The sequence below is a fragment of the Ostrea edulis genome, chromosome 1, assembly GCF_947568905.1.
Source record: "Ostrea edulis chromosome 1, xbOstEdul1.1, whole genome shotgun sequence".
NCBI lineage: Eukaryota > Metazoa > Mollusca > Bivalvia > Ostreida > Ostreidae > Ostrea > Ostrea edulis.
The window spans coordinates 28435386-28579564 of NC_079164.1; the positions used below are offsets into that span (position 1 = coordinate 28435386).

Sequence of the window (144179 nt, forward strand, 5' to 3'; positions counted from 1 at the left end):
GTGACCGGTCGACAGGGGATGCTTACTCCTCCTAGGCACCTGATCCCACCTCTGGTGTGTCCAGGGGTCCGTGTTTGCCCAATTATCTATTTTGTATTGCTTATAGGAGTTATGAGATTGATCACTGTTCGTTATCTTCACCTTTCATGATATATGAATGTAATTTCTATCAACATAATTTATTACTTACCTCAAAGTCACAATCAAGGGAGACACTTCTTAAATTTATATTGTCCAATCTGGATTTTTCCGTTGTCTTGAGGGGGTCTCCGTGACCGAATGATTGGAGCATCGCACTCAAAATCACACGGCCTCTCACCTCTGTCGGCGCGGGTTCGAATCCCGCTCGCGCCGGTAAGTGAGAAAGTTTCTCAGTTTACTTTCGGAAGGTCGGTGGTCCCTTCCCAGGTACATTGTATCTGGCTTCTCTATTCCACCAATAAAAACTGGGCGCCACCAGATAGCTGAAAAATTGTTGAGTGTGGCAGAAAAACATCAATCAATCAATCTTTGTCTTGATTACCTGCTTGGAATAGGAACTGGTGTTGCATCTGTATCTGGTTCTGTGCCAATGGAAGGCTCGGTATCCATATCATCTTCAGATTGGTTCTCAGACTCATCCTGACAAAAAGCATCTTTTTCCAAACCAGGTTCTGAAGCTTCTCGAGACAGGAAAAGGTCGTTAACCTCTTGACTAGAGGTCTCTTGCTGTGAATTCCTGGTAATTATATTGTAAGCTATAAAAAAAAATTCACTTTCTGAATCTGAATTGGACAGAAGCTTCGCTTTTCGTACATTTAAGTACAGTGGAATCTATCTTTTCTGCCTTCCGTGTTTGTCTTGGGGTAGGTTGAGGAGGTTTGGTTGATGTAAACTTAGAACGTATTGGTAGCAGTAAGTTGCGATGCAATATCATACATCGTCCTACACCATCCTCTCTTCTAACTTTGAAAACTGGGATGTTATTATTGGGTTGCAAGATTACAAGATAAGGATGGTCTTCCCACTTGTCGGCGATCTTATGTTTGTCATCATAAGCTACCACTCTAACCAATACCCTGTCTCCAACACTCAAAGTAGCTGCACTCGCTCTTAAGTCATAATTGTCATTAATTGGTCTTTTGTCGTTTCTGAGAGTGCTTCATTGCTGTCTTAGCCTGTTGGGATGCTTCTTGTAATATCTGTCTCATCTGGGATATGTAAATGGACTCTGTAATTTACATACAATAGTCTTAAATACTATCTACTAAAGTCAAACTCTTATTCTCACTCTGAACAAATTCTAAGGGTCTTTGGTTCGGGTTCCAATGTGTGCGCCAAACTGTAACAGGTTTGTTGTTAAAGGGGCATGAACACGATTTGAGCTGAAAAATTTCAAATTTCATTTTTTTATGTTTGATATGCTTACCTAAGGTACTTCTAATGTTCAGCAAAAATGAGGAAAGCTTCTTCATGGCATTTCCATAATCTAATGGAATAGTGCAGTCAAGACCAACTTAGTGCCTCAACATATGGGAAACACAACAGAGTTCCTCCAAATTCAAGGACCGATACGGTCTTGATGAAAATGACTATCAAAGGCCTCATATACTGAAGATGTTTCTGCTTTGTACTTCTGCAAAGAGCTTATGACAGTAGGACCCACGCCAGACCCATAAGAAACATCCACACGATGGAGTTCCTTCTCTGTCGATGACTCTAGGAATGCCACCTGTATTCGCAAATCCTTTTCATCAGGAACTGAATCATCTGTAATAGTCCAACGCACGCGAAAGTTTTCACGCTGTGCAGGTTGCAAAGCTAACATCAGTATCACTAAACATCTCCAGTGAATCAATACACCCGGTGAATTGGCTGGAGCAATTGTAAAACTAATCAGGAGGTTCCTCCCATTTGTGGTAGTTACAAAGTCTCTTAATACACATAGCTGTATCCGGGTGAAGGTTCGTTTCTGATGGGATTTGTTGTGTCCCGTTTACGTAATTGATTACCAAAATCAAACTGGATTTATGTCTCAATATACAATTCACTAGAAATTCTAGCGCTGTTATCTGCAAACTACACAGCTCGTTCTCACTAATGGAAAGAACAGGGCGTACATCACTGAATAGCTTAGAAAGGTGAGACTGTAGCACATGCCGTTTGATCTTTCTGGTTTTTACGTTACAGTCTAGGAAATGAAACACGATGTCGCACTGTGACTTGGAGATCAGGAGTGGAATGAGGGCGTTTAGCATCAACCATGGGATCCTCCAATTGTCCATCATGTCGCGTAGACTTCCGCTTGTTGGACATGGATTCACGGATCTCATTACATCCGCCTCCATCTATAAAGGTTTCCTTCACCACAGATTTCTTCTTAGTTAGGGATTGAGAATCAACTGCATTCTTGCATACGGTTTCCAGATCTGGATTAGACTGTAGACGAATGTCCACACACATACCCGATGATGACGCGGACCCAACAGCAGCAGTTACAGTAGTTTGAGCTCTCTTTTTGGTCTGGGATTACGTAAAAGTGAAGGAAGATTCTCATTGACCCAATTATTGTTGCAAAACATCTTTTCTGGTCGTCTCAATGCAGTCAACGTCGTTAACTTTTCGAGCCAGACGATATTGTCCAAAGATAGCTTTACAAATTCCATCTCACAGCAGAGCCGAGTCAAAGACTAAACGTTTTCGACCTACTAGGCTCCATGAAGACGTGCTTCTCTTCACGTAATCCAAATAATGTCCCCCTCTCTGTTGACGCAAAGACGAATATTTTGACGTTTGTTGGTACTTCTTTTGGAACTGCATAGTGAGTACACGACAAATATTTAACATTAGTAAATACATTGTGAAAAAATATATGTCTCATACAATGATAAACTTAAACTTGTACTTTTCCACACTTTTCAGTAAAAATGTATCATATTATGACCCTGGTCTAAACGTTATGTACCCCTTTTCGTTAGCTGTTTAAAAATAATTTTAAATCCAAGATATAAACAGTGCATAATATAAGTATACTGAAACTTCCTCAGCAGTAAAAATTCAATGCATAAAACTTCTGCTATTTAGATTAGCTCACCGCCGCGGTGGTCTACAGATAGAGCGTTCGTCCAGCATGCGTATGGTCGGGTTCGAATCCCGGCCGCGACAGACCTAAGTCGTTAAAACAGGTAGTGACAGTTCCATCGCCAAACGCTTGGCATCAGGTGTGAATGTCACGGGTCCTCGGAGATGACCTTAAAAACGGATGTCCCGTGTCACAGTAGATGTGGCACGCTAAAGAACACCCACTGCCCAATGGCCGTAAACGCCAAGCATATACCTAAATTTGAAGCCCTTCACCGGTATTGGTAACGTCTTCATATGAGCGAAAAATTCTCGAGAGGGACGTTATACAAAATACAGTCAATCAATATATGCTATTATAGAATTGAAAAATAGAATACAATATATATATATGATAAAAACTGGTATATCCAGGGGTCCGTGTTTGCCCACCTTTCTATTTTGCATTTGTTTGTAGGAATTATGAGATTGATCACTGTTCGTTATCTTCACCTTTTATTTATTGAATAAACTCTATACGTCACAACCGAGTCACAAACTAAAATGCGAGTTTTTCCGTACTGTCTCGTCAAATTCACGCATGCGCCGTGAAACCAATCAGGGCATTCATCGCATTGAATCATGAATGAACCCAAATCCGTACCACGGCAGACACAATATTTATTTGATTCCGTGCTGCCTGATGGAATCTTACCCAAAATGTTTTTTCAATCCAATCAGGTAGCTGCCGGTGTCTGTACAGTTATTCGATCTTGATTTATGTACATACAGTATCTTTTCTCTGGAAATAAACTTTAGATGTTTGCTGACATTTTCTCTATGATAATTCCATTAGGACATTAGGAATTCTTATGGTATCTTTGTCTCTAATTGGTCATATTCCAATTGAGGAACGCAGGTTACTTTTGTATAACCTGGTTTGGTATGGGGACACCCACCCACCCATCCTTGACAACCAAAGCCGGAACAATTTTTTTCTCTCTCCTAAATCTACATCGCAGCACTGTTTTCAGCCTTCTATAGAATAGAGAGTCAACGTGTAAAATAAGTTTCTTCGGTTTGATACAGATATTGTTTTCTTGTTGTCAATATTAGCATCTACAATATTTTGATAAATATGCTAGGCTCCGTAGAACTAATCTTAAAGAGGCTGCCTTTACGGCTAGACGCTTCGTCGTTATTGCTAAGTGAATCATTGCGCGGCTCAGTTGACTTGTATTTTTCCGAGTTTATGTACATTTTGATAAACGAAGGTTAGGATCTTTGTCTTTTGCATTAAATTATAAGGGATGACTTTAATTCTGGGGAAAGTTATACGAGTATAACCTGGTTTGGGTCAATTTACGCTTTTTTATAATCCGCATAAAGTCGATCATTCCTTAAATAGATTTGAGACTGCTGTGGTCTGTAAGTATGGTAAAAGGCCTATCCAGTAAGTAGTAACGGTAATACTGTGTATACACTATAACTGCAAGTAGCTCCTTTCGAGTAGTACAATATTTCCGTTGCTCTGGAAGGAGAGTTACCTGGCATTCCAAATGGTCCTCTCCATTTTAGATTTGGATTAATTCCACCCCTTACGGCCAAGTCTGATGCGTCAGGGTCGAGAATGACTTTGGTAGGTAATGTAAGAACAGGAGCAAAGACAAAACAGTTTTCCAATGTAGTTCTCATAACTCGAGAATAAGTGCTTGGAGCATTACAAAGTCCATACCTCATCCTTTTGAAATGGAAACTGCCGCACTTGTTGATAAAGGCGGTTTTCTCTTTATCCACATCTTTGATTTTTCCTTGCAGATAAGCCCAGTTGGCATCCAATTTCCCCATTAGTGTGCCATTCATCCACCAGGGGAAAAGGGAATTATACATCTATCTTGGTGACAGCATTAAGTGCTCGATGATCCACACATCAAAGGAGTGTGCCACCTTTTTTCCTTACCAATGCAGCTGCTGAAGCCCATTCAGATGCAGAGGGTTCAATGACATCAGCTCCTAGCAACTTGTTGAGATGTTTCTCCTCCTCATCAGCAAAACATGCAGTTGTTCTCCTTAGGCGCTGTTTGATTGGCCTGGACTCACCAGTGTCGATGGAATGTTCAATGGCAGTGAAACTCCCGAGATCAAACTCATTTTTTGCGAAAACATCTGCATAGGAGCACAAAACATCTCGCAGGCGTGCCCTTTCGGTTGGTGAGAAGTACTTCTCTAATCTGGACAACAATTCCACTAAATGCTCAGAGATGTTACTTGCTTTTATATTATATACCTTTTGGTCCTTTAATTCCTCTTCATCCTTTTACAAAATCTCACACAACTCATTGGCGATCCCTTCCACTTGTCCTTGCATAAGGTTAACTTGGTTTTCAGATATATTGACAAAACAGTATAAGGGACTAGATACCTGGGTTTGAAGAGTTCTGGGGAGGGGGAAGCAATCATTGACCTCTATTGGTTCAGTAACGTAATCACTCGATTAAATACTCACGCTACATGGGATCGATTCGCAGTAACGCGTATTCTTAACAACAATAGCCTGTGCCATTTTCGACTCGGTTGTACATACCTCAGAACGGACATCCATTGTTATACGCTCATGACTAATCTCGAGATTATCTTTATTCATGTTGATTACAGTCTGGTGTTTCTGTAGAAAATCAAGCCCCAAGAGCATAGATCAATACGCAATTTCCGAGATATCAGCTCTTCTGTGATGGAGGTACGTTCAGTATTCTGTTGAACGCTTGGGTGGGTACAAGGTGTACAAGGTGTAGACTGGCTATGTAAATAAGGATATAAGTTCTGAAAGCGTAAATTTTGTTTATATCAACCGTTGGTGATACATTAAACTGACCACATCAAGATTAATTTATTTGAATTAGGCCGTTGAATTAAATATGAAATTATTATTTATTTCCGCTCCTGCACCAGTGATTTTTTGTTATCAAAGAAAGATGGTGATTATCGATTTTTGTGTGAGCTATTTTATTATCAAATACTCATAAACTTACTAAATTTGTGTTTTCCTGCAGTTCGGGTGGTTGTTTGACGTCAAGTAATCATCCTTTAGGCAATCTATGTACGCAGCGAAAAGCATTTGTACCCACCGCGTGAATACGATAGCATATTTTGCGTTTCAGTGTGCGTAAGAGTTCAACAAAGGGAAATAACTATTGGGCAACTCGGAAATTGCGTATTGGTGCCACTTATAAAAAGCCTGTAACTTATTGAAATACTCACCGGCCCAACTTTAAATTATTTCATACTGAGATCACATCCAGCTGTATGTAACTTCTTTAAGGGTGGAAGGTTTGTTACTACATGTAAGACACTGATATAATTTATCACATAATTATAATAGTTACCAATTACTGCTGCCACAGATTGTCCATTAATATCTAAATTAAACTTAATGTTGGACGCTGATCTCATCCATCTGATGTACAAATCGTCGGACGGTTCAGTATTATGTTTTGTGAGATTAGGCTCCTTTGGGGTCAAGGGTTAGTCTATTGCCCTGACCCCTTCTCATTTCCCTCAGTTTTGTGATTCGAGAATGTGACACTTTTTGCTGGCTTAATCACAGCGCTCAGGCTTGGGCATTCACTCTTAAAGTGACCCCCACCTCTACAATGCAATCATGTGCGTTTAGGTGATGGTGATCCTGATTGTTTGATTGATTGATTGTATCTTGTTTAACATTCTTCTCGAGAATTTTTCACTCATATGGAGACTTTGGTGATCTTGACGTCACCCTTATGTTGGTACATGACGGACTAAGTGCTTCCATTTTTAAAAATTATTTCTCTATCACAGAGGTGAGAGACCCTATTTGATCCTCCAACTTTGAAATCCTTTGAGATACATCCACCTTGGCAGACCGAACTTGAGGAAAATCTTCATTGTGCGAGTTCATAGAATTATCCGCTTCTTCGTCACAATTAAGCACTTCCCTCCCCCTTCTCCCTTCATCTGCCATAGATAGCCTGATGATTGTATTGGAAACTTTTTGAATGGTTAATTGCTTCCTATATGTTGTTAGGAAGCTGGTTGGTGGAAAACTGATCAGCATCCTTATCAGAACCATGGTATATCCGCTTAATAGCCTGCTGAAGCATATAGTCCTCGGGGAGGCCTTCATAAGCTCGGAGGGCTAACTGGAAAAAACACGATCAGTCCACTCCTCCTTAATTTTTCCAGTACTCTGACCAATGACACTAAGCTTGAGCTGTGTTTTTTCTGGTATATCTTTAATCCACAAAACACTTTTCCATTTTTATTTTTATTTTTTGCATCAGTTGAATAAAACCAATGTCTACGTGCTGCGTGATAATTGTAGCAAAGTATTCACTGGCTCTACCCTTTAAACACCATCCCAAGTTATCCTGGAATTCCTGTGGACGTAAAGTCCTGAATTCAGCAAAACGAGTCAACCTTTGCTGAAATGCTTTCCATGTGTCTGTGCCATCATACCTCAATAAATAGGTAATGAATCTAACTTATCTAGTGCTACTTTTGGTTAAGGTTGTTGTAATTGTTGTTGTGGTTGATGCTGTGGTTCTAGTGGTGTCTGTTGTGGCATATACTGTAGTGGTAGTTGTGGCTTTACTACGGGATGCATAATTGGATTCCGAGTTTGGTGTGTTTGTGTATTAGGTACACAGGGTTGGTATGTTTGATGAGATATACCCTAGTGCCTATTATGAGGACATGTGAGTGGTCCCTGACCAGTTGACGTTAATAAACCACTAATCGACCTGGGAACTCCCAACGACACAGACCGCATTGGGTTCAACCCATGAACATTCAAAGGTGGAAAGCCGCTTGAAGTTTGGATTGGAACACCAGGAAATCGCGGATATGGTTCAATCTTAACCGCAGAGACTGGTGGTACAAAACACCCCGACGTCTGCGGAAACGATGCCATTGGGTAGGTATAGGGTTGGGGATAGCATGGGTATGGTATTCATGGCGACATACCATGTGGCATCATTAAAGGCGAGCAGGGTGGAAATTGGCTCCATTGTGGAGGCATTCCATTATATCTATATGCTGCCGCCATTGGTGAAGGATAAATTATGCTAGATAGATTGGTTGGATATTGTTTAATGTCCCGCTCGAGAATGTTTCACTCACACGGAGGCGTCACCATTGCCGGTGAAGGGCTGCAAATTTAGGCCTATGCTCGACACTTACGGTCTTTGAGCAGGGGGATTCCGTGGGGGTCCGAGTTAGAATAGGTCCTCAGTACACCTTGCTTGTCGTAGAAGGCGACTAAATGGGGTGGTCCTTCGAATGAGACCGCAATAACCGAAGTCCTGCGTCACAGCAGGTGTGGTACTATAAAGATCCCTCCCTGCTCAAAGGCCATAAGCGTCGAGCACAGGCCTAAATTTTGCAGCCCTTCACCGGCAATGGTGACGTCTCCATATGAGTGAGATATTCTCTAGAGGGACGTTAAACAATATTCAATCAATCAATTGAGCAGGGGAAGGGGTCTTTATCATGCCACATCTGCTGTGACACGGGGCCTCAGTTTTGTGGACTCATCCAAAGGACCGCCCCATTTAGTCGCCTCTCTCGACAAGCAAGGGGTACCGAGAGCCTACTCTATCCCGGGCCCCACAGGATGCTGCACAGGTATGTATGGATATTGACCCACAAGGGGTATGGGGTTTACATACCCTCCCTCTGACCAGCATTCAAAGGTCCTGCAGAGTGCTTGACAACAGCATTTTAAAGATCCTTAAGCTCTCTCTCTCTCTCTCTCTCTCTCTCTCTCTCTCTCTCTCTGTGTGTGTGTGTGTGTGTGTGGTTTGTTTTTAGTGTCGAGCCATATACTCATTCGTTATAATGTCAGAAGCATAATTTTTTTCTGATGAACAATAGAGGTATGATCGTATTGTGTGATGTCATGATCTGAATCCTCCTGTTCAACAGGTAAACGCGTTTTATCAACTGTTATGTAAAGGATCTGCGGGGTTCCCGCTGATAGTTTTATCTATTGGAGATGTAATACTTTGCTGCGAGTTTTGAAAAAGCAATAATCAAACTAATTAAATTGTTTTTCTCAGAATTTGTTTTGGCTACCTCTTCTGGTGTCAACTTCATATTTTTTGGCATTGAACAGGTCTGACAGGGCCTTCAAAATTTCCTTAATACCTTAAACATGAAATGCATTCAAAGGACATGCAAGAAGCAACAATCAAATAACAAGGTGCGTGATAAATCTAGACAGATTCAGGGTAGAAGGTCGACTGCTGGACAGGTAGGTGGACAAGGTTGTGCACGCTTGAGCTCCAGTTTATTAAGGATTAGGTCAGAGGTAATATACATAGGGATATAAATATATAGAATATACGTTTCTGCAGCGTTGTATTTCCCGCGTTCACTGAATAGGCGGATCAAAATTCTAATTTGTGTTTCAAGATGCTTTCATGTCTGGATAACTTTGGAATTTTTTATTAATTTTTTTTTTTACTCTGGTTCGGTACGTTTGTAGAAGAATTCTTAGAAAAGGTTTATATGTTCGTTACAAACAGTAACCGCTGCAAATTATGTGTTATTATATGCAGCATTAAGAAAGAAATATAGGGGGGGGGGGGGGGGAATGCTTTCGGGTTTCAGTCGTACTACATTTACCGCTTTTCTGAATCGGGCTCGATATTCTTGATATTCTACTTTCAATTTAACTCTGAAATCAGAAATATGATACAATGTTATTTACTTGTAAGATAGAATAATTATGGCAGGAGTACTTCATAATTCGTGGCTTTTTTCTTTAGATATATCTTGTTTGGAAACCGCGCACCTCAGTTGCATGAAACATGTACTTCTCAAGACCGCAGGCGGTTTGTAAAATTGCCAACTTTGGGAGGATGAGATGACGGTCGGTTGTCGGTGATTGATGTTGACCTGACACTCATTCCACTGTCTTTGATGATGATGAATTCATGTGAAATTTCAATTGAAACGAGGCTGCTAAACTCTGCAGTATAGTCAACGGTTAAGAACGATGAAACTTGTGTTGTTTACATTGCACCTGATTACAACAATCACTCGGAATTTGGTGGAAGGTGGCCATGACTGTGTTCATCGCCCGCCCACGCCAGAGGAGGTGAGACAACAATGAGTGTGCTCTCATAATTTGTTTATTTTGTTTGAATTATGTCTTTAACTTCTCTTATTTCCAATTTGGATTCAGTGTTATATATTTCTAATATTTAAAATAGTTTTCAGCATCCACATGGACATATATGGTAGTCTATTCATGTAATAACTGACATGTGTTGCATTGAAGTTTACAAGAAAAGAAATTCTCCATATAAAATCCTTTTCAAGTTTTTAAAAACCTCTAACAAAGTCATACATTTTTAAATCTAATTAAATGTTCACCATCAAACATCAAGAAATGTCAGCAGTTAATATTTGATATAATTTTAAAGTAAATGTCAAAAGTTGGAATGTTTCTTCCTGAAAACAAACAATACTATATTAAAGTCATATGCATGGAGCTATTTACTTGTACGGATCGTCCGTGTTTTCCACAATTTTTTGGTCAAAATATGCTCTACGGATTCACGTTGAAAATGTACGATTTTCCACAAATCTGCAAAAATAAAATCAGTTCCCGAAATTTGTCAATCGGTATGATAAAGAAGCTTGTCAATTCAATTAAACTGGTTCCCCGTTGATTGATCCTACACCGAGAACCGAAACCAAGAAGTGAGATGAATAGGAAACTAGTTTAGTTAATCGAAATTATTATTGTTTAAAGCGCACCATCGATATTGATTTATTGATAACAAAGAGTTTTTCCTATATAAAAGGGTTTAACAACCCGAATAGCACTTTTTGTTATATTCAATTTTTATACTGATAAAGTGTTCAAAATACTGACAACTTGGTTCTAGAATACTGACGTCAGTCAGAAGGGGTAAACAGGTCTGTAAGACTGTGTATGCAAATTAAACATTCAAATGCTATAAATGTGTTTGTTGCAAATATGCTTTGTACGATTTTGTAAGTCTGTAAAAAGTTCTGTTGCTTCTAGTAATGTTTAGATTTGGGAACTTAATTTCTAATTTTACTTTGCTTACATATACTTTAGGTCATATATGATGTGAAGATGGACAGCCACTTGAATTTGACGAAAAGAAGTATACACGAGCAACTGAGGATTAAAATCATTATTGACGACAGCATTAAAAATCTTCCATATTCCCATCAGTCTTTGATCAATGTAAATTTATTTTATACTTGTTTTCACAAATTACAGCAGCTATAAAAATCTTCCATATTCCTATCAGTCTTTTATCAGTGTAAACATATTGTATACTTGACAAATTTGGACTTGGCAGTTGACAATATACTACTTTAAAAAGTTGTAAAACTCTTGTGAATTATTACAAATTGATTTAGCTATAGATGTAAAGCTATGTTAATCCTTGTGTGAGTTAGGAAGAGACTTGTATGGATGTTTATGCAGAAATGTAAAACTATATGTACCTTATGATAAGAGCTGAGCATTCATATTTATAAATATTTTGTAGACACTTGTCCAGGAAGCTGCTCAGTATTGGGAGAACACATTAAAGATCAAGCGTTCCTCAGCGAGCACCATCCGCCTCAATAGGTACAATGTACAAACCTCAGGGTCTGTCCAAATCATTGCAAATAAAGCGGTGGGTTGTTGTTGAACTACTGCTTGCCACTCAATAAATTTGTGTGGAAGATGGCTGGAGAGCCGATGTTATGTATGTACAAAAGTCTGCAAATTACAGTGGAAAATTTGTTTAGCATTCTGTTCCAGAATTTTAAACTCGGGGATCTCACTCAGTAATTTTGGACTGTGTCTAGGGCTGGATCAATATATTGATATAAATCGATATTTTTGAGCAATATGATAACCAATACAGCAAGCTCCTTATCGTTTAATATATTGAGAGTTGTTATTAACATATATTACAGCGAGATTTCATGAACAAGTTAACAAATTAATTGAAAATATTCGATCAAAATGTCATTTGCTCCATGACTGCATACCAACACAAACATGTAGAAAGTGTGCTGTGGTGGTCTCAATTTTCAAAAAATAGCTTGGAAAAACCAAACTGTAAAGTTTGTGGAACAGAGGTCTCAAGCTTTGGTGGTACAACTAATTTAGCAACACATTTGTGATGACACCATAAAGCTAACTCTCAGAAAGATGGTATAAATTATCTTTTGATATTGATGAATGGTATATGCAGTGATCATTACAAACACTCTAAAGTTAGAGTTGATCCTTTTTAATATTGCTATACATGGGGCATACCTATATGTTTCTATAACATTTCTTGTTTTTCAATATTGGAAATTCATATTCATGTAAGTCATTATTTAAAAGCATTAGAAGCAAATATTCATAAAATAAAGCTTTATTAAAGAAAAGCAGATTAAAAGGATATTGTAAATGGGTAAATGACATTTCAGTTTTGGGGTAAATGTTGTCTTTTTAACTTCGGGAATGGGCCTTCTCTTGGCCATATCTTTAGAGAATCAAGAGCCTTGGAGACTACCACCTCAAACTTTTTTTAAAAATAATGTTTTCTCAACTTATTTTGGTAGCATATCAGTCACAAAACATTTCTTAGGACATATTTTCAAATTATATGATATGTTATGGTCACTTATGAATTACTTGGACATTTACAGGCAAGACTTCTGTAGATATAACATGGTTGTTTATGAATTGTTGTAGGCAGTGTGTTAATAACATGGTTGTTTATGAATTGTTGTAGGCAGTGTGTTAATAACATGGTTGTTTATGAATTGTTGTAGGCAGTGTGTTAATAACATGGTTGTTTATGAATTGTTGTAGGCAGTGTGTTAATAACATGGTTGTTTATGAATTGTTGTAGGCAGTGTGTCAATAACATGGTTGTTTATGAACGAGGAGATCGCTACTGTGTGGGCTACTGTTCTCCAAAAACAAAGTGTGGAGATTTTCTAATTCCAGAGCAACATTTAGAGGTATGTATTTACTTTTATTGGTAGAATGCTATAAGTGTACCCTTTCTGTGCAAAATTAATGTACTCTTCCATTCATTTGATACACATATTTGCTGATTGTTACTGAAATGGCTAAAACAGCTTCACATTACATAAAAATCACCACTGATATATCAAAATTTAGACATTTTGCAATGTTTGTTGTAATAATTATGATATTAGAATTTCTTTTGTTTATATAGAAACAGTGAACCAAACATTATTGTAGAAGTACCGTTTATTAAGTGGAAATTCTAGCAAAACACAAATTTAGGGATTTTTCCATAAAAATCATTTAGCGAGAGATAATTTTAGTCACTTTCAAATTCCAAGAAAGATAACTACTACATGTAAGTACAATACGGATTAAATTGTTAATGATATTCAACTTTAGAGACCTCATCACTCTCGCTAATAATGCCAAAATTAAGTCCTCACTAAAAATTCTGCTTATACGGTATTCATTGTGGAGAAATTTACATACTTTTCGTAAAATTTGTTTGGAGGTAACTTTTTTCATGCTGTTTTATTTTTCTTCATTCTTTAACATATTCCAACATCTTAATCACGGTTCAAAATTAAAAAAGTTTTTACATTCTAGTTGACAGGTAATGCCCCTTTAACAGCATATGAGAAAAATACTAAGTAAATTTACTTATGCAGTGATGAATATTTGTCCCACTCCCGCATGAAAACAAGTTGTTTCGCGCCTTACTATGTACGAGAGTTCTTCAAAGGGAAATAACTCAAACATATCTCGAAATTATTATCATCATATCTTGGTGGAATTTTGTCTGTTGTAAACTGTATTGATCAAGTTTGTTTATCTATAGATTTATATTTGTGTTTAGCGGTATTCATATTTTGGCATCTTTGGCAGAAACAAAAGTATGCTGACTTCATATGGATGTTAAGAAATAAATTTCCAAACCCACACTCTCAATATACCAGAACATTGATAGTGCTAATTTAGGGTTGTGCGAAATAGGCCCCTAGTTCAATATTTGTGATTGTATTAAATTTTGAATGCACTAAAATAAATACACATAGAGTAGTTTTAACACAGTTATCTTACTCTCAGAATGCATCTCATCTATTCCTCTTGTTCCTTTATAGTTTACTTATTCATCTGTCAATAAAAACCCACTAATAGCAATGCTTTAATTGCCCAGTGTGTGCTAATTAGGTGGAATATGGTAACTTTTATAGACTACGAGTTTTAGATATACTCGGTTGAATTTTCGCACAGTGTGAGAGTATTATCTAACTAAAATTTATATAATTATGTACATAAAATAAATTCTTATAATGATAGACTTATTATTTGTAGCGATGTTACTATCATGATCAGAGAAGTGGCAAACTAAAAAGCTCGGGCCAAGCCGGCACTGGTGTCACAAAAGCAGATTTTATTCTGTACGTGGCTGCACTGCCTTCTGCTAAATGCCAACAAGCCAAAACGATTGCTTACGCAGCTCACTGCCAACAGGAAATCATGTTAGATAGGTAAGGTTTCTGTGTTTCGTGTTAAGCTTTTCTCTGAAGATGTTAATAAATAAATGTCACACCGTAGGTAGGCCGTACAGTTTGGAAGCCACCAAAGTGTGACAGGTGGTTTAATGGATTTCTCTCTGTATTACAGACCTGTAGCTGGTTACATCAGTATTTGTCCTGATTCTGTGTCAACTCGCACACATGACAGAACTCAGCTACTGTCCACAATGAAGCATGAAATCCTGCATGCTCTGGTATAGTAAAATCCTCAATCTCGGTCATATTTAGACAATAAATACTCTAGTGGAGTAAAAATCATTGCCATATTCAGACAACACATACTTTGGTGGTATTTAGACAACACATACTCTAGTAGAGTAAAAATCCTTGACATATTTAGACAATGCATACTCTAGTAGAGTAAAAATCCTTGACATATTTAGACAATGCATACTCTAGTAGAGTAAAAATCCTTGACATATTTAGACAATGCATACTCTAGTAGAGTAAAAATCCTTGACATATTTAGACAATGCATACTCTAGTAGAGTAAAAATCCTTGACATATTTAGACAATGCATACTCTAGTAGAGTAAAATTCCTTAACATATTTAGACAACACATACTTTGGTAGAATAAAAATCATTAAGGTATTTAAACAACACATACTCAAGTAGAGTAAAAATCCTTGATATATTTAGACAATGCATACTTTGGTAGAGAAAATATCCTTGACATATTTAGACAACACATACTTTGGTAGAGTAAAAATCCTTGACATATTTAGACAATACATACTCTAGTAGAGTAAAATCCTTGACATATTTAGACAATGCATACTTTGGTAGAGAAAATATCCTTGACATATTTAGACAATACATACTCTAGTAGAGTAAAAATCCTGGACATATTTAGACAACACATCCTTAATAGAGTAAAAATCCTTGACATATTTAGACAACACATACTCTAGTAGAGTAAAATCCACAGTGAATATCAGATTTAGAAAATGCATAAACAACTGATATTCAAAAGTAAAAATTATCAGATGAACAGTCACTTTTATTTTAAAGAAAAGACAATTTTGATAAAACAGTTGTTTAAAAGTTTTCTGTATCTCAGATACAGAAGAGACAAGTGATCTTAGTATTGACTTACAAATGATTAAGTATTGAATTTTAAGGTTTGTTTCAAGAGCAAGAATGGAATGAATTCTTAAGAAAAACCCCATTACATAATTTTAATAAGTTGTAGATCTGCAAAGCTTGGCAGCTGTTTTGAGTTTACTTTTAACTCTATGCTAGATTGTATGTTTATAGCTCTTTTGCATGTTCCTGTATACTAAATGTTGTTTTTAGGGATTTTCTGCAGGGCTGTATGCTTTCTACAGAGACCAGTATGGAAACCCCCTAACATCAAGAGATCCCTCCAGCAACAAGCCAAAACACACTCACCCCTTGTATGTGATTATAGATTATACACCTTTCCATATTCTATATTTTAAAAAAAAATTACAAAATAAAAGATTTTTCAGATATAAGCAGTGTCTGTATGTACATTTGTAAGGTGTTTTGTGATTTCAGATTCAAATTCTACATCTGGAGTGATCGCGTGATGAAGGAGGTCATACGATATGGATGGAAAACCGCTGGGGGAGGCATAAACAGAAATGTCCGTCTGATAGTCACCCCAGCAGTGCAGGTAACAGACTGATAAACTCAGGGGATATGATGTACTTTAGAATCAGTTAAATTTATGGGGGCCAATGTCGTGGATTGTCAATATTTTACACTTTTGTTAGGGTGCAGTTTCATCGATATAATTTCTGTTCATTGAAACATTATATAAATTGTGTATTTCATTTTGGTTAAAAATTTTGGGACCCACAGAAACCTAATTATTTTACATCAGTTACTTAAGATTCCTCCACAAGAATATATATAGCACTTTGGGGAGGGGGGGGGGGTATTATACATGTAGTTACTTAGCACCTCTCTCCCAAACATACAACACTTCAGGTGGGGGGGGGGGGATAGTTACTTTGGAGCACCCAAATGTAGTCCATGTATTGGTTGAAGTTAATAAGAAATCACCTTGCAGAATTTTTTTATTTTCCGTTTAAAAGATCTATTTTCATGACATAAGAATTCTGACTGGGAATTGATATGGATGGCATCTGAGTAATGTAGGGTTCCTCATAAAGGACACAAGCTAGCTAGATATGTTTTATTCTGGAATTGTGATGATTCCATGTTTTGATATAGAGAGAAGTCCGCCGCCATTTTAATTGCCCCAGTTTAGAAGGAGCTGAGGTAGAGAACCAAGGGATTTATGGGACCTCAGTCACACACTGGGAAAAACGCCTGTTTGAGGTAAGAATATGTATGTTTGAGGAGGGGTTTATGGGACCTCAGTCACACACTGGGAAAAATGCCTGTTTGAGGTAAGAATATGTATGTAAGAGAAGGGATTTATGGGACCTCAGTCACACACTGGGAAAAACGCCTGTTTGAGGTACATGTAAGTGGCTTATTGTTTTCTTTCTAATACTAATTGTGTCAGTATCTGATAGCTGACTGGATGGAAACCAGTGTGAATTTTCACCTTTATGTTACAGCCATTGACTAGTATAGAAACCAGTGTGTATTTTCACCTTTATGTTACAGCCACGTTTATGATAACGGAACACAGACATAAATGTGGTGAAGTTCAATAGATAGAGAATTTACAATCAGTATATGTAATGAACTTGTTAATAATAGCTCAATAGAACACTTCTAAGCAGTCATGAATATTCATGCACTGTAGAATCATTTATCTGGAGTCAAATTTTTTATGGATGGAGAAAAATGAACAGGTTATAGGGGACTTGATTCCATAGTTAGAATGTTGTTCTGTTTATTCCCTTGTAGTTCATTTTCTCTTGTTCATGAAGGATTAAGATTCGTTGGTATTTACATATCATGAAAGCAAAAGACAAACACCTCCCCTTCCCCCTGAGAATTTAGGATTTTGAAATATGAGTGATACATATAAATTAGGTTAAAAGGTTAAGATTTGATACTGATGAAACAAAACAAGAACTGTTCTAAAAGTTTGCAGAAAAGTTCTGTTAGATAGCATTATGAAGCCAATAAAATTTTGTATGGATAGATTCCAATAAATATGTAAATATCTTATGTTTTCTGACAAATTTTAAGAATAATACAGCTAACTAAATATTTGAAGATGATTTTTACAGAGCATGGTGTTATTTGTTGGGGTTTTTTTTTTTTGCACATTCTCATAATAAGGTATTTTACGTATTTCATTTATTGTATTTTTAGCGCATGAAAACTTACGATATTTATATCACATCACAACAAAAGTTAAACATTTTTTGAAAGTTTCAATTATATTAGGAACTTTACCACTTAGGGATGATAAACATTTAAACAATGAATTACTTTTTGAAAGATGTTGTCTCATAACTGCAACGGTTTGTGCATACAAATTGAATTCATTTATATCTTAAATCTTCCCCCTTATTCTTTTGGTAAGTAGCGATTAATGGAACAGACATGGAAGGCAAAAGTGATGTCATAACATAAAAGAAAAAAGAAGAAATATAATAATCCCATTCTTAATTGATTTTCAGTTAAATATCATAAACATCAACTATTAACAAAGTTGTACAATCTGAACTGGGTTTCAACATGCAGTTCATAATTTTTCAGATCTATCTAATTGTAAACAGGGTAGGTATAGTCACTATAGGCGCTAGTCAGCCATGTTGTCACTTCGAGAAATTGAAAGTACAATTACTGAGAGAAGAATTGTTGAGAAATCCCACACTTGGATTAATTTCTTGTGTTTGTTTGGTGATATTAACTACATAAGAGGTAAGATCAACTTATCTGGCATCGAATGAGGTGCACTTGTGTTGTCTGAGATGGGAATGGACAACAAAGCTTTGTTTTCATTCTGCACATGTGCAGCTGAGCACAGAAATTGGTAATTTTGTCTGTAATAATAATAGTAAGGGTCTATACCATACCATCCCCAAATAAGGGGTAATGATAATTTTATTAGTAAATGGTATGGTATAGACCCTACTATTATTATTACAAAATCAACGGTTCTTGTGAACCGAGATGCTAGATGCAGACGACATGCTCGACAGTGTTCATACACCTAACAGATTTATATCGATTTGATCCTTGCATTTATAAGCAAATATAACTTCAAAACTCTCTTATGCATTTTATCACAGGATTAAAGAGTGAATGTAAATATGTTTTAAAAAGTTAAAAACAGCAACATTGTGTGACATCTTTGAGCCCCGCACTATTATAAAATTTTGTGTATGGGTCAAGGAATCAGTGATGAAAACAAAAAAAATGTTTTTGGATGCTGCTGGAGATGGACTAAATGTCTCTAAAACCGTGTTGTATAAATAGCATTGCCATTATGAGGATGAAAGGATGGATATATTTTCTGGGGTTTGAAGTCCTGCAACATTCTCCATATAGACCAAATCTTGCACCTATGAATTTTGCTTTATCCCCCCCCCCTTCCCCTTTCCTTCTCTGTGTGAAATCTGCTCTGCATGATCAGCAATTCTTTGATCTGCACAACAAAAATGTAATCAAAACACTGACAAGTCATGTTAAAGAGATACATTCCACAAGTGGTTAAAACGACATGAGAAGTGCATGAAATTGAATGGTGTGTCTTTTGAAAAAGAGTGAAATCTTTGAAAAAATGTTTATAAATGTCTTTGATCCCCGGTGATTTTTTTGCCTTTGATAATCTCTGATGAAGTTTTTAACTTTGATAATCTCTGATGAAGTTTTTGACTTTGATGATCTCTGATGGAGTTTTTGACTTTGATGAAGTTTTGACTTTGATGATCTCTGATGAAGTTTTTGACTTGGATGATCTCTGATGAAGTTTTTGACTTTGATAATCTCTGATGAAGTTTTTAACTTTGATAATCTCTGATGAAGTTTTTGACTTTGATGATCTCTGATGGAGTTTTTGACTTTGATGAAGTTTTTGACTTTGATGAAGTTTTTGACTTTGATGATCTCTGATGAAGTTTTTGACTTAGATGATCTCTGATGAAGTTTTTGACTTTGATAATCTCTGATGAAGTTTTTAACTTTGATAATCTCTGATGAAGTTTTTGACTTTGATGATCTCTGATGGAGTTTTTGACTTTGATGAAGTTTTTGACTTTGATGATCTCTGATGAAGTTTTTGACTTTGATGATCTCTGATGAATTTTTTTTTTGATTTGACAGAATGAGGTGATGACTGGTACATACACACAGAATCCTGTCATTTCCAGGGTAACACTGGCTCTAATGGAGGACACTGGGTAGGGACTGTTTGTAACTCAGTAGGACGTGGAAACACCATGCCCTGCTGGAAAGTTATAGAAAATCAATCTAAGAGGTTTTATCATTGTGTAAACATTATGATTTATTAAAATGTGACAGCAATGTGAGATTTTGTATGTTTTCATACTTTTATATAAAATACTCAAATCTGATTGGCCAAGAAATGGTTGAAAAAACACATAATGTTTCCCAGTGGGAGTAAAGGCTACACCCTGCAGTGTGATAGTATTTAGCAACAGGAAACATTACTTGATAGTGGGTGATATTATAAAAATTACCACATGTTCACAGATTGTGCATGTATGGTTCACTGTAGATTGCACAGTGATATCAGATGGTAAAATGAATGTTTATGACCATCAAAACAACATAAATGGTCGTGAATAAGGTATTCCCATTCTAATGCAATTTCGGATTTTGTTTGATGTTTACATCCTTTTTTTGTTGAGTTTTGTATTTTTGTTATGATACGTTACGAAATGTTTACACCTGATGTTATGTTTTTACGTCATTTTATTATGACATCACAATCGAAAGTTTTCCCATCTTGTTAATTTCCTCATCTAACTGCTGTTTTGTTTTATGGTATACATCTAATAAATCAATTACATTCAGTATAATAAAATGAATAGTGCATTTACATGTAGTTGAGGGTGACATTGAAAATTTTCACCCAAAGAAAACTATTTTCATTTCTGGCTGTGCCTCAGTTGACAATGGGTTTTTTTCTGGGTGAAAATTTTCATTTTTGCCCTCAAATGCATGCACTATTTATATAATATGCAATAACTGCACTCAGTATTTAATTAATTGTCTGAATGCCAATGTATTATTGAAATGCCAATAATACTTATGTAACTAATTATATAATAAATGTTTTACTGAATAATTTTGTAATCTCCATTTGATGTTTTTTTTGAAGGTGGTACCAGGTGAATTACAATATGGCAGAAGATCTAGAGTGGGGTAAAAATTTAGGCTGCAATTTTGTGACGAAGAGTTGTAAAGATTGGATGGATTCCCACAGACCTCTGTAAGTAATGAAGACAAATAAAAATCAATGTACACTGTAAGTGATAAAATGCAGGTAAATCTCACTAATTCCTGTAAGTAATGAAGACACCTATATCTCATCAACACCTGTAAGTAATGAAGACACCTATATCTCATTAACACCTGTAAGTAATGAAGACACCTATATCTCATCAACACCTGTAAGTAATGAAAACACCTATATCTCATTAACACCTGTAAGTAATGAAAACACCTATATCTCATCAACACCTGTAAGTAATGAAGACACCTATATCTCATCAACACCTGTAAGTAATGAAAACACCTATATCTCATTAACACCTGTAAGTAATGAAGACACCTATATCTCATCAACACCTGTAAGTAATGAAAACACCTATATCTCATCAACATCTGTAAGTAATGAAGACACCTATATCTCATTAACACCTGTAAGTAATGAAGACACCTATATCTCATTAACACCTGTAAGTAATGAAAACACCTATATCTCATCACCTGTAAGTAATGAAAACACCTATATCTCATTAACACCTGTAAGTAATGAAAACACATGCATCTCATTAACACCTGTAAGTAATGAAGACACCTATATCTCATCACCTGTAAGTAATGAAAACACCTATATCTCATTAACACCTGTAAGTAATGAAAACACCTATATCTCATCAACACCTGTAAGTAATGAAGACACCTATATCTCATTAACACTTGTAAGTAATGAAAACACAATCTCATCAACACCTGTAAGTAATGAAAACACCTATATCTCATTAACACCTGTAAGTAATGAAGACACCTATATCTCATTAACACCTGTAAGTAATGAGGACACCTATATCTCATTAACACCTGTAAGTAATGAAAACACCTATATCTCATCAACACCTGTAAGTAATGAAGACACCTATATCTCATTAACACCTGTAAGTAATGAAAACACCTATATCTCATCACCTGTAAGTAATGAAAACACCTATATCTCATTAACACCTGTAAGTAATGAAGACACCTATATCTCATTAACACCTGTAAGTAATGAGGACACCTATATCTCATTAACACCTGTAAGTAATGAAAACACCTATATCTCATCAACACCTGTAAGTAATGAAGACACCTATATCTCATTAACACCTGTAAGTAATGAAAACACCTATATCTCATCACCTGTAAGTAATGAAGACACCTATATCTCATTAACACCTGTAAGTAATGAGGACACCTATATCTCATCAACACCTGTAAGTAATGAAGACACCTATATCTCATTAACACCTGTAAGTAATGAAGACACCTATATCTCATCAACACCTGTAAGTAATGAGGACACCTATATCTCATCAACACCTGTAAGTAATGAAGACACCTATATCTCATTAACACCTGTAAGTAATGAAAACACCTATATCTCATCAACACCTGTAAGTAATGAAGACACCTATATCTCATCAACATCTGTAAGTAATGAAGACACCTATATCTCATTAACACCTGTAAGTAATGAGGACACCTATATCTCATCAACACCTGTAAGTAATGAAGACACCTATATCTCATCAACACCTGTAAGTAATGAAGACACCTATATCTCATTAACACTTGTAAGTAATGAAGACATCTATATCTCATCAACACCTGTAAGTAATGAAAACACCTATATCTCATTAACACTTGTAAGTAATGAAAACACAATCTCATCAACACCTGTAAGTAATGAAAACACCTATATCTCATTAACACCTGTAAGTAATGAAAACACCTATATCTCATCAACACCTGTAAGTAATGAAGACACCTATATCTCATTAACACTTGTAAGTAATGAAAACACCTATATCTCATCAACACATGTAAGTAATGAAAACACTTATATCTCATTAACACCTGTAAGTAATGAAAACATCTATATCTCATTAACACCTGTAAGTAATGAAAACACAATCGTCCTAGACTGCGAATCTTGTCCCCTCGGTGGAATTTCCCTACCCCACACTCGTACTAATGAAGGATTCTATTAATCTCATTAACACCTGTAAGTAATGAAAACACCTATATCTCATCAACACCTGTAAGTAATGAAGACACCTATATCTCATTAACACTTGTAAGTAATGAAGACACCTATATCTCATCAACACCTGTAAGTAATGAAGACATCTATATCTCATTAACACCTGTAAGTAATGAAGACACTTATATCTCATCAACACCTGTAAGTAATGAAAACACCTATATCTCATTAACACTTGTAAGTAATGAAAACACAATCTCATTAACACTTGTAAGTAATGAAAACACAATCTCATTAACACCTGTAAGTAATGAAAACACCTATATCTCATTAACACCTGTAAGTAATGAAAACACCTATATCTCATCAACACCTGTAAGTAATGAAAACACCTATATCTCATTAACACCTGTAAGTAATGAAAACACCTATATCTCATCAACACCTGTAAGTAATGAAGACACCTATATCTCATTAACACCTGTAAGTAATGAAGACACCTATATCTCATTAACACTTGTAAGTAATGAAGACACCTATATCTCATCAACACCTGTAAGTAATGAAGACACCTATATCTCATTAACACCTGTAAGTAATGAAGACACCTATATCTCATCAACACCTGTAAGTAATGAAGACACCTATATCTCATCAACACCTGTAAGTAATGAAGACACCTATATCTCATCAAGAAAGAAATCTCAATTCTCCACGAGTTGAGAAGGAAAAGTCAGTCTTTATTTGGAGGACAGAAAATAGAGTGCTTTATGAATTTCATGATAAGACAAAATCTGTATTCAATTTCACCAATCATAGATATTGGTCTTAGAAAATGTGTATCATTACAACAGATCGTCAGACATGCACCCGTACTGTAAGCAGCTCAGACAAGGAATGTTGCGGACAGACTGTACACGAAACAGGAAAGCTGTGGCGTTTTGTAATCTGGTGGAATACTCTGGACCTATACCCCCTGAATATCAGGTTGATAAATCTATGTATTGTCCATGGTTTTATGAAGGCACAATTTCATGTACATTCAAAGTTTTACACAATATCAATTCAGTAAACATCCGATTGTTGAGTGTCTTTGCAAAAACAATTTGTGATTATTATTCATGCAACAAAGAAATGGACTCCTGGTAAATGTATATTGCGAGGAATGACTCCCATTTCTGTTTTGTTTTACAGTACTTTACCTCTGGGTCAGGTGTACAATGGTCGGGGGACTTCAGAAGACTGGGAGGCTCTGTGGAGCTGGCAGATTACTGTCCTTATCTACAGGTAACATCAAATAGTGTAATCTTCTATCACACTAATGAATTCAAGAAGGTTAACTACCTGGAGAATATAAATTGTGTTTTATTTGTTTTAGGAGTTTATCTGGAGAGAAAATGATGTTAATGTCAGAGATTCCAGGTGTTTTCTGCCAGGGAACGTCCCCAGTAAGTACAGTTAAGTCTCAATAAACCGCCACCCAGTAAGTACAGCCAAGTTTCAATAAACTGCCACCCAGTAAGTAGGAAACGTCCCCAGTAAGTACAATCAAGTCTCAATAAACCGCCACCCAGTAAGTACAGTCAAGTCTCAATAAACCGCCACCCAGTAAGTAGTAGGAAACGTCCCCAGTAAGTGCAATCAAGTCTCAATAAACTGCCACCCAAGAAGTAGTAGGGAATGTCCCCAGTAAGTAGTATGAAATATCCCCAGTAAATAGTATGAAATATCTCTATTAAGTAGTACGGAACATTCCCAGTGAGTAGTAGGAAACATCCTCAGTAAGTAGTAGGGAACATTCCCAGTAAGTAGTAGGGAACATCTCTATTAAGTAGTAGGGAAAATTCCCAGTAAGTTGTAGGGAACATCCCCAGTAAGTAGTAGGGAACATCTTTTGTGAAATATCTCTATTAAGTAGTAGGGAACTTCTCCAGTAAGTAGTAGGGAACATTCCCAGTAAGTTGTAGGGAACATCCCCAGTAAGTAGTAGGGAATGTCTCTATTAAGTGGTAGGGAACATACCCAGTAAGTAGTTGGGAACATCCCCAGTAAGTTGTAGAGAACATCCCCAGTAAATAGTAGGGAACATTCCCAGTGAGTAGTAGGGAACATTCCCAGTAAATAGTAGGGAACATTTCCAGTGAGTAGTAGAGAACATCCCTAGTGAGTATTAGGGAACATCCCCAGTAAGTAGTAGGGAACATCCCCAGTAAGTAGTAGGGAACCTCCCCAGTAAGTAGTAGGGAACATTCCCAGTGAGTAGTAGGGAACATTCCCAGTAAGTAGTAGGGAACATCCCCAGTAAGTAGTAGGGAACCTCCCCAGTAAGTAGTAGGGAACATTCCCAGTAAGTAGTAGGGAACATTCCCAGTGGTAGTAGGGAACATTCCCAGTGAGTAGTAGGGAACATTTCCAGTAAGTAGTAGGGAACATCTCCAGTAAGTAATAGGGAACATTCCCAGTAAGTAGTAGGGAACATTCCCAGTAAGTAGTAGGGAACATTCCCAGTGAGTAGTAGGGAACATTCCCAGTAAGTAATAGGAACATCTCCGGTGAGTAGTAGGGAACATCCCTTTTAAGTAGTCGAGAATGTCTGCAGTAAGTTGTAATGAACATCTCAGTAATTAATGATTCGTAGATGATTAGTAAGAAGTGTTTATACCCTGTTTAGTAGTGGAGTTTATCTGTGTTTGAAGTTTTCAAGAGTCACAAATATATTTAAATTTCTGTGAGATTTTTCTAGTGACTCCTGTACTTTTTTGTAGAGCCCTCTCTAAACTTCTATGGGGAGTCTTATGGTGCCAACTCTCTGTGTGTCAATCACGGATCTTCTCTGTGGACATTACAGCAGTGCAATAGGCTTATCCACACCACACATGCGGGGAGTGGCTGCTACCAGGTGTGAAAATTATCTTTTTAAAAAAAGCAAATCTTGAAGAGAAAAGCAAATCCTGAAATAAACTTAATCAGATGCAAGGAGTCATGGTTAAAACAGTCTAGTAATTATAATCATGTACTTTTATCCATTCACTAAGTATAGGACTTTGTGGGCAGATCTAAGGATTTGATTTTGGTCACATTGTGGTTAAAACAAGGTCGTGTTGATGGTTCCTTGTTCTCACTATGAAATTTCAGTCGCTGGAGTATTTTCAAAGACAGTGCAGAAATTTAAGACCATTTACTACAAACTTTTCATCAAAAATGATGATAATGAATACTAAATTTAAGTTTATATAAGTAAAATGAATAAATTTTCACCCATGGAATTTAATTTTTCATCACAGTGTATCAGTTATGTACAATTCAGTGGGAAAACTTTGTACATGTATAGAGTTTTTAAACATCATAGCAAATATACAAGTTTCTAATATTTTAGGAATTTGATAGTTGTACTGATTACAACCAGAATAAGCCAAAAAATAGATATCAACCCAATGGGCATTTGCTTGTAGCGAGTGTCCTTAGAAATACATTACAGGAGCAGTTGATGGTAATTGATTGATTGATTGTATATTGTCTAACATCCCTCTCGAGAATTTTTCACTCATATGGAGACATCACCATTGCCGGTGAAGGACTGCAAAATTTAGGCCTATGCTCGGTGCTTACCACTTTTGAGCAGGGAGGGATCTTTATTGTGTCACACTTGCTGTGACACGGGACCTCAGTTTTTGCGGTTTCATCTGAAGGAAATGTCATTCAACAATGAATTCTTGGCATGAGAGTATGCTAGGTCTCTTATGTTAGTAGAAATGATATGAATTCTGTAAATTATTGAGGAGCATTAAAGCAACTAGATGTATGATGCAATCTAATTAAAATCAGATCTTCTCTAACCATTACACTGGAGAAGGCAGTGTAACGGTTAGAGAGGATCTGATTTTAATTAGATTGATATATGAGGATTATGAAATATAAGTAAGGCTTCCTGATTTTAATTGGATTGATATATGAGGATTATGAAATATAAGTAAGGCTTCCTGATTTTAATTAGATTGATGTAAGAGGATTATGAAATATAAGTAAGTCTTCTACAGAATGAAGAAGGCAGTGTAATGGTTAGGGAAGATCTGATTTTAATTAGATAGATGTATGAGGATTATGTAATGTAAGTAAGGCTTCTACAGAATGGAGAAGGCAGTGTAATGGTTAGAGAAGATCTGATTTTAATTAGATTGATGTATGAGGATTATGAAATGTAGGTAAGGCTTCTACAGAATGGAGAAGGCAGTGTAATGGTTAGGGAAGATCTGATTTTAATTAGATAGATGTATGAGGATTATGTAATGTAAGTAAGGCTTCTACAGAATGGAGAAGGCAGTGTAATGGTTAGGGAAGATCTGATTTTAATTAGATAGATGTATGAGGATTATGTAATGTAAGTAAGGCTTCTACAGAATGGAGAAGGCAGTGTAATGGTTAGAGAAGATCTGATTTTAATTAGATTGATGTATGAGGATTATGAAATGTAGGTAAGGCTTCTACAGAATGAAGCACTGTGTGTGTTTCCTGTGTTAGGGTTTATATTTGAAGGTAAGGCAACATGGAAATTTATTTCAAAAATTTAATTTAAGTATTTTTCAGGACTACTTCATGCATTCAGCAGTAATAAAAAAATACTATAATGGTCAGTTGTCAATTTTTAGTAAACCCCTCTAATCTAGACATTTTCTTCAATCTGACAGCAGGCTGATATTGAAGAGTTTCACTGAATACATGTAGTTTTTTTTTCACTCATGGCTTTTTTTTTCAAAAGGCTTAGAGTAAATGGATCTGACATCATTAAGTGGAGTTTGAATTTTTCAGTTTGAGTGCCATCAAACAGCTGGTCTAGTGCTGTATGTCCAGGGTATGAGTTACCAGTGTCTACAGACAGGACAAAGAATCCACGTTCGATTTGTGTCCACTTCCTTCCTCCATGATGGATACATTATTTGTCCACATTGCCCAGACGTCTGTCATGTAAGCTTTGTCCTCAGTGTGAAATTAATAGAATACTTCATTATTATGAGTGTGAGATGGGGAAATTTCACCGAGGGGACAAGATTCGCAGTCTGTGACAAGGCTTTGCCGAGTCCTAGACAGCGAATCTTGTTCCAGAGGTGGATTTCCCTATCCCACATGAGTAAATAATGAGGAATTATTTTTCTCACATTTAACCCAGTTTAGTGCATAAATTCAGGAGCTTTGAGAAAATTAAGAAATAACAAAATCCTTATTTGAACTTCGATGCAAAAACTAATTACCAGTAGACAAGCAGAAAGAGCATACCTGAAAATGGTTAACACTACAAGTGTAAACTAAAAACCCAAGGTTGCCCACCAGAAAGTTATATCAAATTAGAATTTAAAGAAAACAATACACACCGTATTTAACGTAAATCATAAAATATATGATGTCACAATCAATGATGTCGCAGCAGTATAAGACAGAAAATCTCACATGGCTGTCTCACATGTGAAAAGTCGATCTCACACTAGTGATAATGTGAGAAATTGTTTTATTTATATTATTCACATATTGATTTCTCTACACATATTGATTTCTCTACACGTATTGATTTTTCTACACATTGATTTTTCTACACATTGATTTCTCTACACGTATTGATTTCTCTACACATTGATTTCTCTACACATATTGATTTCTCTACACGTATTGATTTCTCTACACATATTGATTTCTCTACACGCATTGATTTCTCTACGTATTGATTTCTCTACACGTATTGATTTCTCTACATATTGATTTCTCTATGTGTAGTGATTTCTCTACACATTGATTTCTCTACACACATTGATTTCTCTACACGTATTGATTTCTCTACATATATTAATTTCTCTACACGTGTTGATTTCTCTACATGTATTAATTTCTCTACATGTATTAATTTCTCTACATGTATTAATTTCTCTACACATATTGATTTCTCTATATGTATTAATTTCTCTACACATATTGATTACTCTACACATATTGATTTCTCTACATGTATTGATTTCTCTACACATATTGATTTCTCTATATATATTAATTTTTCTACACATATTGATTTCTCTATATGTATTAATTTCTCTACACGTATTGGTTTCTCTACACATATTGATTTCTCTATATATATTAATTTCTCTACACATATTGATTTCTCTATATATATTAATTTCTCTACACGTATTAATTTCTCTACACGTATTGATTTCTCTACACGTATTGATTTCTCTATATATATTAATTTCTCTACATACAGGTATGTTGATTTTTTCTGCATGCATTGTCACCTCCTATACATCTTCATTTCAGGATAGAGGAGTCCTGTGTCCAAAGGAAGTCGTGCCCTATGACATCATCAATAACAACACACCAGACCTGCACATTCCTTGTGGTGCCATCACATATTTACGCCGATCAAACATCTATGTCATCACTGCCGTCCTTGTTCTCTTAATGCTGTGTCTCCGCCTTACAGTGTAATGTAGGGCGGTGCAGTCTCAATGATCACGGCAGCAGAATGGATGCCTGTACAATTACTGTGTAATATACAGCTGTGTATGTGAAGATTTGTTAAAAAGAGAGGCATATCCAGCATAATATTGTAGCACTGCAGAGGTTCTCATACCGAAGAGAGGCATATCCAGCATAATATTGTAGCACTGCAGAGGTTCTCATACCGAGTGGTATTTGTATTAACCCACCTTCAATACAGTCAAATATCTGCTAAATTATTTTATTATACTTTCATGCAAAATACTCGAATCTGATCGGTCGAGAAGCATTTGAAAAAACATATTGTTACCCTCTAAGAACAGAAAGCACGCGCCCCAGGGTGATAATATCTAGCAACGGGTAACAGTACTTGACAACGGGTGATATTATAAAAAATTATCACATGCGTCAATTTATGCGCGTACGGTTCGCCGTAGATTGTTAGACGACATCATTTGAGTGTTTGTAATAAACGGGAATACCCGCATCGATATAAGAAATGTCGCATGACAGTGATTGATCAAATATCAACAGACGTAAGTTTTTCTGCTTTCCTGTTTACATAACATTCAGTATAATAAAACAAATATTGCATGTAGTTGAGGGTAACATTGAAATTTTCACCCCTCGAAAAACCATTGTCAACCTCGGCTACGCCTCGGTAGACAATGGTTTTCTCGGGGTGAAAATTTACAATCTTACCCTCAACTACATGCAATATTTATATAATCACCACCATAATGTAAATATATTATATGATATTGTGATTATGCATTGATTGTTCTGTTTCATGATTGTGCCAAAAACTTTGTGACTATATGTACAATTACACTGTCAATTGAGCTAAGTTTTGAGTGAGCTCAAATATATATATATAAATATGTACATGTGTTATATTTTAGAAATCATATTATATCATATGATAATAATCATATGTGAGTATTAGTACATGTAACTGTTGCTCTCGGTACATGAAGACTGTGTGATCAGTCGGAGCAGCCTGAAGATACTGATGAAGGGAAACTTTCATTAATATGAGTTTTGTATGTGTGTCTATCTAGTCTAATTGTGTGCTATATAATGATCTGAGTTATGGACAATCCCAAGTGATATTTACCGCTATTCTCATCAGTAAACTTAAAGAGGAATGGAACCAGACTTAAGGTATTCAATGTATAATAACCATATTTCATATCTAATAAATGGATGGTGGAAGTTTTGTAATCATGGTATCAGTTTGAAGGGTTCATCAAATAAAATAATCCACTGTAGGAATTTTCAAAATTTTGTTTACTGCTTGATTTATTTCACCTAGAATTTAACATTGAAGTATATGGGAAAAGCATGTTTTATTACAATATTTTAAAAAGAAATTATATTTTTATACAAATCTCTTGGTAGAAAGTTACATACACTTTCTCTTAATGAAAATATGAAATAAAATTAATCATTGACCACACATTTTTAGAAAATAAGATTTTTCTTATTTTTTACAAAGGGCAGACAACTCTTCCAAAAAGTCTTAAGTGCTAAAATGTCAGCTTCTAATCATTTACCAGTCATGTGAATTTCATCTGCTTCACTTTCATCATTATTCAACAATGAACATTTATGTTGATCTAAATCCTTCAAAATTGTTCATTATCCTTTCATTATACATGGAATACCTTAAGTAAAGAAAATTTAGGTCTGAGAAGAGACTCGCGAATCAAGGATCAAATGTCTGAATCCTATCTTGTCTCAATATTTTCTACTCTTTTGAAATTTGTATCAATCTCCACATTTTTTTTTTTACAAAAAATTACTACAGAGACATAGCTGCATATAGTGTGTAAATATAATGAAATAAAAATCCTGTGTAAAATCCTATCACTGTGGTTTGTGAGGGATATTCACCAGGCGTGACTAATCCACACACGCACTGTGATACTCTGTCCCGAGTTTGTGTTTTCTCTTGGTAGACAACACTTTTATATGATGCACTTCAATAAACATCTCTCATTTTGAATGTGTGCAATGGCTGTGCATTTATACAAATGATATGCATATCCAAAAAGTACAGTGTATTGTTTAGTTGTTTTATTATTCACCTCCTTGTCTGTGTATGTACATAATATATTTAAGTGCAGGATTTTTTATACAAATTTGGTGGAAACCTTGAGCAGAATAGTGGTGTGTTTTGGTGGGTTGGTTTTTTTTAAATACAAAAATCAACATTTTTTACATTGATGCAAAGTTCTTTGAGTAAAATCTCTCATATCTTTTGAAGGGCATTGATATGTTCTTTCTCCTTTACCTACATGCATAATACATGGAAATATCTATTTATCAAAAATGTTGTCATATTTTGATTTTTTTCAATCCCTCGGGATTTTGAATCAGGAACGTATAAAGTGTGCAACTATGTTTAATAGAGTTGAAGTTTTATGAAAGCTGAATTCTTTACACACTGATTTTTCTGCAGCAGAAACTGATTGCATAATTGATTTGAGTATACAGAACATTTTCTGAGGAAGATTTGTTAATGCTTTGAATTTTATCATTATTGTTGTTTTTAAGTGTTTTGTGTTGTGATTATATTTTATGTACAATGTACTTACATGTTGGGGTACCTGTATGTTGAACATGAAGGTTAATGTAGCGGTACGTTGTATGGACTGCTGTGATTTTATCTCTTCTGTGCCATTGTTTAGTAATATTATTTGGGTATGAATGTCTTATAAAATTATTTTCTTACACACACACACATATATATATATATATATATCACATCAATTTTTACGTAGTTTGTTTACAAAATGTCTGGAAGCAAAATTCCCAACAATACAGCAACGTATATCCTGAATAACCGAGGGAAGGAGGTTAACATGTGATAAAAAGAATCTACAGTTTTCATAGTGTATGTATTTTTTCTTATTCCTTCAACAAATAAAATCATGTACATTATAACAATATTTCAACAGTCAAAACTGTTACAGTAACAGTAATAAAATCAACAAATAAAATCATGTGCATTATAACACATTATAACAATATTCAACAGTCGAAACTGAGTAACTGTAACAGTAATGAAATGTATTAATTTTTTACATTGTAGTTGATAGTGATTTGACCACAATTAGTAATGTTAGGTAAAACCGTTAAGGACAATGAGTTTAACTTACTGTATGTGCTTTAAAACATGCTATTAGATTGGTCGATAAAAATGACAGGAAATCTATGGTTGGTCAAGAGAAAAATCCTGAATAAACCTTCCAAAGTTATTGGTACATGTAATATTAAGGTGAACTCACTCTGAAGTACACACCAGGAAAGATTTGGACCAGTCAGAAAGCATCAAATTTCCTGAGCATTTAGTGAATTAGTTTTGACACAAGTATGTAGATATCAATATTTTAAATCATGTCCTATGTGAATGGCTAGGTACTAAATATACCTGTATTATGCAATATGTTGAGGTTGTGACAACAAGTACATGTAATTACTTTAAGCAGTAACCAGTTTCTTATGAATAATTTATGGAATCATGCTTGATTAAATGTGAGACATGAAATCTTTATAGAATACCTGCATTATTTAACATAATGTGTACTGCTTCTGCTGATTTATCATGTTATATATGAGCAAAACTCTGTAATGACCAAACTTTTGAAGGCACTTGGCAAGCATGGTCTCAGATTTGGATAAAACTGACAAATTGGAGAAAGTACCCCAGAAATCAAAGATATTTTGTTATTATGATGCATGGTTGCTATGGAAACCATAATAGTGGATTTTAATAACTGAGGGTCAACATTTCATAGAGCTCTATAAAGTACAAAAACTTGAGTTTTTACATGTCCAATGATTGAAATAGTGTCAACTCCTCTGTTACACTCAGATCAGTATTTTAAAACATAATTGCTGAAAATTTACTTCTATCCGAGTTTTAATTTAGCAACAAATGAACTGATGTTGTCAAATCATCTGTAGATGTCCTTTGTCAAGTGCTGGAAAAAGTGATGGAATTCTCCACTGATTCATAAGATAATTAAGTCTTTCAGCAGTATGTACGGCATATTTACATTGTACTAACATAAATACGAATAAAACCATATATGAAGATACTTTATATACACAAAGAAATGCATAAATTTCAAATTTTCATACTTTCTTAACAAGTTTTAATATACTTTAATGATGCACAGAATCATAGTGTTATTCTTTCTAAATAATTGTTTATGAGTTTTTCAGCAGCCTAATTGACATATAAACTCCTTAAATGGTTTTTATGAAAACCAAAGTGTTGGAAAAACTATATATGTCTCTTATTGAATAAATAAACCACGTAGTTTTGATGATTGTGGTATTCAATATTTGCATTTCAAAAACAAAAGTTCTATTCACATTTGCAGGTATAACATATCAATCGGGGGAAATCATTTTCCATGGTGACCCTTTCAACAAAATCAGTTTTGTATTTTATTTAAAAGTTTGTTCTTCCAACTTATTAAAGCGATTACGCTAAATCCAACAAAGATAGGGGTAGAGGTTTGGTTAAATTTTATTACATGTAATTTGAGTTGTAAATATTAATCTGAAATTGTCATGAACTTTTATAAAAGCATTAAAACATGTATTATGGAAATAAATTTGTCGCAAATGCATGTGTATCATCGAATATATTGATATTAACCCAAGAAAGGCAATTTGTTATTAAATTATGCTTTTTGCAAAAATAAAAAATATTTACTGTATCACAGCAATGTTCATTTTGATTATTTGCCGAAATCAACCTTTCATCACTCTCAATACATGTGGTTTATATAAAAAAAAAAATTTAATGACAAGAGAGACAAAACAAGAGGTACTGTGAGCAATGCTCACTAAGAATACCCCCCCCCCTTACCCCAATCTCCCAAAGGGTGTTGGTAATAGGTATAAACTACCTCTTTTCTGAGTGTAAAAAACAAATGGCATGACAAACCGAACCATATTGCTACTTCGATGTCCAGTGCGCTTGACCTTTGACCTTTTGACCCCAAAATCGATAGGGAACATCTTCATCCCATGGGTAGTCCATATGTATGATATGGTGACGGTAGGTGGAAAGGATAACGCTTTAGAGCCCGGAAACCATATTGCTACTTCGATGTCCAGTGCGCTTGACCTTTGACCTTTTGACCCCAAAATCGATAAGGAACATCTTCATCCCATGGGTAGCCCATATATATGACATGGTGACGGTAGGTGGAAAGGATAATGCTTTAGAGCCCGGAAACCATTGCGTCTACAGACGGACGGACGGACAGACAGACGGACAACCCGATTCCAGTATACCCCCCCCCCCCCCCAACAACTTGTTGCGGGGGGTATAATTAATCAGCTATTAGTAACCCATGATGTATAATATACAATTATTGACATTTTTTAGGTCTGTACAATGATTTAGATACACGGTGGGTGTGACCAGTCAACGCAATGCTTATTCCTCCTAGGCACCTGATCCCACCTCTGGTATATCCAGGGGTCCGTGTTTGCCCAACTCTATATTTTGTATTGTTTATAGGTGTTACGAGATTGATCACCGTTATCTTCGCCTTTCATACATGTACCTCAGATTTTAGTACGATATTCACTGAACCCAAAGGACTAGGGGAATATTGTATTTTGAGGGTAGCTAAATCATTGCATTGACCTCAAAATGTTATTTGATTTATTATATGATTGAATATATTAAAACATCAAAACTCTACCTGGTGGGACATCTTTGTTTACAGCTAGCGTGGAAAACCTTGCCAAAAGTGATTATAGAGATGTAATTCAAAACATAGAAAGCATCTACTAGCTAGAGCATTCGCGACAATAATTGGTCAGACATCTGTGTTTATAGCTAGCATGCAAGACCTAGTCAAAAGTGATTGGAGATGCAAATCATCATTGGATTACCAAAATTATTAAAATACGATATGAAACAGGTGTGAGAACAGTACATTCAGAATCTGTGACGGAGAAAAGCAGACTCAATGAAGAAAACGTTGACATTTCTGTTACAGAGCTTAGAAAGGATGATGTATCACTGAAGCCGGCACAATGTGCAAAAAAGGACGATAACAGTAAAATTACAAAAACAGTTGAAAAGGGGGGAATTCTCAGCTCAGTATGCCACCGAAATCTTATCAACGACCCCCTTCCCCGAATCCAAAGACAGTTCAAATGATGATAAACCAGATCTAGTATCAGCTCAGCGGGCCATTGTCACTCAGTCTGACAAATTGTCCAACCCAGTCCCCAGTTTGACATGGGAGACAACTATCCATCTGCCGATCTTGAACTCCATGTCAGGATGTCATATCTCGTGTGTTGCCTCCAATAAAGTGTGGGTCAGTGATGTGAGTGGTTCCCTACACCTGTTGGATCTCCATGGAAACTTTACAAACCAGAAGCGGTGCTGGTTTTCACACAGTGACATCAAATGGAGTGCTTCTTTACACTGACACAAAAAACAAACGAATTCTCAAAGTTCAGATCAAACAAACAAGTACACGTGTTTTTAGGTCACCTGAGTCACTCGGGTGACTTAATTGCAATTTGTCTGCATCCGTTGTCATCCGCTGTGTGTCGTGTGTTAATAATTGAACATTTTTAACTTCTTGATAACTACCATTCCAATTATTTTCAAATTTGGCATGAGACATCTATGGGACAAGAGGACATAAATTATAATTTTCAGGACTCCTGCACTCCTGGGGCCTTAGGGGTGGGGCAAAAACTGCCCAAAATTGACCAATTTCCAAAAAAAATTCTTCTCCAGAACCACATGTGCAAGAAAAACTAAATGCATAATGATGTAGAGCAGGAATTAAGGCCTCTACCAAATTTTATATCTCATGATCTACGGGGTAGGGGTTCTGACTCCAGGGTGGGGACAAACTTAGTATTTAGTATTTATTTGTAAGCTTGCTGATACTGTATAAAATCTAAATGCATACTTGAGAATAGCAGAAAAGGATGTACAAAAAATGGTTATTTTTACAGCCCAGGGTTTTGATTCTAAGATAATTGGGTCCAAATTAGTCCTACAGTGTACCTTAAAATTATATGTTTTAATGTTATTGCATATATTATGTAAAGCCTTTCATCAGTGTATGCACTTTTGAAGACATTGAAGTTTTAAGAACACATACTGTTGCTGAATGTTAAAATTAGATATTCAGAGTAGGAAATTTTTTCTAGATTCCATAGACCTTAGAAGTAGTGATACTTTTTCACTAGTACTCATGTGACTGAGAAGACCTGTAGGCCTCTTGTATTTTTATTCCTTTTTGTTACTATTTATAAAATTAACTCAAGTTACATAAGTACGAAAGCCCATTAAGCTCATTTCCGTAGCTCAAAAAAAAAAAAATTCGCGTTATAACGCGTAACTTTCGTGAATTAACGATAAACTTTCGCGAATAAATGCGTAACTTTCGCGTTATAACGCGTAACTTTCGTGAATTAACGATAAACTTTCGCGAATAAACGCGTAACTTTCGCAAATAAACGCGAAACTTTCGCGTTATAACGCGTAACTTTTGCGAATTAACGATAAACTTTCGCGAATAAATGCGTAACTTTCGCGTTATAACGCGTAACTTTCGCGAATTAACGCGAAACTTTCGCGAATAAACGCGTAACTTTCGCGTTATTACACGTAACTTTCGGGAAGTAACGCGAAAGTTTCGCGTTTATTCGCGAAAGTTTCGCGTTATAACGCGAAGCATTCTATATAAATATAGTTTTGTAAATAAGGTACAGGTGATTAGGACAATGAACGAAGATTTTGAATTTTATGCATTTTTAAGTGACGTTTTCTCTGAGGAAATAAAACAGAAAATGTCCGCCTATCTCCCTACTGATATGATTTTGTCTAGGCATTTTCCAAGAGACTAATGCATGGATGTTTTGTTGTAGAAAATTTGCATCCTTTAATACACCCAATCTAATTAAAATTAGATGTTAGATACTCGTGAGCGGATCTAACATCTAATTTTAATTAGATTGTTATTACACCACGATTATTGATAAATATTAAGGTCAAAGGGATTTAGTGTATTCTGTAACTTGTATTCAGATGAAACATGAATAATTAAATCATGTCTTTCTGGTCTTCGGCTATACCATTTTTTTCCAAATATACCCCAATATCGATGAGCCCCGCGGGAGGGGGGGGGGGGTATTAGTCCTGTTAAGACAATTCTAGTTTTCACAGCTTGTACTATAAATTTTCCCAAGTTATTGAGTTCTTTATTATTGCTCACATTAAGAAGTTTAATTGATTTCAAGTTTTGATATATTTCTTTCTCAAATCAACATAGAATGGACATTGCAGGATAAAATGAAACTCTTCTTCTACATCATTATGGTCACATGATTTACAAAACTTCGTTCTGTTATGTTGAACTTTTTCAATTGTAAAAGAATGTGAATTCAATGATAATTTTCCCCCATTTTAAAAGTTGATTGGTCTTCTAAGATATGATTTTGTAAACAAAAGTTATGTATTAAATGTTGATACAGAACACTCTTTGGTGAATTTAAAAGAGACGGCATTAGATATATCCAATATTCTAAATTCGCTAAGTTGACTCACACACGACTCTTCAAAAAAATATTATAAACCAATGCTTGACAATTCATCTTTTACATTAATAATCCAGCTGTCATTGTTTCAAAATACAGTTATTCACGGGTTTGATTTTCAACCAGAATTTAAAAATTCTCAATTTTTGTCTACAGAGTTATTGTGTTGCATAATAGTTTTAGATAGTAGACATGTTTCTGACCGTTGCGTTTTGTTGTTATTTTTAATTTGTTCTATTTACTTTGATCCGGTAAATTAGAATTTCTTTTTTTTACAAAATCGACATATTACAAAAATCCCCAGATCAATTTAACAGATATGGATTTAGTGCTATAAAAGTGTACAATGTCCTATGGCTGACGAATGGCAAGTGTAATATTGTACGTGTACTGAATAACGTTGGTAATCTTTAAATAAAAAGATAGAATATCCATTAACCAGTCTTAAATGACCCTTTTCAACTGAATAAGCACAGCTAATCACGATTATGATATCGTATACACAAATATTTTATAATCATAATTATGGCATATTTAAAGACTGTTTTTCCTTTACCTGTTAATATGCGTTAATATCATGTTTGTAGTTTCAGTTCAGATTTTTCCTAAAATTACCCCCCCCCCCCCCCTTTACAAAAATTAAAATAAAAGGGGAAGTTGAACTTGTCAGGAAATAATATAAGACGGTAAATTTTATGAATTTTAATTGTTTAAATCATTTTTTTTAAATTCGTGATTATTTATCATTTGGTATATTTAGCATCTCAGTAAATTGCATGTCTGTTTTCATCTGACGTCGGGCACCGTTCATCAATCGTAAACTTTTGAACATTATCAGCTTCTTTTCTGGAACGGTTGAATAAATGTCAACGAAGTTTTTTAGATAGCATCTCTGAGTACTGGGGAACACGAATTGTGAATTTCATGGTTTATGCTCATGTACGCATGGTTATAATACCAAATCTGTGAAGTATATGATCCCTGGATTCAGATCCAAGGGTGGCAGTAAGTTGATAAAATATTGAAAATGCATTATACTTTTGAAAAAAACCCACAGCAAGACGTGTTTGTGAAACACCGATCCTCCGGTATGGCAGCAAAATAATTACATGTATGGTACCAAACGAAAGGTCTTGTCAAAAGGAATACATATGTGAAATATGAAAGCCCTATCACCATCCATTCAAAAGTTATGACCAAAGTTAAAGTTTTTGCAAACAGACAGACAGACAGATGGACAGACCAAAAACTATATGCCCTCGAATCTCCGATTACAGGGTCATAAAAACCTTCTGTACTCCTGGATATCAAGCAGACAAATAGTTTGCATGAATACAATGAGTACTTAGTCCTTTACCAAAATTATAAAATTCATGGCTTCTGGGTCCAAGTTTCAGGCTACAGGGTGGTCATATATTGAAATTGTAGAACACCTTTGAAAATATTTTTCTTTTCCTCTGGACATCTCCCAGTCAAACTGTTTGTATGATTATTATAGGCAGCTAGCCCTTTACCAAGATTTTGAATTCATGTCCCCTCGGATCAGAATCAAGGCCCCAGGTAAGAGATTGGTCGGTCATACATTGACAATTTTTCATACAGTATACCTTTGAAAATTTTAGTTATTCATGAACATTTAGGCCCAGTAAGCAGACTTTATACCGAGTTGCAGTACAAATATGATTGCTTCACAAATATGATAATAAAGATAGAATCCTCACCAATTTGTGAAATGCATGGCACTAAATTCAGAGTTCCATTTCCAGGTCGAACTAAGTTGGTCTTATCAAGAAAAGGTCATGACTCTCAGGTGACCGTGACACCCCCATGGGCCTTTTATCTAAATATATAATACACGTAAAAAGAGTCCACTGTTATAAAACCTCCTCATTTCATTTTCCCTACAGACCAGTGTTTTACTCGACCGTTAATATCACATAATTTAATGTTTCTTCGATGTGTAGTGAAATTGCGCAGGTTTACTTTGGTAATCATATTCATTATTACATTGCATCCTGACCCTGTATAGAAATTGTTGAAATCAGAAATAAGTTCTATTAAAGACTTTTCCCCTAAGATGAATGTATAGCTTTTTTGCTTCCTCGGAATCTCTCGGAGATTCATATCTATCTTCCTCCATAAGCAATAGGCGTAGATCTCGAACAGTCTCGTCACAAGAAAACTCAGCTTTTGGCGTAGTTTCTTCCGAGCAGGCAGTGATTTCTGTTTCATCTGCGTAACAATGGCAGTGTTGTTTGTTATATAGTTCAGGAAGCGAGTAGAGCATAATTGGTCTGTTCCCACCATGCATGTCTTTTCCACCAGAGATAGTATGAGTGTTCCAGATTTCCACCAAGTTATCCAAATCTTTCTATAAAAATGAAAATTAAGGTAGAATATGTGTTTAATGTTCATACTATTTACATCGGGTTACAGCTATTATATTTGAAAAATCCTTAGAAGAAAGAAAGAAATAGAGAGAAAGACATACGGACAAGTTTTGTTCCTTCAAAGTACAAATTATTGCTCGATAACTAAAGCCGCTCGCGTACTTGGAATTCAATATTCAAACAATCTGCATATTGATCATAAAAATATTTGTGGTTCCTTAAATACTTACCTGAATGATATCCATAAAACAGAACTGTACTAAATTTTTGTCCAAAAAAGTTCCGCAGAAGGTAGTTTCTCCAATGCAATTGGCCATATCTGCGAATAAAGCCATCCAGAACTGCCCAACTTCCTTTCTTAGAATTCCCCAAAACCATTCTATTCTTTGATTGTGCGTGCTTTTCCCATATATAAAACTTTTTTCACCAGACTGAGCGTCGATATAATTGCGTCTTAGAAACTTCTGCACTTGCTCGATGTAAACATTTTCCGTCCCCATGTCAGCTCTTATCCTTTGGGGACATCCCCTCCGGCGTTGCACGGCTTTTATATAGTAATCAGCTATAACTTTCGGATCGCTGTTGGTTGAGTTGGCCTCCAACCAAATCACATTTCTTGAAAATCCATCAATACATCCATTTATAGCTATGCCGTATGGCTTCATTTTATCATATGAGTCAATATGCCATACGTTATCAGGACCATTGCTGACATATTGCCGTCTATGTAGTCTTATTCTCTTCCGTTTCAATATCCCATCTGGGTCTAAAATTTTCATGAGATGATACACTGTGTCTCGAGAAACTGTTAATCCAGAGAGTTTACACTTGTTGTGCATCCATTTGTAGCCATGAAGCTGTCCCGAATTTTGCAGTTCATTCAAAATAAACAAAGCAACATCGCAGACATCAGAATATTTTTTTCTTCTCGTTAGTCGTAATCTTTTCAGCGTTCTTTTCAATGTCGACTTACTAATAATGACTTGATGCACAATTGCAAGAAAGTTTAAAATTTCAGTATATGATAGTCCAAGTTCAAAGTACAGCTGGACAAGTCTTTCATTATTCTTCATTGCAATGAACAAATTATATCATGCTACCTCCATAATAGTGAGGCATTTAATCGGTAAATTGGGGTTTACACCAACGTTGGCGTTTATAAGCAAAATTTACGCGTTATAACGCGAAAGTTACGCGTTATAACGCGAAAATTTCGCGTTTATTCGCGAACGTTACGCGTTTATTCGCGAAAAAAAAAAAAATTTTGAGCTACGGAAATGAGCTCAATGGGCTTTCGTACATAACAATTTTATTCAAAGGGAAATAATTTTAAAAAATCAATCTTGTAACAATGTTTATTATGAATAAATAGTACTAAAAACAAACAAATATCACAACAAACAGTGATCTAATTAATATTGCACTAACAAGCACAACATAATAAAAGCAAGACTAACCACAAAATAAGTGGATGACAAGACTAACCAATGGTGTTAAGGACATATACTGTAACAATGTTTCTCAATAATAAATAATTTTCTGTAACATTTCAAGTACAATTCACTTGCATTCTATCTTGTTTGTACAAAAAACTTGGGGAATATTACCAGGCTTATTTCAAAGTTTGCATATTTTGCTAGTTCCTGGTTGTGGCAAGTAAAAATGTAAAATCAGCTCTTATAGTATTATAAAAGTTTGTTTCTCTGAACATCGACTAAGTACACTGTAATTGTAGAAAAGAATGGGCGAAAAATCTTTGGATCATTCGTGGTTTGAACCCCGGACATTTGCATTACTAGTTAGGTGGTCTAAACCACTGAGCTTACCAGGCCATTTATACAAAGTGTGGTAATATCACTACAATATAAAACTTAAACTTATTTCAGAAATCATATATTTAAAGAACTCTTCATATCAAGGAGATGAAAAAATAATTTTAGAAAAGAATGTCAGAAACGGTGCGTATGACCCTAAAGATGGAGACATATATTGCCTTGGAGTATAAACCTGTGTGTGTAAATAATAATTACATAAAACGAATGAGGTTTTCATTTTTCATTCTGCATGTACATGTTCACTACTCCCATATGCTGCATCAAATTGGAACTACAGCTAACAACAATACTGTTGATGGGCAATAGTATGTCACTAAACAGAAGTGATGGGTGGGGAAAAATTGTGGTCCCTAGTGATTTATCAGTTACTTGCAATGTCAACATAAAATGGCAATGCAGAGAAAAAACAAACAAGCAAGAAAATCTATTCTTGCATACATGTTTTGGTCTGCCTTTAATAAGCTACAAATACTATAAAAAAATATATGAAAAGTTATCTCAACAAATCAATACATATAATGTAATGTTAACAATATAACTGAAAGACAATGAATATTTTAGTTTATCAAAACGAGACAACTACTGTCCTTAGACAGACCATGCTGTAGAAATCTTATGCAGACCCCATATAGCTGATCAATCAAAGGTCTCATATGGCAATTTCTTTGTGCGTAAAAACAAAAATGAACAAGATCGAGGCCCATGTACCACATCGCTCACCTGAGCATGTTGCTGACCACAAAGAAAAGTCGATATCTGCTCAATACCAAAGAGAATATAAACATCATAACTTTATAAATCTCTCACCCCTCATCCCCAAGGCCATGATTTAAATCAACTTGAATCTCCACTACCTGATGTTTTTATATCAGGATGACTAATTATAGTCCTGTTGGTCTTGGGAATAATATTTGTTTTAATGTTACCACTTTTTGTGGCCCCATCTAAACCAGGGACCATGGCTTCAGTCAACTTGAATATGCACTACCTGGGGATGTTTGTCTGTCAGCATGAGTAATCATGGCCTGGCTGTTCATGAGAAGAAGACTGTTATAAGACCTTTTACTATATTATCCCATGAAACTTTGACCCCTAATTGAGGCCCAATCCTACCCCTGGGAGTCACAAATTGAATAAATCTGAATCTGCACTATTTGTCGATGATACTTGCATATTAATATGACTAATCATGGCAGTGTTGCTTTTGAGAAAAAGAGTTTTTAAAGTGCTACCCCTATATATACCCCTATAAAAAATTGTTTTCCTATTGTGACCCCACCTACCCTTTGCAGCCATGATTGGAAGACATTTGAATCTATACTTCCTGAGGATGCTTGCATACTAATATGACTAATCATGGCCCTTCTATTCTTGAGAAGATTTTGAAAGATTTACCTATATATCCCCATGTAAACCTTCAATCCCCTATTGTTGCCCCAACCTACCCCTGGGGGGCATGAATTGTACAAACTTGAAACTTCAAATAAGTATTTTTATTTTTTCCTAGCCCAATGGTTCTTAATAAGATTTTTAAATGACTCCACTCTATTTTTGCTTTTTCTTGAGTCAGACTATTTTCCCTTGGATTAGGGCAATGGCACATCATTGGAACGAACTTGAAACCCCTTTACCAAAGATTACTTTGTGCCAAGTTTGGTTGAAATTGGCCATGTGGTTCTAGAAAAGGAAATGAAATGTGAAAAGTTTATAACGAGAATGATGACAGAAAATGGACAAATTTCAATCAGAGAAACTCACTTGTGCCTCTGACTCAAGTGAACTAAAAAGCAATTTAAAAAATTACTAAAATACTAAACTGTAAAAAAAAAAAATCAATTATGATTAAAGTATTACGTGGAAAAATACTGCGGTTTCAACATTTTTTGCTAGATACAAATTTTAGTTCTTTTTTTTTCATGTTTGTGGCCATGCAGTCCACAAAAAACACAAACTTTGCTCTTTATGGAAGAAAATCAAGTAGAATTCCATGAAATAACCTATTTACACAACAGTACCTTTACAAAACAGTACCATTGAAGTAAAAAAAAAAATTACAAAACAGTACCTATGAAATAAATTTATGGAACAGTATCCATGAAATTTGATGAAACCACAGTTGTTGATAAACATCAATGAATGATTATACTAAAAGCCTCATTAAAACAAAGCAAATAAAAAGAATTCCATAGGAAAAAACTAAATAAATTATATGGCACAGCAGTTTTAGTCCTCCCAGAGGCATTTGCTAAATCTGTTTCTTGCTGCATTCTTAAATATAATCAAGAACATGATACAATTGTAAATTTAAAACCTGGGATCCAACATAGTATAATTTGTGGTAGATTTCCAATGGTGAATACTTTCAGTTATTGAATAGGTTCTGTATTGTAGCTCAACTACAACCACACTCCTCCACTTCCTCACTGACCACTCTCTCATATCCAACTGACCATTCTCCAATTCCTCACTGACCACTCTCCCAGTTTTAATTAAATCATCATCCATAACCGGACCTGCTTTTGGTCCAGCCTCAGACACAGGTTGTCAATCCTGACTAATCGCACTCGTTCCAGGTCACCGGCATTAAACACACGGTAGATCTGAAAGTTTTCGCGGTGCTGCTGCGCAAACTGAATCTGTTGGGAGGAAATCTCAAACACGTCTTTGTCATCAGTCAAGGTAGCCTTGACCTCAATAAAGGTTTTGATCACTTCAGTGTCTCTCCTATGAGATAATTCAAAGTCATATGGCGTTCCTTGCTCATTCTCTTTGTTACACCACTTGATTTCAATAATACTCGGATCCACCTCCTGCTGGCGTAAGAGATACTGGTGGACAAGGTGTTCACCCCAACGACCTATTTCTTGTAAGTTTGACTCGTCCTGGTCAAGGTCTAGAGATATGTCTGGTACAGCCTTGAGATTGGAACCTTGTCCTAACTCTTCATAAGTGTAATCACTCGCCAACCCCGTCCAAGCTGGATGATCTACAATATGAAGCCAAAATGCATCATCAATTGTCATACATGTACTTAGTATTTACATAAAATGCACAGGTATCATAATATAAAGAGATTTTAGAAGTAAGTAATTTTTAAAAGTAGATATAGAATAGGGAATTTGTGTTTTGATGTACAAATTTTCAAGAAATCCAGATGAAAATTTAAGAATCTAATATGTTCTACTGAGAAATACGAAATACTGAGAATTACTGATATTCATTCATTTCAATTACAAGATAACTTGTCCACTGTGTGTAATTCAAAATGTAAATCAATCCATACATTTCAACACCAAACTCTGAACACTTTCAGGAATTCTTAAATTATTTTCTAGATGTTTCTTTATACCAAGTAAATAATTATGTTAGGTGGGAACAAGTATAACTGAACATGTGTACACACCCATCAGGATTTTCTTGGACTCTGGGATGCGGGGCGGCCCCTGGCTGTTATCAGTTGGATGCCTCCGTTTTCCACTTGGCTTAATATGATGTTCCTGATCTCCCTGCCAATGACCCTTCTCTTCACTATTTGTAAAAGACTCTTTTGTATGAGTTCCCCTTTCCCTTGTTATGTCATCACCACTAGATGGCACTGCTGAGTGGTGGGCTCCTTCTGTTTTGACACCTGCAGCCTCCTGTCCTCCCTCTCTCTCCTCCCGTGAGACAGATCTTTTATTCTCTCCTGAAGACTCTGTCTCATTTTCCAATATCTTTCTTTTTGTGCCTTCTACAAAATGTATCAAAGACCAATTTGAAAATAAAACAAACACTAAATTCTTAATTGGCAAGATAGACTTTAAACCTATCATATTTCTCCCACTGCATCTGTCTAATTCAATTATGACAAAAACAGTTCTAACATATGAAAAGCTCATCACAACAGAAAAAACAGTATCATATAGAGGCAACACTGTTACAACTGCTTTTCAATACACTTTTAGAAATCATTGACTTTTGCTGATTCGTCTCCAGCATTCACACAAACATTCACCACAAATATTCACCACAAACATTTATCACAAGCATTCAGCACAAGCATTCATCACATACATTCAACACAAACATTACAAATATTCACCACAAGCATTTACCACAAACATTTACATACATTCAACACAAGCATTTACCACAAGCATTCATCACATACATTCAACACCAGCATTTACCACAAGCATTCATCACATACATTCAACACAAACATTACAAATATTCACCACAAGTATTTACCACAAGATTCATCACATACATTCAACACAAGCATTTACCACAAGCATTCATCACATACATTCAACAAGCATTTACCACAAGTATTCATCACATACATTCAACACAAACATTACAAATATTCACCACAAGCATTTACCACAAGCATTCATCACATACATTCAACACAAGCATTTACCACAAGCATTCATCACATACATTCAACACAAACATTTACCACAAGCATTCATCACAAACATTAAATTCATCACAAACATTAACCACAAACATTCACCACAAGCATTAAATCACAAACATTCATCACATACATTTACCACAAACATTCATCACAATTTTTAACAACAAGAATTCATCCTTCACCACTGGGTTCCTTACTTCCTTCACTGTCCTGCCTCCCATACACAGCTCCTGGGCCCTCCTCATTACTCTCCTGTCTGTTGTAGGGCTGTCCCTCAGTCCTCTCATGTACAGTGATCCCTCCTCTTCCTCCTGAGGAGTGATCTCCCTTGCTTGCCTCAGAACTTTCCTCACCACCAGGGGGCTTCCTTTCATCTGTGACCTTAAACTGACTGGGCAGTTCCTTCACACTCTTCATGTAATCTGGGGCTTTGGGTGGAGGCCAAACTTTAGAATCAGCAACTTTTTCTTCTCTCTCCTTTCGAACTGCAAGTAAAACTCACAACCATTAACTAGTTACAAATGAAACAAAATCACTGTTTATCTTGTTTCAACTTTGTATTTCTTTACCAGTGAATGAACTTTGTGACATTGGTAGTAAGGATTTCTATTGAACTAACCTTTGTTTTGAGCTGCCCCCTGGGTGTTCGACATTGGTGGCCATGCTTTTAGTCCCTGACTTCCTTCCTCTGTCTGGTTTGCTGTTCTCATTCCCCCTGAATCTGGTTCCTCAGGCCATGATTCAATTTCTGTTGGGAAAATAAAATAAAGGTGTACAACCTTCAGAGATTTCATGAAATTTTGATATTGTCATACTGCAGTGTGTCAGAAACTTCATGAAATTTTGATATTGCCAAACTGCAGTGTGTCAGAGGCTTCATGAAATTTTAATATTGCCATACTGCAGTGTGTCAGAGAGATTTTATGAAATTTTAATATTGTCATACTGCAGTGTGTCAGAGAGATGTTATGAAATTTTAATATTGTCATACTGCAGTGTGTCAGTTTTGAACTGTTGGTGTATGAACATTCTCTACCCAGAGCTCCGTGCTCTACTTGCACTATACCTCTGTCAGTGTTTAATTTACAGAAATCTTGTAAAAGTTTCTAATATCCAACATTTATGTTTTGGACTAAATATTTAGTCATATCATGAAATGCTTTTGGTGCAATTAAATTGATGCTTACTGTAAATTGTTTAAACTTGCTGTTTTCTGATCCTAAATTTGGAACTACTTTGTATTATGTGTATGAATCATGTGGTGGAGATTTGATATAAACATGGAATCAAAAGTAAGAGGGCAAGGCTGTAAAAAGTACGATGAAACTTGTAAAATAAAAGAAAAACAGCTAAATGGTAAAAATGTACTTAACAAAGTGCAAAAATGAAAAGAGCCTGACATATCACCTGTTGCCAGAACTTTCAAAGGGAAAGGAAACGAGAAAGAAGTCTGTTTATATCATGTGATTAAATTGTCATGTGATTCCAAGCGTTGACAGAGGTGTAAGTGAAGCTAGTGTAATACGCCCTCTGGTGAGAGAATGCTGTATGGATACCAGCTTTGCCTTGTTCTTGTACAATGGTCATTTTGTTTACACAGAATTATTAGAGTACTGCAATGAACAATTGCTTGTGAATATAACTCGTCATCAATGTGTTTATGTTCACAAATCACAAAGTTGGTATACAATATAGTTTTTCTGATACACCAACCTGGTTCAACTGGCCTTTGGTAAGTTGGTAAAATTGGTTGAGGGACAAACCAGACTGGTTCACTCGGTGGAAGCGGGTAGCAGTCATTCTGTTCCATCACATCCTCTAGAGTATGTGGTTCCTTGGTAATTGGTGTGATTAGATCATTCAGAAAAGCCCTGTAGTAACAGAGAGAAAGGGAATATTATAAACACTCCATATTAAAATCTATCTTCAATTCCATGGACAGGTTTCCATACATGTAATTTCATGAAGAATGAGAATCTAGTGTATCAACTCACAGAGGCCAAGCACATTTGTAACAGGGATAATAAATAACAATATCAGCATTTTTTCCCATTTATAACTGGTACTGATAAACTGTACCATTCCCAATGTCAAATACTATAACTTTTGAAGCTGAATAATGCCCTGTAACAAACTGCTAAGTCTTCAAAATTTGAGGCTCATAATTCGCCTTGTATGACTCGTAAACGTTTCTTCACGTAAGAGTTTCTTCACTTCCTCCTAAATAGAAACTACAGGTCAATAGAATGGTGCTTTTTTTTGTAAACTTGTAAACAATTTAATGAATATTTGTTTATATTCTTATTTATTCTAGTGTTAATTTTAAAACATATGCCATATTTTGACATGAAAGAAAATTCCCAATTTGTTCTACTTTGATGCCATTCTCCCCCAATTGAATGGGTATCAATACCATTTCCATAAGGTAGGGGGGTGGGGGTGGGAATGCTGCATATACAAAGATGTTTGCATTGACACCTGGTTACAAAACCGGCTACGTCCTTATGTATTAACTGTACATGTGTGTCATATCACAGATCTTGCAGTCATTCTGCACAGTCATGTTTACCTCAGATCTTTGGAGCACCTGTCGTCTGAGTTGGAGAAGAATTTGGCAATTTCTTTGTTAATGTCTGGATAAGACTCCGTGTGTTCTCGATGGAAATAAAAAGCATTGTCCTTCTGCACACATTTCTCCTTCCTCAGGACAATGACATCAGGGCTGTGTTTTAATGAATACTTCACCTCCAGGGTTCTTACCTGAAATGGAAAAAGAACAGTTGCATTTATATGTACATGTTTAAACGATAATGCATATTTTGATTAAAAACAGCTAGTTCTCGGGTTCTACTTTACGAATCCTTACATTTCATTTTTCAACAACGCAGTATTAAGTCTTCCCCGGAAGACATGTGTCGCCTGCTAGTTCATTCTATATGTAATATATCACGTATAATGTTGAAAAAGTAAATTATTGAAATGGTTTTTGTCACTAAACAGGAAGTTGATAAGCGACAGATTCGAAAATGTCTTACACAATACAGTTGGCCACACTGATGCTCTGTGCCAAATATCAGGGAGTTGCCCCATGTGGTTCTTGAGAAAACTGTGACAGAAATTTTTTGGCTGTAAAAAATTCTAAGTCCCGGCAAACAGGAAGTTGATAAGCGACAGATTCGAAAATGTCTTACACAATACAGTTGGCCACAGTGATGCTCTGTGCCAAATATCAGGAAGTTACCCCATGTGGTTCTTGAGAAAACTGTGACAGAATTTTTTTTGCTGTAAAAAATTCTAAGTCCCGGCAAACAGGAAGTTGATAAGCGACAGATTCGAAAATGTCTTACACAATACAGTTGGCCACACTGATGCTCTGTGCCAAATATCAGGGAGTTGCCCCATGTGGTTCTTGAGAAAACTGTGACAGAAATTTTTTGTGACGACGACGACGCCAGACGCCGCCGCCAGACGACGATGCAGGACGACAGATAGTGATCCCTATGTGTCGCCACTGCGTAACGCAGGCGACACAAAAATTGAAGATAACAATATGAGCTCGTTAAACCTAGCCTAGTCCAGTTCAAGGAATACAAAGTGTTTATCTTATTCACGTAGATTTCAAAAGGGTAATACAGTAAGACACGTTTATAACAAAGTGCTGGGGTGAACAATTTTGATTTGTTATAAACTTATTTGCTAAATCCAATAAGTTCATAATACATTTTAAAACAAGATGTACTGTGAGCAATGCTCACTAAGAATACCCCCCGCTTACCCCAATCTCCCAAAGGGTGTTGTTAATAGGTATAAATTACCTCTTTCCTGAGTGTAAAAATATGGTATGCATTTGTAGAAGAAAATGGAAGATATAGTCCGAACACAAATCCATGGCATAAACCTATAATTTTGACCTTGAGATCAAAGGTCAAGGTCATAAAGAGGTCATGAATGTACATGACACATAGTCTCATGGTGATACACCCATGTCTTATGGTATGACTATGTCAAAACCCTATAATCAATTTTGACCTTGAGGTCAAAGTTCAAGGTCATATACAGGTCATGAAGGTACTCGACACATCATCTCATGGTGATACATTCATGTGTCAAATATGATATGCCTATGTCAAAGAACAAAGAAGTCATGGCCCGGACATGAATCCATTGTAAAAACCTTTAATTTTGACCTTGAGTTCAAGGTCATATGGAGGTCATGAAGGTACATGACACATCGTCTCCTGGTGATACACTCATGTGTCAAATATGGTATGCCTATGTCAAAGAACAAAGAAGTTATGGCCCGGACACGAATCTGCACAGACAGACAGACGGACGGACGGACAGACGGACAGACAGACAGAGTGATTCCTATATACCCCCCAGAACTTCGTTCGGGGGGTATAACTACAGGGAATGATTAATTGATTTCGCTGTAAGTGTGAATTCATTATAGTATGCTCACTGTAACCATGATTTACTGTATTATGACTGAGCTTAAAGGTCTGGATTGACTGGCAGATCAAAATCAATATGCCCTCTGATTTATCATCTTATGGTATAACATCCCCCCAAGTGTATGGTTAGTACTTTCCTGTTAACATTCCCCGTTCCCTGATAGAAACATTAGGAGTCCACCTTGATAAATTTATTTAGGGGATATCTATTTTCTCATTTGTTATTTGAGACCATTAATGCTGATTTAACAGTGACAAACTGAGTTTTACCAGCAACGTGTCACAAACTGAGTTTAATCGGCAACGTGTCACAAACTGAGTTTAATCGGCAACGTGTCACAAACTGAGTTTAATCGGCAACGTGTCACAAACTGAGTTTTACAGGCAACGTGTCACAAACTGAGTTTTACAGGCAACGTGTCACAAACTGAGTTTAACCAGCAACGTGTCACAAACTGAGTTTAACCGGCAACGTGTCACAAACTGAGTTTAACCAGCAATGTGTCACAAACTGAGTTTAACCGGCAACATGTCACAAACTGAGTTTTACCAGCAACGTGTCACAAACTGAGTTTTACAGGCAATGTGTCACAAACTGAGTTTAACCGGCAACATGTCACAAACTGCATTTTACAGGCAACATGTCACAAACTGAGTTTTACAGGCAACGTGTCACAATCTGAGTTTTACCAGCAACGTGTCACAAACTGAGTTTTACAGGCAGCGTGTCACAAACTGAATTTTATGTCACAATGGAAAGCTTTTCATCTTGTTAATGTTCATTTAATAGTCTCAAACATCAGTACATTAGGCAATCAAAAAGTAGATTATAGAAAACAGTTACACAAGCATTCAGAATACTTGTGAAAAGACGTATTTTTATCATGACATATCCTTCCAATAACATACCTTGAAGAACTGCAATGATGCCAGTCGCTGTGGGAAGTTCTGGTTCTGAAGGTCCTGGTAATTGTCAGGCTGAAACTTATAGATGTATCTCTGTAACAAAGGCACTGTTACATGCATGTATAACTGCAGGTCTGGGCAGGGCTCAAACATCTCAGAAATTTCCCGAACATCTACACATTCTGATAGCTTCTTCACAGAACAGAGTTCATAGAATGGCAAAAGTTTTTCTCCCAAGTTTCGGTCTGTAGATAACAAAATAAAATGTTATAAAGCAAACTCTTTGTACTAAAAAAAAAGGGATCACCTTACTATATCTTAAAAGCAAGAATTTTATGGCAATCAAGATGCAGCATTCTGTAGAATTACAACAGACGTGAGGAGAGATGTGTCAAGTTTTGATGCATGCAACACTGAATGGATGCAGCAAATTACAAATATAATTACAAACGTCAACAAAAGAGACATTCCCCACACAAGACTGTTAAAGCCTTAAATTTGATTCTGAATACTGATGTTTCTTTTGCCTCAATCAGTTTGCTAAGGATAGGTTATATTTACAGTAAATTTAAATTTTAGCCCACAGTGAAATAACAACATGAGTATTGCAAACAATTTTGATGACAAAATTTCAGTGTAATATTTGTATCCATGAGACAAGAGGCCCAAAGGCCTTAACAGTCACCTGAGTACTAGTGAAAAAGTTCACTACTCCCAAGGGCTTGAAAAATTTCCTGTTCTGAATATCTAAGGGCTGTTTCAGAAATGATCAAATGGGGGGGTCGGGCGGCAAATGATATTTTTTTGTGTGGGTGGTCGTATTTTTTCATATTTTAATTGGTCCGTGGTTGGACTGTTAAAAAAATATTTATTATGGGTAATGGGTAGTTTCTATTGTTTTATTTTGTGCCACGTGGGTGTTGAGTTTTCAGAATATTTTTATTGTCGCTCTTGTCGTGTTGGTTACAAAACGTCGGAGGGAAAATTGAAAACGTGCTTTCGAAATCGGAAATCGGAAGTAACATAGAACTATTCGAGTTGTCGCTCTTTGCAGCGCATAACTTTCCATTACGGCACTCTTCAAATTAGAGGCGCGTTTAGTAGGGTCCCTTTGGACGTGATGGCGGCGAACTCTGTTCTGTAGATTATTACAGTTTACAGTGCATCGATTTTGGGAATATTTTGAAACCAATAGGTATTCCATTTTCTAATAAAAATAGGCAAACCTTAGTTGATTTATACGAGGGTACCGATGCGTTATATTTATCAGTCGGTGTGATGGTGATATAGAGGCCTCCAGGCGCGGGCTCCATTAGAAGACGAACGATTCGTGGAAAAACATATCCATACCCATTTCATGATAATAGCATCGTTTGGACTCCCAATCTTTCCAACATTCCCGCCATAGATGCCTATGATTGTTGATGTGACATCGTTTCTTCAGAACTACTGTGATACAATGTCGCACAGGCATTACCGCGTCGTTGACTAGAATGTTTGTCCCGAAAACCTCGCGAGATTTGTACCGTTTTCATTTTTAAAAATATTTTTGTGGTGGGTCTGGTTAGTTTTTTTTTTTTATTAGATGGGTCATTGTAAAATGAGTTTATTAATTTGATGGGTCATGGGGTAATTTTTTATTTTTTTTTATGGGTGCTTGGTATATACAAAAGGTGCCTCCCGACCCCCCATGTATTTATTTCTGGAATAGCCCTAAGCAAAAATGTTCAGCAACAGTATAAAACAAGATGTGTTCTTAAAACTTCAATGCCCTCAAAAGTGCATACATTGATGAAAGGCTTTACAAAATATAATAGGTGTATAAACATTAAAACCTTAATTGATATTACTAATTTGGACCCATCCTAGAGTCAAAACCCTGGGTTGTGAAATTTACCATTTTTTTTGTACATCCTTTTCTGCTATTCCTAAGTATGCATTTAGATTTTATACAGTAAACTTACACATAAATACTATATACTAAGTTTGACCCCACCCTGGGGTCAGAACCCCTACCCCAGAGATCATCAAATTTACAATTTTGGTAAAGGACTACCTGCTCTTTCTAAATATCCATTTAGTTTCAATTTAATATCAATAGCACTAAAGAAGATGTAATTTAAGTGTTTTACACATAAAGGCTATATAGTGAGTTTGGCCCCACCCTGGGGTCAGAACGCCTAACCCGGGGATCATGAAATTTACAATATTGGTAGAGGACTTCCTGCACTACATCAGAATATTTTTGAAAATTGGTCACTTTTGGCCCTACCCCTAGGGCCCCAGGGGTGCAGGAGTCCGTCCTGAAATTTACAATTTGTGTCCCCTTGCTTCACACCAAATTTGAAAACAATTGGAATAGTAGTTATGAAGAAGTTAAAAATGTTCAATTTGTAACGCATGACAACAGATGACAACGAACTGACCTAAAAATGTACAGGAAACAATTCGACCTACTTTTAGCCCTAAAGTAAGTCAAGGTGTACCAATTAAGCTGAAATGCAAGCTGAACTTGTATTTCTCAATGAGAAAGCTTGTGACTAAATTTCGGGGCAATATCTATATCCACAACAAAAAAAGTCCAGAAAACTATTTAACCAACTTTTAGCTGTAAAGTAGGTCATGATGCACAAATCCAGCTGGAATACAAACTCACACTGCTTGAGGGAGAAATTGTGACCAAATTTCAATGCTTTACATGTATCCATTACGGGAAAAAGTCCAGAAAACATGACCTCAGATGGATGGCCAGCCAACCAGACACACACACAGTGTCATAACAAACTGTAATACATCCCATCTCATGACGGGTGTATAAAAATCAAAATGCAGCAAAAAATAAGGCTGTTATACAGTATGCAGTTTGGTTTCAAACAATTTCAAGCTTGCTGCATTTGTTATACAGAAACCAAAAACCTGTCTATTCATAGCAAAAATTGAATTGACCTTGAATTTTGTAATCACTACGATGAAAGGGATTTGAATATCATTTGCATATTGTGCTTTCAATCCAACATAAGGTATCAATACCAATCATCATCCAGACCAAAATTGTTAATGGTAAACATTCAGCAAAATAATGGCAAATTTGTGTTGCACACACTTTGCAACAATTAAAAAATAACTTGCAATTGTGCTTCACAGACTCTGTGACAATTAAAAAATAAACTAGCCTAAAACTGCTTTTCCTCCACGTCTGGGCTGTGGAGTTTTATCCTCCATGATAACAAAGTTGATGTGGTCTTTCTTCTCAAACATTTTCTCTAGTTCCCTGTTGTCTGCTATCATGGGGTTCTCCTCCACCCCCACCCATTTATTGTTGGTTGTGGCAAGAATCTTCTGTCCTTCAAGTTTCCTGCAGAACAAATTTTCCTGCATTCATATCTTCAGCATCATGGTAAAACAACATTATGAACATCATCTAATGGGTGAGGAATTGCTGTACCCCAATACTAGAGGTAAGCCAACAAATCAAGTTAAAGAAAAGGCAGCCGAAATGAAAGTTCCTAACTTTCTAAGCACATAATACATGTACACGTAGTAGCAAATTAATGCACTGACCACATACAAAAGTAATGATACATGTACAACCAAATCAAATAATTTCCTTTTATTTTTTTATGCATTCACTTTGGTTACAGATTGCAACAAGAATTTCTTCCTGAAAATAAGTCCCTCATTTTTTAAAAATTATTATTATTAAGTTAGAAGTCACAGCTTTCCTGTAGGATTTACAATGTCAACAATAACTATGTAACACAAAATGGAAGCTACAGCATGCACTTACTTTCTCAGTCCTACTCTCTGTATCTCGAGGACATTCTGCTTCGTTTGATAAGGCATCGCTTGGGATTCCTCTGGTTTTAGTTTCCCCCCAATGGTAGCATACAACTGTAGAGCATCGGATAAGACTGATTTATCAGACAGACTGAGAACTTGTCCCATCAAAACGAGTAACTCGCAATACTCCAATATACTGGGTTCTATGGAGATTTTCCCAGCATTCACAAACATTACTTTGAGATCAAGCATTTGTCCATAAGTGTCAAAAAGAAGAGCATTCTTAGCTAGCTCTAAATGGTAATCTTCAATGATGTTGCTGTGCTTCAATATCAATCCAGTAGGATCTGACCACCACACCTCTTTGTTGGTTAGCATTCTACCAGCTACTAGACTGTTCAATGACCTCAGGTTCACAGAACCAGATTCGATCCTTACTGGCAAGGGTTTACCTGGCACAAAGATGACTGGGTGGTTTTGGAAGAGTTCCGTGGTTTCTACTGGAGGAAGTTGGCCATTAAGCCAGTGATATACATTAAAGATGTGTTTTTGAGTGGTGACAAATATTTTGGGCATTTGCTCCGACTCTCTGTTGCCCCACTCGATCAAGCATTTCTTTAAATCCTGAAGTCCTACATGATGTTTAATTCCTAAAAACTGTCCAAATGAACTTCCAGGTGGCATCTGAATGCCTAGATAAAGCACAGAGTGTGACATTAGGTCCATTATCTTTTGCAGAGGAGCATACAAACAAGATGGCTGCATCATCAATACCTTCTCCGTCACAGATATCATCTCATTCTGCACACTTACACATGTCTGTAATCCTGGCAACCAACTGGAGGTTTTCAGAAGTATGCTGAAGGATGTCTCCACATCTTGACAACGTCCTCCTGATTTGTTGTACAGGCAAGTGGAGGTGTATTTTGAGAAGTGTCTATCCCACTTCTCTGCCAGAAGGACAAAGAGGATTCTCATCTGCTGGGAATATGAGGATGGTTGGCCATTGTTTTGGATCAGTTCTCTCAGCTCTGTGGAGGACCAGTCTTCAATGTAACTTCCCTCTTGAATGGCACCAAGTATTTCACACAGTGGAGCCCAAGGAGTTGAATTCTTGGTAAAACAAGAATAAATCTATTAGTACACTAATACAACTACACATTGGAATGACTTGAGCAGCAATTTGCAGCCTACTTACAATGTTTTCTGCTGAGATCTCCATCCTCATCTGTTTTACTTCTACAAAATCAGTCACTCCAATCTTGGTGAAAAAAATCCGCCATTTCTGGATTTCAACAGGGTTTCGTTTGTTCTGGAGATAAATTGAATCCAGCAAAATCCAGTCGTATCCTACAATGAGACTTTCTTGTGAATTGTGTACATCCTTTTAACTTTTTTAAAATTGTATTTTAAGTACATGTACATCAAAATGTATAAAATTTACTGTATATACTCGCATTTAAGTTGGTTTTTTTTTTTTTGGGGGGGGGGGGGGGGAGTATAATTTGGACTCTGAAGTCTATGTCCTACTTATACGAGCATAATTTTTTTCTTGCCACACAACTTAGTAATTGTGTGTTTTTAATGCATCAATGTCAGTTTAATCAGTAACAAAGCGCTACGAGTGATCACTGAAATGAAATAACAATCCCAAATACGTATCACTGCAATGTTAGTAGTGGATATATATTCAATTGATAATTTTTACATTTTGATTAGAGTCAACATACATCATTTTTAAGCGAACATGAAAGAACATCAGTATTCTATATTTCAATAATCATTGGATGGAACTAATGCACTAGATATTCTCTACATATCACATGTTTTTCTTACAATTAAAGGGGAGACAGCTGGGAGATGGATTCCCAATATTATTATGATTAAGCTACTATATAGTGGTTAATTGATTATCTAATTATTTGCCCACACTTTACTGGAAGGATGGCTTGGGTATCGAGCATGCTCTAATATAACAGCAAGTGCCCCTGATATTAAATAGCTTAGACAGTGAGCATCTTGTAACTGAATTTTCATTTCAGATATTCGGTTTTATGTGGTAAAATTATAGGTCCAATCACTATGCCAAAGAGACCAAAAAAAATGAAACAAAATAGACTGTAAAATTATTTTCAAACTCCAAATAAAGTTATTGGTAATACGTTATACAGATCAAAATCAATGATCAGAAAATATATACCGGTAGATGTACATAAAAAAAACCTCTTCCTAGAAAATAGGTATCGAGTTGACTGGAAATCTTATTCAATCGGACTTACAACTATAAAAGGGTCAATGTAAAATTCCTAAAAATTTCTCTGAAAATGGGTCCCCGACTTACATGTAAATCAACTTGTATGCAAGTATTTACATAATCATAACATTGAAAAGTATGTTAACATGACATTGTAGAGATATCAATTCAAAAATTGTAGATCCTTTACGTAAAACATCAGTAATTTTTCTACACTTGAGTCTCATTTGATTAGTTCAAACACAAGAAATATCAGGAATGTGTATAAGAAATCCCCTCCCCCTTTTATCCTGTACCTGGTAACTCAGCCTGTAGATTGATGGCATTTTTGTAATCTGGTGGGAAATGTACGGGGACCTGGGAGGGATTCTGTAGACCTTTGTTGGTTTTCAATATGGCTGACTTTCCCAGCTCCTCCATATTGATGAGTGATGGATCAAGGTCTGTCTGTTCCTTTATGTACACTATATAACTGATTAAAATATTCTCCTTCTTATCCTGAAAAAGTAACACAACTGACTGCTCAGAACCATACATACAGTAAAACAATGGTTACAGCAAACACAATTACAACAAGAGCTCCGCAAGGTGAGGCATACCCCCTTACAATGAGTGTCTACAAGCTTTTTCTATGAAGTCCCATAATGACCTTGACCTTTTAATCCTAAATTCAATAGGGTATTTATCATTAACAAAGCTACCTTTTCATCCTAAACTCAATAGGGTTCTTCTTATCTTATAACAAAGCCACAAGTGAAATATCAAATCAATCGAGCAACAAATGAGGCCTATAGAGTGTCTACAAGCTTTTTCTACAAAGTCTTGTTATGACCTTAAACTTTGACCCAAAAATGAATAGTGTTCTTTTTATCTTGATCACAAAGCTACCTGTGAAGTATCAAATGAATCGAGCAACACTCACATACTTACTCACCCTCACACAAACAGTCCCGTTACTCTATTCCCTCTCACAATGAATTGCGAGGGACAATAAATTCATGCAAAGTGATTTTCATTTCATATTGTTTTAAAACATATTATGAACTAATTGGATATAACAAATTACTTTGGTGATGATTCAAAATTATTCATCCCCGGCACTCTGCTGTAAGCTTGTTCTACTGTACACAGTCTCAGTGAGTCTGTAGCTAGTGTACAACAACTCAAGGTTAAAGGTTAGCAAACTTGACAATCCCCAAACTTTAAGACTCATGGTCACCTTCTGACTGCTTGTGTAAGACCACAAACAAAATCTGACATAAACAAATAGTATACAAGCCTACATTTACAAGTTCCCAGAAATAGTACACAAAACACGGACCTTCCACGAGTCGGACTGGAGAGTAGGAATGATGTGGTGACAGATGACCTCGCGAGGAGAAAGATGACACACTCCAATCTTCTGTAACAACTTCTGGACCTGCGAGTTCACCTCATTGTCAGTAGTAGAAACCAGAAGTGGGTGGACTGTGTTCAAATCCTGCTGTAGCACTGTCATAGGGTCTGTGCCAAGAATATCAATAAGTTGATGTTAGAAAATACTTTACATAAATTCATGTTTTACCTGCACTATAATCAAAATCTAGTACCCCCTTTTCTACTAACCTGAAAAAAGCTCTGACCCATAAAATTTCATTGCCATTTCTCTCCACAAAGTTATTTCCCAAATTTTGTTTGTGTGAGTTGACTCAAATTGAAGAGTGTGCTCATTATAGTGTATGTAACTTGTGCTTTAAATGATCACCGAGCACCATGATCTTATATTTTTTGCCCCACAATGACATTTTTATAAACAATATAGGTTTTATTAACATGCAGTTGGAATTGCCTCAAGTTATATGTACAAGTAATACACTGTGTAATAAATATAAATGTATTAATGATAACAAAAACAATGCCTTGCTTCTTACTACTAATCAACAGTGACCTTGACCTGTAACCTTTTGAATCAGAATCAAAAAGCATAAGTGCGAGACTGATATGGTGAAACAGTGTCCATAACATATGCTATATACACCCACACATGCATACAAGGGCAAACCATGTGTATTTCATTCCTGCATTTTGTTTCAAAGGGGAAATGACGAACATTTAATTTTTTTCACTACAAAATGTAAACACATAGCATATTTCTTCTTACCATTATAACTAAACCCAGTGTTTTCAGACAGAGGGAAAAAGATGGTGCTGTTGTTTGTAGACTGTCTCTGATAAGTTGCCAATGGAATGATCTTCATGGCCTTCAGTTTGTCGTAAATGGACTGGTTGTCTGAAAACTCATCCAGACTTCTGTACACACAGGCCATCCACTTAGCAGTCACAAGGATATCATTATCTGTTCATCAGAGATAAAAAGGAGATCTAGGGTGCTTTGTATTTATGTTAAATTGTTAAAAACTTGGCAATGCTTACTTTTATCATCAAATCGATCCTCTGTATTAGAAACATGATTTCTATTCTGAGCTTAGCTGATGCTGTCAATGCCAGTTTTACCAGGTAAATGGAAAATACCCTTAGTGTTTTCATGTCTTTGTATGAATTTTCAAACTAACTTTGACATTTTCAAAGGTGTGAGTGTTGCTTTCCTCACATGCATCAGAGACAAAAGAATTTACCCTAATATTGCTGTATTTTGGACATGATGTATCAATAGCTATCGTGTATCACAACAAGTGGGAATAAATTTGTGGGTGGATGTCAGAAAGCAATCTCTTCTGCATAGGTGACAACATTTATGAAACATTCTTTTTCCCCGAAATAGTAAAATCTCTGTACCTTTGTTTTCATTTTCAGGGCTGGATGACCACTGCTGCAGTAAGGATTTCCCAATCAGAAGCAGGTGCTCTGTATTCAAAGCTTCTATACCCAGACTTTGGGTCAGGGTAGAATTTAACATGGATGCCACGTCACGGTGGAGATAGAAAAGATTAAGAGTCTCCTTCAGAAGGTCAGAGGTCACAACCTCCAGGATTCGCGGGTCCTTCACTATAACTGTCTGGGATGGAATTTTCCATGAACACTGGCCTGTTAATAAACAAATGAACTAAACATGATAAGGACTCTATTTACCCACCATAATTGACTTTCATGCTTTTCTTTCAAAAATGATTTATGCTCTCGAGCTCTGCAAGAATTCCTATTAAGCAACTCAATTGTTATTCTCAATTTGATTAAAATGACATTAAACAGGAATTACAGTGTCAAAAACATGATGGTTTGCTGCAATGTTTGGTATTTTGACATGAAAATTTTTCAGTTTTTCTTCTGTAAAACAGAGAGGGCAGGCTTAGACCAACTTCATATTATACATATATTTATCTTTTCAGTACACATGTATGATCATGGTAAAATTTTGCATTCCAAAGCTGTGCTTCATGTTTTCTGCAAGAAAGACTTTGACTAACTAGAAACGTTTCAAAAATATGTATGCCCCATGATGCAAAATTGAAAAGGGTTATATGCATCATTTAATTGATAGTCTTTCACTATACCTCCATAAAAACTCTTCCAAATCAGCACAAGGAAAGTGTAAACATATGTATTTATTAACAATGAATATGTAACCTTGTGACCTCAAAAGCAATAGGGATCATCTACTCTTTGGGTAAAATCAGTGTACCAAGTTTGATATCTGTCGGGAAAGAATTCTCAAGATGGAGCAGACAATACTATGTCCAGTTTGACCCTTGACTTTGTAACCCCAAAACCAACAGGGGTGGAGTTATCTACTCTTTTGGATGTACATGTACCATGTATTAAGTTTGGTGTCAATCGAGCAAATGGTTCTAAAAATATAGATGAGACAATATATTACTATATCCAGTTTGACCCTTGACCTTTAGATAATCTACTTCTTATAATGTACCTAGCTGATGTATGTCAAGGAAAGGGTTCTAGAGATATTGAGCGGACAATATAGAGAAGATTTTTTTTTAATTTTTAAATTTTGGAACTTTATGTCCAGCCCCTAAGGCCCAACAGGTGCAGGAATCCTGAAATTTACAATTAAGGTCCCATTGTCCCAAAAATGCCTTATACCATTTGAAAACAACTGGAATGGTAGTTATCAAGAAGTTAAAAATGATCTATCATTTACACATTTAATATCTGACCATTTTGACCCCACCCTGATACCAAAAGCCCTATCCCTGGGGTCATCAAATTTACAATAATTATTGTGGTAAAGAGCTACCTGCTCTTTCTAAAGGGAGAAAATGCAATGGACCAGACCGGGATTTGATCGCTGGTGGCCAGATAGCTCAGTTGGTAGAGCACCTGACTAGAGATTCAGGGGGCCCAGGTTCAAATCCCGGTCTGGTCCATTGCATTTTCTCCCTTTCTGTTACATTTGGTGCCGTGACAGGTGAAAATGCCTGCCAGGGGATAAAGATCCTGGGTTGATGTTTTCAGGTGTGAAGAATTTAAGGAGGGAGGAATGTAGTGGTCAGCCGGGTTCGATCGCCGGTGGCCAGATAGCTCAGTTGGTAGAGCACCTGACTAGAGATTCAGGGGGCCCGGATTCGAATCCCAGTCTGGTCCGTTACATTTCCTCCCTTCCTGTTAAAGATTAGACAACAGGTATTGCCTATATAAACCTTCTCCATAAATAATTTGTTATTTATAAATCATCCTTGATATGGTCAGTCTTATGGTACCTTCACATTCACGGATTTTTCTTACGGATCCTTATGTATTCCACAAATCTGTAAAAGTACGTGGATTGTTATGATGTACACACTTTAAAGAGCTATTTAAGAATGTTTTAAGAGTATTTACTGACCATTTACGATTTATTACGAGTTCTTGCGATGCATTTATGGCAAACATTTACGATTTGTTCTGAGTGAACACGGATAAATACAAGCAATTTACAACATTTTACGAGCTTTTTAGGGATTGTTACGAGTACATTACGAAAATTTATGATTTACCTTAGCTTTCATGTGTAAATCACGACCTGTTAATGTGTTGATAACGTGCTGTTACAAATAGTTAGGAGTTAGTTACGATTGTTTACATTTTTGACTCAAAAGTGTTCGCAATTGGCTTTGTATCATCTTTCGACAACTGACATTAATGTGTAACTTCTTTGATGTCTTGATAACATTTACTGAAAGAAGCTGTCAGATTTTTGTGTCTTTTATACCTTTCCTTAATCGTAAAGTTTAATATGAACTTGCAAAGTAATCGTATCTATACGTAAAGTGCTCGTGATGACTCTGATCAATCAGTAAAGCAATTCCAACCCATCGTGATTGAAATCGTAAATATCACTTAGGCATTCGTAATAATCCGTAAACAACTTGTTAACTATCCTTAACATACATGTATGGTAAAGTAACCACAAAGATTCGTAAAAAAAACTTTTTACGAGTGTTTAACGGATTCTTACGAGCAGTTTACGTGTTCTTGCGACCAGTTTACGATGCTTATGGATTGTTACAAGTTATTTACGGGTTATTTATGGAAAATGAAATCTGTGGACAATCGTGAAATTTTTTTTGACATGTCAAACTTATCGGTCACCTGAATACTAGTGAAAAGTATCACTACTTCCATGGGCTATGAAATCTAGAAAAAATTTCCTGTTCTGAATATCTAAGCTAAATTCTAATGTTCAGCAACAGTATAAAACAAGATGTGTTCTTGAAACTTCAATGCCTTCAAAAGTGCATACACTGATGAAAGACTTTAAATAATAAGTGTATTAACATTAAAACATCAAAATATATGACTACTTTGGACTCATCCTTAAGTCATAACCCTGGGTTTTGATTGAAATTCACCATTTTTTGTACATCCTTTTCTGCTATTCCTAAGTATGCATTTAGATTTTATACAGTATCAGCAAACTTAAACATAAATACTATATACAAAGTGTTGCACCACCCTGGGGTCAGAACCCTTACTCTGGGGAAAATAAAATTTACAATTTTTGTAAAGCTAGACTACCTGCTCTATCTATTTACTTTCAATTTAGTATCAATAACACTAAAGAAGATGTTATTTAAGTGTTTTACACATAAACACTATATAACAAGTTTGTCCCCGCCCTGGGGTCAGAACCCCTACCCCAGGGATCATGAAATTTACAATTTTGGTAGAGGCCATCACCATGCATTTAGTTTTTCTTACACATGTGCGGTTCTTAAGAAGAAGATTTTTGAAAATTGGTAAATTTTGGGCAGTTTTTGCCCCGCCCCTAAGTCCCCAGGGGTGTTGGAGACCTGAAATTTACAATTTATGTCCCCCTTTTCAAGAAGAAGTTTAAAAAATGTTCAATTGTTAACGCACGATGACGGACGACAACCGATTGCAGTTGGTCACCTGAGTTTACTCAGGTGACCTAAAAATTTTCCCCTACTTTCACGGATCCTTACGAGTGTGTGCAAGTTGTGACGAGTTATTAACGGATATGGATAAGTGATTTACGAATGCTTGCGATTGACTATGAGTCGGAGATCCATAAGGACTCGTAAGAAAAAATCTGTGAGTGTGAAGGTGGTATAAAGTATACCAACGGCTGATGTAAACAAAATTTATGCTTTCATAACTTTTTATCATTATCTAATAACTAGTCTGTGATATATGTGTACATCTTGTACCCAACCAAGTGATCAATAAAATACTTAACATACCTCCATCACAGATGAGCTGATATCTCAGAAATTGCTTATTGCAATAGGTCACCGAGTTTCCTCAGGTCACCTAAATATTGAGAAATCCTTAACAAGTCATTTAATACCATATAGCGGATTTATTCCGTGAGTCTAAAATTTGGCGATTTGCTGAATTGTCTCTCTTACAAATACTGAAGTCGCAATTGGTTGCATATTTGGCAAGTGAAATTTTGGTGGAAAGCTATCTAACCGCTAAAATAAGCCAAATTTACAACCCCATGTAAAAAACCCGCTATATGGTAGCCCAAAATCAAAATAGCATTTGTTTGCCCCTTTGCAACTGACTCAAAAAAGAAAAAAAAACCAAAAAAAAACAATACAGCGACTCAAATATTTCTATTCTCATTTCTCTCAAGAGATTTCATTTCCTTTTAGCTTCCAAAATTCAAAATATTTTCTAAATTTCTTTGCTTTAATAAATTGACTAAAATTTTAGTAAGAAGTAGGTACAGTTTCTATAGTCATTTGGCCCAAAATATCGATGATTTCACTTAGAGCTCAAACCCTGACATTCAAATAAGGAATGGATTAGCAAACCCAATATCCACTCAGTTTGATCATCAAAATGGTTTGTGTCATATGACAAGATCTATAAGTTTGCATAAAATTGCAGAAATGCCATTTTCAATGAAAATATCCACAATTTCAGGTGGTTTTCCTTTCAGAAAACATACAGCGCATGCATCGAGCAAATTCATATTGAGGTATCTTAAAATAATACACAATTTATGTTTATCAGCTTCTATTACCCAAACTCTGCTCACCGTAGCTCGTTTTTGCTGTCATAAAAAATCTGAACAAAGAATGATTGAGATTGAAAATTTGTCATTTATTACAATACCAAATGACGAAAGAAATCTTCAACATAAGATTTTGGGGGAAATCAGATAATACATTCTACATGAAAGTACCTGCAAAGCTAAATTACTCAAAGTCTGATTTCCCCCAAAGAAGACAAAATAACTTAAATATAATAATGCTACGCTATAAGATGACAAATAAAAATTCATCAAAACAAACCCAGAGCAAAAAGATGGCGAACAAATAAGGCCAACCCAAATGATTAAAAGCCTATATAAAAAAATTGCATAGCACCGGAGTAAACCTCCATATTGAGGACGGAAAGTTGGGGTGGTGGAGGGTTGAACAAAATGAAAAAACTTTGATCCGCTTTACAATTTGTATTCACTGAATCCCATGTATATGAAAAGGCTAACGTGTGCAAAACACAAGCTATCGCGTGTCTATCCAAGCCATTGATTGGCTAACAAACTTGAGGCCCCCAACGGGGTAAAGTTATACGAGGTCCCCAATAGGGCAAATGACACATATATACGCTTTAAACATAAATGCTATTATGTTCCATAATATTGATTTTATGTTTATCAGCTTCTATTACCCAAACTCTGCTCACCGTAGCTCGTTTTTGCTGTCATAAAAAATCTGAACAAAGAATGATTGAGATTGAAAATTTGTCATTTATTACAATACCAAATGACGAAAGAAATCTTCAACATAAGATTTTGGGGGAAATCAGATAATACATTCTACATGAAAGTACCTGCAAAGCTAAATTACTCAAAGTCTGATTTCCCCCAAAGAAGACAAAATAACTTAAATAATGCTACACTATACAATATATATCATTTTCATTTTGCTCGACAAATGCGCACATCTTTTCCTGAGCAATAATCTGTATGACATTTGACAGTTTTAAGGCTTAATTATTTTGAAAAAAAGGCGGGAAATGTCTTATTCATGATGTCATAATACTATCCAATTAGGAATATCATTCTCATTTTGTTGACATATTATAATACCTGGCATATATTTTACTTTCTTAAAACACTGATTAAGGTTAATTCCATAGAGAGAGAAAAATTAGGTCTTTTTATGTATACAATCGTACCTTGTTCTTGCTATATGAAAATCACTTCACTTTAAAATCAAAGAATCCACACTATTAACATATTCAGCCAATATTTAAATAATTATATATATATATTTTTCTTACCTATCTACACATATGTCAAAATCGTTCTTCCCAAATACTAAACAGACAACATTTCAAATCTGGTCTTGTAGCCCTTGAATTACCTTTTTGGTTGGGTTGAGTAGGGATGCACTGCTTGGCTCGAAGTTTCTGTAGAATCTGATTGGCCACTGGTCTGAAGAAATCAATGATTTCATCCTCAACAGGAACAAACTGCAGGAAGGCAGACACAGCCTCCATGTTAGTGAAGTCTCCATGACTCTGTGAATTCATCAAATGTACAGACAGATAAATACAATATGATTAATTAATCAAATGTACAGACAAACACAATATGATTAATTAATCAAATGTACAGACAGTTAAATATGAAATGACTGATAAATCACATGAATGAGTTTTGTAAAGCATATACTTTGAATGTATCCAGAGCTTCTATAAAGAGGACGTGGATTTCATTACGAAGCCACTGGTTCCACAGACTGTCTCTGTCCACATCCTCACGACTGGACGGAACATCAAAATCACCTAGGCAACAAACTCAAATGAACATCAAAATCACCTAGGCAACAAAGACAAACGAACATCAAAATCATCTAGGCAACAAAGACAAACTCAAATGAACATCAAAATCACCTGTAGGCACAAAGACAAACGAACATCAAAATCACCTAGGCAACAAAGACAAATAACTCAAACGAACATCAAAATCACCTAGGCAACAAAGACAATTGAAATCAAACAAACATTAATTAAAATCTCCTATGGAACAAAGACAAATAAACTCAAATGAACATCAAAATCACCTAGGGAACAACAAAAAGAAAACTAAACTTTGAATTAAAGAATGTCAAAATCCATTGGGCACAGGAAAATAAATAAACTTGGAATTAAGATTTATGGAATGTCAAAATCACCTAGGGTACAATACAACCATAAATGAACTAAGATTAATGGAATGTCAAAATCACCTAGGGTACAATACAACGATAAATGAAACTAAGATTAATGGAATGTCAAAATCACCTAGGGTAAAATACAACCATAAATGAAACTAAGATTAATGGAATGTCAAAATCACCTACAGAAGAAGGAGATAACTGAACTCGGAAATAAGGTACATCAAAATCACTTGGTGAACGATAAACGTAGATAAACTCTAAATCAAAATTAATAATGATAATTAAATACATATACTGTACATTAAATAAGTGGAAATCCTACCTTGAATGATGAACCGGAATCCATAACTCCTGAGAGGAAGAAAGGCAAACACTGGTTGCTTTGGCGGAACAAACTATATTATAACAAAAAACCAGCCATAAGTAAAGTTTTAGAACTAAGTAAATCGTATCATTTATCTCTTATTCTATCACATAAGTAAGTACATACACATAACATATTTCAGATCAATTGACGATGCCTTATTACAGTGTACATCTTACTGTTTAATTCTGACTTCATTACATACATAAGTATATACATACATCTGATTGTGACAAATGAACAGTACCTTGCTGTCTTTCTTCTGTCCTGCTGGTCGGAGCGGAAAAGCCAGGGCAATCTCTGTGGACTCCACCTCTACACCTGATTTGGCCTGCAAGACAATTCAATGATTTATTTAAACTCCACACACACAGAGAGGAGATGTCAGAATGAGTGAAGACACTGTTGATCACTTTCTGTTCATGACAACTTTATTTTTGTAAAAATCTGCAGAGTAGTCTTGACACAAAATCAAGTTTCTCGGGAATAATTCTAAATAAAGTAATGAACACATTAAAGATTTGTGAACATCGTCTTTTGCTGATAAATCCAACTTGGCAAGATCGTGTAAATATAAGTCAGTGATCCACAGTTGTAAAACAGTCGGCACATTAACACACATACACTGTACATTTTCTTTAACTTCAATCCCTTCATAACAGGAGTTGTGAACCACCAAAATTTAGCTCACACCACTGACCTGCAATGATATTTTGGAGGCATCCAGCCGTTTCTTGACCACTAGCCATCGGTCCACCTTGTTGCTATGGGTGATCTCCACCACATTCTCTCCAGGGTCTCTCCTGTGTATTTCCTGTACAAAATTCTCCACTCGGTTCTCGATGGTGATATGTCGCAGACGGTTCAGGAACAGCAGCAGGGACGGATGGATGTCGTTGAATCGGGCTGCCAGGGTGGTTGTTTGGGACTTCATGGATTCCTTCAGGGGGAGCACAATCTTTGTCGTCCAGCTGAAGGACATAAATATTTATCACCAGAAATAAAATACTCAACAGTACTTATATCAATAGAAATAAAATACTCAACAGTACTTATATCAATAGAAATAAAATACTCGACAGTACTTATATCAATAGAAATAAAATACTCAACTGTACAAAACCATCAGAAATACAATACTCAACTGTACATATACCATCAGAAATACAAAACTCAACTGTACATTAACCATCAGAAATACAATATTCAACTGTACATTAACCATCAGAAATACAATACCAAACATGTCTTTTATTCCAATTGCCTACAAAGTGAGACAGAGATTTAAATGAGTTCATCCTATGGAGAAATGAAAGAACATACCCCTCGTTTTCCTCCCACCGGTCCTCCTCCACCCAGTGAGGCAGGATGTACCCCGTTGGTCCTGACTGAACATCAAACTTGATGTGAAAACCATTAGAGTGGACTTCTGGTCCATCTGTCACTCGGAAAACGGACTTAAATCCGATGCCTTTCTGACCTGGTAATGCAAAAATTTGTCACAATCAGCATTTTCTGAACAATTAAAAGTGAAGTCCTTTTTGACAACAATCATACTGGTGACTCTTGATAACTCGAAGTTCAAGGGACCTTGATGAAAGAGTGAAGGTTGAGTCAAATCCAGAAATAAAAGAGAGAAGACTGAAGCAATAAATAATTTTTTTCAAGAAAGTTATGTCTCATGAAGAAATACATCATTGTATCTTGACACTAAGGTCTCACAACATAAAATGATCTACAGCGTTAAGACCTTGTGAACACCAGATTTGTATTACTTACCAATATACCCTGCCTTGTGCTTTCCCTTGGTACTTCTTCCCACGTCACAGAGAGCACGAATGTCCTTTTCTCGGAATCCATTCTCATTGTTCAGGACCACCACCCCGTCCAGCCTCATGACAAACTGGACAGACGGACAGTCATTCTTCTGTAAGTCATCTGGGTAGCTGTTGTCGTCAGCATTCTGTATCAGCTCTGCCAAACAGATACAGTGACATAGTTAGTTATGACATGTTACTACTTTGAAACAATTTGAAAAGCAGTCAATCTTGTCAATACCTAATTGATATTCAAAACATGTGACATTTATTCAAAGCAAGAAAACCATCATGCAATCTTAAAACTATTACTTTTGTTCTTTTTTCATTTAAATGTGAATTTTTTTTTTCAATCAATGCTTTATGCACAAAGTACTTCCTGTCCACCTCACCGAGAACAAAGTGTGTGTCCTTGCTGTACAGGTCTTTGGACAGCCTGTCCAGACTTCGGCCAAGCCTCTCTTGCTGGACTCTCATCAGCCGCTGTCCATCTTCATTCAGCTCCACCCCAATCCCAAACTCGTCCCGTCTAATCCGGTCCACAATCTCCCGACAAGCCTGCTCTAAGTCCGTCTCCATGGTTACTGATGATGGCACCTTGCTTTCATTGTCCTCAGGCGAGAGAAGGTCAATAGGACTGTCTGACTTTAACGTGAGATCTAATGAGATATAAAGTGAGATCTAATGAGATAAAGTGAGATATAGATATAAAGTGAGATCTAATCTAATGAGATAAAGTTAGATCTAAAGAGCTAAATAGAATCCTTCATTAGTATGAGCATGGGATAGGGAAAATCCACATAGTTAAATACTGAAGGATTATTTTTCTCATATTTTATCCACAGTTTTGTGCATTAATTCGGAGGCTTTGAGAAGATTTTTAAAAAAAGCATCAAAATTCTCATTTGAATTCAAATACAAAAACTAATTAGATGGTCAGAAAGAGCATACCCGAAAATGGTTTACATTCCATGTATAATCTAAACAAGAGGCCTACAGGCCTTATCGGTCACCTGAGAACTAGTGAAATCGAGAAAAAAAATTCCTGTTCAAGAGTCCTGAAATTTACAATGTATGTCCCCCTTGTTCCAAAGATGCTGCATACCAAATTTGAAAAGAATTGAAAAGGTATTTATCAAGAAGAAGTTAAAAATTTCTATTGTTCACACATTTGATAAGACCATTTTGGTCCCACCTTGATACCAAAACCCCTATCCCTGGGATCATCAAATTTACTATTTTGGTAAAGGACTACCTGCTCTTTCTAAATATCCATTTAGCTTCAATTTAGTATCAATAGCACTAAAGAAGATGCTACTTTTTCCAATCTTAGTAGAGGCCTTGCTGCTCTACATCACTTTGCATTTAGTTTTTCTCACACATGTGCGGTTGTAGAAAAAAGATTTTTGAAAATTGGTCAATTTTTGGCAGTTTTTGCCCCATCCCTAGGGCCCCAAGGGTGTAGGAGTCCTGAATTTTACAATTTATGTCCCCCTTGTTCCAACAGATGCTTCATACCAAATTTGAAAAAAAAATTGGAATAGTAGATTTCAAGAAGTTAAAAATGTTCAATCGTTAACGCATGACGGACAACAACCAACTGCAATAGGTTACCTGAGGTATCCTAAAAACTTAAGGCTATATCAAATCGAAATTTTGAAGAAAACATTACAAAATATTTTACTTCTACAGGTAACTTAATTCATAGAAAATACAGGACATCATAATCACTTATGTCATAACAGTATAATTCAGAAAGTTCTCACATGACTGTCTCACATGTGTAATGTCAGTCTCACACTGGTGATAATGTCAGAAAAGTGAAATCTGCATAGATAAAGTTAGATCTAAAGAGAAAAAGTTAGACCTAAAGAGATAAAATGAGATCTAAAGAGATAGAGTTATATCTAAAGAGATAAAGTTAGATCTAAAGAGAAAAAGTTAGACCTAAAGAGATAAAGTCAGACCTGAAGAGATAAAGTTATATCTAAAGAGATAAAGTTATATTTAAAGATATAAAGGTTAGATCTAAAGAGATAAAGTCAGATCTAAAGAGATAAAGTGAGATCTAAAGAGATAAAAGTTAGATCTAAAGAGATAAAGTTAGACCTAAAGAGATAAAGTAAGATCTAAAGAGATAAAGTCAGACCTAAAGAGATAAAAGTTATATCTAAAGAGATAAAGTTAGACCTAAAGAGATAAAGTCAGATCTAAAGAGATAAAAATTAGATCTAAAGAGATGAAAGTTATATTTAAAGAGATAAAGTCAGACCTAAAGAGATAAAGTTAGATCTAAAGAGATAAAGTCAGACCTAAAGTTATATCTAAAGAGATAAAGTTAGATCTAAAGAGATAAAGTCAGACCTAAAGTTATATCTAAAGAGATAAAGTGAGATCTAAAGAGATAAAGTTAGATCTAAAGAGATAAAGTCAGACCTAAAGTTATATCTAAAGAGATAAAGTGAGATCTAAAGAGATAAAGTGAGATCTAAAGAGATAAAAGTTAGACCTATAGAGATAAAGTTATATCTAAAGAGATAAAGTTATATCTAAAGAGATAAAAGTTAGATCTAAAGAGATAAAGTTAGATCTAAAGAGATAAAGTTATATCTAAAGAGATAAAGTTAGATCTAAAGAGACACAGTCAGACCTAAAGAGATACAGTTAAATCTAAAGAGATAAAGTTATACCTAAAGAGATAGAGTTAGATCTAAAGAGATAGAGTCAGACATAAAGAGATAAAAGTTATATTTAAAGAGATAAAGTTAGACCTAAAGAGATAAAGTTAGATCTAAAGAGATAAAGTTAAATCTAAAGAGATAAAGTTATATCTAAAGAGATAAAGTTATATCTAAAGAGATAAAGTTATACCTAAAGAGATAGAGTTAGATCTAAAGAGATAAAGTTATATCTAAAGAGATAGAGTTAGATCTAAAGAGATAGAGTCAGACATAAAGAGATAAAAGTTATATTTAAAGAGATAAAGTCAGACCTAAAGAGATAAAGTTAGATCTAAAGAGATAAAAGTTAGATCTAAAGAGATAAAGTTAAATCTAAAGAGATAAAAGTTAGATCTAAAGAGATAAAGTTATATCTAAAGAGATAAAGTTATATCTAAAGAGATAAAGTTATACCTAAAGAGATAAAGTGAGATCTAAAGAGATAAAGTTATATCTAAAGAGATAAAGTCAGATCTAAAGAGATAAAGTTATATCTAAAGAGATAGAGTTAGATCTAAAGATATAGAGTTAGACATAAAGAGATAAAAGTTATATTTAAAGAGATAAAGTCAGACCTTAAGCTATAAAGTTAGATCTAAAGAGATAAAGTTAGATCTAAAGAGATAAAGTCAGACCTAAAGAGATAAAAGTTAAGAAGAAGCTAGCAGTTAGACTTTTGATCAGAATAGACCACTTCCTGTTTTTGTTAAGATGACCTTTATAAGTTAGTTACCAATGCTGGACTCTTTCTTTTCCTTATCCTCCTCAAGCTCTGTACACTCATCAACAACAATCATCTCTTTTTCCTCCTGAACTTTGAACTCTGCCTCAACCTCCACATCTGATAAGTACGAGGTTAATGAATTGTCCTCATCCTCACTGTCCTCTATAATCTGCAACAAAGAAATCAACATCCCTGGGTGTTAAATGTGTACCTGTAAATCATGCAACAAAGAAATCAACATCCCTGGGTGTTAAATGTGTACCTGTAAATCATGCAACAAAGAAATCAACATCCCTGGGTGTTAAATGTGTACCCGTAAATCATGCAACAAAGAAATCAACATCCCTGGGTGTTAAATGTGTACCCGTAAATCATGCAACAAAGAAATCAACATCCCTGGGTGTTAAATGTGTACCCGTAAATCATGCAACAAAGAAATCAACATCCCTGGGTGTTAAATGTGTACCTGTAAATCATGCAACAAAGAAATCAACATCCCTGGGTGTTAAATGTGTACCTGTAAATCATGCAACAAAGAAATCAACATCCCTGGGTGTTAAATGTGTACCTGTAAATCATGCAACAAATACAGTTGAACTTCTGTATCTTGAACATCAATATCTCGATTGATTGTTTGTTTTATGTCCTGTTGAAAATTTTTCACTCATATTGAGACGACACCAGCTGTAGGTGAAGTACCACAAATTTAGACCTACCGTACATACTCGCCTATAAGTCGGTCCGCCTATAAGTCGGTTGTATTTTTTAAGGTTATTTTGTAGGAATTTGCCATTGACCCGCTTATAAGTCTTTACAAATTTTTGTCAGATTCGGTTGACAATTTCAAGTCAATGCTCTAGTGTTTTTACCTATCTTTCAACAAATATTTCGAGAAATTAATAATTATGATCTGCTCAATATCCAAGCCATATCTATCAGGGTTTAAACGCAACCCTTGTTCTATTATGCGCAATGATCCCTTGTTACCTAAGCAATTATGGTCTCCTAATTACCAGTACCTGACACCGTGTTTACTTAGTGGCACGCGCCTCGCACAAACTGTTATTGTGGGATTCCGGTATAATTCATTGTATCAACAATAAAGTTTTTAAGAGTCAAGAATGATGATCTAAATTATCTGTTAACAATATTCAGTCTGTTATGAAATATATTTCAGCAGGTATACATATGAATATTTCAATATTAAATCGGGTTCGTAATTCAATTTTACCGATAAACGATAGATTAGTATTAGTTATCGGTATGTAAATAATTTTTAACTAGATAAAAATATGTAAATACTTGTACTTTATACATGATTTTAAAATACACAAACAATACAATATGTCTAGATATTTGTGAACAATAATCATTTGTGTGGTAGTCCATGATAATCGTCAGAGTTGTTTAAAAAACACTACATTTTGCCGCCCAGAAAAATACCAATCTTCTTAGGACGCGCCTATAAGTCAGACATAGAGTTTTGGACCAAAAATTTACTCCCAAAAATCCAACTTATAGGCGAGTATATACGGTATGCTTAGTGCTCAGGACTGTAGCAGTGAGGGTTCTTTAATATGCCAACGCCTGTTGCAACACGGGACCTCAGTTTTTGAAGTCATATCTGATAGACTCATGATTCTCACAAAAAAGCAATCACTACTTAGGTTTGACGTTACAAAGCAAACGCTCTACCACTGAGCTACCGTGACCAGTTCGATATCTCGAATTCCATGGATATGTCGAAGTGAACTGGAAGTCCCCAATATATTTTCTTTATGTATTTTAATCTCAGTATCTCAAACCCTCTGATATCTTGAAGTTTTTTTCAGCCCTAATGAGTTCAAAATAATGAGGTTTAACCATAGTTGTCTTTTCAAACGCTGAATACAGAAATTGTAGCTCTACATATTTTTCAGACTATATGCTAAAAACACTAGAGATTGTTTTTATGAAAAACAGATGTCTCCTCAGCTCCCAAATTGGAAGTGCTCTAAATAAAACCTCCTCCCCTTAATGTACTGAATGATATGGAGAAGAAAGCATGAGCAGGGACATAGCTATTATGAACTCCAATAAGCCACATAGAAGTGCTCACAAACTATTGAACACCCTCCACCCCTCAGATCCACTATAACTTGAAGGATAACAATTGGATCCTACTGTCCCTACAATATGCATATCTACAAAGGGCATTGAAGTATTGTGCAAAATGTCAAGTCTATCAGATAAGCCATAAAGGAGAAGAGTTCATAAGCTATTTTAACATCCTCCACACCTCTTGGATCCACTATTGGACAAAATTTCAAATCTATCTGATAAGCCATATAGGTGAAGTATTCACAAGCTATTTTACATCCTCCACCCCTCTTAGATCCACTATAACTTTTAGCAAAATAATTGGATCCTCCTGTCCTGACAATATGCACATCTACAAATGGCAATGAAGCATTGTACAAAGTTTTAAGTCTATCCGACAAGCCATATAGGAGGAGAAGCGTTCACAAGATTTTGTGACAGACAGATGGACAGACAGAAACTCTAAAAACAATATGTCTCCCCCTGAAAGAGGGGAGACATAATAAAGTTAAAGAAAACAAAGACCCTTCACTGTATTATATATACTATCATTCCAAAAACAGCATGTTACTTTGCTTAATTGAACATGAATATTTTTGGTTGAATGAAACAGGTTTTACATTTATTCTCAGTAACCAACCACATTGAAAAAAATGGCATAATGTGGTCATCCAAACTCACTTTATTGAAATCAAACAGCCAATCAGTAAGTGATATGACAATTCACAAGTGTTATCCATGCAAACAGACACACTGTTTCTGGAATGACAGTAAAATATACATGTACCTGTTCCTCATAACCATATTTGACTGTATTTCAAAGATACAAATTACCTCAGGTTCATCTTTGAAGAACTCCTCTGCAAACTCTGGAGCCACCTCCTCTAGAGAAGTGGGTGTTGGTCGACATCGGCCTTGAATACTGTCCATCCACTCAGCTACACCCAACAGACAGCCCAGCTGCTGCAGACGGTTTAATTGAGACACAGTTACACATGACTGGAGAAGCATGGTCTTTGATTTGGATTGTCCGATTACCTGGCCTAGCGGTTCCAGGAACATCTAAAACACAACCACAACTTCAACTAAAATTATCACTCAATTTTCTTGGCGTTAAAATTACACTGTTCAAATGGTATGGAGATCACTACATATTGGAATCCTATACCAACAAAAGAAACTGATCAACAACAACGAATAAGAACTATTTATCCACTAAATCAATAAAGAATAAAAACTCCTTATCCACTAAATCAGTAAGATCGAACTCCTTATCCACTAAATCAATGATTAATAACAACTCCTTATCCACTAAATCAATAATTAATAACAACTCCTTATCCACTAAATCAATAAGAACACCTTATCCACTAAATCAATGATTAATAACAACTCCTTATCCACTAAATCAATAATTAATAACAACTCCTTATCCACTAAATCAATAAGAACTCCTTATCCACTAAATCAATGATTAATAACAACTCCTTATCCACTAAATCAATAATTAATAACAACTCCTTATCCACTAAATCAATAAGAACTCCTTATCCACTAAATCAATGATTAATAACAACTCCTTATCCACTAAATCAATAACAACTCCTTATCCACTAAATCAATAACAACTCCTTATCCACAAAATCAATAATCAAGTCTCCATGGAATGCTCACTTTTTTAAAATTAAAAATCTTGCCCCCATAAATAAATTTTCTACAGTTTGTACTTCTTTATGAATGATTGACTTCATTATGAACAATACAAAAATTATCAGTAATCATCAAACAGTCCCTTATTACACATCAGATTTCATTCGAAATCAAAGCGTATTGACTGACAGGACTTGATTAAGTTTTGGGAACAATTTGTGGATAATGTAGCACACACAAAGCTAACACTGGCAGAGAAGAATAGATGAGATTTTATACTCAAACATTCACGGTACCTGAGAAGCCAGGATCGCACAGGTTTTGACAGGTAAAGTCAACAAGCAGTCCCGAACAAAATGAACAGCGGCCTCCCCGGGCTGACAACCAGATGGTGCTCCTGGTAAAAATTAATCAAATTAAATCTCGGTACTAAAATACATAATTATTATGTTTCCTGTCAGCTTGTCCCTATGCATTCAATACTCTACTATTTTCGCATACTGCACAATTATTTATAAATGTACACTATCACTATTTCTTCTGTGTAATTTTTCTTCTTTGTGTTCTTCAAACTTTTCACACATAAAAAAGTAAGTGCTCATTTGAGGGTTCAAACTCCAGACAGTGCGCTTGCTAAGCAAATGCGTTATTTATTATGTTACTGCAGCTCTACTCTTAGAGATGATCAATTATAGAGTTTACCACTAACTAATAATATTGAGGTTTGTGTCATTTTATTTGAGGTTTGTGTCATTTCATTTAAATTATCTACACAGTCGTCACAATGACAACAATCGTGTTATGATTTGCATGTAATACGCTGAAATACTAGTCAAGGTTTGACCCATATTGAACTTGCCTCCAACTCGTCCACCATTGGTCAAACCCTGACTACTATTTCAGCATAGTAGATGCAAATCATGACACTATCGTATAAATATCACACACAATTCCATGACAAAGTCATTGACGACTTCCCCACCATACCTGGCACACAGTCTTTTGAGGCTTCCCTACCATACCTGGCACACAGTCTTTTGAGGCCTCCCCATGCATTTTGAACAATTCCTCCCGAACATGATTGGCCAGCAGAGCTACAGGGATGTTATCCACGCCTTTGTTCCAGACCACCATTGACATCAGATGTCCACTGACATCACGTGGTACCCTCCCCTGGACGGATGCACAGAACTTCTCGGGGGAGGTACTACTGACCAGCTTTAGGTACTCCCCAGGGGAGCTCTCCAAAGCTATAAAATCTGTGTTCATTACTTTGGATCCACCTGTAAAATTTAGAAGGTTGAAATTGATTGCATGTTTGAATTCAATGAACTAATAGTTCCTCTCATTATCTTTCAGCGTACATTTAACTAAAAAGAATTTGAACCCTAAACTTTTGGGGTAAACTTTAATAAATAGTGATATTAAGATATATAAAACTGCATCAACACCCATACTGTATCGCTGCACAAGTTCTCTGTTAAATTTTTAAGTTAACATTCCAATAAACCAACAAATAGAAAACTTCTAGTTTATAACTTTAGGTCCAGACACAAATGAATGCCACATTGTATCCACTTGTGAGAATCTTCCACAATTTTAACCTTAAGGTGTTGGTCTCCAGTTTCGATGTTGCTGGTGTCAACCAATAAAATGTTAGATTTTATGTTACAGACTTGAACACAATGTTCCACACTATGGCATGATGTCATAGGGTATGTGTATCAACTAAATTTTCAACCAATTAGAATCACTGTATCAAAGTCAATCTAACAAATATTGATCTATCATCAACAGATCACTAGGTTTGAAAGTCAGAGACAAGTGGTCTCAAAAAAAGAAAAGGCCCATGGGCCACAATGCTAACCTGAGAAATCTTGCTTACAATGAGATATAACTTTGCTTATTTTTCTCCCTTACATACCCTCTATTGGCCAATGTTGACATTCTCCATATTTCTGGATGAAATCTCGTAACTTTCCCAGCTGTGGTTCAAACACCTGACTCCATTGACTCCACTCAGCCATGTTCTCCAACAAAGGGCAGTTATCCAAGCAAGCCAGGGCAGCCTCTTTTGTCTGGTGTCCCAGAATTCCAGTCTGACCTTTCACCTCAAAGCTGCATGTCAGAAAATTGTATATAATATAACAGGATTTAAAAAATGCCATATGCTTCCTTCATCACTGCAAATATTCTATAACATGCCACATCTAGTAAATTCCTATCATTTATTAGAGAATCTTCTGACACTATAGAAGGGCTTACAATTGCATTTTGTGAGAAAGACCAGGGGCCCATTTTACAAAAAGTCGTAAATCTTAAGTCCTAAGTCATAAATTTGAAGAACTTACGACGTACAGATCGTAGGACCGTTTTACAAAACGTATCGTAATCGTATATCGTACATTCATTGTCGCAAGTCGTATATGGAACTCTTCAGCGCATGAAGTTGTAGAAATGAACATATATAGATACCACGCGAAGCCCGACGCGCAGACACTGGGGAGGAAAGAAAACTGGAGCGTCAGTGAAACCGCTGCGCTCGTCGATGGAATGTTAACAACCATTTGAAGCTGATCAATACATGTACATATACACAATTCTTAATTACTGCACAGCATGTTATGAGCAAGCATTTTGTTTTTACATACATTGTATATACAAATGCGCATGCATTTATATTCGAGTTACAACACTAAGGTGAAGGGGGGGGGGGGGGGATTGCTTATAAGTTAGCTGTGCTAATACATGCATATTATATGAATAATTAGACTTATTATTTGATCTCAAATTATATATATTCCTAATTATCTTATTATTAATTAAAGATTTCCAATATCAGGGAAATTAACTTGATTATTTTAAATAAGAGTTATTCTTGTGTATTGAAATATAGGCCTATATATGATATACTAGGCTATGTAAAATCATGATTCTACAGGTACGTGGCTGTATCAAGTGGTTTAATATATAGCACGATTGGTTAAAAAGGAAGGTGAATAGCAAGCAATATGATGGTACATGTACTTGTTGAGGGGGGGGGGGGGGGGGGTCATTCAATCACACTTTTAAAAAAAAATGCAACACTGTCTATTTTTCATAAATGCTAATAGCTGGTATAATGGGGGGGGGGGGGTGTAGTTATTAATTAATTCACTCACAATTTCTTTTTCCATTTGAAGTACATGTACAAACATACTAATAGGCCTGATAATTTAATGGACGGGGTGGACGTGGAAAAGGGTTAGGGATTAATTCATTCACAATTTTTTCCCGATAGTGTCTTTCTCATACATACAAATAATTTGTATAAATTTACCATGGTATTGGATGACATTGTGCATATAAATGATGTACTAGTACGTGCATGTACATGTATAACAAAGGCGTATATAACTATAGGCCTACGTGTGGATGGGTGTCTCGGAATCAATAAGATCTGATATGACATGCATACTTTCTTTTAAAAAAATGCTTGAAGTAGTCAACATCATTGGAAAAAGTATGGTCTATGCGGGAATATACAAACATTGCAATGGATCCTATGGCACACACTTGCTACATTTGTTTGATCCGCGCACTGACGGAAATATACGAGAACGTAACCACATTTTGTGTGACGAAGTCATCAGAGGAAGTGACGCATTGTAGTAAACAAAGGAGGCAGGACAGGCCCTTATGTGTGCAGACAATAATGAATCATGGTATGTACTTGAATAACATCTGGTGCAGCCTTACTTCGGTTTGTAGGATGCTCTACGTCTCCCCGCACTAAATCTGTTAACTCGTAGAGATACCGCCTGGGCAAACGATATCTCTCGACTACCTCAACATCATTGAGGTAGCTAGTCCAATGGATTATTTTTATCGCGAAACACTCGCAGCGCACGTTTTTTATGAGTCTCATTCATAACATTTAACATTAGAAATGCAGCCATGTTGAATTATTTTAATAACCATAGTAACAAAGATTTTATGGAGCACTTACAACAAAACTTGGGACATAGGGTCGCCCCCGGGCGGTCGTAGACTTAAGGGCGAATTTCATCGTAACTCGTAAATCCTAAATCTTTGTAAAACGGTCGCACATCGTACGTTATGTCTTACGACTAATTTTAAGACTTACGACCTTTTGTAAAACGGGCCCCTGTACTTGCAATGCTATATAATGATACAGGTATCTCTCTCAATAACATCTCTCTGTCAAAAGAAAACTCCACAAAACTTTCTAATTTTCCCTGGTGCTCTGAATTAGGCAATTTTATAAAAGAAACCTCACTTGTGGGTACAATCTCTACAGTGTTAAGGTACATATTTTGTTGCAAACTGCATTACACAAGCAAATGATATGCTGGGGATATTTAGACAAAACACAGGAGCTCTTTATCACATTTTACTGAATCATTAAGTTAAGTGTTTCAGGTATTACTCTGAATAAGATATGTCATTGTATCATTTTATCATTTCAATTTCATGTTTACTGCATTTACTCACATGCATAAATATCCGTGCTTTCAGTACATGCATTTTAAACTGCAGTCACTGTACATTACATTTACAGAATCTGTACCATGAACAATAATCGTGTTACCTCTCTAGGGGAATTACAGCTGCTTCATACATCACACAGTGCTGATTAGTCACGTGTCTCCCTGGACGGTCAGCCAATCCAATCAAGCGTGAAGCAGTGCCATGCCCAAGTTGCTTGACATCTTTTACAGAAAACTGGTGACATAATGCCTCTTGTATCATCTCCTCCTGAAAAAATATCACCACATTGTACTACAAAATAGGTTTTAGACTATGTCAGTCAACTACAGAATAGGTTTTAGGCTAGAAAGTACTACATAATAGGCCTCAGACTACAAAGTACTACAGAATAGGCCTTAGGCTACAGTGTACTACAGAATAGGCCTTAGGCTACAGTGTACTACAAAATAGGTCTTACGCTACAGTGTACTGCATAGTAGGCTTTAGGCTACAGTGAACTACAGAATAGGTCTTAGGCTACAGTGTACTACAGAATAGGCCTTAGGCTACAGTGTACTACAAAATAGGTCTTACGCTACAGTGTACTGCATAGTAGGCTTTAGACTACAGTGAACTACAGAATAGGTCTTAGGCTACAGTTTACTACAGAATATGTCTTAGGCTACAATGTACTACAGAATAGGCCTTAGGCTACAGTGTACATGTACTACAGAGTACAAATACTAAAAGTAAGCAGACACAACAGAGGTACAGAGAGATCCCACAGAATAAATGAAATGAAAACTACTGTGGTGTCTTTTGATTTATCATATAAATTACACATTCTTTTGTAGTTTAAAATCCGTGATATACGAAGGATGAATGACAATTGAGCCCCAATGAATTAAAATGATTCCATATCATTAATTCAGCCATCCTGTTGTTTGTATATTTGGTTGCAATATCTGGCAATAGAAGCCTCATCATGTTTTGTATTTGCACTCTGATGCAATCCCCCCCCCCCTCTCCCCCCCGATTGATTCTACTTACATGTGTGAGGTTTGCCTGTTTACACTGATGGATAAACTCCAGGACATGAGTAAGTGTTGGCAGATATCCTCCAGCAGCATCACTGTGACCCCCGCCGGACCCTAAACTGGTCCCCCCACAATCATCTAGTTCCTATAAAATACACATTTACAAAGAACTACTAACACAAATAACGGCTGAAGATAAGTTTTGTTCATATTTCACATGAGTATACCATAGCAGATTTTATGACTTTGAAAAATCTATATTTAAAATAAACAAAAACAATAAATTGAATTTACTCTTGACCAAACAACATTTATAGCACGTTTCGAAATACATGTATTACTTGTTTGGCCTCCTTCTGAAGAAATTCCAAGAAGCGTCCATATCCCATAGCCAGAAATGAATCAAATTCAAAATGGTCCACCATTCTCTCCTCAATGTGATCCAAAGTTTTCAGTGTAAGCACACCATGGCTCTGACATTTGTCAAGGTAAGTCTTCAGGAGTCTGACAACAGATTCTACAAAATAAAACAACAAAGAAAGTCTTTAACAGTCTGACAACAGATTCTACAAAATAAAACAACAAACAAAAAGTCTTCAGGAGTCTGACAACAGATTCTACAAAATAAAACAAAGAAAGTCTTCAGGAGTCTGACAACAGATTCTACAAAATAAAACAACAAAGAAAGTCTTTAACAGTCTGACAACAGATTCTACAAAATAAAACAACAAAGAAAGTCTTTAACAGTCTGACAACAGATTCTACAAAATAAACCAACAAGAAAAGTCCTTAACAGTCTGACAACAGATTCTACAAAATAAAACAACAAAGAAAGTCTTTAACAGTCTGACAACAGATTCTACAAAATAAACAACAATAAATGTCTTCAGCAGTCTGACAACAGATTCTACAAAATAAAACAATAAATGTTTTCAGGAGTCTGACAACAGATTCTACAAAATAAAACAACACGAAATGTCTTCAGCAGTCTGACAACAGATTCTACAAAATAAAACAACACGAAATGTCTTCAGCAGTCTGACAACAGATTCTACAAAATAAAACAACACGAAAAAGTCCTTAGTAGTCTAACAAAAGATTCTACAAAATCAAACAACAAAGAGAAGTCGTTAACAGTCTGACAACAGATTCTACAAAATAAAACAACAAGGAAAAGTCTTTAACAGTTTGACAACAGATTCTACAATATAAAACAACAAATAATGAATCATCATTTTCATTATCTGGTTCTAGAGCTTCAGATGAGAAAGTTTACTTACCATATCTGTGGTTTTTAAGTCCTATCTATTTTTTCTAATATTTCAACAAACTTATGATCTTCGACTGTCTTTTATTTTGCCATTGACATTATGTAGCTGTACCCACCTTTTGTAGGTGGAGGTTTCTTTTTCACAGTAACAGGTACCTCCTTCGGCTTAGTCGCTTCAGTCAAGAACTGTCTGTGAACAGCCTCTACTTCTGTCTGACTGATACAGATGGCGATGTGAAACAGGTTACGACCGAAGCTATCCGAGGTGACTGCCTGCAAGAAGCCATTAATGGTGTCTGTGAACCTGGTGAAGTTTCGCATCTCCATCCGAGATGTTGGGGCCTCCACTGAACAGCAGAGGGTGCGGTATTTATCAAAGATTTCCTTCAGAGCCTCCACGGGCCTCATCTTCAGATAGTGTTGCCTAATCTGTCAAAAAAGGCAACAAATTCAAATCATTGATAAAAACATTCTCCTTTTCCGATGCCTGGAAAGAGAGATTATATATGTACACTTAATATGTGTTCAAGTATGTGGGAAAGGATTCTGTGATATTGAATTATTAAAATCTAAGTCTTTTTATTGATACATTGTACTTCTAAGTACACGTAAAGCAGCTAGAATCAAATTTATCTTTTTTTGCTAAGAAGTTCATTAAAAACATGACTCAGATTATCATATTGAGAACTTCATGAGATGACGACTCTTTGAGTACTCTTTTAGTACTGTTGAAATAAGAAATACAATCAAAGGCAAGAGAGGATTACCAGTGGAACTACTGTTGAATTACATTGTAAGCCTGCTATAGATGTGATATAAGCTTACTCCACAGCTATTGACCCCTGACAAAATTCAGAAACCATTGTAAGGTTAAACGCCTTCAAACATTTGCAATCTACAGCATTGTGTTTCTGAAGAATACCAGAGTGTACATTAAAGTCTATTAGGCATAGCATAGTTCTCCCTTTTTTCACAGATACTGTCTTCAAAGAGTAGCTAATACAACCCAGTAATATCTAATTAGCAAAATTTTAAAAAATGCTACAAGGGCAAAGGTGATGCACTGACAAGAGGCAACTATAGAGGCCTGAAGCTCCGGGAACAAACGATGAAAGTGATAGAGAGAGTAACAGACAACATCATTAGACAGCAAGTTGACATCGATGCTATGCAGTTCGGATTTGTAACAGGTCTAGGCACAAAAGATGCAATTTTCATTCTACATTAAATGCAGGAGAAATACATTGGGGCAGACAGTCGACTATACATGGCATTTGTTGACCTAGAAAAGGCTTTTAACAGGGTTCCCCGAGAAGTGCTATGGTGGGCAATGCGCAAGCTTGGAGTGGAGGAGTAACTTATCAGACTAGTACAATGCATGCACAGGAACGCCAGAAGCAGGGTACGGGTAGATGACACCTACAGTGATGACTTCAGTATAAATGTTGGAGTGCATCAAGGATCAGTCCTCAGTCCCTTGTTATTCATTGTTGTCCTTGAAGCCCTCTCCAATGAGTTCCGCACAGGGTGCCTATGGGAACTACTGGATCCCGATGACCTGGTCATAATAGCAGAGACAATGAATGAGCTAGAAGAAAGACTGAAAGTATGGAAAAAAGGCATGGAAGCAAAAGGTCTGAGGGTTAACACCGGAAAGACAAAAGTGATGGTTAGTGGCCCAGAACTTCAGTCACTGAAGGACTCTGGTCAATACCCATGTGCGGTATGTAGAAAAGGAGTTAGGAGCAATGCGATACAGTGCAGCCATTGCACTCTATGGGTGCACAAAAAATGCAGCGGAGTGCATGGTAGACTTACACCAGATCCAGACTTCAGATGTAAGAGATGTCTAGGACTAGCACGCCCAATTGAAATAGGCGAGGACACCCTGGAGGTGGTAGACTCCTTTTGCTACCTAGGAGATATGCCGAGTGCTGGAGGTTGCTGCGAACTAAGTTCGACCATCAGAGTCAAGACAGCTTGGGGAAAGTTCATAGAACTTCTCCCAATCCTAACATCTCGAGCCATCCCAATTATCACCAGGGGTAAGGTCTATGATAGCTGCGTAAGAAACGTGATGTTGTATGGCAGTGAGTGTTGGGCCCTCACTTAGTCCTCACTCGCCCAACTCCAGAGAAATGACAGGGCTATGATTAGGTGGATATGCAATGTAAAGCCAGACAAGATCCAGAACTTTAGGTCAGACACCCTTATTGAGAAATTGGCCATTCCAAAACTTGATGTACTAATAAGGGCAAACCGTCTTCGCTGGTTTGGGCATGTTGAAAGAAGGAAGGGGTCTATCAGCACTTGCAGAGACCTAAGACTGGAAAGCAAAAAGAAAGCCAGGCGCCCTAAGAAGACATGGAAAGAAACAATCAGGCAAGACCGAAAGCAGTGGCAAATGGACACAGTCAATCCCCATGATCGTGATCACTTGAGACTTAGCATAAGGACAGCCAGACAACGTCGAACCCCTGATGAAGGGAACACAGACAATAAACTCGGATAGTGAGAGAGTGAGTGTTTATATATATCAATAGTGCTCATTGCTCATTATTGTAACAACTATTAAGGATGGAGACTTGTCAGCGTTTTTTAACGTAAGTGGGTCTCCATAGTTTGAGTGACGTAAAATTTCTGTTGTTAGTTTTTGGAGAATAAACAATTAATAAATGATTTTATTGAAATAGAAATAGCAATGTTGTATCATTTACTAGCAGAATTCATTGAATTTGCAATGCTTCGATAAACGCACTAAAAAACTTACGACATCCATCTTAGCTCTTGCGAACGTAAACAACATGGAAAAATCAAGGCGGCAAGGGCAGTTTGTGAAGTCTGTTACCACGAATAGATAAAACATTGTCGCCAAAGTCCTGTGAAAAGGATGAGAGAAAAGTATTGTTCTTTTACAGCATGATTATGCAATTTCCTCCGATAAAGACAACAGCATCGCTCCACACCTGGCACTGACAGATGCCGCCCATAGATTCCTCCACACTCGTACAAAAGCTGCGATACTGTCAGGAATTGCTGCCACTCATACCACCCAGGATGATAGAAACGTCAAACTCCCCGTATTGTGGTGTTGTGTCCAAACAGTGACTGATAATCCCTGATGTGTCCGAATGTGTGATATGCCATATACATTGAATTTCATTGTGTTACTCTCTGAACTTTGTGTATGATACTGTGATGTGCTTGATTGTAAACCTGATATCTTTTTATCTCTATGACTGTCTTGTATAATATCACACTTCTTTATATGCATGTACCATGGAAAATAAAATATTTATTTTGAAAACATATGTTGGCCATTTCTCATTCCAAAACATCATTTAGGCATATAATAATCTATTTTTTCATCAATCGTATAAACAATCAATCACAAGGGCGAATCCAGGTTAATTTTCCAAGGGGGGGGGGGGTGTCTCAAACAAAATATTTGAGTTATATAGAGAGAATATTACATGCTAAAATCAACATCATTTATCATATCTTTTTTTATACTTATTGATAAATCTTGTATACATGTTACATTTGATGAGATTGATATGACAATGGTACATGCACCAGAGCCAACTGTCAAACAGCACTCCAGCCAGCAACATTTCCCTCTTGTATTCTTTGACTTGGAATCAAAAGGATTATAGGTTTGTTACTTTTTACTACCTGCCCAATATTCAAATTGATTGTTCAGTTGAGAAAATATGGAGCGCCAAATTAACATAAACTCAAATAATTGAAGATATCTTCCATTATTTGAAGATATCATGAATTCAATTATTGCTCTCTTTAATTGAATTAATGCGCTCATTAAATCAATTATTGCTCTCATCAAATGAATTAATGCGCGCTTCAATTCAATTATTGCTCTCATCAATTGAGTTAATGCGCGCATCAATTGAATTAATGAGAGCAATAATTGATTTAATGCGCGCATTAATTCAATTATTGCTCTCTTCAATTCAATTGATGCGCGCATTAATTCAATTAATGAGAGCAATAATAGATTTGATGCGCGCATTAATTCAATTATTGCTCTCTTCAATTCATTTGATGAGAGCATCAATTTAGTAGAAATATTGCTCACAATAATTAATTTAGAGCTCGGTATAAAGAATTTGATGATCTCTTTAATTCAATTGAAGATATCTTTAAATCATTTACAATGCTTTTATATAAGGAATTAAAGGGACTGATTCACGATTTTTCTCCAAACTTTGTTTTTCACTTTAAATGATCAAAAGCTACAGTCTAATATGTTTAGAAGGTTTCACAAAAAAATTAAAGTTATTCATTGTGACAGAAGCTCATTATAGACAGTTTATTATTTGTTTTGAAAACAAAGATTCAGATGTGTTATTGTTCAAAATAAATGGATATTGATCCAAGTTTATTATGTATATCACATTTGAAGTATACTTTAGGTAAAATATGTCATTTAAAAGTTAAAATTTGTGATTGTACAAAATGAAAATGCTTTCGATTACAGAATTAACGTACGTTTCACTGGTTTGTTTGTTTACATAAAAAGACTCGAGTATTTGTTTACATAACACAGAATCAAAGCTAAAACATTGCTCTATCCTTGCATTCAGACTATCCAAATTTTGGTTCTCAACATTAAATGAGCTATATTTTTAAGTTTTAACATAAAATATGAAAAACGTTTCTTTCGAAAAACGTGAAACAGTCCCTTTAATGCGCGCATCAATTCTTTTAAAAAGAGCAACAATTCAATTAAAGATATCATTTATTCAATTGTGGATATGTTGAATTGAAGATATCTTTAATTCAATTGAAGAGAGCAATAATTGAATTAATGCGAGCATTAAATCAATTATTGCTCTCATCAAATGAATTAATGCGCGCATCAATTCAATTATTGCCCTCATCAATTGATTTAATGCGCGCATTATATCAATTATTGCTCTCTTCAATTGAATTGTAGCGCGCATCAATTCAATTGTTGATATCATTAATTCATTTGAAGAGATCATTAATTCAATTAAAGCGTGCATCAAATCAGCTGAAGAATTAATGCTCTCATCAATTCAATTAATGCACGCAATAATTCAGAATTGAAGATATCATTAATTATTTGAAGAGATCTTTAATTCAATTGTTGTGCGCATCAAATGAATTGATGATATCTTCAAATAATTGAAGAGATCTTCAATTATTTGAGTTTATGTTAATTTGGCGCTCCATAAGAAAAGAGGTTCTTAAATGAATGCATGTATTATATTTTGGTGTTAATTCATTTTCCAGATAGAGATTCTCATATTACACAGCTGCCGTGTTTGGCGAAGAAAAGTTTTCCACCTATACCTTTCCAAAAATACCTATAACAGCAAAAGACTCAGAAATAACAGAAATCGAAAATGTTAATGGAAATATGTTTAACAAAAATGGAAAATGTAGAAGTCAATCCTTGGGAAATAGATGCTCCTCTTAATTTTGTTTCAAAATTTCAAACTAAAGTAATTCTGCATTTACAATAACAATGTATGAATGTTAACAAATATGAATGTTTATTGTATACTATATATATACTCAATTAAACATGTTCTGTTTATGAGAGAGAGAGAGAGAGAGAGAGAGAGAGAGAGAGAGAGATTGTTGCAAGAATTGGAAAGTAACTGCAAAAATTATAAATTATGTGCAAACTGCATCAGTAATGATGTACACGGTGGTGATATTGTTCTGAATTTTGATACAAATTAATGTATCAAATGAAATTATCCTATTAAATTTCCATTTTCATTTCAAATGAAAATGATTGAATTTCAACACAATGTGTTTTTATTCATTGAAATGCATCAAACTAAGTTATAATTAAAAAATAAGTTTAAAAAGAATTGTATTTCAGTTTTAAGAACTAATGATGGAGAAAATTCGGATTAGGCTGCTTGAAAACTCTAGTCCACGAAAGAAGCTATATAGCTTGTGATTGTTGCTTTTTAAAAAAAGTAATATTTTTCAAAGCATCATAGCAAATTATGACTGATAATTTGCTTATAACACTAATAAATTTTGATATTGTAAATGTAGTCACTTTAAATGAATGTAAAATTTGAATTTGAAATAAATCTCATAATTTTAAGTAAGATTACTTTCTTAAATGGGTGATGACCTGCAATTTTTTTTCTTGAGGAATAAACTATAAGGAATTGCCTATCTTTAGGCAAAATTATAGAAATTTGTAAATATATGGTCATTGTATAATTTTCATAAGAACTTTTATTGTTTTGGCTCAAAAAAGTAAATTTTAAAATTAGACAGAGGAAATTCGAATTAGAATAGGAACAAGTTTGGGGTATATATTAATAAAATTTCCCCTAAAATATACAATTGCTATATCATACTGTATATTCATACTAAAATATTTGAAAATCAACATCAAGAATTTTTTCTATGAACACTTGTGTAAGGTATGGTTCGATCAATTTTGCAATTTTATCCGGAAAAAGTGCTATTTTTAGAAAGTGAACTTCCGCTCACTTTGACACAAAATTAAGGCTGATGACCCCATGGTTTCTTCATCTTTTTGAATTAAGTGTATCTTAATGCAAATTCTGTGAAAAAATGAAAACTTTTTAATTACAATGAAGTTGACAAGACTCCATCCTTAAAATATTTGTTCAGGTTAAGTTCTGTTCATGTTCAATCAATTGGTTTTTATTCACGTACCAATCACAAGTACTAATCATGTGATAGTCAAATTACGATCAATTTTCACATAAAACAAGAGTAAATCATACCAAAATGAAGGTCAATTTAAACTTTCTGAGATAACAAAAATCAAATTGACAGAATTCACTGTATCACAGTGGAACAGAATAAAGGGAGATAATTCTGGAACTTTGTCAGGACACATGGCATGTTAGTAAATGTGTCACCCTAGCCATTGCTCCATTTAAGAAAGGCAATCTATCTGTAGTACAAGAGCTGTAGAAACGTTAATCAAATGCAGTTACCTGCCCTTGTCCATCTCCTCTTTTGTTCATCAGTACAGCCTTGAATCTGTTGAACAGCTGCTCAACCTCCTGTTTCAGTGCTTCCTTTGTGTCCTCCGTTACTTTTCTTCGTGTTCCAGCAGCATCTCGCTGAGATTTCTTCAATACCTGTCAAAAGTTCCATAACTGTCAGACACAAAATGTCACTTGGTACAGGGATAAAAATTCCCTGAAATTTTTTACGGACCAAGTGGGCCCCCTAATTCTATAATTTTAGGCATGCACCCATATGAAGATTGCAGTTCATCCCCTCATGTATTTTTAAAACTCTGTTTTTATTTCTGCAAAAAATTCCTAGCTGTTAAAATAGATATACTATATTCATCAAGATTGCATGTATGTGCATTGTTCATAACTGCATTGCATTCATGAGGAAATAGCTTTCATTACAAATGGTAAAGACAATGAAAGCAAAACATACATGTAGGAAAAGTGAATATTAATTGATATGGGATATGTACCTGCATGGTCAGTGGCAGACTACGGATTCTAACCCCAAGAATGTACGCATTCTCCACTTGATATGTCTCCACTAAGTATTCCATGAAATGCTCCATCTCCAGTTTGGTACTCCACCTCTGATACTTATTTAAGTAATTTCGTAAATTCTCGAAAATATCAGAGGTTGTGATTTCTGGAATATCGGCCATGTCTGTTGGAAACTTGAAACTGTTATATATAAGTGGAAGTCTTTGTAGGGGACCAACTTGTAAAGCTTCAAAGCTGTCTTTATCTGGAGCAAATTCAGCCATGCATATCTTCAGTTCATGAAGAGTACAAATAGATCGCGTATTCAGGAAGGCCTGGATATATGCATTGATCTTGCATAGCATTTTAGTATGTTCAAAAAGACAGGGTATTTGGTTGGCATAACGCCAGTGACCCAATTCTGCTATGTTTTGTCTTCCAAGCCTTTGCAGCATCGAACTTTCCACTCTCTCCACACTCACATGTTCGTCTGCTTCTGCTAGGGCCTCAATGCACTCCTTTGCGACCATTTCAATCTGGCTCTGAGAGAACCGGCCATACCTATCATTATTCCATACTTTTGGCAGGTGAGTTTCCTTTTGTTCAAACTTCCTGAGACTGACTGGTCTGATCACTAGCTGGCACACTGCCAGAGAAGAATCTTGTGGAGGACCACTTGTGGGAATAAATCCTGGCATCTGCTGAAGTTGAAAGTATGCAGACTGTACCTGAAATTCTCCTGGGTGAGTAAGTCTTCTCTGTGTAGGTTGAGCAGATGAAAGAGGGATGAAACCAGAGGGACCCTGGTCTTCCGTCAGGCCCACCAGACTGCCACGTTTTGGGACTGGCTCATCCTTTGTCAGGTCTATCACTGGGGTGTTTCTCCCTGATGACCCAGGGGTCAATCGATTCCTGGAAAAACTTGGTGCTCTTCTAATTTTTCTGATGTAGGGAATTCCATTTCCATCCTGAAATTCTTCTATTACATCACTGAAATAACCTAACAGATTTGTGAGCTTTGAAAGTCCAACTTTTGCTTTGTTTGGTTGCTCCTTGAATTTTTCAAAATAAAATCTCCAAATCTCAGTCTCTTTGATGCCATTTGGGTGAGAATCCAACAATTTCATAATATTATTCTTAACAAGAAGTCGTTCCTGCTCTATTTTAAGTCTATGATCATCCTGTTTTTTTTTAAAAGTGGAAGTTTGAAGATTCGGAGAGTCTTCATATTCCTCACTGTCTGAGTCACTGTTGGATTCACTGCTGGAGGACACTACACAAGGATCCTCTGGAATTTTGCCAGCTGAGTCGGTCTGCCTAGCCTGGACCAGAAACTGATTGATGGCCATGGTAATGCTGTTTTGAAGTGTGTTTATTTGTGGTTGTGCTACAGCTCCCATTATTAGCTGTTGTGGCTTCTGGAATGTTAGAGACAGCGGGGGTGGCATCTGCTGTTGTACAGGGAGGCTAAATGATGACTGCGCCATGGAATGGGCAAGGCTTTGACTTGATAATGGTTGCTGAGGAATTGACTGTGGTGGCTTCTGGAATGTTAGAGACAGTGGGGGTGGCATCTGCTGTTGTACAGGGAGGCTAAATGATGACTGCGCCATGGAATGGGCAGGGCTTTGACTTGGTAATGGTTGCTGAGGAATTAGCTGTGGTGGCTTCTGGAATGTTAGAGACAGCGGGGGTGGCATCTGCTGTTGTACAGGGAGGCTAAACGATGACTGTGCCATGGAATGGGCAAGGCTTTGACTTGGTAATGGTTGCTGAGGAATTAGCTGTGGTGGCTTCTGGAATGTTAGAGACAGCGGGGGTGGCATCTGCTGTTGTACAGGGAGGCTAAACGATGACTGTGCCATGGAATGGGCGAGGCTTTGACCTGGTAATGGTTGCTGAGGAATGGGTGCTGTTGGGAGACCACTGACTCCTTGTGATCTCTGGTAAAGAATCTGAAACCCATAAAAAACAGCCATAATGGATGATCAAATTTTATCTACACATAAAAGGCAGCTCTGGAACTATTTTCCTTGCTTCCATCATTGACAAGTTATGGTAAAATAATCTGAAAAAATAACACTGACTACAAATCCAATTTGCAAACTTTGTGCTGTTGTGCTATTCATTTTAGTGATTCCCCCTCAAAAGAAAACAAAGTTTGTATTAGAACATTTGAACTTCTAGTCTGTCAGATGATATGCCCAAAATTTCAATATCTGAAAAAGACATTAGAACATAACTTAACCTCAAATAACTTATTTTGCATGTGACCTTAGAAAAGATTTCAATTATAAAATGAAGATACAAAATTTACAACATAACATTACTATGAATTTAGAAAACATACTAAAATAAATGACTTCATGAATTATTTCCATGTAGTACTTGGATAAATCATTGCTCTTAAAACTTTTCTTGTTTCTATACACTAAAACACACTTTGATATGGCAAAGTGCCAGGGATGAACAAGTTTGATTCATTATCAAAGTAATTGGTTATATCTAATAAATTCATGTTTCAAAACTACAATGAATGAAAATCACTTTATTGTAAGCATGAATTCATTATAAGCGTGTTCACTGTAACCGTGTTTTACTGTAAGTGTGCATTTATTATAAGCATGTTCACTGTAACCATGTTTTACTGTAAGTATGAATTCATTATCAGTGTGTTCACTGTAAACGTGTTTTACTATACACATTTTACAAATTTTATTCCATGAACTATGTACTTGAGCTTCAACTTCCAATAGATATAGATACATAGAGAATGTCCTTATTTACCTCTGCTGCAGACCTCTTCTCATCATCTGCATCCCTGTTTTTGTTCACAGACTTTGGCCCTGAGTGATTTTCCTCAGATTCTGATGATGTCACTTTAGCTATCTGAACATCGGGGGGTCCCCCCTCATCAGGAGTGTAGTCCTCAAATTCTCTCTCATTCAGTTGCAATCGTCTTTTGGTGTACTTGTTGTCAGCCATTTCTCATCTGTTTATATAAAAACAACTCCATTTAGTCTGATCTTAATGATAAATTCTTGTACTCTAGCTGATCACAAAATATTTGTGTTATTATTATTATTATTATTTTATTCACTTATAAAGCGCAAAATTACATATAGTTTCTATGCGCTGTACAATGTTTGTGCTAATAATCAATGATAATTTTTATCTATCTAACAAATAAGAACAAATTTACTTGGTTGATGATTAATGAAGACAAACCAGTAATTGTCAAATTGAGTGAATATTTAGTGCAAACTTCCAGAAAAAGAAGTGATGCTTTAAAACAGCAAAAACCATTATAGTTTATTATTCATATGTTGGTATAATACTGATACTATCCATTTACTTGTGTATACACATGATTAGCAATTCATATATGTATGTACTTGTTTCCCTAACATGCTGCATCCACATGCAGTTTGCAGTCTATGTAACCTGTAGTTAATGTTGTAAACTTTCTTTCTTTTTTGAATTTCCTTCTTTATAAACTGTCTTACTGTTATGCCCTCTGGGCCCAAAATTGGAATAAACTTATCTTATCTTATCTTATCTATACTAATAAAAGACCTGCAAGAGCTATGATAAAACAATAGAAAGAATTTAAATAAAACATGGTAGTAAAATGACAAAGTGGTTGACTTTGACTTGACAAGATACAATTGGCATACAGGTATTTGTATGCTGGATCAAAATTCAGTTTGCAAGAGCTTTGTTACAGCACATTTGGTCGCCGGCAACCATTTGTGCCACACGTATCGTCGCCGTACGACCGAACGTGACGTGAGGGTGGACACGATTGATCGCCAATTTTAGGTTATACCCGAGCACGAATACCCGAGCACGAATGGTCGTCATCCAAGCTCCCACTACCAAACCTCAACTTTGCTGTTCTCCTCCTCCAGCACCTATTCCCCTTCCTTCTCTTTCTCCCTTCTAATCCTCCTCCTCCTTCTTCTCCAAATTCTTCTTCTATTTCTTTCGGTTTGATCAAACCGAACGAGTCTTTTGAATTAGCGGGTAATAGCTAAGGGAGATGCACGACGCTTTCTATTAGCCTTCGATTAGCAACCACATGCTACTGGAAGCCCCCTTTAAAAATCACAGCACATCTTATTCCGATTCGAAACAGCTCTTCAAACCTTCGATATGTTTCAAGTGTGCAGAGAATAGGCCTAATCTTGCATTTCATAAATGTGGCGTAAAAGGGTAGGCCTACAAGAGGAGAGAGTGCACAAAACATGAGATGGATATACCCATGAAACTGTAATATTCCTCCATAGACGCCTACTCTTCAACAAGTCAGAGCTATCTCAGCGCTGTTCTCCAATCATCCCCATGTAATCGTTCTCTCTCTCACGCAACCACATAGTCTCCCCATCTCTCTCTCTCTCACCTGTTCAATCAATGAATATGGACATGCAGAGACTGTAAATAATTATGTGGTTCCCAAAGAGACAATAAAATTATATTTTTGTTTATATATTTCCTTTTATATGTGTCTTTGTGTAATCAACTGTTTATGAAGGATTGCAAATGTAATACCCATATTTTCACACAGATGTGTATTTCCGACCATTGTCCCTTATTTATATATTCATATTCATATAATATAAATTGTTGGCACAAAAACGTTAATTATTTTAAGGAAAAAATGGGCATTTTGGTACCCAATTGTAAAAATCTCAAATTCTCATTTTTCAAAAAACAAATGAAGAATCAGGTACGGAAACAATTTTTACTTTACTGGTCAAAACGACGTGAAGAGGGTCAGAAATCAGGAAAACTCACAACATATTTTTCGTATAAAGAAAACTTTACTATGGAAAGTTATATATTTTTAGAATCCCTAGAATTAAGAAAAACTCTATGTAGATTTCGAATTAGTGCACATGACCTTCGAATTGAAAGAGGAAGATATGAATTTACAAAAACCAATTCTGGCCAGAAGATTTCTTTAGAAAGAAACAAAAGAATATGTGAATTATGTAACCTTAATTGTGTTGAAGATGAATTTCATTTCCTTACTGATTGCCCATTCTATGTTGAAGAGAGAAATATGTTTTTTAATGGTATATACAAGCTCAACAAAAATTTTATCTATCTAACAAATAAGGACAAATTTACTTGGTTGATGATTAATGAAGACAAACCAGTAATTGTCAAATTGAGTGAATATTTAGTGCAAACTTTCAGAAAAAGAAGTGATGCTTTAAAACTGCAAAAATCATTATAGTTTATTATTCATATATTGGTATAATACTGATACTGTCCATCTACTTGTATATATACATGATTAGCAATTCATATATGTATGTACTTGTTTCCCCGACATGCTGCATCCACAAGCAGTTTGCAGTCTCTGTAACCTGTAGTTAATGTTGTAAACTTTCTTTCTTTTTTGAATTTCCTTCTTTATAAAATGTCTTGCTGTTATGCCCTCTGGGCCCAAAATTGGAATAAACTTATCTTATCTTATATTCAAGTTTGAATATGATCATCGATAAATTTTTAATTGTGCACGCAATACATGTATATCCAACCAGATGATCATTGTATATGTATGTGCATGATTAGATTCCCGATTTCTATAAACTGCAAAACCCAGGGCTGACCAAACAAGCAGTCAATACTGGAAAAATTTTCGACTCTGACATCTACCCTGATTGAAGACACTCTGTTTGGCACGGGTGAAGTGTGTCGCAGTCTGTGTAATGGAATGACAACGTGTTGTAAAGTTCTAACGAGATACAAATGGAGTTTATCATTTTATTTTGTGGATTGATCAGAATAAGGAGAATCTAATATTTTCGGTAAGTGGACATCTCCGATACCTGTTGAATAGACGTCAGTATTTTGGGGTGGGTTTTTGTTTGTTTTTTTTTTTTTTTTGGCGAGTATGCCATGTGCAGTGCATATTATGCATATGGTATGCACCTGTATTTTGCAAGAATTGATATAATTAAATGATAGGGTTATTGAACTTATATTGGTGAATATTGGAACGAGCTAGCTGTTAAAATGCACGAGCTTGCGAGTGCATTTTGACAGCCAACGAGTGCCAATATTCACCAATATAAGTTCAATAACCCTTTTATTATATAGCTAAAGTATTTAGTTGTTGAATTATATCCCTTTTCACTCAAAATACTCCAAAATAGACGAAAATTCATCAATATTGGCATCTAAGGTGAAAGTGTGCAATATCAGCATGCATTTCTTAACTGTTCAATATTAAACCCGTCATTGATGCATGAGGCAAACTGATTTTGTGAATGGGGACATCATAATTTATGTACAGTAAATTAACGATATCAAATACCGGCTCTGTCAGATTCGGAGGACCAAGTTTTCCGTCTTCTTTTTTTTTCATGGTATACCTCCATCCAACGAAAAAATAATGAATTTATTCCTTATCATTTAATATTTTGAAACATTGAGTTTATATGATAAAACATTAATATGATTTGAGTTGAATTAACGAGTTATTCTGGGACTACATTCTATGTCATTTCGAGATGGGCGTAGTAGTACATGTACTTTAAAAAAAAAAAAAAAAACTAAATCCGTTAGGCCTAATGGCGACTTCCACGACTATTGAGCAAACGGGTTTCTTGTTGACTGAAGAATGCAGTTTTGAAAGGATGAGTTAGAGATAAGTCCTGTTGAGAGAAAATTGCTGGAATTTTGTTGAGTGGAACTGGAATTAAGTGCAAAGTTCGATGTAGGTACATGTACTAACGGAAAGTGTGGGACACGTGCATAATCATGATGTGGGATGCCAGGAAGGGTTCTCTTGAGGGTTGTCACGGCTTCCAGGTGGACAAGTGAGTGTTACAGAGGGTTTTTCGAGTTTTATCAGTGAATTTCTAAAGCTGTTGTACTTAACGTCATACGAAAGCCTCGTTTCGGTGCCCACTCATATATATACTACTCAAAATTTGATAAGGATCATAGATATTTTTCTGTTTAAAAAATTAATAACTGCATAACTGGCAATATTGTGTCCAAGTAAAATCAAAAACGTCTTCAACAAACTTGCACGTGCATTTCATGCCATGGGAAATGTGTTTCTCATCACAGTTTATGCTTTTGCTACCATTGCACGATTTTCACCCAGGCATCGGTGTCTGATTCTTTCTAAAATTTCAAACTCACTTCAGTGTTTACACTACGTTTATCAACACAATGCCCCCTCAACGTGTAAGGCGTCGCCTGACGACATAACAACTGGGCACAGGTGCTTGTGGACAGAACATTTAAAAATAAAAGAAGGGGGGTACCGGAAGTCCTGTCCACAAGCACCTGTGCAACTGGGCAGATGTATTGGAATGCTTGACGCTGGCTATTCACAACATGACGTTGCAAATGCACTAAACGTCAGCCAGAGCGTTGTGAACAGGGCCTGGAACCGACAGCAAACTTTTGGTACAGCAGCACACCGACATGGGGGTGGTCGTCAGAGGTCGACAACCCAACTCCAAGACCATTTTGTGGCTCTTCAGGCACGACGCCATCCCTTCTGGACAGCAACCAGCCTACGTAACGACCTCCTGAACGCCTCGGGGGTGAATGTGTCCACTCAGACGATACGGAATCGGCTTCACAATGCAGGTCTCAACTCGAGAAGGACATGTGTTTGAGTCCCTCTGACTGTTCGACACCGGCGGGAGCGATTGGACTGGGCTGAAAATCATGTCACTTGGACACAGAACGATTGGGTTCAAGTTCTGTTCACCGATGAGTCCAGGTATTGTTTGGACTTTACAGACAGGAGGCACCGAGTGTGGCGACGACAACGTGAACGTTTCCATGATGTCAACATCAGTGAACATGACCGTTATGGTGGTGGTTCCATCATGGTCTAGGGTGGAATCAGGGATGGAAGAACAGATCTTCATGTCCTGGAGAGAGGAACAATGACAAGGGTGCGGTACCGGGATGAGATCCTCGATGTTTACGTCAGACCCTACGCTGGTGCTGTTGGCCCTGAGTTCATCCTGATGGATGATAACGCCCGTCCTCATCGCGCCAGGGTGGTGGAGCAGTACCTTCAGCAGGAGACAATTGTCCGTATGGACTGGCCAGCGCGCTCGCCGGACTTGAACCCGATTGAGCATGTATGGAACATGCTGCAGGTTGTCCTTTCATGCCGTAGAGCACAACCCACGACTTTGACAGAGCTCAGAAACGCCCTCGTGGAAGAGTGGAACAACCTTCCCATTGGAAACAAGCCGTCATTGATGCAAGGGGAGGTCATACCCGGTATTGACACTTCATCGACTAAGTGTAATGATGGACTATTCCCAAAAACTGTGTAATTCTTTCTCTGGTTTGCTGTTAACTTTTTGTAATGAAATGCCTTTTGGTGTTGTTATCAGATTTCAAGCATTCCGTATTGATAAAAGTTCACGCATGCGGGAGGCCGGTTTAAATTTCATATTGTAGTAATATTACCAAATATACCCGATTTTTCCGAAGATTAACACAAAAGTATCACATTAGGGCAGACCTTGAAACAAACAATTCGACATTTTACTCATTCACCAAGTCATTTCTGTATATGTGTTACACTATTCATCAAAAGGTGTTGCACGTCTCGTGTTAATTTCCCTAAAGGTGTTGCATGAAAGATCTATAAAATTAACTTATTCAAATATATGATAAAAATCAATTGGAACGTATGTCTTGATTCAAACATTTTTGAAAATAAGTTTAAAAGATGTGTATTGACAAAATTAGCCAAAATATTTCGAGTTTAAATCAAGCAATAAGCGATTTATATGATTTTTAGCGTTAAAATGGAGGGGTATCCCCGAATTTCAGAAAAATTGCCTCCTTGAAACAAAATAAATTTAGCATGAACATGTTCTTCGAGTTTTCCTCTAAAAAACTGTCGCTTTGAAATTTTGTTTCACGAGGGCATTTTTTATTGTTGTAAATTTCAAAACATCGAAATGACTTCACTGATATTATTTTCAACTTCAGCTGTACGTTAATTTTCCATAATAATATATGGTCTACTGCGTGGTTCAGTGGGTAAGGTAGTCGACTTTTAAATGTAAAGATGTTTTCTTTTTTAAAACGACAGAGTTCGAATCCCTCACGAACACACTTTTTTATATTACGTTTTCCTTCTAGATTTTTTAAAATTGAAACACGCTCCTAGTTTTTACTAATGTTTCATGTCAAATCTCTGTTTATAACAATGTGCCGAGTTTGAAATAAGCTTCCAACATGGACTGTTTAGTTGGTGAATACACCGTGTACAATGCCACACGCGGGGACCGTGATCGGTGTAGCACGGGGATGCAATCTAATTAAAATTAGATCTTCCATCCGCTCCCCAGTTTTCGATACGTCGCGTGGACGTATCGAAAACTGGGGAGCGGATGGAAGATCTAATTTTAATTAGATTGTTGACAGAGGTGTTTAGTGCTCGTAGCGCAGGAACCTCTGAGTAGGTTTATGTGCTCAGAGGTGTTATGACGTGTTATGAGCCACCTGTATTCAGGGGAAAATATCTCGCGCTGCAATGTGAAAAATGTCTTAAGTTTGATTTTGTCGCATATAATATTACTCACATAAATCGTATATATGTGCTTGGTTGTTTGGGATTCCATCATTTCCTCTACATGCTATCAATTTTACTCTTCAAAACACAGGTAACTTTAAACATATAGATAACCGTCAATCATACACTGTGATTTTACTTGGGTTCCCTTTGAACAAAATGATCTGAGAATTTTCCATATAATTTTGAAAAAGACAATATTCACTGTGCTGAAGATATGTATCGTAGTGAGAAACTTTGCTTACGTTAAAAGAATTCTCGGTCCCCCTACGCCACAAGATTTTCACCCCCTTACGCCACACAAGGTTTTCAGTCAAATACTCGGCATATCATGATTTTGTGTTGGCTTTTTCAGTCGAATATTGAGTCCCATTCAAAGGTAATGTTTCTGGTCAAAAAAAACTTGGGAGTTTAAGCAGTAGGAATGAAGATTTCTCATTAAATACACCGAAAAATATACCCGGCGCCTACCCTACTTATATATTGTCGAAGTGTTTGGGTATTTCCAAAGAGTTCTAAACTCCCCAATTGCTAGTGCTAGCTTATCAATAACCATTGTCTTCCGTGCAATACTTTTGGCTATCTAGATTTATTTTGATTAAACACAATCAGTCTTTGAATACTTATTGACCTACTTTCTTCGCTTCGAATTCACATCCCCGTGCTACACCGATCACGGTCCCCACATGTGGCATTGTACACTGTGGAATAGGAATCGCAACAAACACGCCGAATACAACATGCAATACCTGTGTTTTAATAGTCAAGGTTGCTAACGAGAACTTGTATGTTTTTCTGAGTGAAACTCGTTGACAAAGGCATGGTGCCTTTTACGAAAAACAGTTTTGAACTTTGCAAAGCTTTGGAAGAAACACTTAAAGGCCAAACAAGGTAAAAAAAAAATTGTTAAACAGTGGAGATATATGTTCCAGTAGCAAATTGCTATGGTGAATACATTTTTACAGGTGCATGTACTTCGAATTATCACCGTGTACAATGCCACATGCGGGGACCGTGATCGGTGTAGCGCGGGGATGTGAATTCGAAGCGAAGAAAGTAGGTCAATAAGTATTCAAAGACTGATTGTGTTTAATCAAAATAAATCTAGATAGCCAAAAGTATTGCACGGAAGACAGTGGTTATTGGCAAGCTAGCACTAGCAACTGGGGAGTTTAGAACTCTTTGGAAATACCCAAACACTTCGACAATATACAAGTAGGGTAGTCGCCGGGTATATTTTTCGGTGTATTCAATGAAAAATCTCCACTCCTACTGCATAAACTCCAAAGTTTTTTTGACCAGAAACATTACCTTTGAATGGGACTCAATACTCGACTGAAAAAACCAACACAAAATCATGATATGCCAAGTATTTGACTGAAAACCCTGTGTGGCGTAGGGGGGGGGGTGAAAATCTTGTGGCGTAGGGGGACCGAGACTCGCAAAGTTTCTTACCAAAATCCTCATCTTGAACACAGTGAATATATAAATATCAAATTCAAACTTGTTCAAAGTTACTCTGATATTCGTACGATAAACCGATAATGATGTGTGTGACTTTCTATGCCATTAAATTTTCATTAAAAACATTTTCTAAAATACCACAATACCAGATGATTAAGACAGTTTCATATTTTAATGAAATTGACATGAACTATTGATAATTTCAAATAATGCAATGACCAGAAAGAAAAACAATCTTTGGTTAAATAAACACAGACACCTGAGGTATGGATACTACTTAGCCCCCCCCCCCCCCCCCTTATTTTTTGCACCATAATATCTTTGAAATGTGTGGATTCCCTGTCTATCTCACCCTAATATTGATTTATGTACAATCGTTTCACTTTTTTGTAAGCTTTAGAGATTTACCTTGTACTGGTATTAAAGCTTACAAAAAGTATGAAACGATTACATAACTAGAAATTAGGATGAGATAGACAGGGAATCCACAAATATCGGAAAATTGTCGCCACAAAAACATCAGGGGGTGGAGGTGGTGAGTAGTATCCTTACTTAAGGTGCCTGTGTAAATAAACCATAACGAGTAACACTGCTTTAAAAAATGAAGAGGATTTAGAATCGCTACCTAAATGCATTACTCCAAAAAAGATGTAATCTGAATCCTTCTTGGTCCATTAAACGCAAATCACTCTCAAGAAACTTTACGACCGAAACGTCAACGAATTTCCTATATTTTTGCAGTTACTGCCCTTTCACGGGAAATTGAGCGCGTGCTTAATACTGCGTATCGATGCGGTCCTAAGCTTCAGATAAAATACATGTAGTATGAACAAAGCTTACGGTAATAAAATCTTTATTATGCTGATCTCGAGCTTTAATAGGTTGCATCATATCTCTAAAAATAACAAGGTTTAGGTTCTTCGATGTTATGAATAACACTGTTTAGAAAAGTATGGATGACGGGGGGGGGGGGGGGGGGGGGGGCAGTCATGTCTAAGGTTTAATTCTGTCAAAGTTATGATACAATCACATGTGATACCAAGAATTTCACGAATATCCAGAAATAAAGCAAGATGAAAGCATATGATATAAATGTTTTCAGGCACGTAGGATTTTTTTCTTCAAAAAAGGGGGGGGGGGGGACGTCCACTACACAAGCGTCTGAAAATTCTTGAAAAGCAAAAACGAAACAAATATAACAAAACCCAGTTTAAATCCTAAATCGCGGGGGATGGAGGGCAAGAGATAGATCGGTTCCTTAAATTTTACAATTCAAATATTATTTTATTAATGGAGGTAGTTTATAGACCAAACTTTGTTCGTAAAATTAACTAACTATGCATGTACAGTAAAAAAAAAAAAAAAAAAAAAAAAAACCTTTGGCACTCCCTTCTATTGCTACGTGTTTGATAATTATTTTTGTGTACATTTGAGTAAGTTGATTTACACTAACATTGATTTTCAAAAGATCGAATTACACATGAGTAAGCATATTTCAACAAAAATATTGCATTAGAGAAGCGTGTTCGATAAAATTAACATGTTGCGGTCATTGACTCCTGATGTACATGTATATTTTTGTCCACAGTGTGAAATTATTACAAGATAATACTTGCATGCTTTGTTTGTACATGTAATTTCTGAAAAGTAATAATGAAAACTTGATATTTTAATGACATCCTTACCCTGGTATAATTTTTTTAGGACTGCGAAAAATCACACAAGGGACACATAAATATAATCAATGACTAAAAGTATTGTACAGCGTCAGCAATATCATTTCAAATTGTCAGTAATTACACTATTCATTAACTGGCACTTATTTACATGTACAATCAGAAATAGTAAATCCTTATAATGCTGCAATGAATTGAGGACCGCAATCAAACTCAGCCAGAGTTTGTTTTAACATGGACCGCAAGCATTCTCTCGCCAAAGGGTGCGTTACGCAAGATTCCCTTACATCTCTGTCAACACTTACGATCACGTGACAATACAATCAAATGATATACACAGCCATTCTCATTTCCTTTCCTTTTAAAAGTTCTGGCAACATGTAATACACCAGGCTCTTTCATATGCACTGGCACTTTGATAAGTACATTTTTACCATTAAGCTGTTTGTCTCTTATTTTACAAGTGTTATGGAATGTTTTACACCCTTCCTTACTTTTGATTCCATGTTTACAGTGATCTCTACCACGTGAATGACCTACATTGATACGCATAGTACGAAGTAGTTCCAAATTTAGTATCAGAAAACCGCGATTTTAAACAATTTACAGTAAGCACCCATCAAATTGCACCAAAAGCATTTCATAATATGACTAAATATTTAGTCCAAAACATAAATGTTGAATTATTAGAAACTTTTACAAGATTTCTGTAAAAAGCCGTGCTCGTACAATCTAATTAGAATTAGATGTTAGATCCGCTCACATACTCGCTACACAAACATCTAACATCCCATAGAGGGTCACGTCAGAGGTCAAATTTGCAACAGCCAATCAAATTTCCCCCTTCATATCGCAATTTCATGTATTGTTTAAGGAAGAGAAAAAATGGCGGCACCCACGATCGTTACTTATTTATCACGTGTTTTGATTAAATTTTAAACTATGGCGACATCGGGGGATCTTTTCATGTATACTTCAACAAAGATGACGTGTAGCGAGTATGTGAGCGGATCTAACATCTAATTTTAATTAGATTGGTGCTCGTAGCGCACGAACCTTTGAGTGGAGAATAGGACCGCAACGTGTTATGCGCCACCTGTATTCAGGGGGAAATATCTCGCACTGCACTGTGAAAAATGCCTTAAGTTTGATTTTGACACATATAATATTTCTCACACAAATCGTATATATGTGCTTGGTTGGTTGGGATTCCATCATTTCCTCTACATGCAATCAGTTTTACTCTGCAAAACACACATAAGTTTAAACATATAGATAACAGTCAATCATACACTGTGATTTTACTTGGGTTCCCTTTGAACAAAATGATTTGAGAATTTTCCATATAATTTTGAATAAAGACAATATTCGCGGTGCTGAAGATGTGTATTTTAGTGAGAAACTTTGCTTACGTTAAAAGGATTCTCGTCCCCCTTACGCCACAAGATTTTCACCCCCCCCCCTACGCCACACAGGGTTTTCAGTCAAATACTCGGCATATCATGATTTTGTGTTGGTTTTTTCAGTCGAGTATTGAGTCCCATTCAAAGGTAATGTTTCTGGTCAAAAAAACTTTGGAGTTTATGCAGTAGGAGTGGAGATTTTTCATTGAATACACCGAAAAATATACCCGGCGACTACCCTACTTGTATATTGTCGAAGTGTTTGGGTATTTCCAAAGAGTTCTAAACTCCCCAGTTGCTAGTGCTAGCTTGCCAATAACCACTGTCTTCCGTGCAATACTTTTGGCTATCTAGATTTATTTTGATTAAACACAATCAGTCTTTGAATACTTATTGACCTACTTTCTTCGCTTCGAATTCACATCCCCGCGCTACACCGATCACGGTCCCCGCATGTGGCATTGTACACGGTGATTATGTTGAACTCTTAACTTCCCATATTTTGTTTTGTATTCAGAGTCATGTGTAGTTGCCCACTGTTGGTTGTAGAAAATGATACTCAGAAGAAGACACGAGACAATTTAAGTTTCACGATTTCAAAAATTATGTTTAGACTACATGTATAATGTAATGACACATAAAATGTATTAGGCTTGTCCTTAGTATTGGGGAATCCTTCAGATATTTTAAAATGGCAAATACGCAATAAGAGTATAAATATAGATGAAGGTCAGTTCTACGTCACGAGTGCTGGCACGGAGCTCCGATTAGGGAATTTCCCGCTTCGGTGCAACATCCTCTTTATCGAATTTCCTTTAGTCCCTAGTCGTGAATTTGCTTTACCCTAATCATGGTCAAATTTCCTAACCGCTATATCCCTGTAATAGGCGCCGATCTTTCAAGTTTTATGGAATATTTACCTTCGACTATTTAGACTATTACAAAATTAACCACCACTTTTACAATATTTACTTCTTATATTTTGTATATCAGATGCAAAATAACAAATTTGGCCATCTTGGACTAAGGTAACGCACTTTACCCTAAATAGTCCGTTTCTACACAGTGATACTACTGTACAACACTTTGGTACTTTAGTACACATTGGTACTTTAGGAGGGAGATCGATATAATACTTCTAAATCTTTTTACCATATCAGAGATTGGCAGTTTATTATAAATCCTATATAGCTATGTTCGACACATAAACCCAGTATTTGCAACAGTCATTATTTAATAATACATAGATCCGATGTAAAACTTAAAGCTGACATGAATTAATAAATATAGTATAATTATATATGTCCGCCATATTTCTCTGCTAACCCGCCATATTAGATGGATATTCTATTGTTATATATGTAATGGTTATCTTCTAGCATCCGAGTAATATTCACATTATCAAATAGATGGGCGGTCCTTCTGTCACGAGTGGGCGGAGCGCACGAGTGAGAGAAGGACCGCCCATCTCTTTGAAAATGAGAATTTTACGAGGAGGCTAGATGACCGACTTGTCACATAATTATTTCAAAAGCTTTTCATTTTGCATTTATTGAACCATACTTTCAATACAATGGTAGGTTGCCATATACCATCGTCGGACGATGCATGTGTATATAAAATTTAATACGCTTTACCCGTAAAACAGCACAACTAACTTAACAAAAACTTATTATCCCTGTCAGTATCAATCACATATTGGTGGCTTCATAAATTATTTTTCAGGAATTTAATTCTATACATGTATTTGTACAAATGTTTTAAGAAAACATGTATAGCACAAATATTAAAGTAGGAAAAGGATTTAAGACTTGCATTAGCAAACTCTTTATTAAATGAGAGAGAGAGAGAGAGAACACTTAACATTAATACTGATTGAAAAAACCGGTCACAGGTATGTGTATATCTCTGTTATATAACACTTCCTGTCTGCTTCAACATCGATTCGTCGTAAAACAGCAAAACTAACTTAACGAAAACTGATTATCCCTGGCAGTATCTATCACATATTGGTGGCTGTATAACACAAATATTAAAGTAGGAAAAGGAATAGAGACTTGCATTAGCAAACTCTTTATAAAATGAGAGAGAGAGAGAGAGAGAGAGAGAGAGCTATTTAACATTACTGACTCAAAAAAAACGGTCACAGGTATGTGTATATCTGTTACATAACACTTCTCGTCTGCTTCAACGCCCCACAGATCGATCGGCGCACGCTTTACCCGTGAAACAGCAAAAGTAACTTCACGACAACTGAATTATTCCTGTCTTGTTTCTATTGTGTAATTCTGATGTTAGTACCGCCCCAATCTGATTAAAATCAGATCCTCGATCCGCTCCTCTCTTCTTCTTTTTTCTTGTCGCTACTCGTGTAGCGACAAGAAAGAAAAAAAGAGGAGCGGATCGAGGATCTGATTTTAATCAGATTGAGTACCGCCCATGCGATAACAAGGTGGGAGGAGCTCGTTTAATCACTTGTACCATAGTTTGGCGTGTTTTCTTTTGTTAAAAATATGGGTTATCTGTACATAACCCACACTTTTCTTCAAACCCCGCCCACAAACTCGAAAAAACAAAAATCACTGTCCACTGTATGAAGTTCCTCCAGATCAAAACTGAACATACAAACATGGATAACTGACTCAGACTAAGTTCTCCAAATAAATATTCGCACTCAATCTCAATTGAAGCTTGAGACAAGATAATATCGTCAATGGATTCGTTCCAAAGACTTTCTATTTCCATATTCTCCTCTATGTGTGCGAACAAGTCGAGAAACACGTGTCAGTAGAAATACGGGTATCATTTCAAAAGATTTTAGAAAAGACCCAGTCACGTGATAAGAACGCGTCCGAGAGACTTGTTTTGCGAACAGAGTGAAGTCAATTAAACATTATGGTTTCGCGCCATACAATTCTTTTTTTCCCCCGCTTATATTTCACCGATTTTTAAAAATTAATTGTGTATATATGTAAATGTTTTCCAGTCAATTTAGTCAAAATATGTACGATGAAGAATAGCAAATAGGATTTTTATAAGAGTAACTATCATCATCAATTAAATATGTTGCTAAATTTTTAAACAGAAAAATGCACAAATTTATATGGGTTGTTAGAATTTTAATTGCATCTTATTTCTAATTTTTGAAGCAAATACCGGTACTAGAGAAGTCGGAAAATGAATAAATATGAAAAAAAAATATATATCAAAACCAAAAGTCCAAACATTATGCGTTCAGAAAAGTTTTTTAAAAAATAATTAATGTTCATACCGTGGCATTTTTTGGTAATATAGTCATTTTATAGAAATATATGGGGTACAAAGTGTAATGTAAAGACCAAAAAATGGCACCATATATTGTAAACAGGCGATCGCGCTCCCGAAAGCTATAATAAAATATATTCTGTATAATGAATAATAGTAAACTATGGTACAAGTCACTTACCCCATCAATCTAATTAAAATTAAATCTTCCATCCGCTCCCCAGTTTTCGATACGTCGCGACGTATCGAAAACTGGGGAGCGGATGGAAGATCTAATTTTAATTAGATTGTTACCCCATATAATATTGTTGATTATGTTCAGATACCCGATGGGCGTGGTCATAATGACACTTGGGAGCTACGCTCCCTCTAGCTGCAATAATGTAGCCCTATCCAATTTTTTTTAATTCTGGCGTTTTCGGGATAAGGCTACAATTCCATAGGATCTCCGTAATGGTGCAAAATAATTTTATGAATAACCGATAATAAACTCTGTGTATTAGTCCCAAATGTTGTTTACACCAAAAGGAGTACCAACTTTGTGCTCGGGAATGTCTAATAAAGGTGTTTTTCATTAAATATAATGTACAGCATGCAAAATTCTTCGTCTGCTCCGCCATGCTTGTTATCGTGAGATCTCGTAGGTGGATCTAATGAAAAACCTAAACATTGACAATCAGCGCGAAAATGTAGTACTCGAGCCACTTCGACAAAGAAAGGAAAATCATATTGTTGCAGAAAGAATGTACACTCTGCTGTTCGGTTTTTAACTTGATATTAAATTCAAACCTTTTCAATACCGACGAAATAGCTTTCGCCTCCATACTTGTCCATTGATGTAAATACTACCTTATATGGCATATGCAAATGACTTGACAATCGGAAGTTGAAACTTCAGTACATCAAAACATGGCGCACAAATATGAATCGAGAAATTGGAACTTATCGAAATTGTTGAAAACGGTAGAATAGAGCTTCACAAATCGTAAGTTGCAGGATGTAAATTTATATATTGACTAAGAAACATAGAATATCATTTTATATACATAAAGAAAGTCAGGAAATGTTTAGAATGAGCGCAAATGTTGCGGGAGTGAATCACTCCCGCATTTGCACCATTACGGAGATCCTAAGGAGTTGTAGCCCTCTCCCTAAAAAAAAAAATCAGAGAGGGCTACATTATTGCAGCTACGCTCCCTCGTGTCAATATGACCACGCCCATCGGGTATCTGCACATAACCAACAATATTATATGGGGTAACTACTACATATGCGATAACAAGACCCTGTTGATGATAACCAGATACTATTCCTGAACAACAATAGAAAATCTCTGTAAATATGTGACAAATCAGGGTTCGCATGGTATATAAGGGGATGAGTTTGCTACGGTAGCAGGTCGTTCCGTCCCACAGTCGGTCCGTCCCTAGTCGATCCGTCCCTAGACGGTCCGTCCCATGGACGATTCGGCCCCTTTTGCTTAGTCGATCCGGCCCCTCCAATTTTTTTTTATCAAAGATATAATAAAAGATTATTACTTAAGAAAAAGGGAAGTTTTTGCATATATATTGCAGTTATAGTTATCAAAATTAGATAACTGCCTATAAACTAGGATTTATAATTTTTGTTTAAAGTGCAATGATTATGAAAATGTGTGCTCATTAATTATTGTAAAAACATCGTTATTCAACTATGTATAGCAATCAATGTAACTGTGTGTCCCATGTCCACTGATCATTGTGAAAACACCTTAGTGAAAACAGTTTTTATAACTGCATTGTTGTGCAACCTTTGATCATTAATTACGAGCTTACAGTAACCTAACTATTAGAATTTTTTTAATTTTTTTTTTAAACTCCAGAAGTTCAAAGAATTGCTCATGATTTGGAAATAGAATGTGGCAGGTAGGCCTATAGAAATATTCCAAGAAATGACAGAGTATTTGTCTAAAAACAAAAGGTATTCTTTGTTTTGAAAATGATGCCCACTTTATCGAACATTGTGATGTGTATAATGGTCTTAGAAAAAGCTGTCAAATATCAAAACATCTCTTCTTTTGGGGAAATACTGAAAGCTTATTTCAATATGGAGGAACACATACCTTTTTAAAATGCTTTGGCAAAGTATGTTTTTCTTGCTTTTAAAAGAAGAGACATTTGTTATGATAAACAGTCTCAAGAAGATTAATATACATTAAGTGTGATCAAGGTTAATAAGTCTGCAATCAAGCCATAAATACCATAGAGCATATAAAAGGATGACTACCTGATGGCAGAGAAGACATGATCAGCGGCACACACACCATGAAGATGAAATACGCAGATGTAAATAGCACTTGGAAAAATATTATTTTTTCTGGGCCGTATCGACTAGGGGACGTATTAACTATGGGACGGATAGTCTAGGGACGGATCGGTAATGGGACGAATCGACTAAGGGACGGATTGATTATGGGACGGAACGTCTAGAAAGCGTTTGCAACGCTTCACTTCACATCAGTATCTTCGATTCACCTGTGCGGGTAATTTCGACAGGTAACACGTACATCTCCGATACTAACTTATAGGACATCAAGAAGAAATGAAATCACGTTTTGAAACACCACACAGTGCTCAAAATTACAATAAACATATCGTACAGTAGTAAATCATTCTAAAAGATTTGGATAAATAAATATAGAATGCCTTTTCTTTACGTGAATGTGCGTACATTTGCAGTAAATATGTCAAAACTATACAAAAACGCGGAGAAATATTTCATCTATTATCTATTGAAGCAAAGGGTATGAAATCTATACCATTCACACTTACTGCAAGCAAAGTGCAAATACATAAATGTTACTGTATTAATAAAGATGGCATGGTCATGTATACTCGCCATGAAAAAGCATCGAATGCGGACGACTATTTACCTGAGTCTACTCGTAATATCTGTAATCTGTAACGGACCACAGATGTACGTGTACATTTGTCGAAAATACTCTAGGTAGTAGTAAAACTCCCTTTATTTGCATAATCCATGAAACAAAACGATAAACTCCATTTGTATTCCAACAGTGAATACCATTGTCCATTGTACAGACTACAACACACTTAGCTCGTCTTCAATCAGGGGAAGTATCAGAGTATGATATTTACCCTGTATTGTGCATGAATCCTTATACCATATGATTTACTGGTCAGAGTATTGCAGATTTATAAATCAGGAAATCATTTAGGTACAAAAATTGTTTGTGCATAAATAATTTGCATATATAACACTGCACAAGTGTATGAGAGAAAGAAGGGGGGATTCAAACGATGATCTTGTAATAATCGCGCTCTTCTTAAGACAAATGATGATATCGTTAATTCAATATAAAAGAACAGTAATTCAATCTACTCTCATTAATTGATAACACAGATTTATTTGATTCATTTAAAGCACGCAATAATTAAAAATTAAACATATCTTTAAATAAGGTTATTTTCAATTACTTCATTTTATGCTAATCTGGCGCTCAATAGATCTTATATATCTATGCCATTTTGCGTTATTGTACTAATTGTGCAAATTGTACTAATGCAAAATGTAATAATTGAGTTTATCATATTATGCGTCATTATCAAGCACATAGAATCAAGGGGAAGGGACAAGAGTGTCTGTTCCCCACCTTTAATAACAATATCCATTTTGTGTTATTTTGTAATGCAAATAAAAGATATATTGGGTGATCCCCCCCCCCCCCCCAACTTTACCCCAGCTTGAAAGTTCTGATATAATAGTAGAAGACACACACCACCACCAATTAAGAAAATGAAGATGTGAGGCACTCATAGTAGAGGACTAACCACCCCATCCCAACCCCAACGATTGAAGAAAATGAAGTGTAGGGGGAAATTATTGAGGCAGTCAAAGTAAAAGACTCTTTAACCCTTCACTCACATATTAGGACATTGAAAATCGGACAAAACATCTTGGTTTGTTTGGGTTTTTTGTTTTATTTTATTGCTGTTTTCGTTCATCTTTTTTTAATTATTATTTTGAATGGCAAGAAATTTTGAAGAATCCAATTTTCCATTTTTTTCCCTTCCTGTTGTAACCCAACCCCCCTCCCCATGAAAAATGACGATACATGTCTGATTATTACATGTACATTTTGCTTTGCAACACATGCATGCATACTAATTGTATGGTGTAGAATTGCACCCTTTACCACGTTTTTCTTCATTTACACAGTGTAAGGAATAGTAAATCGATCTCGGGGGCATAAAAATGCATGAAGACCCAAGATATTTTTAAGCGTAGGAAAACGGGTGGGGGAGGGGGGTGGCAGTTTATGTCAAGAACAATATTTTCACAAAACGCCGAACAGATCTTGAATTGACCACGGTCGAGTGTGTTTGGTTAGAACTCACAATGGGCGGTCAAACTTATTTGTATGGAACCTTTTATCGACCGCCAAACTCGCCCGTATCTTTATGGAATGATATTGAATACTCTATTGCTTTGGCTTTTAACACCAAAATTAGCAAAATCACAATCACGGGCGATTTTAACGCAAATTTAGACCAATAATAATCAATCCGATCAACTCATCAGTATAAAAAACATGTACAACATGACCCAATTAATCGACGAACCAACACATTTCACGGAAGACTCTTCTACACTTCTAGATGTCATTATAGTTAGTGATGATAGTATTCTGGAAAAAGTTTATGTTGGTGATTGTTTTCTTGATCAGAATATTCGTTATTATTGTCCTGTTTTTGCACTGATCAGCCAGTATAATCAAGTCTGTCATTCTTTTAAACGTGAAATATGGTTAATCAGCCAAGGAAATTACGATGTGTATAGAGAAAGCCTAAATTTAGTTGATTGGGATGAATTATTAGCCGATCCTAATATCGACACTAATGTAAAAAGATTTAACGAAACCATTGTCAAACATGCAAAAATCAATATTCCTAATAAAATGGTGACAATTAGAAAATCAGATCCCCCCCTGGTTAAATAACACAATTAGAACACTCATTCGTAGACGAAAACGATTACATACTATTGCAAAAAGAACTGATGATCCTGGTAAATGGTCAGAATTTAAGAAAATTAGAAATCTTTGTATTTGCACCGTGCGCAAAGCTCGCGACGACTACTACAATTAGGTATCAAACAATATATCTGAGTGTAATGATTCGAAAAAGTGGTGGGATATGGTGAATAAGATATCAAACACTCATACCAGTTACGACTTACCTCCCTTAGAAGTTAATGGTAATGTTTACGAATACAATTTTGACAAAGCAACGACGTTTAATAATTTTTTTTACAAACCAATCAAAAATTGATGATTCAGAAGTAACTCTTCCTAATAACAACGATTGTATTCGTATGTATTCAGATATTACATTGACTGAAGACGAAGTTAAAGATGTTCTCCTTTCTTTGGACACGTCTAAGGCGACTGGGCCAGACCTAATAAATCCGCGTCTTCTAAAGGAAGCTGCTACCATATTAAGTCTTCCATTATGCAAATTATTCAACAAATCCCTTCACAATTCATTTTTTCCCACAGAATGGAAACGAGCCAACGTGACACCTGTACACAAAAAGGGCAAATGTAACGATATTACAAACTACAGACCAATCTCATTATTATGCATCACTGGAGAGGTCATGGAAAGATGTATTTACAGCCATATTTATAGTTACTTAGTAGAGAATCGGGTTTTTTTTTTGTATCAATCAATCAGGTTTTGTTTCTGGTGATTCAACAACTAATCAATTACTAGACATATCCAACGACATCGACAGAGCATTAGACTCGGGGAAAGAGGTGCGCGCCGTGTTTTGCGACATTAGCAAAGCGTTTGATAGGGTTTGGCATAAGGGTCTACTTTTCAAACTACGTCAAGCTGGGATAGGAGGTAAATTATACTATTGGTTTGAAAATTATCTTCAAGGTCGCAAACGAAGAGTTGTGATAAACTCATCAGCATCATATTGGTGTAACATTGAGGCTGGCGTTCCCCAGGGCTCAATACTGGGTCCGCTGTTGTTCCTTGTATACATAAACGACATTGTTTTCGACCTGAGGTCCATTATTAAATTGTTCGCTGATGATACTACCTTATACATTATCGTTGACAACCCGGTAATTGCAAACTTGACACTAAACAGTGACCTTGACAAAATACATAATTGGTCTAAACAATGGTTAGTTATATTCAATCCTCAGAAAACTGAAAGTTTAATAATCAGCAACAAACGGAATCGAATTGCACATCCCGACCTTTACTTAAATGGACAAAAAATAACTGAAGTATCACACCATAAGCATTTAGGATTGCATTTTTCCAACAACGGTCAATGGTCGTTTCATGTTAATATAGTCCTAGCGAAAGCGTCATCTAGGCTTCACATTCTCAGAAGACTGAAATCTTTATTGGATAGAAAATCATTAGAAAAATTATACTTTTCACTTGTAAGGCCAGTTATTGAATATGCTGACGTTGTTTGGGACAACATATCACGGGACTTATCTGATAAACTTGAAAAAATTAACATAGAGGCAGCTCGTATAGTCGCAGGTGCGACAAAATTTGTTAGCCTAAATGATCTTTATCGTGAGGTCGGGTGGGATACTTTGCTCAAAAGAAGACAAAAACATAAAATAATAAAATTTCATAATATGGTACATGGGAGTACCCCAAATTATTTGTCGTCTTTAATCCCTCTTAGAATTAATGAAACACACCAATACCCCACTAGGCGATCGCACTGTATTATTCAACCAAAGTTCAACACAAACCACTATGCACAATCTCTTCTTCCGTCCACTACACCCTTTGGAAAGATCTTCCATCAATCGTATAAGAGAATCCTTCAATTTCAAATTCAAAACGCGTGCTCAACACAAGCACTTATAAAATCCCCAAACATTTTCTATTTGGCAAAAACAACGAACAGATACTGCACACACGACTTAGACTCAACTGTAGTACTCTTAAATCCCATCTATTCAAGAAACACATAATAGATAATCCATATTGTGCCTGTGGAAAAACCGAAACAACAACACACTTTTTACTTGAATGTCCTCTCTTCAAAGATGTAAGAATTTTTTTTATTGATCCAATAAGACCAGTAACTGTAAATATCCGTTTACATGGAGACTTAACTAAGAATTTCTCCTATAATAAAAATATTTTTAAACATGTACATCATTTTATCACCGCATCCAAAAGATTTGTAAGTTAATCTTATCGAGTTTCGTTTCTATTTGTAAAGTGGTTTAATTTCTTGTTTGGAAGTTATTGTATATTCATTTCTTTCTGACCGTTAATTCAGGGTTCGAAATTAACTTTTTCAAGCACTAGTCCGTACGGACTAGTCACTGTTGATGTTCACTAGTCCGCAAAGCATTTCACTAATCCGTCCAGTACATCATATTAAATGATCTTCATTTTATTATACCCCCCGCAACAAGTTGTGGGGGGGGGGGGTATACTGGAATCGGGTTGTCCGTCTGTCTGTCCGTCCGTCCGTCTGTAGACGCAATGGTTTCCGGACTCTAAAGCATTACCCTTTCCACCTACCATCACCATATCATACATATGGACTACCCATGGGATGAAGATGTTCCCTATCGATTTTGGGGTCAAAAGGTCAAAGGTCAAGCGCACTGGACATCGAAGTAGCAATATGGTTTCCGGGCTCTAAAGCGTTATCCTTTCCACCTACAGTCACCATATCATACATATGGACTACCCATGGGATGAAGATGTTCCCTATCGATTTTGGGGTCAAAGGTCAAGCGCACTGGACATCGAAGTAGCAATATGGTTCGGTTTGTCATGCCATTTGTTTTTTACACTCAGAAAAGAGGTAGTTTATACCTATTACCAACACCCTTTGGGAGTTGGGGTAAGCGGGGGGTATTCTTAGTGAGCATTGCTCACAGTACCTCTTGTTCAACAGTATTTAATGAAACCAAACACATCACAGTTGCAATCAATTTAATTTCTGACACGTACAGAAGAAAGAGACCACCATATTTTATTTCGCATTCAAGATCTTCAGAAGCATACAATATTAACCTCCAAGTTAATCCTTTTATATACATCCATAAGTGCGTTCGAGATCGACATTCCTGTTGTTTTGGTGCTCAGATCTTAGAGCCACAGGAGTTCGAAATTTTATCAATAAAGTCAATAAAATTCACTCGACTGACCAAGTCATGAGCTATAGTGTTATGAACTACTGTGTTAGAGTCGCGAATGACGAGAACATGTGCGCACAAACGTGCATGTTCTCAGACCACACTACTTGCAATTCTTGCACCTAGAATACGTTCTCGTGATGTGTACTCGGCGTTCGGAATCGGCAGGAATTTGACAATTTGTGCACGTTCGAAGAACAGCGGTCTCGAATGCACTCCATGTGTTTGGAAGCTCAGGATGTCATAGTCACGCAAACACTTAACCATGCAGGTAATTAATCGACCATAAGTTCAAACATCTAAGAGACTCGGACAAATCTTGCTAAAAATCTTGACCATATTCAAGATTGATTTCCGGATTTTCACTAGTCCGTACGGACTAGTGCTCTAGAGAGTTCACTAGTCCGACAGGTTTTTTTTTTTACTAGTCTCGGACTTACGGACATGAGTTAATTTCGAACCCTGGTTATAAACATGTATGTTATGCATCTGTATATTTATATTGTGAATATGTTTATGAACTTGTGTTATTACATCTCTTCAAATGTTTATCTATTTACTTGTTAAAGTTTTTTCTTTCATTTGTCTTTACTTTTTCATTTTTATCTTTGTCATGCAACAAGGGCAAATGTACATTTACCATTCAAAGTTAATTCAAGGAAACGGATTAATATAAGTTGCTACAACTTGTTTCCGAATCCTGTGTGCATATTAATTAGTGTGTATATATAAATTGACATATTCAAATGAAATAAAGTTTCAACTAAGCGTAGGAACTTCATTCACGAATACATAAAAACATGTATTCAGAAAAATCGCATGCATGCATTGCAGGACTATAGAATATGTGTGTTTTAACGTTTCTGTAACATGCCATAATGATTACTTTCGGGCTTGAGTGTAATTTATTCATAAATATTTTCATTTCGTAGATCTGGCGCAATGGATATATACTGAAAATAGACATACCACTGTACGTCGAAATTTCAAATTCAATTGTATTCGACAAGATGTTGGTATTCATAAATCAGTAAAATTCGTGTTTAGGTTTTATTTGACATGATACAGTGTCAATATACTGTAATGCATTAGTAGGATATGCAAAAGGCAAGAGTATAAACATTTTCTAGTATCGATATCTATATGATCACGAAAAAACATTATATGATTTATATCCGGATTCATATACCGATTTAGATATCAATAAAAACAAAGCTGCATAGTTTGGGGGAGGGGTTCTAATGAGTCCCGTTATTCTAACATACAAAGTCAGTATTTTCTACATGCACAATTCAAAGTAATATTTTTTTTTAATTTGTAATAAATTCAATTATAAGCATCAACTCTTGTAAGTTTCCAATATATTGTCAATCACAAATTTTTAAATAGCTGGAAATTTTTAATGCTTGTAAGCTTACCATTATATCAGTGATCAATTTTCTTTCCTTCTATGAAATGATATATTGTCAAAGTAGCTCTCTCTCTCTCTCTCTCTCTCTCTCTCTCTCTCTCTCTCTCTCTCTCTTTCCTGCTCAATCAATGAATATGGACATACAGAGACCGATTCCCGATTTCTATAAACTGCAAAACCTCGACCAGACAAGCATTCAATACAGGAAAAATGTTCGATTCTGACATCCCCCCTGACTGAAGACACCCTGTTTGGCACGGGTGAAGTGTGTCGCAGTCTGTATAATGGAATGACAACGTGTTGTAAAGTTCTAACGAGATACAAATGGAGTTTATCATTTTGTTTCGTGGATTTATCAGAATAAAGAGAATCTAATATTTTCGGTAAGTGCACATCTCCAATATCTGGAGAATAGACGTCCGTATTTGACAGTTTGATACGTTTTGGGTTTTTTTGTTTGTTTGGTTTTTTTCTTTGGCGAATATGGCATGCACCTGTATTTTGGAAGAATTGATATATATATAAATAATATATTTTATGCTCTTTGCTTATTCCATTCTATCAGTATGCAATTGGCAAATGATTTCTCCGCATTTATTTCACAAGAAACTGCAAATACTTGCATGCACTTGCAAGTATGCAAGAAAAGCTTCTTCTTTTTTCATTTTTGTCTAAATTATTTAAACTTTTAGAATTTAAACTTTCAGAATGTTGCACTGGTATACAATAAATATTTTGCAATTTTGAGCAAAGCATGTTTTAAAATTTGATTTTATTTGTTTCTCATTCCCTATTTATTACTATCGGAGATGTGCACTGGTCGAGTCCACCTAGAAAAACCACTCAGGTGTGACAATCACATTTGGGGTATATACGGGTAGAGTAAATTAGGCTACCTGAGAGAAATATGGCGGATAAGATGGGAAAGGTGTACGTATTTATTAATCCATGTCAGCTTTAAACGGTACCAAGTTTGATGCACCAGATGCGCATTTCGACCAAAAAAAATTTAGAGGCCAAATTTGCGGCCAGGCCAACTTATGAGGCCAGGCCAAAATTTGGGATAGAGCATAATTAGAGGCCAAAATTGGGGCCAGGCCAATTTTGAGGCAAGGCCAGGCCAATGGGGCCAGGCCAGGTTTTATAATATGCCAGCATTTCTTGCTTTTTACTGTTATCACAATGGGTAACGGGATATATCTGTCAGCGTCCTACATTAGTGGTCACCGATGTTCTCATGGGAATATAAGAGTCCATTGTTTTTATTTCTGATTAAGGTTAGCCATTATCGGTGCTTTATGATTTTGACTGGGAACCTCGAAGTTTGAGTCAGTTCTGTATTGGAGTTTGATACAGATGGATGTCGGTTTTGCACCGTAAGCCGATGGACTGATGTGTATATTGAACTTCACTATTTGAAGTTGTTCAACATAAAATGTGTGTAAATATGTGTATATTTGTAAATAAACTTTAAATATAACATCTGCCTTATTCTTGGACATTAGCACGTTATGTACAATATGTAATAGATTGTGATATACGTTTGGTTTGTAAACATCACATTACAATAAGGAAGTTTCATGTCATCTTAAATTTGTCATAATCTTTTAAACTAGCTATACAACTTTTATCAATGGTTAAACCTTGTGTTGAAATTAAATTTGTATCTTTTCTAATTTCAGCAATAAAAACAAAATGTATTGCAGGCATACGAAAGCAAAATGTACTGGAAAGCTTACCTACCTTTTAACTGACATGACTACCAATATAATGACAGATAAAATATAAAAATAGAAATGACGTAAATCTACTTTCATTTTATTTTCCAAGAACCCCATTTGTAAACATAAACTGCATTTTGTAAAAACAATCAGGAAAATTCCGATGGTTTACAATCCTTGTATTGGGGGGTGGGGGGGGGGGGGGGGGGTGGTGTCTCTTGTGCTTTTAGTGTATTCTCTGTCTATTCCGTCATATAGCGAACTGATAGCTGCTCATATACCAGAGGCTTGATTTTTTTTTTATCGAAGAACGTTATATCAAACCTCTGAAATAAATAACACTTTTGACTTTAAATATAAAATCAAATAAATCCACAGACATAGTTGAAATGTTTAAACTATTATATGTGACAGATGTTAAACAACACAAAGTAGGCTATATTCAGAGACTAAAAGAATGGGTAATTCACAGCACGTGGCATCTTCGCTAGCCAAAAGTTTTCGGTCCACTCCGCTCCCCATATGGGTAGATGAGCACGTGGAAACGTTGATCGATACGTAAAACTAAAGTTGAAACGGTAAAACCATGCTAACAATAGGCATAGTTCAAAGGTTACTGTATTGCGTCACTTGTTGGCTTCTCTTCATTGTTTCTATATAGAATATGATTTATTTCCAAATTAGGGCCCTCTCGGGCATACAGCATACATGATTGTTAACATTTCAATGTGCAATGTTTATTTTAAAAAATGACGATAAAAAGAAAAGAACAAAACAAGAGCAAAATATGCACTATTAGTATGAGCAATGTTCATACATGAGACATTTTAAACATGATATATATATATATGTATTTATTGAAGATACCTAAACACGTGTACGTGTTTATCATTCCTAACATCTATTGGTTGTTAGCATCGTCACCTAGTCAGGTGACATTAATATTCATGGCACGGGCTGTTAGGGCCCGTGTAAGGTATTTCATACATGTAAAGCCATTCGAAGGCTCTTTCTCGTGCAATCCGTTTAGTCCCACCCACCCTCCCAATGCTGTGTACTGTGAATTTTATATTTTGTTTATTCTTTATTTGTAGAATTCGGAGAGAAGTGCATAAACTTTGTAATTGTGTACTGAATTATTTGAAATAATTAAACTGCATATAAGAGCGCTTCATATCCTACACTACGTGTTTGTGTTTATTTTATAAATGTTTTATGTTCGTTTGAGTGAAACGAATAAGAACATAAATATATATAAAAGCGATACAAGACTTTGGAAATGTAGGCATTAACAGTTGTGTTTGCGAGCAGCGACACCTATGGGTAGAGAATGGAAAGAACACATGTACTTTATACCCCCCCCCCCCCCCCCCCCTCTGGTGGTAAAACGTCATTAACGCACATTTACATGTAAATTTACACTTTACACATGATACAGTGTATGTATGTGTGTACCTACAACAGGGAGTGTGTTATGTATATAACAACAACAATTCATGATCTTATTAAGTCAGCAAGTTAAACATCTTGTGTTTGATATATTGTTTTTTAAGTAACAAAGACTTTAATTCAATCTAATTAAAATTAGATATTTGATCCGCTCATGTAATCGCTACACACAACGATTGCATGAGCGGATCAAAGATCTAATTTTAATTAGATTGCAAAGACTTTGTGACTGCAGCACTCCAATCCTAAATAGGGGGGACTTCTAACAGTTTATCTTTTAAACTAAATACTTGTATCTTACATTTAGATTAATAATGAGATGACCTTTTAATTCCATTCAAGCATAAATTGTCAGTTAGTCTTTTAGCTATTTCATATCTGTTAATTTCTCATACTATGTGTTGTAAATCTTTGGTTCTGTTTTTAAAAGAGGTATAGTACATTTGCTGACGCAACGGCCGACTCAGAAATCTAAATGGAAAACACCGGTTTCCAATAATAGACTGACGTGTTATATTTAAATATAAGGCCGACGTTTTTTATGTTTCGTTAACCAAGATAAATAACTGCCGCAGTTTAGCATTACTGACATTTATATGAGCCATTCTTTAATCAATAAACCATTTTCTTATTTGGAATGATGAACAGTACAATATTTTCATAGGTGCATTCATATTACACAACAACCCTTTTACATACGGCATTACTTAACTCACTGTCTTTTTCTGACATAACTGCAGCACCTTTAATAGATTTCATCAGTTCAGTTGCCTTTGGTTGATAATTCGAGAGTTTAGTTTTCCCTAAATATCATATGACAGTTGCTACGTGAGTTTTTATATTTACTTTTGAGGAGTCAAACTGTATAACAGTTCTTTTACTCCCTTGACCTATTTTTACTTATTACATGCTGTGCATTTGTGCCCTTTTTCCTGTAGTATTTGTTTAGCTTTTCGTCAGCCACCTTACGGTTTAAAAATCCTGTGCACACTGGAACATGTTAGTGTAAACAAACGGAACTACAGTGATCTCGGAATAAATTCCCTTTCTTTAAGTCGTAACTTGCAAATATTGGAAGTTATGATGAAAATGACTATTATTTGTTATAATATATGTATCACATTTATAACACACACACACACCCTCTCAAGACAACGATCCCAAAAAATGAAGAGGAAAAAAAAAATAGATTAGGAAAATATTGGACTTGAACTGGTTTAAGTGTAAGATTACCAAGCACCTAAACCACTAGGTCACCCAGGCATGTAAGTTTAAAGGTTTAACATTTGACAGGCTACTAAAGCTCAAGGTAAATTTTGAGAACGATTTATTCATATTTTATCCATTTTCAACAAGAAGGCCACCTTAAACCAAATTTCCTCAAATGGACTTATGTACAGTCTTACTCAAGTAAAAGAATTTCAGTGTTTTATTTCTGGTTTAGGGTGGCCGTTTGCAACAGTTTGCAATTTTTTATGCCCATTACGTTACATCTACTATATAATCACGGTGATGTTTATGCTTGTCAAATAAATATACTATCAACATATAGATATCTTTATCAAGTAATTTGGGTTAACACAAGTATAAACTGACATTGTATAGCAGAATATTTGTAAAAAATGATATTCAAGAAAAAAGTATTTGTGTAGGCGAAATTGCATACCAAGTGCGCTATACTCCTTTGATGCGATACATAAATAAATACATGTATTATACCAGGTGTAGAACTAAATTACAAATAAAAGCAAGTTCGATTAAAAGAAGGCTATGTTTGAGGGAAATTGATGAAAAAAATTATTTAAACTTTTACTATGTTGTTTTCGGGGGGGGGGGGGGGGGGGGGGGCTTTGGGTATAAAATTTGAAAATTCAAGTCTTTTTCAGTATAATTATTTTTTTCATGGCAAGTTAATGATTTTAAAATTCTTATGCATTAGTATGAAGTATATGAAACGGTGGATTCTGTGGATGACTTCCCGCTCTCTCTGTAATTTTTCAGTGCTTCCCTTGTTCATGATAAACCTTTAATTTTGCAAAATGCTGACCTCCTCATAACATTATTGCATACAATATTTTCTGTTCCGTCTTCCGTTTCATTTTCCGTTCCACGTTTTAGCAACACCCTAGTTTCAGGTACGAAAGCCGGGTAAAGAGTATCTTATCAGAGCAGAGGTATCTAATTTGCTACAAGTAACAGCTTTCCAAAAAGCTTGCCTGACTAAACATATTTCTCTGACTGCAAGTAATAAGTACTTAATGAGTGATATTCATCAGAACATGTATTCTGCAGTGTCAGGTCCAGATAGGAAGGGGTGGGGTGGGGTGGAAAATTTTGCTAAAAAAGATAAAAATAACGCATTTGAGGGTAGACCCCTTTTCAAAACCAAAATAAATAAAAAAAAAAAAACATTTTCAAAATTTCATGGATATCATACGTCCCTGCTCTGCATAAGTCGACTGTAAGTTTTCATGCCAAGAAATCCCGTCCGGTCTGAATTGGTTGGCTCCAGTAGGACCATATTGCATGCTGATTAATAGTAGCTGTCGCTTATCTCTTAATTGAGGTCACTGATTTATAACGGTTTTTCTATACCGGGGAATTTGCTAGGAATTTTTTGGCATGCAAGCATGTAGGCTAGTAAATTCAAGTATGTAACCGTGTTATTATGTATGTTTGTAACTCAGGGGGTGTAAGTTGTTTCTCAGAAATGTATACCTCAATGTTGTACTCTTCATTTTTGTGTAAACTTTTGATTTTACATTTCTCTCTATAAAAATGTATCATTGTTTCCCAAGTAGTGGTGACGTCTCCATAGTAAGTAAGTAAGTAAGTAATTTATTTCCAATTTGGGGCCCAGAGGGCATACAAAGAATACAAAGTTCATATACATAAATCATAAAAGAGTGATTATTCAAAAGATAGATGAAAAATAAAATTTACAAGTTCATGATAAATCAACTTTTCTTAGTAATGAACAGCTATATATGTAATTGGCAAATTTTTCAATAATACTGTCACATTCGTTGCTCATAAGCCAGATAAATTTTTGTCTATTACACAGGTTTATAAAATTCTTGCACAAAACGTTCATGGACTCTATGAATGGTTTTCTTAAGTGTTGGCATGCTATTCAGTCAAATACAAAATGGAATTCATCTTCTACACAGTCAGACTTGAAGACAGTACATATTCTCTCATTTACATGTGTTTGTGTGTAACGTCCAGTTTCAATAGCCAAAGAATGAGAACTAATTCTGAAATTTGTGAAACATTTCAAAACATGAAGATTACGAATTTCTGAAAAATATTTTTCTCTACAGAATCTTGTTTTGAATAGTGCATAGGTTCGTAATTTACCAAATTGTTTGTCTGCATTGTCCGAGAGTGTATTACACCACTGATATTTAAATCTTTCATACAACTTATTAGCAACAATTGAAACAATATTTTTATCATGTATAGGGCATTGTATATCCAACTTATTCAAAATATTAAACAGAATTCAATCAATCAATGTACGCGATCATCCCTACATTATTATTTCCGTTTGTAGACTTCAGAATCACTGTATCAGACACCTGCATGGTTATTAGTTAAAAATGCATTCTCCATTAAGGTGTAAAATTCCATTTTGAAAATAATGAAAAATAAAGGTTTGGTTACAGCGTTCTTGTTTTTCAAAAAAATATGAATGGTATGAATGGGAAATTTTTAATGCTACTCTTTGCTAAGATATGTTTGTCAAATAACCAATTCCAGACAATAAAAATAACCAATCCGATTAAAATCAGCTTCTCGATCTGCTCCTTTATTTTTTTTATTTTTTTTGGTCCAAAAACCAAAAGAAAAGAAAGAAAAAAAGGAGCGGATTGAGGAGCTGACGTTAATGAAATTGTAAAAACATTCGATATCTATTAAGGCCAGTGGAAAGGTTATTAATTTTTTCAAGTATGTGCATAAACATAGATTTGCCTACATATGCACATCAATGATCAAGCATTATATACTTCACCTGAAAATACAATAAATACGAAGGGAAAATTGACAAGCTATTTTTTCATAATACAACACATTCCAATGACGATACCTCAAAACAAGTGACCTCCAGAAACCTAAAATGTATTTTAAATCATGACTTAGTGCACTGTCGATATAACATTTGAATGGGAAAGATATATATGGCCACTTGCTACTCAGCTGCCCATTATACAGAAGTGTGTAACAAGTAACTTTAACCAGAACAAACAAGAGGTGTAACAGTTTGAAAACAAATTTAATCTATATTTGAACACCAATAATTACATGCATATATTATAATACATTTGCAAAGTACCAACAAATCCTTTAAAATTACGTTTCTTATCTTCATAAAAGGGGTGTTATCGGAGCTCCGTGACGTAGAACTGACCTTCATTCAAATTTATACTCATTGTGTATTTGCCATTTAAATACCTGAGAGATTCCCCAATACTAGGGACAAGCCTACTACATTTTATGTGTCAATACATTATCACTGTCATGATCGTGTGCAGGATTGGACAAAACAAGATGGCAGACGGCAGTTCCAAACAAAGGTAGGCTCTTAAAACTCTTCATTTTATATATATTTATTATATTTTCGTAACAAAAAACATGTCACTTTATGGTCCTAAAATGGTGACGTGACCTATTTCGGTGACCATTGTTAATATACGTTTGCTAAAAGTTTGTTAAAACGTAAATACAGCTAGGAGGAATGTGCAACTAAACCTCAATGAATAAAATAACAGTGTAGAATTCTAGACTTTTGGTATCTCTATATTAATTTGAAGGTTTGCTTGAAAAAGTACTAAGTAAATGGGCTTATTTTTGGGGTGCTCGTGTTGATTTTTTGCATACTCTCCTTCTAGTGGTTCATTTTCGGAAAACAATTGAAGATGTAAATTATCTACTCTATATATGTTTGCAAACACTACGGCGAAATTGATGACGCAATCTACACCCGGAAACGACAACACACACATGTAAACAAAAGGTCACCGATTCTGGTCAGTCACCGAAATAGGGCAGTCGACGATATTACTGATTTTTGATAGTCTGACGTCTTCGATTTTTTAGTTTAGTTTATTTATTTAGGAATAGGCACATATACAATATAAATACAAGACAATATCACAGAGGAACACATAGTTAAAACAAAAGTTGTTGTTAAATACATAAGATAAAAAGGTAAATTTTAACAGCTATTTGACTTTAAGAGCACGCTGAGTAAATTAATGGTATATGCCTATGCCAAGGATAACCCATGAAAGCCATATGGCTTATTTCCAATGGGGTCCTTCAATGGTCGTGCTTGGAGATAAAGGCAAATCTGTGCCTGTATCAATAAGAGAGTCCATTCTATTGAAATGTATGTTTGGATTTGGCGCTTTGTATACTCTTTACCGGAAATTTTTATACCGTCCCACACGAACGATAACTCTTACAAGCAAACACTACGAAAAGAGGGAATAGAGCTACGACGATTCTTAAACGAGCCTACGACAATTCTTTATGTTTCACAGCAGCAAATATTACCGTAAAAAGTTTGTAAAGAGATGAATACTTGTTTTGTTCTTTTTTTTTCTTTTCTTTTCGTTGAAATCATTTGCCTATACATTGGTAGAAAATTCCCAATTTGTTCGATTTTGACGCTATTTTCCCCAATTGAATGGGTACCGGTACCAGTGCCAGTGAGTGGGTAGAAAAAAATCGCTGTAAACTGAAGTTGTATTCCTCTGAAAGCTTATGTGTAAATTTCAGGACAATATCTGTATCTGTGTGATAATGTATTATTTTGAAGTGTTTTAAACTTAATGCCATTCTAAACCAGCAAAAAGAAAACGACATCAAAATACTCATGGGGGATTTTAATGCCAAAATAGGAAAAAACAACTTAGGTTATGAAGAAATAATGGGAAAACATGGAATTGGTCAGATGAACGAGAACGGGGAAAGATTTGCTGAACTTTGTGCCAACAATAAATTTGTCATTGGAGGAAGTATATTTGCACACAAACGAATACATAAAGCCACATGGGTATCACCAGACCATGTAACAGAAAACCAAATAGATCATTTCTGCATCAACAAGAAATTTAGAAGATCACTTCAAGACGTTTGTGTCAAGAGAGGCGCAGATGCTGCAACAGACCATCATCTATTGGTATGCAAAATACAAATGAAAAATCCACGGGTGAAGTACAATGTCAACTTCCTGAAAGACAAATCAACAAAAGAACAGTTCAATATCAAGTCAAATAAATTTGAATCACTAGAAGAACTTGAGAATATTGAAGATCAGTGGAGTCAGATTAAGGAAGTCATAACCAGCACATGTTAAGAAACCCTTGGAAAGAAAACATACACACAAAAAGAGTGGATAACACCAGAAACTCGCAAAAAGATCCAAGTGAGAAAAGAGACAATAAACTGCAGCAGAACAAGGAAAGAAAAAGAAACAGCTCAAGAAAATTACAACAAAGCCCACAAAGAGGTTAGACAGAGTACAAGAAAAGACAAAAGAATTTTTGTAGAAAATCTAGCTGCACAGGCAGAAGAAGCTGCTAAGATGAGAAATATGAAGGACCTGTATGATATCACAAAAAAAAACTTGCAGGCAGTTTTAGACAAACAAGCCAATAGATTAAAGACAAAAATGGAAAAGTTCTAACCACAACAGAGGAACAGTTAGCAAGATGGGCAGAACATTTTAAAGAACTTCTAAACAGACCACCGCCTGACATAACACCAGATGTTAACAAAGCCAAAGAAGAACTTAAAGTCAACCTTCACCCTCCATCCAAATTTGAAATAAAACAGGCAATTTAAAAGTTAAAATCAGCCAAATCTTCTGGCCCAGACAACATTCCTCCAGAAGCTCTAAAATCAAATCCAGATCTTACAGCAAATATCCTTCACAAGATCTTCAACAGCGTATGGAAAGACGAGGAAATGCCTCAAGACTGGAACAGCGGCCATCTAATTAAGCTGCCCAAGAAAGGAAATCTTAAAGAATGCAAAAACTACAGAGGCATTGCACTACTATTAGTAGTTGCAAAAGTGCTAAACAGAATCATCCCAACAAGACTCTTGAAGGCCATAGACGAGAAGCTCAGAGACCAACAAGCAGGCTTCAGAAAAGATCGATCATGCACGGACCAAATAGTAACACTGAGAATAATTATAGAACAATCTCTAGAATGGAACACCTCCCTATTTCTCAACTTTGTAGACTTTGAGAAAGCTTTTGACAGTTTAGAAAGAGAAGTTTTATGGAATCTAATGGCACACTATGGAATACCACAAAATTTCATTAACATCATCAGGAACTCCTATAACAACATGAAATGTAGAGTTATACACGAAGGTCAACTTACAGAAAGTTTTGATGTCAAGACTGGAGTCAAGCAAGGTTGTTTGCTATCTCCTTTTCTCTTCCTCCTGGCAATTGACTTTATCATGAGAGAAACAACTGAAGGGAAAAGAAATGGAATCCAATGGACAATGTGGCAACAACTGGATGACCTGGATTTTGCTGATGACATTGCCCTCATCTCCAGTACCCAACAACAAATGCAAGACAAAACATCTCTCCTAGCAGCAACATCAGTTAAACTAGGATTGAAACTAAATGAAAGCAAGACAAAAATTATGAAAATTAATGCAAAGAGTAAACAGCCTATCAAAATAAGGGATACCACCTTGGAAGAAGTTGAGGAGTTTACTGACCTAGGAAGCATTGTGAGTGTGGATGGAGGTACCGATGCTGATATTAAGACCAGAATAAACAAGGCTAGGGTCATCTTCAACATTCTGGGGAAAGTATGGAATGCAAAGAACATCTCGAGAAACACTAAAATCAAGATTTTTAATTCAAATGTAAAGTCTGTGCTTCTGTATGGGGCAGAAACATATGGGGAACAAGAAATGCCACGATTTCAAAAATTCAAAGATTCATCAATTACTGCCTGCGCAGAATAATGAACATCAGATGGTTTGATAAAGTAAGAAACAAGGATCTTTGGAAAAGAGCAAATCAAGCCCCCATAGATATCCAAATCAAAAAAGCAAATGGTCATGGATTGGACACACACTGCGAAAACCACCAAGCAGCATCACAAAACAAGCCCTCAAATGGAACCCCCAAGGAAAAAGAAACAGAGGAAGACCAAGGAACAGTTGGCGCAGAGATATGGAGGCAGAATTAAAAGAGCAAGGCTACACCTGGAACTCAGCAGAAAGATTAGCGCCAAACAGAGTCAGATGGAGGGAGTTCGTCAATGGCCTATGCTCCCTAGAGGAGCAAAGGGCTAAGTAAGTAAGTAAGTAAGTTATACATGTATATAAGAGAAAGAGAGTAATGATCAAATATAAATGTATCAATAGTTTTTAAAGTAAATTACACTGATATAGAATGAATGCTATGTATCGGTAGATATGATATCAGCCTTGATGTAAGACATTATTATATATGTTTACATAAGAATGAATGTGTGTATTACTATATACAGGTCTGATGTGTTGTAAATACACCATGGACATGGTTCCAATTCTTTCTTTTGCCTGAATCCACAATTTGGTAACTATTGTAATTATTGCTTATGATATTGTATATTAGCATTGTATATATATTCATAATTGAGATTTATTATATTCAATCTATTTTGCTTGAGTAAAATAGAAGTTATTTCTATTACATAGTACAGATTAATTCAGTGTAATGCAATTATTTTATTACCTATGATAAATGCAAGATATCTAGATTTTATCATAACAATGTGATAATTTATTTATGTTGATACTGTAATTGATATGTTGTTATATGTTTTGTAGGGTGTATATATATATTATATTCATCTTCAAGATCACAAATATAGAACCTAACGAAAAAAAAACAACTGTGTTGTGTCTGCATTAATACCACACGGTTACATCTGTAACGGAAAAAAGTTTAGAAAACTGAACTACTTATAGCCTTAAAGTAGGTCAAGGATGGACCAATCCAGCTGAAATGCAAACTCACTCTTACAAATTTTGAGGGAGATATTGTGACCAAATTTCAAAGTTGTATATGCATCCATTATGAAAAAAGTCCGGAAAACATGACCCGGGACTGACGGACAGCCAGCCAGCCAGTCAGACGCACGGACAGCACCATAACATAATATATCCCGTCTAATGACGGGCGTACAAAAATCAGTCTTGTAACAATGTTTATTATGAATAAATAGTACTGAAAACAATTAACAAATATCTCACAAATATCAAGCACAAAATGATAAACAAATATCACAACAAACAGTGATCTAATTAATATTGCACTAACAAGCACAAAATAAGCACAACATAATAAAAGCAAGACTAACCACAAAATAAGTGGATGACAAGACTAACCAATGGTGTTAATGACATACACAACGTTTCTCAATAATATATAATTTTTTGGTAACATTTCAAGTACAATTCACTTGCATCCTAATTTGTTTCTACAAAAATACTTGAGGAATATTACCAGACTTGTTTTAGAGTTGCCATAATTTGATAGTTCCTGGTTGTGGCAAGTAAAAATGTAAAATTAGCTCTTGTGTAATAGTATTATAAAAGTTTGTTTCTATAAAGTACACTGTAATTGTGCAAAGAATGGGCAACAAATATTTGGAACAATCCAGGTTTGAACCCAGGACCCTTGCATTACTAGTTTTAAAAGTGGTCTAACCACTGAGCTATCAAGCCTGATATACAAAGTATGGTATTACTACACTATAAAACTTGAAACTTATTTCAGAAATCATACAAGAACTCTTCATATCAAGGAGATGAAAAAAAAAAATTAGGAAAAAATCGTGTATTATTGTGTATGATCTTATGGATGAAGACATGTTGCCTTGGAATATAAACATGTATGAAAATAATAATTACATAAACAAACGAGGTTTTCATTTTTTATCCTGCATGTACATGATTACTAGAATATGCAACATCAAATTGGCACTACAGCTAACAACAATACTGTTGATGGGCAATGGTATGTCATTAAACAGAAGTAGTGATGTGTGTGGGAAAATTGTGGTCCCTAGTGATTTATCATCTACTTGCAATGTCAACATAAAATGGCGATGCAGAGAAAAAACAAGCAAGAAAATCTATTCTTGCATACATATCTTGGTCTGCCTTTACTAAGCTACAAATACTATAAAAAATATATGAAAAGTTATCTGAACAAATCAATACATGTAATGTAATGTTAACAATATAACTGAAAGACAATGAATATTTAGTTTATCAAAACGAGACAACTGTTGTCCTTAGACAGGCAATGCTGTAGAAATTTTATGCAGACCTCATATAGCTGATCAATCAAAGGTCTCATATGGCAATTTCTTTGTGCGTAAAAACAAAAATGAACAAGAGGCCCATGGGCCACATCGCTCACCTGAGCATGTTGCTGACCACAAAGAAAAGTTGATATCTGTTCAATACCAAAGAGAATATAAACATCATAACTTTATAAATCTTTCACCCCTCATCCCCAAGGCCATGATTTAAATCAACTTGAATCTCCACTACCTGATGTTTTTATATTAGGATGACTAATTATAGTCCTGTTGGTCTTGGGAATAATATTTTTTTAATGTTACCACTTTTTGTGGCCCCATCTAAACCAGGGACCATGGCTTCAGTCAACTTGAATCTGCACTACCTGGGGATGTTTGTCTGTCAGCATGAGTAATCATAGCCTGGCTGTTCAAGAGAAGAAGACTGTTATAAGACCTTTTACTATATAATCCCATGAAACTTTTACCCCTAATTGAGGCCCAATCCTACCCCTGGGAGTCACAAATTGAATAAATCTGAATCTGCACTATCTGTCGATGCTTGCATATTAATATGACTAATCATGGCAGTGTTGCTTTTGAGAAAAAGAGTTTTTAAAGTGCTTCCCCTATATATAACCCTGTAAAAAATTGTTTTCCTATTGTGGCCCCACCTACCCTTTGCAGCCATGATTGGAAGACATTTGAATCTATACTATCTGAGGATGCTTGCATACTAATATGACTAATCATGGCCCTTCTATTCTTGAGAAGATTTTGAAAGATTTTCCTATATATCCAAATGTAAACCTTTAATACCTTATTGTTGCCCCAACCTACCCCTGGGGGGCATGAATTGTACAAACTTGAAACTTCACTTTGTCAGGAACTTTCAAATAAGTATTTTTATTTTTTCCTAGCCCAATGGTTCTTAATAAGATTTTTAAATGACTCCACTCTATTTTTGCTTTTTCTTGAGTCAGTCTATTTTCCCTTGGATTGGGGCAATGGCACATCATTGAAACGAACTTGAAACCCCTTCACCAAAGATTACTTTGTGCCAAGTTAGGTTGAAATTGGCCATGTGGTTCTAGAAAAGGAAATGAAATGTGAAAAGTTTATAACGAGAATGATGACAGAAAATGGACAAATTTCAATCAGAGAAACTCACTTGTGCCTCTGACTCAAGTGAACTAAAACAGAATTAAAAAAATTACTAAAATACTAAACTGTAAAAAAAATATATCAATTATGATTAAAGTATTACGTGGAAAAATACTGTGGTTTCAACATTTTTTGCTAGATACAAATTTTAGGTTTTTTTTCATGATTGTGGCCAGTCCACAAAAAACACAAACTTTGCTCTTTATGGAAGAAAATAAAGTAGAATTCCATGAAATAACCTATTTACACAACAGTACCTTTACAAAACAGTGCCTTTGAAGAAAAAAAAATTTACAAAACAGTACCTATGAAATAAATTTATGGAACAGTATCCATGAAATTTGATGAAACCACAGTTGTTGATAAACATCAATGAATGATTATACTAAAAGCCTCATTAAAACAAAGCAAATTAAAAGAATTCCATAGGAAAAAACTAAATAAATTATGGCACAGCAGTTTTAGTCCTCCCAGAGGCATTTGCTAAATCTGTTTCTTGCTGCATTCTTAAATATAATCAAGAACATGATACAATTGTAAATTTAAAACCTGGGATCCAACATAGTATAATTTGCGGTAGATTTCCAATGGTGAATACTTTCAGTTATTGAATAGGTTCTGTATTGTAGCTCAACTACAACCACACTCCTCCACTTCCTCACTGACCACTCTCTCATATCCAACTGACCATTCTCCCATTCCTCACTGACCACTCTCTCAGCTCCTGCAACCACCTCCTCCAGTTCTCCACTGACCACTCTCTCATATCCAATTGACCATTCTCCAATTCCTCACTGACCACTCTCCCAGTTTTAATTAAATCATCATCCATAACCGGACCTGCTTCTGGTCCATCCTCAAACACAGGTTGTCAATCCTGACTAATCGAACTCGTTCCAGGTCACCGGCATTAAACACACGGTAGATCTGAAAGTTTTCGCGGTGCTGCTGCGCAAACTGAATCTGTTGGGAGGAAATCTCAAACACGTCTTTGTCACCAGTCAAGGTAGCCTTGACCTCAATAAAGGTTTTGATCACTTCAGTGTCTCTCCTATGAGATAATTCAAAGTCATACGGCGTTCCTTGCTCATTCTCTTTGTTACACCACTTGACTTCAATAATACTCGGATCCACCTCCTGCTGGCGTAAGAGATACTGGTGGACAAGGTGTTCACCCCACCGACCTATTTCTTGTAAGTTTGACTCGTCCTGGTCAAGGTCTAGAGATATGTCTGGTACAGCCTTGAGATTGGAACCTTGTCCTAACTCTTCATAAGTGTAATCACTCGCCAGCCCCGTCCAAGCTGGATGATCTACAATATGAAGCCAAAATGCATCATCAATTGTCATACATGTACTTAGTATTTACATAAAATGCACAGGTATCATAATATAAAGAGATTTTAGAAGTAAGTAATTTTTAAAAGTAGATATAGAATAGAGAATTTGTGTTTTGATGTACAAATTTTCAAGAAATCCAGATGAAAATTTAAGAATCTAATATGTTCTACTGAGAAATACATGTACTAAAAATTACTGATATCCATTCATTTCAATTACAAGATAACTTGTCCACTGTGTGTAATTCAAAATGTAAATCCATCCATACATTTCAACACCAAACTCTGGCAGCCGTTTCACTAAACGATCGTAGATCGTAAACGTAGACTTAAATGTGAACGTAGAACGAAAGATCGTTTCATTAAAAGTTACGATTTGCAATTTACGATCAGTATTGATCGTAACCCTACGAGTGGTCTAGGGCTATCGTAAGTGTTCCTACATGCACGTAAATGAACAATTATATATGGACGCCATGCTGGCCCGCCTGAGATCATTTTGTGGTAGTATTTAGCCTACCTGACTGAGTTTGTTTATACTTTGTAGGAAGAAAACAATCACAATGACTTGCAGTCTGCTTTTGCACAAAAATATTGTACAGTCCGAGCCCGAATCTTAAATCAATATTAGAGTTGTCCTTCTGTTACGCACACCCACAGAAATGCCAGTCTCACAGAGGTCAAGCCCGTTTTGGACCCGGGCTCTGTGATACCACATATATAGTAAATTCATTGTATCACAGAGTTCGGGTCCAAAACGGGCCTAGCCCCTGTGACCAGTCTGCTGAAGTAATTGTAAAGGCAAAGTGAGGAGGGGGGTGTAGTCCATATATCAAACTTTGCACGTAATGATAACGAGAACAGTTCTTAGAAAAGTAATATGGGGAGGAAGGGGGGGGGGGTATTGCTACATGTGCCTCCATCACCGTTAGTGTATATGTATATTTAAATTAGGCAGAATTCAAGTAATTCTCATAGACATGTTCAGAAATTAAGTTTCATTAGAAACAGTTCATTTAAATCCGAGACGTTACGATTCGACGTACTCAGCTTTTTTTCCCCGTCGGATCAATACCTTTGATGCAACTGAGTAACTGCATAATACATGCACATTCAAATGATAAACATTACAAATTTTAAGGAAAATATGATGATGACATGATTTGGTAATGGAAGAGGGGTTATAATTTCAATTTTGCAAGTGGAACGTTTCAATCTGTAGTTTTATGAAGGTCGTTAGAAATTAAACATACAAACCTAGACCTATAACTAACTAACTAACTTACTATATTTATTTTCCAATCAAGGGCCCTCAAGGGGCAGCATGAAAATACATACAAATAATGTACATATACATATACAAGTAAAGCAAGAAGTGATTACATAACACATAGTTATATACAAATACAGTGTCATATATTGTTCAAAATAAATTTTCCAGTTATATTTAGAATGGATGGCTCTTCAGAGCATAGTATGTAAATGAATTTTTGTTCATCATTGAGTTTGGTAAAATTTTTAACTTTTTTCTATAGCACCACAAAAAGATTTTCTTTCATCAGCAAACTTTTCACATTTAATCAAAAAATGGATCTCATCACCTAATAAACCGGAGTTGCATTTGTTACATATTCGTTCATTCCTAGTAATACCAGAATATCTACCAACTTCAATCATTAATTTATGAGCTGATATCCGTAACTTACAAATAGATCGTCTAATATCAAAATTTTTAATTTTATTAAGATAGTTCTCAAAACCAAAGTGCTCCTTAAGCTTAAAATAAGTGCACAGTTTCCCATCAATTAATTTATTTCGATTATTGTACCAGGTTTCAGTGTATTTATCACAGAGTAATTTCTTTACAATTTTCTTAAATCTATACTGACTAAAATCTCTTAACGGATATCCAATTTTAATATATTCTAAAGCTTTTTCTACTAGTGAGTACCATGACAGTTTGCTGTTTAAATGTAAAGATTTACTACATAGATAAGCATCCTTAAGTAGTTTAAATTCATTTTGGTTTTCAAGCCTGTACCAATAACAAATGATTGATTTCAAAATATCATGATGTAGAGGAAATCTCCCCAATTCTGATAGTACAGCAAAATTTGTACTTTTCTTATGTACACCCAGAATACATTTAGAATATTTATGATGAAGCTTCTCACAGTGAAGTGATTTAAAAAGTTTGTCTGGATCAAATGGTGATGATTTTAATTTATTCCATGAACCTATGTATCCACCCCATATTTCAGAATTATATAATAAAATTGGTTTTATTGTGTGGTCAAAGAGATGAGTACTTGTTTTAATTCCTGGTGCTAAACATAAAAAGTCTTTTTTCAATTTATAAAATCCTTTGAGGGCTGTGTTATATAGTTCAGATTTAGCGGTACTAAAACTGCCAGATGCAGAAAAAAAGGTACCCAAGTATTTATAATAAGGTGTACATTCAATATGTTTGTTCTGAAATTTAAATTTACACTGCAGTATTCTCCCAGCCTTGTTAAAGACAATATTTAGAAACATATATGTATACACAGAAAAGGGATGGGTCATTATCGGATCCTCGGGGTTCCGATCCCTTGTTTATAAAGTGCAATCCCGTGGGATCCGGGTTAGAATAGGTTCTCAGTAACTCTTGCTTGTCGTAAGAGACGACTAAATGGGGGGCGGTCCTACGGATAAGACTACAAACACTGAGGTCCCGTGTCACAGCAGGTGTGGCACGATAAAGATCCCTCCCTACTCAATGGCCGTAAGCGCCGAGCATAGGCCTAAATTTTGCAGCCCTTCAACGGCAGTGCAATATCAATAATAATTGTTAATAAATGATCTGGAATATACATCATCACGTAAAGTAATAGCATATGCTTACATGCCTAAACGGAAAAAAAAAATATAAAACGCATGGGGAAAATAAATTTCAAATCATTATAGAACAAATTGAGCCCATGATTTGTTTAAAATTTATACAAATAAGTGAATAGATATGTCATTAGTGTTATAGCGTATTTTACAACAATGTTTAAACGCTGGAGTTCATGTATATATCCATGGTTTGATGGAGGATAAAATTTCCTATACTTGTGTGCAATTTTATTTTCATTTTATTATCTTTTTTTTTTTTTTACCAATATCATTTCATTTTCTTATTTTTTTTAATCCTTTGAACATAGCTTATTTGACATTTAAAATTCTAAAATGTAAATCTTTTATGTCATTTCTTATATAATTTTTTCCAAACTTTTAGTCACATGAAAGTCAATAAAAATTATCCTATCAATTGTTTAACATTCTAGGAATTTTCTGTACGTTACACTAGAGATCGGGCTCAAAAGTTTCATTATTTTTGTTGACAACTTGCATGGGTTTCTGCAGACGATAAGGATATGTTTAAACCATTAAAAAATAATGAATGGTTCCCATTCTTTCCATGGTAGGATTAATTTTAAATCTACCTCCAAAGAGAAAAGAGTTCTAAAAAGTCAGACGTAAATTGCAATCGTAAGTGTTACGACTACGATAGATTTCGTGAAACGCTCGTTTAGTGAAACGGCCGCCTGAACACTTTCAGGAATTCTTAAATTGTTTTCTAGATGTTTCTTTCTACCTGAGTAAACAATTGTGTTAGGTGAGGACAAGTATAACTGAACATGTGTACACACCCATTAGGATTTTCTTGGACTCCGGGATGCAGGGCAGCCCCTGGCTGTTGTCAGTTGGATGCCTCCGTTTTCCACTTGGCTTATGATGTTCCTGATCTCCCTGCCAATGACCCTTCTCTTCACTATTTGTAAAGGACTCTTTTGGATGAGTTCCCCTTTCCCTTGTTATGTCATCACCACTAGATGGCACTGTTGAGTGGTGGGCTCCTTCTGTTTTGATACCTGCAGCCTCCTGTCCTTCCTCTCTCTCCTCCCGTGAGACAGATCTTTTATTCTCTCCTGAAGACTCTGTCTCATTTTCCGATATCTTTCTTTTTGTGCCTTCTACAAAATGTAACACAGACCGATTTGAAAATAAAACAAACACTAAATTCTTAACTGGCAAGATAGACTTTAAACCTATCACATTTCTCCCACTGCATCTGTCTAATTCAATTATGACAAAAACAATTCTAAAATATGAAAAGCTCATCACAGACAGAAAAATCAGTATCATGTAGAGGCAACACTGTTACAACTGCTTTTCAATACACTTTTAGAAATCATTGATTTTTGTTGATTCATCTCCAGCATTCAAACAAACATTCACCACAAGCATTCACCACACACATTCATCACAAACATTCACCACAAACATTCATCACAAGCATTCACCATAACCATTCACCACAAACATTCAACACAAACATTACAAATATTCACCACAAGCATTCACCACAAGCATTCATCATATACATTCAACACAAACATTTACCACAAGCATTCATCACAAACATTCATCACATACATTTAGGGCTGTTCCATTAAAACATATGAGGTACCCGGGGAAGGCACTTTAAAATTTGGGTAACCACCCATAGAAGCATAAAAATGTAATGAGGGACCACTCACAGAAGCAATTTTAGTTAGTGCGGCACCACCCATAGAAGTGAAATAAATGTGAAATACACTTTTTCTTTAAATTCAATAAGTATGAATGACTATTTATAACCCCTGAATAGAGGTCTATTTTCAGATGTTCCCAAGCATGATAGTAAAGAGAAGAAGAGTATCTTGGGTGTCATCACCATTCAAATAACTGGCCATCAATGAAGCTTGATCATAGAACCATCAATTTATTTTATCAAGACTGCATGTCTTTCTTAAACATGATGAACTAAATTAATTTTATAAGTCTACCTGTTCATAAAAAGTCTAGTATTGTAAATGTTTAAAAACAACTATTAAAAGTTTTAAAATTGACTAGTATTTTGAGTATTAAAAAACAAGAAATTGTGTCTCTTTACGTAAATAAAATGATATTCTATGTTTCTTAGTCAATATATAAATTTACAACCTGCAACTTAAGATTTGTGAGGCTCTATTCTACCGTTTTCAACAATTTCGATAAATTCCAATTTCTCGATTCATATTTGTGCGCCATGTTTGATGTACTGAAGTTTCAACTTCCGATTGTCAAGTCATTTGCATATGTCATATAAAGTAGTATTTACATCAATGGACAAGTATGGAGGCGAAAGCTATTTCGTCGGTATTGAGTTTGAATTTAATATCAAGTTAAAAACCGAACAGCAGAGTGTAAATTCTTTCTGCAGCAATATGATTTTCCTTCCTTTGTCGAAGTGGCTCAAGTAACTACATTTTCGTGCCGATTGTCAAATGTTTAGCTTTTTCATTAGATCCACCTACGAGATTTCGCGTTAACAAGCATGGCGGAGCAGACGAAGAATTTTGCATGCTGTACATTATATTTAATGAAAAACACCTTTATTAGACATGCCCGAGCACAAAGTTGGTACTCCTTTTGGTGTAATTTGTAAACAACATTTGGGACTAATACACAGTGAAGAGTTTATTATCGGTTATTCATAAAATTATTTTGCACCATTACGTAGATCCTATGGAATTGTAGCCTCATCCTGAAAACGTCAGAATAAAAAAAAATTGGATAGGGCTACATTATTGCAGCTAGAAAAAATCAAAAACCGTTTCAATGGACCACGAGCACGTTTCGTTTTCCATTTTGGACAAGGGAGATAATCCTAATTTCCGGTCGCTATAATTTTAGAGTCAAACTGGAAACAATAACCGGATCGCGGAACCTCATCGACCGATATAAAATGAAGACAGAAAACGGCGTTCGTTTCACATTCTACTTTCAACCATTCCCTTCTCTTGTTGCATTCCTCTCAGTTTCGGTAAAAAATAAAGATTTTATCAAAACAACCACCCACAGATGCAGTTTTCTGGCAGTAGGTACCCACCATATATGCAATTTTCTACCAATGACAAGCACCCATAGATTTTTTTTAAATTGCCGTCCCTGGGTACCTCATATGTTTTAATGGAACAGCCCTTACCACAAACATTCACCACAAACATTCATCACAATTTTTAACAACAAGAATTCATCCTTCACCACTGGGTTCCTTACTTCCTTCACTGTCCTGCCTCCCATACACAGCTCCTGGGCCCTCCTCATTACTCTCCCGTCTGTTGAAGGGTTGTCCCTCAGTCCTCTCATGTACAGTGATCCCTCCTCTTCCTCCTGAGGAGTGATCTCCCTTGCTTGCCTCAGAACTTTCCTCACCACCAGGGGGCTTCCTTTCATCTGTGACCTTAAACTGACTGGGCAGTTCCTTCACACTCTTCATGTAATCTGGGGCTTTGGGTGGAGGCCAAACTTTAGAATCAGCAACTTTTTCTTCTCTCTCCTTTCGAACTGCAAGTAAAACTCACAACCATTAACTAGTTACAAATGAAACAAAATCACTGTGTTTATTTTGTTTCAACTTTGTATTTCTTTACCAGTGAATGAACTTTGTGACATTGGTAGTAAGGATTTCTATTGAACTAACCTTTGTTTTAAGCTGCCCTCTGGGTGTTCGACATTGGTAGTAAGGATTTCTATTGAACTAACCTTTGTTTTGAGCTGCCCCCTGGGTGTTCGACATTGGTGGCCATGCTTTTAGTCCCTGACTGCCTTCCTCTGTCTGGTTTGCTGTTCTCATTCCTCCTGAATCTGGTTCCTCAGGCCATGATTCAATTTCTGTTGGGAAAATAAAATAAAGGTGTACAACCTTCAGAGATTTCATGAAATTTTGATATTGTCATACTGCAGTGTGTCAGAAACTTCATGAAATTTTGATATTGCCAAACTGCAGTGTGTCAGAGACTTCATGAAATTTTAATATTGCCATACTGCATGAGTGTGTCAGAGAGATTTTATGAAATCTTAATATTGTCATACTGCAGTGTGTCAGTTTTGAACTGCTGGTGTATGAACATTCTCTACCCAGAGTTCCGTGTTCTACTCGCACTATACCTCTGTCAATGTTTAATTTACAGAAATCTTGTAAAAGTTTCTAATATCCAACATTTATGTTTTGGACTAAATATTTAGTCATATCATGAAATGCTTTTGGTGCAATTAAATTGATGCTTACTGTAAATTGTTTAAACTTGCTGTTTTCTGATCCTAAATTGTGTACTTTGTATTATGTGTATGAATCATGTGGTGGAAATTTGATATAAACATGGAATCAAAAGTAAAAAGTACAATGAAACTTGTAAAATAAAAAACAAACAGCTAAATGGTAAAAATGTACTACAAAAAGCAAAAATGAAAAGAGCCTGACATATCACCTGTTGTCAGAACTTTCAAAGGGAAAGGAAACGAGAAAGAAGTCTGTTTATATCATGTGATTAAATTGTCATGTGATTCCAAGCGTTGACAGAGGTGTAAGTGAAGCTAGTGTAACACGCCCTCTGGTGAGAGAATGCTGTATGGATACCAGCTTTGCTTTGTTCTTGTGCAATGGTCATTTTGTTTACACAGAATTATTAGAGTACAATGAAGACTCGCTTGTGAATATAACCTGTCGTAAATGTGTTTATGTTCATAAATCACAAAGTTGGTATACAATATAGTTTTTCTGATACACCAACCTGGTTCAACTGGCCTTTGGTAAGTTGGTAAAATTGGTTGAGGGACAAACCAGACTGGTTCACTCGGTGGAAGCGGGTAGCAGTCGTACTGTTCCATCACATCCTCTAGAGTATGTAGTTCCTTGGTAATTGGTGTGATTAGATCATTCAGAAAAGCCCTGTAGTAACAGAGAGAAAGGGAATATATTACAAACACTCCATAAAAATCTATCTTCAATTCCATAGACAGGTTTCCATACATGTAATTCCATGAAGAATGAGAATCTAGTGTATCAACTCACAGAGGCCAAGCACATTTGTAACAGGGATAATAAATAACAATATCAGCATTTTTTCCCATTTATAACTAGTACTGATAAACTGTATCATTCCCAATGTCAAATACTATAAATTTTGAAGCTGAATAATGCCCTGTAACAAACTGCTAAGTCTTCAAAATTTGAGGCTCATAATTCGCCTTGTATGACTCGTAAAAGTTTCTTCACTTCCTCTAAAACAGACACGTATGAGTTTCTTGACTTCCTCCTAAATAGAAACTACAGGTCAATAGAATGGTGCTTTTTTTGGTAAACTTGTAAACAATTTAATGAATATTTGTTTATATTCCTTAATTTTCATTTTTTTTTTAATTTATTCTAGTGTTAATTTTATAACATATGCCATATTTTGACATGAAAGAAAATTCCCAATTCGTTCTACTTTGATGCCATTCTCCCCCAATTGAATGGGTATCAATACCATTCCCATAAGTTAGGGGGGAAAATGCTGCATATACAAAGACGTTCGCATTGACCCCTGGTTACAAAACCGGCTACGTCCTTATGTATTAACTGTACATGTGTGCCATATCACAGATCTTGCAGTCATTCTGCACACGTTTACCTCAGTTCTTTGGACCACATGTCGTCTGAGCTGGAGAAGAATTTGGCGATTTCTTTGTTAATGTCTGGATAAGACTCTGTGTGTTCTTGATCGAAAAGAAAAGCATTGTCCTTCTGCACACATTTCTCCTTCCTCAGGACAATGACATCAGGGCTGTGTTTTAATGAATACATCACCTCCAGGGTTCTTACCTGAAATGGAAAAAGAACAGTTGCATTTATATGTACATGTTTAAACGATAATGCATATTTTGATTAAAAACAGCTAGTTCTCGGGTTCTACTTTACGAATCCTTACATTTCATTTTTCAACAAAAATTGAAGATAACAATATGAGCTCGTTAAACCTAGCCTAGTCCAGTTCAAGGAATACAAAGTGTTTATCTTATTCACGTAGATTTCAAAAGGGTTATACAGTAAAACATGTTTATAACAAAGTGCTGGGGTGAACAATTTTGATTTGTTATAAACCTTATTTGCTAAATCAATCCAATAAGTTCACAACACATTTTAAAACTACAGGGAATGATTAATTCATTTCACTGTAAGTGTGAATTCATTATAGTATGCTCACTGTAACCATGATTTACTGTATTATGACTGAGATTAAAGGTCTGGATTGACTGGCAGATCAAAATCAATATGCCCTCTGATTTATCATCTTATGGTATAACATCCCCCCAAGTGTATGGTTAGTACTTTCCTGTTAACATTCCCCGTTCCCTGATAGAAACATTAGGAGTCCACCTTGATAAATTTATTTAGGGGATATCTTTTTTCTCATTTGTTATTTGAGACCATTAATGCTGATTTAACAGTGACAAACTGAGTTTTACCAGCAACGTGTCACAAACTGAGTTTAATCGGCAACGTGTCACAAACTGAGTTTAACCGGCAATGTGTCACAAACTGAGTTTTACAAACAACGTGTCACAAACTGAGTTTTACAGGCAACATGTCACAAACTGAGTTTAACCAGCAATGTGTCACAAACTGAGTTTAACCAGCAACGTGTCACAAACTGAGTTTAACCGGCAACGTGTCACAAACTGCATTTTACAGGCAACGTGTCACAAACTGAGTTTTACAGGCAATGTGTCACAAACTGAGTTTTACCAGCAACGTGTCACAAACTGAGTTTAACCAGCAATGTGTCACAAACTGAGTTTAACCGGCAACGTGTCACAAACTGAGTTTTACAGGCAACGTGTCACAAACTGAGTTTTACAGGCAACGTGTCACAAACTGAGTTTTACAGGCAATGTGTCACAAACTGAGTTTAACCGGCAACATGTCACAAACTGCATTTTACAGGCAACATGTCACAAACTGAGTTTT

At 35.8% G+C, this 144179-nt stretch overlaps 4 protein-coding genes across 4 annotated transcripts in view; 1 reads left to right on the top strand and 3 right to left on the bottom strand.

The window, feature by feature from the left end:
* Positions 1–9727: 9727 nt before the first annotated feature.
* LOC125663891 (leishmanolysin-like peptidase) lies at positions 9728–34240 on the top strand. The gene is made up of 17 exons (XM_048896317.2): positions 9728–10174; positions 11168–11299; positions 11610–11692; positions 12960–13071; positions 14420–14595; positions 14732–14837; positions 15942–16042; positions 16167–16284; positions 16848–16955; positions 19869–19945; positions 20890–21000; positions 23871–24003; positions 24211–24303; positions 24395–24464; positions 25782–25915; positions 27823–27978; positions 29317–34240. Exons 1-17 carry the CDS (start codon positions 10073–10075, stop codon positions 29485–29487), a joined length of 1983 nt encoding a protein of 660 aa, XP_048752274.1. The 5' UTR covers positions 9728–10072; the 3' UTR covers positions 29488–34240.
* A 5506-nt stretch (positions 34241–39746) lies between these two features.
* On the bottom strand, positions 39747–41566 carry LOC125663894 (uncharacterized). Its single transcript, XM_048896319.2, has 2 exons — positions 40724–41566; positions 39747–40474 (listed from the first exon to the last, which is right to left on the bottom strand). The coding sequence occupies exons 1-2, from the start codon at positions 41564–41566 to the stop codon at positions 40145–40147; spliced, it is 1173 nt and encodes a 390-aa protein (XP_048752276.2). The 3' UTR covers positions 39747–40144.
* Positions 41567–41833: 267 nt separating this feature from the next.
* On the bottom strand, positions 41834–105345 carry LOC125663892 (uncharacterized). The gene is made up of 35 exons (XM_056160321.1): positions 105103–105345; positions 94114–94318; positions 91320–93281; positions 90820–90966; positions 83950–84262; positions 82905–83080; positions 82577–82708; positions 81648–81814; positions 78981–79174; positions 78079–78339; positions 77353–77453; positions 76241–76468; positions 73337–73496; positions 70276–70542; positions 69846–70040; positions 69390–69546; positions 68767–69037; positions 68314–68397; positions 68025–68097; positions 67216–67328; positions 66905–67061; positions 60903–61151; positions 60268–60462; positions 59449–59630; positions 58424–58625; positions 57072–57223; positions 55881–56986; positions 55267–55448; positions 52097–52338; positions 49303–49493; positions 48447–48604; positions 47353–47481; positions 46931–47218; positions 45732–46058; positions 41834–45314 (listed from the first exon to the last, which is right to left on the bottom strand). The coding sequence occupies exons 2-35, from the start codon at positions 94309–94311 to the stop codon at positions 44818–44820; spliced, it is 9456 nt and encodes a 3151-aa protein (XP_056016296.1). The 5' UTR covers positions 94312–94318; positions 105103–105345; the 3' UTR covers positions 41834–44817.
* Positions 105346–130720: 25375 nt separating this feature from the next.
* LOC125663893 (uncharacterized) overlaps positions 130721–144179 on the bottom strand; it is a 54803-nt gene continuing 41344 nt past the window's right edge. The window contains exons 30-35 of the mRNA XM_056160389.1: positions 142843–143033; positions 141961–142118; positions 140933–141061; positions 140447–140734; positions 138013–138336; positions 130721–134311 (exon numbers count right to left, since the gene is read on the bottom strand). Coding sequence (XP_056016364.1) covers positions 133815–134311; positions 138013–138336; positions 140447–140734; positions 140933–141061; positions 141961–142118; positions 142843–143033 — 1587 coding nt within the window. The 3' untranslated portion in view covers positions 130721–133814. The remainder of the gene's footprint in view (positions 134312–138012; positions 138337–140446; positions 140735–140932; positions 141062–141960; positions 142119–142842; positions 143034–144179) is intronic.

Excerpts from the sequence above, each read along its gene's own strand:
- LOC125663891 (XM_048896317.2), top strand. The coding sequence starts at position 10,073 with ATGAAACTTGTGTTGTTTACATTGCACCTGATTACAACAATCACTCGG. Across the intron at positions 21,001-23,870 it reads ATGGATTCCCACAGACCTCT|ATCGTCAGACATGCACCCGT; the intron begins GTAAGTAATGAA and ends TCATTACAACAG. Across the intron at positions 25,916-27,822 it reads CGGGGAGTGGCTGCTACCAG|TTTGAGTGCCATCAAACAGC; the intron begins GTGTGAAAATTA and ends TGAATTTTTCAG.
- LOC125663894 (XM_048896319.2), bottom strand. The coding sequence starts at position 41,566 with ATGAAGAATAATGAAAGACTTGTCCAGCTGTACTTTGAACTTGGACTA. Across the intron at positions 40,475-40,723 it reads GTTTTATGGATATCATTCAG|AAAGATTTGGATAACTTGGT; the intron begins GTAAGTATTTAA and ends TCATTTTTATAG.
- LOC125663892 (XM_056160321.1), bottom strand. The coding sequence starts at position 94,311 with ATGGCTGACAACAAGTACACCAAAAGACGATTGCAACTGAATGAGAGA. Across the intron at positions 73,497-76,240 it reads TCTTCAAAGATGAACCTGAG|ATTATAGAGGACAGTGAGGA; the intron begins GTAATTTGTATC and ends TCTTTGTTGCAG. Across the intron at positions 59,631-60,267 it reads CACTGGGTTTAGTTATAATG|ACCCTATGACAGTGCTACAG; the intron begins GTAAGAAGAAAT and ends TTCTTGGCACAG.